At 50.2% G+C, this 116,966-nt stretch overlaps 4 protein-coding genes across 7 annotated transcripts; 1 reads left to right on the top strand and 3 right to left on the bottom strand.

The window, feature by feature from the left end:
- Window positions 1-11,398: 11,398 nt before the first annotated feature.
- PLCH1 (phospholipase C eta 1) lies at window positions 11,399-65,730 on the bottom strand. Of its 3 annotated transcripts, XM_063408508.1 has the most exons (24): window positions 65,595-65,730; window positions 55,047-55,164; window positions 36,969-37,115; window positions 36,382-36,625; window positions 35,025-35,154; window positions 33,264-33,434; window positions 31,375-31,468; window positions 29,941-30,144; window positions 27,933-28,053; window positions 26,858-27,029; window positions 25,248-25,355; window positions 24,516-24,677; window positions 23,367-23,438; window positions 20,354-20,448; window positions 19,565-19,662; window positions 18,893-19,072; window positions 18,693-18,800; window positions 18,062-18,186; window positions 17,551-17,635; window positions 16,934-17,080; window positions 16,473-16,552; window positions 15,220-15,279; window positions 14,398-14,758; window positions 11,399-13,623 (listed from the first exon to the last, which is right to left on the bottom strand). In XM_063408508.1, the coding sequence occupies exons 2-24, from the start codon at window positions 55,123-55,125 to the stop codon at window positions 11,579-11,581; spliced, it is 5,088 nt and encodes a 1,695-aa protein (XP_063264578.1). In that variant the 5' UTR covers window positions 55,126-55,164; window positions 65,595-65,730; the 3' UTR covers window positions 11,399-11,578. The 3 variants fall into 3 exon arrangements, with proteins under 3 accessions (XP_063264578.1, XP_063264576.1, XP_063264577.1); XM_063408506.1 differs by lacking the exon at window positions 15,220-15,279; XM_063408507.1 differs by lacking the exons at window positions 15,220-15,279; window positions 65,595-65,730 and adding an exon at window positions 65,440-65,569.
- A 2,724-nt stretch (window positions 65,731-68,454) lies between these two features.
- C11H3orf33 (chromosome 11 C3orf33 homolog) lies at window positions 68,455-73,992 on the bottom strand. Its single transcript, XM_063408504.1, has 5 exons — window positions 73,855-73,992; window positions 73,707-73,766; window positions 71,269-71,422; window positions 70,419-70,579; window positions 68,455-69,530 (listed from the first exon to the last, which is right to left on the bottom strand). The coding sequence occupies exons 1-5, from the start codon at window positions 73,945-73,947 to the stop codon at window positions 69,258-69,260; spliced, it is 741 nt and encodes a 246-aa protein (XP_063264574.1). The 5' UTR covers window positions 73,948-73,992; the 3' UTR covers window positions 68,455-69,257.
- A 1,549-nt stretch (window positions 73,993-75,541) lies between these two features.
- SLC33A1 (solute carrier family 33 member 1) lies at window positions 75,542-85,872 on the bottom strand. 2 transcript variants are annotated; one of them, XM_063408502.1, is made up of 6 exons: window positions 85,051-85,869; window positions 80,778-80,968; window positions 80,006-80,190; window positions 79,485-79,602; window positions 78,526-78,741; window positions 75,542-76,825 (listed from the first exon to the last, which is right to left on the bottom strand). In XM_063408502.1, the coding sequence occupies exons 1-6, from the start codon at window positions 85,772-85,774 to the stop codon at window positions 76,658-76,660; spliced, it is 1,602 nt and encodes a 533-aa protein (XP_063264572.1). In that variant the 5' UTR covers window positions 85,775-85,869; the 3' UTR covers window positions 75,542-76,657. The 2 variants fall into 2 exon arrangements, with proteins under 2 accessions (XP_063264572.1, XP_063264573.1); XM_063408503.1 differs by lacking the exons at window positions 79,485-79,602; window positions 80,778-80,968 and having other exon boundaries at window positions 85,051-85,872.
- Window positions 85,873-87,841: 1,969 nt separating this feature from the next.
- Window positions 87,842-110,770, top strand: GMPS (guanine monophosphate synthase). The gene is made up of 16 exons (XM_063408501.1): window positions 87,842-87,979; window positions 92,539-92,720; window positions 94,575-94,689; window positions 95,853-95,950; window positions 96,869-96,972; window positions 97,622-97,815; window positions 99,638-99,803; window positions 101,235-101,386; window positions 101,748-101,921; window positions 102,633-102,738; window positions 103,269-103,384; window positions 104,253-104,378; window positions 105,243-105,358; window positions 106,601-106,731; window positions 108,857-109,029; window positions 110,234-110,770. Exons 1-16 carry the CDS (start codon window positions 87,953-87,955, stop codon window positions 110,333-110,335), a joined length of 2,082 nt encoding a protein of 693 aa, XP_063264571.1. The 5' UTR covers window positions 87,842-87,952; the 3' UTR covers window positions 110,336-110,770.
- Window positions 110,771-116,966: the final 6,196 nt, after the last annotated feature.

The following is a 116,966-nucleotide window of genomic DNA, read 5'->3' as shown; positions in this document are numbered from 1 at the left end:
TGGTTCTCTCCAGGCTGATCAATAATACTGACAGAAGGAGCTGGTTTGGAGCTCTTCACTGACTTTAACAAACCTTACAGGAGAACCTGGGCCTTAAACCACAACTGTTTCTATTCCCTCTGACAAATTATTGATTTCCTTGCTTTTCTGGCTGTGAGGAACCATCCAGGTACATCCACCAAGCTCCTCCCAACATTATCTCAGCACAGCAATATCCACCACAGCACAACTCAATCCCATCCCTCCAATGACACTCCCAGGCACAGGGAAGGCAATGATCCCATTACCTAAACAGCCTTTAAATGCTGCACCTGAAATCCATTTGAAAACTTAGCATGAGATAATATTAACGAATTCCCAGTATTGCACTTATCTCTTATTTAAAAAGCTTAAGATATATCCCTTTCTCCTTGTATAAACCAATTCAAGTTATATAATGTATGTGGATTTACTTTGCCCCAGCTCCAGCTGGCAATGTATTGCTAAGCCAAGGCTGTACAATTGCAATTTGGCAGAAAACAGGTCAGGGGTTTATTACCCATCAAAACTCTCAAACTGTTCTGAATGTTTCAAATTCAAAAGGCAAAACAGAAAACGACCCTTGTGTCAGAATGATCCCATTCCATTACCTGGAACATTATACATACATTTATACTGGGGACACTTTGTACTGGTTCTTCTGCTGCTTTTGCACACCTGGACGTGCAGTTTGTGGGACAAAGCGGGGCTGGGGGCGCAGGGTGCAGGAGGAGGGGACACCTGCACCAGCCAGGGAAGGCTCCAGCTCCCCTCCCACAGGGAAAGGCAGCTCAGCTGGACGAGAGGGAGGCAAAGGAGGATCTGCAAAAGACCTCACAGGGGGTGGGCTGAAGGTTTGATGATCCTGGCTGGACACTGGGCTGTGACCCAGGGCAGGAGGGACATGGGGCTGTGACCCAGGCCAGTAGGGACACTGGGCTGTGACCCAGGCCAGGAGGGACACTGGGCTGTGACCCAGGCCAGGAGGGACATGGGGCTGTGACCCAGGCCAGTAGGGACACTGGGCTGTGACCCAGGCCAGGAGGGACATGGGGCTGTGACCCAGGGCAGGAGGGACACTGGGCTGTGACCAGGCCACTGAATGGACACTGGGCTGTGACCCAGGCCAGGAGGGACACTGGGCTGTGACCCAGGCCAGGAGGGCCAACGAGCATCTCTAGAGCAAAGATCTCCCTGCCAGCAGCCTGTGGGACGTGGCTGCCTTTGCAGTGCCATGTCCCTTGAACCAAAGCACGTGGAATGCCAGACTGCTCGTTCCCTGCAGCTCCAGGCAGCCCTCAGGACCAGCAAATCCATCAACCTCCAGCCTGTCCCTGCCTGGCACACGGGTCAGTGCTGCCTGTGGGCTGTGCCCGTGGCTGCTGCTCTGGGCAGATTCACTTTGCCCTGTGCCACCCCACTGCTCAGCACTTCCTGGCCTGCCTTAATCCTCTCAGCATCATATTTTTAGCATAATTACAGCTGTTCACTAATTTGCTGCTAACAGATGATTTCAAGTTCATTGAAGGAGACACCAGAACTACAAAGAGCCTCTTTGACTCTCCACTGCCAATTTTAATATTAAGGAGTCTCTAATAAATCATGTTAGTACTGAAATTTACCTGCATATTGGCTCTTTTGGAAAAAATATCTTCGTAACAGTAGAGATCTTCAGCTAATTACAGATATTAAATTGTGGGACTGTCTTCCATCAAACATGACATCCAAATATAAACACATCCCAATGTAAGCTGCTGCTACTGCCTCTGAACTCTGCTTACTCCACCCTTTTACCTCTGTGCTGTCATACTGTGTGCCTCAACTTCATAAACAGCAGCTGCTCCACAAAAACAAATCACAGATCATTTCCTTCCTTACTCAATCTCCTTCCCAACTTGTCTTCTGGATTTTTAAACAGCCTGGTGCTGAGTGATCCCTCTACACATTTTGCTATTGATACATCCTGAGCCTCAGGCTGCTCCCCTGCCACACCTGCACATTGATTTTTTAAGGAGAAAAATGGGACTTTTTTTTCCTCAATCCATTGCAAGGCTGATAATCTAATCTTAAAGATTAATGAAAACATTTAAAGCTTGGAATGCTGTCAGCCCAGGCTCAGGCAGTGGAGGGTGTCAGGGATGGCAGCCCGGGGTGGGGTTTGGGAAGGAGGGGAGCCAGGGCTGGGAGGGGACAGGGCAGGGACACGGGGCAGCTGCAGGAGCAGCCCTGCAGAGCCTGCAGGAGCACAGGACGGAGAGTGAGCACCAACTGCTGGCCACTCACTGTGTCTGCTCTGGCTAACAGGAATGCTTTGCTCCAAGGACACAACAATACACAGGATCCCACCACTCACTGCTCATTTTTAGGGCAAAGGAGGTATTTTTTAGCCTGAAGTGAGGCAGAGCTCCCCAGGGAGAAGAGGAAGGTGGCAGCACCTCTGTCTGTGTGGCTGCACAAACCACACCTGAGGCTGCCCACCCAGCCCACGCCCCAGGCAGCATCCCAAGGTAATTCCACGTTCTGCCACAGCTCCCTGGCTTCAGAGAAAAGCATCCACAACCCCCCTGTGTCATTAAAATGCTGGGAAGAGTAAGGGTGGCTCAAGCCTGTCTAAACAGTTGTCATTTATTAACTTATGTTTTATGGCACCAGCTCTACTGCTGCAAGGAATTAGTCATTTATTTAGTTCTGACATTTCCTCTCCTGTCATTAAATTCAGTCTTCTGTATAATACAGAGAAAAGAAAACAATTCCCCCATAGCTACTCAAACTTTATGTGTAACAATTCTCTGAACAAGATGATGATTGTGTGGGCTGAAATCTCACAGAACTGCAGTGGGACTCAGGATCGTTTCTAGATAACTTTAAAAATCCTATTAAAATTCATCCATATCCATTATTCGTGTCTCCTGACATGTGACAACTCACTGCACCACAAATCAATGAATTTTCATTGCCACAAATGCACTTCCCCAGCACAGCTTTGCACACAGGGCTTGATTCCCTTCTCCCTCCCTGCTGGGAAGGGGTTGCTGCCACACACAGGAGCTGTGAACAATCCTGGGACACACCAGCCAGACTTGCACATCCTTGGGCTTTGGGAATCAGTTAAACTTTCCTGCAGAATCCCCCATTTCCTGCTGGCACAGGGAAAGGCACTGGGCATTCCCAGTCTGAGGAGTGAGGCAGTTGCTGGAAAAATTAAGCTAAGGATGAGGAGCAGGAATCCATGGGCTCTCCTTGAGGGATGGCTTTATTGCTGTTTCACAGAACTATTTGCACATCCAGGAAATATTCCCTCTTCATTCCCTTCCCTCCATGGAGGGAAGCCTGGACTGCTGGAGGTGAGAGCTCCAGCTGGGAGCTGGGCCAGGGCAGCTCAGCTCCCCCAGGGATGTGCCCTGGGCACTGAAATCACTGAACTCCACAGATCCCAGCTCCTGAGGGGACTCATCAGCCACAGACAGCACTGAAACTGAGCTCCTACCATGAATTAGAGAAATAAAAGCCCACACATTTCTCTCTGCTGCCTTATCCCAAGATTAAACACACTGAATTCAATGAAGCAAATGCTGAGGAAATAAATTCTCTTTGAACATGAGTGTAAGGAACTAAGGATGACAACAAAGTTGTTGATCATCTAACAAAAGTAAGGCAGGACCATGTGTACACGTAGCAAAATAATTAGCTCAAGATGCAGGAATGCTAAACAAAGTCAGGTTTCAGCACACTGATCCATCAGAGCTCTTGCCTTCAAGCTGGACCTGGCACAATGCAATCCTGTCACACTGGGAACAATTAATCATGGGAAGTCAGATGACAGAGACTTTTTTATCCCTATCCAACAGTTTACAGGTTCACATACATATATGATTAATGAGATATTTTCCATCATATTTTTCCACCTCCTCAGTTTCTGTCATTTCCAGGTTCTCTTGATTTTGTTTTATAGAGAGGGAAGAGATCTGCTGTACCTGCTCATTTTCTTGGCATATGCCCTCCATGTTCAGAGCAGGGGCTGTGGGAGAGGAGCTTTTGAGTTACCCTTTGTTTTCAAATGCAGATCCACTCGGGTTTATCCCACTGAACTCTAATTTGAAGTGTAATATTCTGCATCTGCCGCTCTGATTCCTTGTTCCAGTTTCCCGAAAGCAAAAGGACTTGGCAATGGGCCAAAAGAGGCAGAAATGTCTGAGCGAGTTCCAGCTGCACCTCGAGAGCTCCTGCTCTGCTTTAGGAAGCTCCTGGTCTCCATGGTTACAGAGGAGCTGAGAAACAACCATCAAATATGACCTTAAATGATCCCATCCAGCATGGAAAAATAACCCTGCTCAGGATGCCCCAGGCTGACAGGCCAGTGGAGCCTGACCCCACATCCTGCACATCCTGCGTGTCCTATGCATGCTGCACATCCTGCATATCCTGCACGTGCTGCTCATCCTGTGCATCCTGCACATCCTGTGCATCCTGCTCATCCTGCACATCCTGCTCATCCTGCACATCCTGCACATCCTGCACATCCTGCTCATCCTGCACATCCTGCACATCCTGCACATCCTGCTCATCCTGCGCATCCTGCACATCCTGCGCATCCTGCGCATCCTGCACATCCTGCATATCCTGCACGTGCTGCTCATCCTGTGCATCCTGCATATCCTGCATATCCTGCGCATCCTGTGCATCCTGCATATCCTGCGCATCCTGCGCATCCTGTGCATCCTGCATATCCTGCATATCCTGCACGTGCTGCTCATCCTGTGCATCCTGTGCATCCTGTGCATCCTGCACATCCTGTGCATCCTGTGCATCCTGCGCATCCTGTGCATCCTGCATATCCTGCGCATCCTGCGCATCCTGTGCATCCTGTGCATCCTGCACGTGCTGCTCATCCTGTGCATTCTGCACATCCTGCATATCCTGCACGTGCTGCTCATCCTGCACATCCTGCGTGTCCTATGCATGCTGCACATCCTGCACATCCTGCACGTGCTGCGCATCCTGTGCATCCTGCGCATCCTGCGCATCCTGCACATCCTGCATATCCTGCCCTCAAGGCTGCTCCAGCCCTGGGCATGAGGTGCTGCTGGGCACTGCCCTGTTCCTGCTGGGCACTGCCCTGTTCCTGCTGGGCACTGCCCTGCTCCTGCTGGGCACTGCCCTGTTCCTGCTGGGCACACTGGGTTACACTGACAGGCAAGTCCACACAAGGAGCACAGGGCAGCAGGGTGACACCACAGCTGTGACAAATCTGTTCTGCACACACACAGGGACCCTGCCAGCACTGGCAGCAGAGACAGGACAGTGACAGAGCCCGGGTGTGCAGGTCTCAGAGCTGGATCCACCCTCAGGGTCTGAGTGATTAATTAAACTTTAATGAGTGTCTGTTGGGCAGCTCCTTAGCTCCTGTGCCCAGCTCCACGCAGGTGTTTGTGTGGCCCAGGGGGCCCAAGTTAAACCCGAGGGGTTTCTGTCACCACTGCTGCCACCCCAGTCCGTTCCTGCTGCCTTTGACTCCTCCAGGCCCAGGTGTGCCCAGGTGTGCCCAGGTGTGCCCGGGTGTGCCAGGATTCAGCAGACAGGCTGCAGTTGCTGAACAGACACACGATCTGGGAGATTCCCAGCTTTTGCCAAACAAGGCTTTGTGTGTAATTCTGGGTAGCTCAGGAGCTGCCTGGATGGAAAAGCTTTTGGAGGGTCAGATCCACGTCAGATGGGCAGCCCTGGGCTCCCTCAGCCCCTGAGCTTCCCCACCATATTCTGGACTTGTCTTGGCAAGGTCTCCAGCAATCTCTGTTCCTTTTTCTTCATTATTTCTTTAAGCTTAAGGAAAGGCTGCTGCCAATGCATTCAGCAAAGCCAGCCTGCCAGTCAGCCAGTCTGCCTTGCTGTGAAATATTAGCAAACAAGGACTGATGGTAACACAGCCCAGTTTAACAAGATCTCCACTTATTATCCTGTCAATTTTGGTGGGAGAATATGGCATTGCTGTCAGACCCATCTGTGCAGTGCACAGCCTGTGCATAGAAATCACCGTCTCACACATGGGGAAAGACTGGGGACAAATCTGAAGGTAAGAGTGAAAGATGAATTGAAGATCTGTTAATAAATAGTGAGAACTCAATTAAGATAATTGACTGTCTGAGAGCTGCCAGGGTGTGTTCTGGTGTGGAGGGGTGAAAATTCTGTCTCTCTGGCCCTACACAAGCAGGATTTGTCACACAGATCAAATGTTATCCACAGCTTGGGTCACCACAAAGTGATACGGACAAGAAGCATGGCTGGGAAAAGCCATGGAAGGAAAGCCTCTAAGGAGGTATCAATTTAAACTTTTTTTTTTAAATTCAACAAATTAACCTGATCACTTGTCACAAAAATCACTGCTGGTGTAGTTAGAGTTAACTTCCTTGGAAGAACTGGAAATGGAATGGAAAAATGAACAAATGCTAGAGAAACTTCAAGGGACTAATCTATCCCTAACAACATTCCATTATTGTTTGTCCTGTCCCATCTGAAGGAAAGTTGCTGGGCAAGAGAACAGCTACAGGTGGAATGATTTCCTCAGCAGAAGCAGGAGGCTGCCATTGGATTCTGCTGGGCAGAAACTGTGAGCTCTAAGGGAATGTGTTCCTGTCCCTCCTGCAGAGGAGATGCCGCAGGAAAAGTATCTGGGAAATCCAAACTGGATATCATATTCCAGTTCTCACCAATCAGTCAGTAATGGTTTTCCTAACTAAAATGAACAGAAATACATTCAGCAGCTGCAGCCTCTGGACTGCTGAGCCTGGGAAGGCTTTGGTGGATCAGCACCACAGGACTGCCATCACTCCCCACAGTCACACTGTCTAAAGCACCCAAATTTAGCACTCAGCTGTGTTCCCTCATCCTGCTGAACTCTGCACTGCAAGAGGATCCTCCTGGATGCAGCTGAATTTTCATGTTACTGAAAAAATGTAACCAGCCCTGGAAACAAGAAAGTCAAATTAACATTACTTGCAGCGTTCTGCAACTTTGCATATTCTGCTCTCTGAGCAGTGTTCATCTGCAGAACTCCACTGAATTTAGAAGTATCACTTTAGACAAACACATCTTTACTGAAATAAGATTTTGACTATAAATGTTTAAGAACACGACACACTAAATTAAAGAATCCACTTTAAACAGCTTGTAACTTAAAGGAGTGCTTGAAAACTCAGCACAAATTAATCATTTGCTTCCAGACATCTGTTTCCTTTAAAATGCGCTTCCTTAAGTCTATTACTCCTGGCAATGGGATCCATCAATACTGTCTGCACTGTGAACTGCAGTCCCCCTGCTGTACTTTAATTACCCATCCAAGCAGTGCCTTGAACAGGGGCTGGAGAGGAGCAGCAGAGCTCCAGGGGAACCCCTGGCAGCCCTCAGGGAGAGCTCAGAGCCCCGGTGCTCCTAACAGGAACTCTGCAAATCCCACACGTGCTGTGCTTTATCCCAGCTTCCCCAGGAATCTGCTCCTCCTGCAGCCACCCAGAGCAGTGGGCACAGCGAGGTGGCTCCTCAGGGAAGTCACAGCCTTCCCCCACAGCCCCAGGGCTGTCCCACACCCCAAGCTCTGGGCTGTCACACACCAGAGTTCCCACCCCTGGTGTCACTTTGTACACATTCTGTACACAGCTGCAGTCCTGCGTGCTGGGATGAGATCAGAGAAGAGTGGGGTTTGAAAAAGACCTCACTGGTTGGAATATAAAAAACTATTTCTGTGTCATTATGAAGTCTGATGTGGAAGTTCACATTTCTTTTAAATGCACCCACCAGGAAGAATGGGATTTATGTTTATTTGCAAGTGCCCAGCAAGCAGCCAGTGAAATTCAGCCTGTTCAGAAGCTCAAACTCCCTTTTCAGCATCCCTTTCCTGTGTTTCCACTGCACACACAGGTGGAAGCAGAGGCTCCACCTGCAGAGAGCTGGAGCTGGACCCTCCAAACGCTGCCGGGGCTGCAGCAGTGCCAGGCCAAGGACAAGGCTGTGCCACAGAGGGCTGGCACATTAAAAACCTGTCCCTAAGCAAGCACTGAGCAAGCACAGCTACAGCTGCTCCTCCCATCCCTCCCCTCACACACAAACCCAGCCAGGCAGCACGGGGAGCACAGACAAGGCAAGGCCACGTAACTCAGGACTGCAAACTCTCCTGTCTTGTCCATAGCTAGACTAAAGTCACGTGCAAAAGAAGATAGCTCCACTTCCATGGCTTTCACCACACACAAGATTCCACCTCAACTAGGCCAGCCAGGCACTCTTCATTTTAATTTCCTTCTGTCTCAACCAACAGAGGTCTTTAAAAGATAATCTCTGGTAGAAATTCAATTTATTACTCCTCCTGCATGTCTAAGCAGATCTGTAATCAGTGTAATCACTGTGCCACTATCTCGTGTGTGACTGAGGGCACTGCACATGATTTTCTCTGTTGTGAAAAGGAATAGCATTAAAATCTTATCAAAACAAATCCAAATGAGCATCAGTCCAAGAACAAAATTGACCCAACATGCTCCTGGGTGAAAATCTGACTGTTCTTTCACAAAATATTTTATTCTTACATACCTTGTTTAAGATGCAGATGGGGAACTCAGGATGAAAACCCTCCTACCAAAGTGTAGGAACAGGGCTCCTGTGCCAGGAGTGAGGGATGTGGAATGGCTCTCTAACACCTGGAACATTCTGGACAACTGTCTAAAGCAGGGGCAGTTGATATTCCAGTAAACAACCATATAAATATAACTGGATTTGAATTAGATTTGGATTTGATTTGGATTTTCTGGCTTTGAATTAGAAAATATATAATTTCTCAAAAGTAATATTCCAAACCCATCTGTTCTCTGCAGACTCTTGAACAGCTGAATTTATTCCTTCTTTCATGAATTAGCAAAGCAATTTAAGCCTGCTAAACCAGGATGTGAGCCACTAGCCTTTACTAGGCTAAAGTGATCGTTTATTCTGTGTTGGTGCAGATTCTGCACCAAAAAGCACTAGATGGATTTTCCACAAGCTGCAGCCTGTTCAGACAGTTTAATTAACTTTGGGCAAGGACTAAAATTGAATGGCCTTCCAGAAGGCTGAAGTGCAGACTGTCTGTCCCACCGTATGTCTGAGACCCCTGGCTCTGTACAATGCTCTTGGGATCCACGCACTGGATGTTCCCAGAGTTTAAAGCTGAGCTCTGGAAGTGCTGAATTTCTGAACTCAGCACCCCTCCAGTTCATGATCCAGGGAACAAAGCTGGAGAAGGAGGCATTTCCCAGAGTGTCCCGGTGCCACAGAGCTCTGGAGTTGTGCACAGAGCATGTCACCCCAGGCTGGATTTTCTGGGACCCCAAATCGCTGCTGCAGCACCAATTCAGTGACACAAACATTTCTGACCCAGTGTCCCCCACCAGCTCGGGCTGGCATCACCAGTACTCACCAGTAACACCACATCACCTGGGCACGGGAGCAGCAGCGTGGTTCAGGTTCACCTCAGGGCAGGAGCAGCCCACGGGAGCAGCTGGATGGGCAGCAGGGACATTGTTTGTATTGCTTCTACTCCATCAAAGAAAATCAAGCTTGTTCATTTAAACTAAAAACTGAAGAAATACTATATATATATACATATATATATTTATATATAAAAAGGCTGATATGTATTTGGCTTCAGCTGCACTACAGAAAACCTGCCCTGCTCCCTTAGCCAAATGTCACTGTCACACAAAGAACTGTCCCCATCTGGATTAACTTCTAAAATTAAGAGAAAAGTATGAGATTATGTGATAAAACACTGCTGCAATAATCTATCCTGACCTCCTGTAAGCACCATACCATTTTTCTAAATTAATTCCAATTAAAGCGAGTTTTTTCACCTCCCACAATGGAGATCTTCTCATCTGCTTCCTTACAAGGCACTTTCACTGGGCCTCAGTCACTCCTCCCAAACTGCCATTCCATCCTGGGTATGAGACAGAAATCCAGGTCCAAGGCTTAAGGGATGAATCCAGAGTCTGCTTCTGTTCCTCCATGGAAAAATGTTTTTTGTTTAGAAAATCCACTGTCCTCTCCCAAGTGATAACACAGCCACTCTTCTATGCTAGTCTGAGTGGAACAGCCAGACAAACTCAAATGTGGCTCCTGATCCAGAAGGGAGAGCAGAGCTCAGCTGCCACCTCCAGCCAAGGAGCACCCTGTGAAATGAAGGATCTTCCTTCCCTCCTTGCATCTCCTGCCCAGGCTGATGTGTGCAGTCACTAACTGCTGCTGGATCCAGCACCAACCTACTTAGATAGATTTTTTCTTCAGAAAATATGTAACCAAGTGCTTAAAAATCTATTTTAATGACATTTTCAAGAATAATAATACTCTGCATTACAAAAGAAAGAGGTAAAAGGTACGTCTTTGACATATCAGAAAAACTTACAGCAAAGGCAAAGAGTATCTTCCAACCAAAATAAAGCTATGTTGTTCCCTACAGGGAAGCTTTAGGTGTCTGAGATTCCTTCACCCAATTCACTTTCAGACTTCAGAGAAAAAGGTGAACAGTCAAAATAGTCACTCTACCATGTCAGTTTAAATATTCCACTGACTGTCCACAATTCAGCAATAAAATTACAAATATACAGAAAATGGATCTGCCGTACCAAAGCTACTCACACAACCAACAGCAAAAATACATAACAAAATAAGCAGAAATTGTTTTCATTCATAAAAGCAGAATTACTCTCACATTCCACTCTGTCCCAAATCAATACAGTACCAAAAAGGAAGACAACTGTTGTCATACTTTGTAGAGAGGGCAGAAGACAAACCTACACAGGACTCACAAATCTGGACTAACCCTAATTCTACAAACCATTTGCTGTAGAATCACAGTTCATACATGAAAACATATAAAATTTACAACAACAATTCAGAACAAGTGATGCTAATGAAGGGTCGCTGCCTGTTGGGCAGAACAAGCCCCAGTCCAGCATTCCAGACAACACAGTGCTTTGGAGAATCCTCACAAAAGGCCAAAAGTGATCACCACAAGCGTTTTTCCAAGCAGGAGGACAAGACACAAGGAACCCAGTATTGCCTTCGGTGCAAGGTCAGGCTTTGGAGCACGGCATTACAGACACAGAATGCTACAAATGCACACACGGCTCCGTCAGCTCCGGCCCACGCTCACGCAGCCCTCAGCACGGGGGGTGTTCCTCCTTCCCTCAGCTCTGCCAGAGGGGCACGTTAAACCAGCACGGCTTCACCGGCAGGAAACCGCATCTGAAATAACCTAAACGCTGCAAGCAGCCGCTCGCTAACTGCTCCCTGCAGTGCAGTGCAGCAGTGCATGAGGTGTGCAGTGCAGCAGTGTGTGAGCACTGCAGCAGTGTGTGAGCACTGCAGCACTGTGTGAGCACTGCAGCACTCTGTGAGCACTGCAGCATTGTGTGAGCACTGCAGCACTGTGTGAGCTGCACACTGCAGCACTCTGTGAGCACTGCAGCACTGTGTGAGCACTGCAGCACTCCGTGAGCTGCGCACTGCAGCAGTGCACGAGCAGTGCAGCCGCCCCGCAGCACACCTACAGCCTGAGCAGGAAATAGATCTCGGGCTGGTCCTGCTGGCCGGGCGGCAGCTGCAGCTCCCCGCAGCCGTGCTGCAGGGTGGTGCAGGCGCCCTCGGGGACGCCGCGGCGCTCGCCGGGGCAGCCGTGCAGGTAGCGGGCGATGTAGGAGCCGGTGGAGTGGCGGTTGGCGGCGGGCGGCGCCGCGGCCTTGCTCCGCAGCACCACGCCGGGCACGCCGGGGCACGGCCGGGGCCTGCCCGCCGCCTCCTGCCGCTCCCGCGCGCGGCTGGCGATGTTCCGCACGCGGCTCTGGCTGCGGGACGACAGCTTCCTCACCAGGGCGCGGGGATCGTCCTCGTCCGCCTGCCGCGGGCACGGCGGCTCCCGGCTCTCCTCCTGCTCCGGGGACAGCAGCCGCCGCAGCTGCTCCGTCAGCGCGTCCGTCGAGTGCGGCCTCACGCCCTGCATGGCCGCCCTCGTGTCCCGCAGGCCCGAGGAGATGAAGCTCCTGCTGATGTACTGGTACTTGCTCTCGAAGTTGCAGGAAATGTCCTCCGAGGTGAGGTCCCCCAGACTCTTGGACTTGCAGGGGCTGCTCTGCTGGATGGCCGGGTGCGGGGGGAACGGCAGAGCCCCCGGGAGCGCGGGGCAGGCTGAGCCGAGCCGGGGGGCACACACCACAGCCTTGTGCTTCTCCAGGTGCCGCTGCCACAAAACCCCAACGTCCTCAGCCGTGGGCAAAGGGAGCTGCCTCCCTGCAGCCCTGACGTTCTCGGAGCAGTGCTGGGCAGCAGCACAGAGCACGGCAGTGGAGCTGCCCCCAGAGGTGCTGTCACCGCCATGCCCAGGGTCCTGCTCCTGCCTCAGGCTCAGAGGAGCAGCCAGCTGGCTCACATCCTCCTGCCTGTACTCACAGGTGCTTACCAGGAGCTCCTGGTCCCCATCGACCTCCAGAAGGCTGCTGCTGTCCGAGTGCTCCCCAGGGACAGGGGGCCCCAGCCCCTCCTCAAAGATGAGGCTGTTGGAACCAAAAGAACTGGCAGACTCGGGGGCTTCCCAGCTTGGTCCAGGTCCAGATTTTGTAGCACAATTCCTTTTGGGATTTGCATTTAGCAAAGAGAGAGATGAAGAACAGGAAGAGCCAGGCAAGTTACTTTCTAGACTATTTAGTCTTTGCTTGCAAACTAATGCCCTGTGGCTCTTACATTCAGAAGCTGGAGGTGCCTCATGGATAATTGTGTATGTGGAATAGTCTGCATCCTCCAGGCTGGAGAACACGGCTGTGTCCGGAGTGGAGAATAAAGGGGAGTTGTTGGATTTTGTGGGACTGAAGTTGTGCCTACAGGGGCTGCTCAGGTCTGCAGCAGACACGTGTGGGGGTGCAGCCCCTGCCCTGGGGGTCTGGCTGCTGCTGCCGTGGGGGCTGCAGACAGGGGGAAGGGGAGTTTGCTCATCTGTGCTGTCGAGCTGCCCGATGAGAGCAGACACAGCGCTGTCCAGCTCGCTCTCGGTCGAGAGAGAGACCTCATCAATGAGGTGAGAAATGTCACTGTGCTGCAGGGCCACCGTGGAGTGACAGTCAGGGCCCTCAGAGCACACGGCGGAAGAAAGGGAAAGAGGTGCTGCGGTGCTTTTCTTCATGTCATATTTGTGATTCTCCACCTCTGCTTTCTGAGATAGAGAAGTCCCCAGGAGACTGATTTTCCCTTCCTTAGATCTTTTTGTGTCATCTTCCTTTTTACTGTCTGGACCGTTTTGGTGTGATTTTTCTGTGGGAAGTTCAGAGTCAGAGCCTTGCATTAGGGCGACAGTTCCATCAGAAAGATTATTCTCCTGGTAGTCCACGAGGTGATTTGCTTGAGCTACACCATTTGCAAAAACCAAATGTTCAGATTGCTCCTGTGGAAGTGGTACTAAAGAGTCAGCTGTGGAATCCCTCTGGTCATTCTCCTTCTTGAACTGAGATGCTAAATTTGAAGCATTTGCCTTTTGCTCCGAATGTGGAAAAACCAATTCTTTCAAGCTTGTTTCCTTCTCATTTGTATTGTCATCACTGTTGGCTAAATTAAATGAGAAACATATTAGTGGCATTCAAGATTCTGCTCTGTCTATCAACAGCTATCTTGTCCTTAGACAGACACATGGAGAACGCAAAACTAGGTACAGTTGTGACAGAACTTAATCATGGGGTTGTGCAGGTTTAGTACAAATTATCTGAGTGACATGAATAAATGGAAAAATACAACTGCAAGCACTTCATTGAAACTTCCTTGGAATGTCTATTACATCAAGCAGGTGATGTAATACTCGTTGTAAGTAATGTTAATGAGGTACCACATCATAGCTTGCACGTGGCATTACCTTCAGCTGTGTTCCTAGTCACATTTGTACTATAAAGAAGCGTGGCAATAAAGACAGAACAAAACAGCTCTGTTAAAACACACAACACTTGAAAACAAGATGCATGCTTCAAGCAGAGTCAAAAGCATCGAGTAGATGGGCTCCAGACTGATTTATACATGTGGTTACTGCAAAGTGTTACAGTGCAAGGATTTCATTTGTATCTTCTACCAGCAAGCAGCATTCACACAGGCAAGGGTTCGAATTCCTCGAAAAACACATATTGGATGTTTTCTCCACCAAATCCTCTTGTCTTTCTATGCCAAATCTGAGCTCTGTGACTCACTCCTTTGGAGATTTAATGAAGCAGAGACTATAGAAGTAAACTTGGCATAACAGATACTGGCTTTAATGCTTGCTAGAATTTGGGTACTCTTGGAAGAAGCAAGGGCAGCCCTGACCGTTCACCAAAAGTAACTTTGGAAGCATCTTACCAGATGTGTTCTCCTCTCCCTTGGCCTCCTGGGCAGCGTCCTCTGCTGGGCAGGGCAGCTCCACCATGAGGAATCTGTCCACGGGCATGGACGCGGGGCGCGCCTGCAGGCTCCGGTTCGGCCGCCGCACCACCCCCTCCTTGTCCTTCAGGTCTGCTGGCTCGGAGGCACTGTCCTTCATCTCAGCAGGCTCCAGGAAGCCCATCTTGCTCTTCTTCCTGCCCTTGGCGGGGGCGCTGGCCGTGCGCCGCAGGATGCGCTCGCCGATGGAGCGTTTCCGCGCGTGGGGCCCGCCGGCGTCGGCGGCGCCCGCCCTGGGCGCCTTGGAGAACAGCCCTCGGAGCCCCATCAGCTGCTTGCTCTGCAGGGACAGCAACCACAGCCCGGCCTCAGCTCGCTCGCAAGGCTAAGAGCAGCTCTCACAGTGCTCATGAGTGATGGTGACAGAGCTCAAAATGCAGCAAAGCAAAAATTCACACCACGCCACTCACAGCTGCTCTGAGCAAGGAGCTCCCAGCACAGGTCCCCACGGGTTCATGCATGCCTGCCCTTCTCCTCATTAGGATGGCAGCCTGCCACAGCTACCAGAGAGCTCTGATCAGTCTCCTAATGGGAGCTGACAAGGCTCTAGGAAGTGCTCAGCAGTGACAGGCTGAACATTAATGTGGAGTTTTCTATGCACGGGCTCCATCAAAGCAATATTCAGATGTTTCAGAGCCTGTATGGAGAATGGTTCCAGTTTGGCAGCTGCAGATCATGCGATTGGGAACCACTGGAAAGTCTGTGCCCAGCAAATGCAAAGTGCATGCTCATGAGCTCTACCTTTGTGGCTCCTAGAAAGTGCATTATTGTGTAACTGGGATTGAGGATTAAAGGGCTCCACTGAAAGGCAAAAAGAAATGCAAATCCGTTTGGCTAATGTTTCCAAGACTGCCACACAAATAAGGTAATAGTACATCAGCTGGAAATAGAACCACTCTACAACAAACCATTTAAAACTATTTCCTAGTTTAGTATGTGTCCCCCAGGAACTGAGCAGATCTCCTCACTCACGGACGCAAACTCAGCCTGTGGCAAACAGCAGTGCAGCCCATCATTCCTTCAGAGCAGCGCCAGGTGAACAGAGCCAGGGACAGAGGTCAAACTCCTGTGGGTGTCCCCTCCTGCCTCCCCTCTGGAGTGACACTTTGCTGCTTGTCTTGAGCACATTTGTTCTTACAAGGGCAGCAGCCAAAGGCCCCCAAGGGATGATTTCACACATCTGCCCAGATGTGCACACACCAATACACGTGGTATTGGTACATACAATATATCCCAGTTCTGATGGGATCAGGGAGGAGAAAGCAAGTGGAGCTGGGAGAGGATCTGGACAAGAGCAAACCTCAGCCCTGGGCCCTGCCCTCTGCTGTTCTCTCTCTGTTCCTCTGAGCTTTCTGTGGGCGCTGCACAACTTTGGGTTCATGTTTGTCGTGACATTCTCTGCATCCTCCCAGAAGGCACAAAGACTGGGGCTGAGTGTCCTCTGCAACCCCAAACCTCACAGAAGTCAGGTTTTTGTGTTTATGTTCATTTCTTAAATCACTGCAAAGGTGCTATTTTACTTTAGCATCCTACTGAACATGGTCTTAATTTCTTTGTGCTGCTTATCTCCAGATGAAACAGAAAAAGCACTGTGCTTTCACTTTCACTTTAAAAAAATTCTAAAATTAGAAAATTAGAAAAGAAAAATCTATGCACTAAAACCTAAAATTAAATTAGGTTAATTTTAGTTAATTAAATTAGCTGCTAAAAATAGCTTGTCAAATATAATGTTCTAGTGCAGCTACAGTCCTCAAGATCTACTTCCCAAATAAGATCAGTTTAGCACACTGAAGAAATGTACCTCCTGTACCTAGACAGGACACTTGTTAGGTGCTAACAGTGAGAACATCTGCAAGCATGTGCTGACCTCCTGCAAGGAAACCCCACACACTCCTGAGCTTCCTGGCCACTCCAACACAAATCCTAGGAGGTTCTGGGGTAAACTTAAATCCATTTTTATTGGAAGGGAGATGTAGTTTTCCAGCTGTACATACCTTTCCGTAGGTCTCATTAATGATTATATGAACAAATATGGAAGCTTCTGTCAGTCCTTCTAAATACACGTGGCGATAGCCTGGGGAAAACAAAACCAGAAACATTTCCACACAAACCACTACCAAGAACCAGCAATCTGCATTTTATGCCCAGCTAGCAATGACTGTCTATAAAAGTGATGTACACACAGGAAGCCACTTGGTGCCTTTAGTAAACTTCTCTGGTGTCCTCACAGGTTTTCTGAGACCCAGTACAAATTGCATCCAAGTTATAAAAAACACACCAGCAGTAATTTCCAAAAGCACAGACAACCAAACTCCTTTGAGGAATGGTGCATAAAGCACTCTAAGAGAACAGAAGAGTTGTCCAAGCTTCACGTGAAGTCACAGAGATAAACATTCATAAAATCCATCATCCTTGGGTTTGAGGATGGATTTCACCAGGAGAACAGGGGACTCACCAGGCACGAGGCTGCTGAAGGCCACAGTTCTCTGCCCCACGAAGTCTCTCCCGATGGGATCGTGGTCCCAGACAAGGAACCGCACCAGGGCGATTTCGGGCATGTGGATGGTGAAGGTGAGGGTCTCCTCCCACACAGGGTTGAAGCCTGCAGGACAAACAGGACACACTTGGGGACAAGTCCACAGCAAGTGCCTGCCTCAGCTCCCAACAGGCACAGGACACCAGCAGCAGCAGCAATGACAATTCCACCATGTCAGTCATTAAATGTGACACATCTGCCTCTAGGACTGTGTTAAAAACAAAGTGGGTGTGCCTGGGAGCTGGCAGGGACACCCAGGCAAGCACTGAGAGAGAGATAGATCTGGAACTTCTGCATAAAGGAGATTTCAGAACAATTTGATTAAGAGACAATGTGGGGAACAACTCCTGCCCTTCACCTCTAACTTGTTTGTCTCCATACTAGAAATTCTGTCTGGGAAGCAGACATAATTTGTTAAAATACAATAATTTGATTTCATCAGATAAGATGCTCTGTAATTTAGAAAGAAATACTGATTCATTTATAATTATTTAATATTTTATTCTAAGAAGAAGAAATCACTTAGATTATCTTACCATTGTCATCCACCACCCTGGTCTGGTCTTTACAGCAGTCAACAGGTAACCCAATAATCTCCACCTCAACAAAGGGATCTATTATCTGTTTTTCAAAAACACAGTATTTTAAAAGCAAGCCAATCATACAAATGAAGGTGAGTTTTTAAAAAATTAATGGTGAGAGTTGATTTAAATTCATATGAGAACTCAGACCCCTTTGGCTGACATGAATTTTCAAGCAGTACTATCATGGGAATTGGTTCCATGAAGTCCATGTTGATCTGTGGTTTGCATCAAGAACTATGGACAGCTGTGACTGATTTTCATTAAAGTCACCCTTTAAAATACAGAACAAATCAGTTCCATCACGAGTAGGATACTGGCTGGGGGAAGTGTAGTATTTAGTGACCAAAAGCTTGACAGTATCTGAAATTTACTGGTGTATTTGAATAAGAAGGTTTGAGTCACACACTGCCATGTCACTGCAGGAGCTGCCCTGGGAGCATCTGCTGGGACCAGAGCCCCTCACCTCTCCTCTGTCCCCCAGCATTGAGTCAGGAGGCTTGGGGAGCTGCTGCCCACTGATGATCTTCAGAATAAGCTGCTTCTTAGGACTGGCAGGAAGTGGGTCAGAAGAGTAGGGGTTGAATGTGCCTGAAAGAGGGCAAGAATGAGAGTGTAAGGAAAAAGATACACATAAATAACCACCCCCAAGACACAGACAGACAAATTCAGTCAGAAGTGAGAAACTGTGAGTATGGAGCAGCTGCTCAGTAATTTTAAAATTCTCCTCCTCTTTCTTACAGCCTTTTCTGAGTGGAGCAGCCCTTGTTTATGTGATTCCAAGGCAGAGCTGCACCAAGCCCTGGGTACTTGCTCCTGGGCCACTGCAGAGCTTGTTCTGCTTTCCTGCAGCTGGTCATGCCAGGATCCCTTTTTCTTCTTTTAAACACATGTTAATAAGGCAAAGACCTCAAAATATACATATATATATATCTGATCATAGTAAGAGACTGCACACTGGTACAAGTCTAAGAGCTATCAGTGCATGGAAATACAAAAGATTCTGTATTTGTCTGCACTTTCTTTCTGGTGCCTTGTGCAAAGGACACTCTGTGAAAGGCCTGACAACTACAGTGATAACAACACTGGAACCTTACCTTTGCACATCTGCTGAGGTTTGAGGACATAACCACAGTTGCCATTTACCCTGAATTTTGCTTCATTTAACTGCATCACACGTCCCTCAGACTGGTAGTTTAGAGCCACTGAAAGAGGGAAGTCGGGCACCATTAATAAAGATAATATTACTTGGCACATACACACCAAAAGGGAAGGGAGTCTTTCATGCTGCTCCTACCTAACTGGCAGCCTGCATTCCAGTAGGGAACGGGGTTGAAGTTGCTGGAGTCGATCCGGTAGGCTGAGGGATAGACCCTGGTCAGCTGCCTCTGGTTGTAAAGCATGAACTGCTCAGCCTTCTGCTGCACTGCCTGGTGGGCTCTGGTCTCACTGAAGGACAGCACATTCCCTGTGGAGCCTGTGTGCCACGGTACAACCAAGAGAAGGTGACAAACAATCCCAGGGCATGGGGCCTGAGCCCAGACCTCATTACCTGCCTATTAATCAAGGGCAAGGTGAGATTTAGTCCAGTGTTACAGGACAGATTGTCTTGTCTCACACAAATCATGCACTCTGGGTAAGTGAAGGGCACCAGCTCCCCCTTCCAGGAGGGTCTGTTGTTCTCCTCTCAGGTCTGCAGACTTGAAAGGAAAGCCAAGCAGGAGCTCCAGCTAAAGAGCCTGAGCTCAAGAGCTCCTGCTGGGGCCTTTCCTCCTGCAGAGCCCCAGATGTGGTGGCTCTCGGGAACCTACAGCAAAATCCTCTGCTGGCAGCAGGGGCAGAGCAGTCACTGCCAGGCAGGGAGGGCCCTGCTGGGCTCTGGCTTTGCCCTGTGCCACACTAAAAGCAGCACTCAGCCCCCTCCTCCCGGGAGTGACAGGGACATGCCAGCCCCGTGCCAGCCCCATACCATCATCCACGATGTCCTGGGCTGCCACGGAGTTGGTGTACACCACCAGGTCTGACAGGGCCCGGCACAGCTTCACTGTCTTCCTGCGGCGGGCGAGCCTGCGCGGTGAGAGCAAACAAAACCGGCACTTGCAGTACTGGAGGTGTATTTCAATCCCCCTTTCTGCTCTTTTCAACAACAAGGAAATGAAGATTTGTAAGCAGGGAACCCTCCTGGTGTGGCAAACCTCCTTGGAGAGGGTTCTGGGATGACTGCTCCCCTCTGCCTCCACAGCCCATCCATACAAACAAAATTTTTCATTTTAAACATAGTGGAACAGCTGCACCATGGCTGTTCTAGACAAAACCAAGGAGCATTTCAGTGACAGCAGACACATTCTCAGTGGCACTTTTTTGATTGCTTTTTCTTTCCGTTTCCAGGTGCAATAAAGCTCCCTGGGCTGTGGTGCACCTTCTTTAACCTGCACAGTTTGCTCTGAGCACTGTTTGCAGTGGGTGAAATAGGGCCTGGCACCTTTCCATGAGCAGTGGCACTGTCAGACTTCCTGCAGTTGCAGGGTAATTGCTACTTGCAGCCTGTGACAAGTGACACATCCAAAATACGGGCTCCCAGCACACCCACCCCGACAGCTGTCCTGTGTGACACACACGTGTGACAGACACACACGTGACACACACACGTGTGACAGACACACACGTGACACACACAACACACGCGCCTGCTGTGGCACAGCTCACACGCCGCTGGCACTGAGCAGCCCTGTCTTTACCCGAGGGGCTCCCAGCTCACCTGTGGGGCTGTCCCAGCTCCTTGCCAGGAGGGTGCTGCTGGCCGTCCTCATCGTCCGAGGCCCCGTGGGCTTTGGCTGCTGCCTTTGCAGCTCTCTGTGGGGAAAGAGCCGAGCGGGGTCAGGCTCGGGGCCCGGGACAGCCCCGCTACTGCAGCTGCTGGGGGCACGAGGGGCAGCTGGGCCCTGCAGGGACAGGGACAGGAGTGACCCCTGGGCTGGGCCCGCAGGGGTTCCCTGCTGCGGAGAAGGAAAGCCAGCACAGAGCACCCTGCACCCCAGGCAGGGTCCCAGCTGTGGCCTTGAGCAGCTCTGTGTGCTGCCAGCCAGGGCAGGCCTCAGGGCGTTATTTCTGTGTGCTGCCAGCCCAGTCAAGCCTCAGGGCATTATTTCTGTGTGCTGCCAGCCCAGCCAGGCCTCAGGGCGTTATTTCTGTGTGCTGCCAGCCCAGCCAGGCCTCAGGGCGTTATTTCTGTGTGCTGCCAGCCCAGTCAAGCCTCAGGGCGTTATTTGTGTGTGCTGCCAGCCAGGGCAGGCCTCAGGGCGTTATTTCTGTGTGCTGCCAGCCAGGGCAGGCCTCAGGGCGTTATTTCTGTGTGCTGCCAGCCAGGGCAGGCCTCAGGGCGTTATTTCTGTGTGCTGCCAGCCCAGTCAGGCCTCAGGGCGTTATTTCTGTGTGCTGCCAGCCAGGGCAGGCCTCAGGGCGTTATTTCTGTGTGCTGCCAGCCAGGGCAGGCCTCAGGGCGTTATTTTTGACAAGGGTCTGTCCAGCACAGGCCACTCTGGCTCCAGGCTCTCCCCTGGCTCCAGGGCACTGCTCCTGCTGAAAACCCAGGGAATTGTGTCATATTTAACCAACACCAACACACAGCAGCATCTAAATATACAGAGCACTGCTTCTGCCCACCTGAGCTTCCCCCTAGTTCAGAAAATGAAACATATTCCTTAGGAAAGGTGTGAACAGAGCCTGGGCAAAATGTTCAAACGTCATGTTCCTGCTCCATTTTGAGCCACATACAAATATTCAAGTGATTCTAAATTATTACACTATAAAGAAAATAGCTATGATAAAAAGGATTAAAACCTCAAAATCCCCTTTTTTCATAAGCACCTATGATTTAACAGTTTCCAATTTCAACATTACCTCTTTTGTAATGCTAAACACAGGCTCAAGTGGGAGTTATTTAATTCCCTTCTCATCAAGAGGTAATTAATATAACTGAGAGCTTCTTATCCTTTTGCATATGGCTCACTGAGCAGAGATTTCTTTCCTCTTGTCATACACCATATTAGACATAATTCAGTTTGCTGCATTTGGTGCTGACATGAAGCTGACTATATTGGAAATCATTTGCGTGGTTCACTTTGGAGTCTGAAGGTCTGCACTGAGCATGTTCCATGCAGTTAACTTTCAGGAATTGCCAGCTGTAGTGTCTTTGTACCTCCCCTGGTAGTTTTTAAAGAGTTTATTCATTTGGCGCAAGAGCTGGCTGAAAATGTCATGTGTCAATATTGCTGGGTGGATAATTCTGTTGCTGCAAAAATATCAATAGCAACCAGTCTTCCCAGACATCTCTTCAGCTGGAAAGGCATCAGGGGGCAGTTACAGGATGTCTCTGTTGCCTCAGTCTACAATATATTCACTACTGAAAAAAAAAAATCTATATATACCCTTATTTTTTTTCAGCAGAGATGAAATGAATGGGCTTTCCAACCTGCTACATCCCTTAGGATAACTAGCTGAAGTAATTAAATTATTGACAGACTTTCCAGCCCTCAGCAAAACCAGCAGATTCCAGGGGCTGCCGTTTGCCTGTGGCATCTCATGGGCAGCATTTGTGTGGGCAGCAGCAAGCACAGGGTGCCACGGGCAGTGCCCACCTCAGGGACCACAGGCTCCTGGAGCTCCTGACACACCCTGAGGGGGTAACGTGCACTGAGCTAAAGGTGCTGGAGGAAACACGAGCACTTGAAACTGATGCACGCTTGGGACTGAAGTGTAAATACGAGTCCTGCTGCTGTCTGCTCTGGGAATTTTTGATGGCTCCTAGCTGGCTTCAGGGCAGAGGGACTGGTGGCTGATTAAGTTCTTTGAAATCTCTCTTAGTCATAAAAAATTGCTCAGGTTCTCAGTCCCAAAGCTCGGTGCAGCCCTCACCGTGGATAGCACAGACCAGGAAGAGCAGAGTGTGGCAGGCTGGGGCACAGGGCTGCTGGTGGCACAGGGCACACAGACCTGCCCCTCTGCCCAGTCAGCCACTGCAGCTCTCAGTGACTCCAGCAGGAAGGGGCTGGCAGCTGGGGCAGCTCAGGCTGAGGCTGTAAATCCAAGGCTCAGGCACAGTGGGAGTGTGGGAACAGGGGAGGCAGATGACAGGAGCACATTTGTCAGGATGTGGGAGTGGGAGGAAACGTGGGCACTGTCCCTTGTGGGGGCTGCTCTGTGCCCAGCTGTGAAATGAGAGCTCCCAGCTCCTGCCTGGGCCAGTGGAGAGGAGCAGCAGAGCAGGCAGTCTGACCCAGCAGCTGCACAAACATAACCAGGACATGAAAACCAGGAGCAGATCAGGAGAACACATCTGCACAGAGCAGGAGCCCAGAGCCAGACTCACACAGCAGCCCCTGGGAGCAGAGACAGTCCCAGCACAGCCCTGCCCAGGGCGGGGCACAGCAAAACTCAGCCCTGACTGAACCAGGCACCGTCAGCTCTGTGGAAAACAAGATATGCCAAGGCATTTGTCTATGCTGCTGTTCTGCTACTGCAACTTTGATCAGAAAATCAGCAATTCCACAGCATGAGTAATGTTGATCTTTTAGCCACTTGAGAAGTTTTTGTTCCTCTTAAAGGTTCTCAATCTTCTGAACAGAATTAAGACACCAAGTGTAATCACACAGGCTCCCTTCTCGCTGCCCCCACGCCCCCCACGCTTGTCTGGAGCACCAAAACACTGCCAGGGTCTCTGGAATGCTGCCAGTCCCAGAACAGCACCCTCAGCTCTCATTTATTTCACTCACCTTGTGTTTACCAAAGTTGCCCATTAATGATCGACCGTGAGACTTTTTTCCACCTTCTTTTGTGTCCAGGTTCTGTGCAGAAAAAGTGCAATAAAAAGTGTAACTAAATACCTTCGGAAATGTCTTTAAAGAGTCTGCTACAGTCTCCAAAAGGCAGCATTTCAACCTCATACAAGTTCTTGTGTGTCACCCTGGTTCGCTATTAGGAAAGTAAAATTATTGCAAATGAGACAAAGTGAGTTAAAGTCTGATCTGTGAACAAATTGAAATCCAAAATCTCATTGCAGGACTTTGCTAATTTCTTTGTACAACTGAGAGTTTAGAATCCTTGAACTGTAAAGAAAAATAGTAATATTAGCACTCAAGACAACAACAAACCATGCAGAAAAAGCAGTCTAGCAAAACCAGGCAAGAAACAACAAACAAAGATGTCTGAGTGTTCTTGAAAGCAGCCACAAAGGGAAAGGGGAGAGGAAAAAGAATCTTCTAGCAGATAAATGTGGAGTGTTCACAGGCAGCCTGCAGGCTGAGTTCCACATTCCCAGCCATGCCCCCAGACATCAGTTGGATAACTCCTGGCAGCATCTCGCTTCTTCTGTCAGGAACACACAGCCCTTCATCTTCAGAAGAGCAAAACAAAACTGAAGAATATTCCCCCAGCATTTCAGCCGGGTGAGTATTTCAGTGCTGTGAACTCCAGCTATTCCCTCTTCAGAGCTGAGCTGGAGTCACTTTGGGCTTTCATGACGATGAGGGCACTGGGGGCCCAGCAAAATCAATAACCTCTGCTCAGAGATTTGCTCAGAGCTCAGGCTGGAAGTCTCTGTAACATGTAGAAAGAATCTTGAGCAGATTTTTTACTTCTTTGAATAGCAATTGCTTGGGAAAAATCAAAGGCAGATCAGTAATGAAGGAAAATAAATGACCATTAAAAAAAATCAGGAAAATATCACAACTGCTCCCTTTCTGAGCCATCAATTACACAGCAATTCCCAGGAAAGAGATCTGAGACACAGAAAATTCACTCAGTATTTAATGTCCCTGCAGTCTGCATGCAGTTCCCCAGTCCTTGGCTCTCTCACGTGAACCAGTCTGCACACACTGCACTGTCCAGCCCTCAGAGGGGCTGTGAAGGGAGAGCCCACGTACCTGCTTCAGGTGCACATTGAAACTCTGGTGAGTTGCCTTCAGCAGAGCTCTCACGGTGAAGCTGTCAGGATCCTCTTTGTCCCTGATCTGGGATTCTTTTAGCAGAGATTCCAGTTTTGTTCGTATAAAAGATTCCACCTGGTGCTGAGTTGCACCATTGCTCTGAAAGACACCAGCAAACCCAGTTCAAGTAGGTGCCATGTCCATCCCATTACACGCTGAGGGTCACACAGTGCTCCCATTTCCTTCCCTCTGCAAGAAGAGACTTGCATAATCCTGCCCGATTCTGCCCTTTCTACCCGTGGCTGTCACTGCCATTTCCCTTCTCCTTTCCCCTCAGTCCTCCCAGCCCAGCTCAGTCCCCCTGCAGATCTCCCAGGACCTGCCATGGGCTCTCTCTGCCTCACAGGCATCACAAGCCTCACCTTCCCTTTCAGAAGGGCAAGAATTCCCAGCTAATGCACTTACGGACACCCCAAGCTTTAGATTCCTGCTCCAAACAGTTAAAAAAGGAAAAGATTCCTGTTGACAGTCATCCAGACCATACAGACTCAAACCAGTCTCTTACATAAAGCACTTAAAATAAAAACGAAACCTATAGAACAGCATGAACCTGACACACGAATTAAAAACTTAGGAAGGAAAAACTCTAACAACTGTAAGTAGGGCATGGAGTGTGCATGTAAGAAATGCAGAGCTGTCACACTCTGGGAACTGACTGTGTGCACCTACAAAGCAGGGCTTTAACTTGCAGTCATCCTCAATTTCGTCAGCACTGTCCTCTTCTGAAACTTCTCCTTCCTCAGCATCGGCTCCAAGGCTGCAGGGCAACTTCTTACCCTGAAATGAGGGAAAAGCACACCCAATAAATGTGGTCAGTGCTCGTTAGTGCACCCAGTCTGCTTCTCCTGCTTCACCATCTGCTCCTAAATAAATCACCTACTAAACTTCTGTGATACTGCTTCTGTGCACAGAAATGTTCTCAGCCTACCTGCTTCATCAGTGGGAGACAGGAATGACACTCAGATTTCTGCAGAAATGCAGAGGATTGATTTTTGGGCTGCATTTTTAAATTAATAATGCTGCTGCTAATGAGTGGGTCAAATTCACTTCATGCTGGTACCTTTACATTGGCTTAAATCCCGGAGTGTTATTAGAGTTACTCTTTATATACACTTACAGGATGAAAATTATGCCATTATGTGAAATTGTTTGGCTAGTGAATCAATACTGCCTTTCAAAAGAAATGTATAAAAAGAGCAAAAACAATAGCAAAAAGATGAGAAGCTGGCTTACTTCTCAACAAGGTACTGATTCCTAAATCTGATTTTATCTTTTCCAATAGAGCTGCTCAAATTGAGCAGGGGATGGGAGATGGGCTTTGTTCAGAGATCCTGTGATGCTTGAGATAGAATCTCTCATTCTGAAAACAGCTCAGCTCCACAGCAGTCTATACCCACAGGGCTCCAGCAGTGAGAGCTGGAGGATCACACTGAAATGACAACCCCAGACATGCTGAAAAGCCAGCTCAGAAGTTCAAGAAAGAACTCAGAGCACCCAGCCTCTCCTGCCTTTAGTGGAGTGCCATGAGATTTCTCACAGGAGTGACATTTCACATAATTTCCTGTGGATCCCTCCAACACCAGCCCCCGTGTTTGCACAGCTCATTAACCAGCAGCCACCCCAGAAAACTGATGCAGTGAAATGCAAAACCACGCCTGAGCACTCAAAGGGCTCCTAATCCCCTAATTTAGGGTCAGCTCTGTACTGTGCACTGCAGCATGTTCAAACTAACATCAGACTGAAACTGTGAATCCCTGCAGCCAGGCTGATACCAAGGACAGAGGGAAAGCCAGAATATCCTGAGAGTTCACACAAAAGTAATTGCCCCCCTGTGTCCAGGTAAATTAGACAATCTAATAGGGCAGAACTCTATTAATCATCCTCTCAAAGGTCTGCCTTGTGTTTCTTCCCTGTTCTACCCATCCTGGCCTCTGCAATTCCTTTCAGAGCAAATGTTTGGAGTGAGAGGCTCACACAATTAATCCTGCACAGAGCACCAGCTCCAGGGCTCTGGGGCCTCCTGAGCTGCTCTTCTCCTATAACCACAGCAGGTGAACCATGAACAGAGTTCCAGCCCGTGAACTACAGCTCTGAGCTGGCTGAGGGGAAAGGCAGGAAATTGTCACTTTTCTGTCACTCCAAAGCACTTTGTCCAAGGAAGGACTGTCAGGTAATGTTTAGATGCTAAAGGGATATGAACTGGTCCTCCAAAGAAAATCTACAATAAATATCACAAGCTGACTTTTGTTGCATTCTGAAGATGCCCAGCAGCAAGTTACCTTCACTAGGATTTTCCCTTTTAAATCCTGAGGGCTGGGAAGCTGTCGGGGATCTCCAGTGCTCACAGATGACAGGTCCAGTTTGTCACCAAATATCTCCTTCAGGTACTGGGCTATCTTCTTTTGCTGTTGAATACTGCAGTGGTTTTCAATGGACAGTATCACTGGAAACCTGCAAACAAAGCCCCAGGCACTCTCACAGCTGTGTGGAGAAACCACAGCTGCACTTTTATCACCCCCCCTGTGAATGGAACACTGAGTTCTTCCACAAATTTGCCCCACTGTTTTCTGAACTCCTGGCAGCCCCAGGGTTCTATGGCAAGGAACCCCACACCAACCCTACACCAAATAATGAAAACCTTTAGTTTCATTAAATAATGACCTCCTTTAGTTTTGAAAGTACCACCTTGTATTTCTCATCAGTAACACCAAATTTTTGGGCTTGGTTGTTTTTTTTCCCACACATTCATTGTTGGGTGCTTTTTTTTTAATAAAGAAGAAATATTTTCCTTTTATTCTCTTTAAACTACTCAAAATTCTCTACATCCACTCATGATTTGAGACTACTCTGTGTGTTTATCTATCTACATGGTTAAACTCCACAGTTTTCATAATAAACTGTTATGAAGCACTATGGCAAATGAAACAGATTCAGAACACTATCCCACACCTCAGTATTTCCTCACACTACAACTACACATGACAGCTTTTCAATTTTCCTGCTGAAATAGAGTATTTTCAGTAGGTAGAGAACATCACAGTATCGATTTTTCAGGAGAATTTCCCTGTGGGCGTGAGTGGGAAGTTCTATTGGAAGATAATCAGCAGTGTCAGACTGTCCAAAGCCTTACTGAGTTTAAGAGCACAAAAGGTTCAGCTTAGGCAGAACTCTCTCCCTCAGTTGATGGGAAGAGCTTGTGCAGCTGAACAACAACACAACATGGGGAATAATCGGAACAGAATCAACCCTGGTGTGTTTAAAGGAATATTTGCACCTCCTGGGCTTGATGGTTGTTTCCAGTGTGGGATCAACTCCAGAAAACAGGTTTTGTTCCAAACCTGGCTCCACACTTACTCGTTCTTGATGAAGGCATATTTATTGATGGTTTCTGCCACGTCCCGGAAGAGGATTTTGGAAGTCAGGGTGTAGCCGTGGTGCACCACTGGCTCCCCATCTGGGCCATCCCAGCAATCCACTGTTCAGACCAGAAAAGCCACACATTAAGAGATGCCCCCAGTCTCATCCACGCCTGTGCTGCTGCTGCCAGCAGAGCTCACCTGCTCAACCTGCAGGGGCCAACAAGATTCACTCCACCTCTTGCCACCTCTCATTCCACCTCCTCTGACCTGCAGCTAAGCTCAGACTGACAGGACAGTCCTTTCCTAGGTCAGTGAGAATTCTGCATCCTAGAAATGTTTTTTTCCCTTGTATTAATTTGAGGGGTTTTCTTCATATATAAAACTACAAAGGTGGAATAGGTCAAATAATGTTTATGGCTAATAGGAAAGCAGTTTTTGCTTCTGAAGACAAACTCTTCTAAAAGAATTTCTCTTTTCCCACTCCCAATTTAACTTGCAGCTTTATAACTGACTGTATGAAGAGTAGCATCAAATCCAGCACATGCAGAATGGACCAGCATTAGAATGCTTTTCCTAATGAATGCCTGTATCCTGAATTTGTACTGAACTTGTCAGTGCTGCTGCCTCACAGGCAGTTCAACCTCCCAAGGAGAGAGCTGCAGAGCGATTCCCTGGGCTCTCAAGTAGCTGCAATAGCTCTGAGGTCAAGCAAAATAACACTGCTGAGTGTTCTTGGGAGCTGCTCTGCAGAAGGCAATCACTCACTTTTCTCAGGTTCATTTTCTCTAATTAATTTTTAAATAGAGATTAACAATATTTTTTTTCCAGATGACCTTTTGTAATGCTAGTCATAAAAATTAATATTGAGTCTAACTTTGTCAAAAGACTATTTATTTCTGGAAAAGAAAAATACTAATACTAATATAAAAACACTAACGTTTTGCAATTATTTAAATCATGCAGAGCTTAAACAAGAATCCAATGTGATCTCCACGCTGTCCCATGGCAGGGGGGTGGAACTGGATGATCTTTAGAACCCCTTCCTGTGGGCCTGATATTTCTGGGTCTGAGAGATTTTAGCCTGCTAGCAGCTGCTAACTTTTTCCCAAGGAAAAATTTCTCAAGAAAGCTTCTTCTCAAAACAATCTTGGCAAACAACTATCCTTTCTCAAAACAATCTTTTTCCAAGTAGTGTTTTGCCTTTCTAGTTCTCAAAAAAGCCATTTTGGCTGTTTTTCTAGTTTAAGCAATGGGATTGGGGCGGTGTCATTCCTATTCACCAATCATGTTTAGTCTGTATGGAAACACCTTATAAAAAGCAGTAAGAATTAGACAATAAAGCTTTTTCTACGCTCTTTGCCTTCTCAACTATTTGGAGTCTCTCATCTTTTCTTTGTGTCCTACAACACCTTCCAACCCCAGCCATTCCGAGATTCTCTGCTTCCTGTGGCACTTGCCTGAGGTGACCATTCCCAACAGAAAAATCCAGTTTGGAGTGGTCAGAAAGCGCTGCGGTGCCTGAGGCAGCCCAGCATCGCTGCTGGCAGCGTGGCCCTGACCCACCACAGCCCCAGTGTGACCCCATGCAGCCCCAATGCAGCCCCAGCACAGCCCAGTGCAGCCCCGTGCAGCCCCAGCACAGCCCCGTGCAGCCCCGTGCAGCCCCATGCAGCCCCAATGCAGCCCCAGCACAGCCCCATGAAGCCCCGTGCAGCCCCATGCAGCCCCAATGCAGCCCCATGCAGCCCCCATGCAGCCCCCATGCAGCCCAGCACAGCCCCAGCACAGCCCCGTGCAGCCCAGCACAGCCCCATGCAGCCCCCTGCAGCCCCATGCAGCCCAGTGCAGCCCCATGCAGCCCTGCGCAGCCCCATGCAGCCCAATGCAGCCCCGTGCAGCCCCATGCAGCCCCAATGCAGCCCAGTGCACCCCGTGCAGCCCCGTGCAGCCCCATGCAGCCCAGTGCAGCCCCCTGCAGCCCCCTGCAGCCCCCTGCAGCCCACCTTCGACGCAGCGGCAGCCGGCCTGCAGCACGCGCGCGTACATCTCTGCCCGTGACTGCGAGAGCAGCTGGTCCCCGCTCAGGTAGGTGTTGTGGGACGAGGCGATGAAGTAGTGGCACAGGGGCTGCTCCATGTCCTGGTGCACGTGGCGGTGCAGCGGGTTGGACACCTCGCACGCGGGGCTGCGCATGAAGCTGGTGAAGCCTGGGGGCAGAGGGACACGTCGGCCGGGCACGGAGCTCTCTGGACTCCTCCTGGAGCCCAGGACCTGACGGTGCCTGCGGACTCCAGGGCAGAGCGTGGCCACACTGGCACAGAAGCAAATGCCCTTTTCTTTACCAGAGCTCCTTGCTGGCACTCCTGTGCTGTGAATGGCAGTGCCCTGAGCAGGGACGGGGGCACACAAGGCAGCTGCCACCCAAAGCAGAACCATGGATCACCAGCCAAGTCACTGACCCAGCCATCTGCACTTCACTGTTTTCTTTTTTCTGCCAGTTTATTCAGGAAGATGGTACTTGATTTATAACCCTCTAAATGAGAGCAGCACTGAACAGAGAAAGTTTTAAAAATACCTCCTTTAAGAATGAAATGTGTAAAATATTTGCAAAGGACAGTGCAAACAATACCAGCCCTGAAAGCAGCTCAGAGATAAAAGCAGCTGCAGCAGCAGGTTAAGAGGAGCAGAAATGCTCGCAGAATTATTGTTTAAGTGTCACAGCTTGTTTGTTTTACCTTCCTCATTTCAGTTCGAGTGCAGCGCCCTGGGTCACATCAGAAGCTTGTTGAAGGGAGGCCATGCCCAGGATTTAAATACCATGTGGAGGAAGAGTCCTACTTCCCCCCTCCCCAAACCTCCATGTACATTATGCTGCTCCACAGAAGCTTCCTTCTGGGCAAAGGAACACACCATGGCATTTAATCTCTTTCATCCCAGCTCTGAGGCTGATTTGATACTGAGTTGGATTCTGAATAAACATACAACTTACAATTGCTTTCACAAACAATGGGAATCGTTATTAAAACCCAATGAAAATGCAGCTATCTGTACTTTACTTCACACAGAAGCATAAAAGAATGGATTGTGCAGGATCCCAGACCCCCAGAGCCCCGGCAGAAGGAACACCTGGCTTTCATTACCTCGCTGGGAGCAGGCTGTAGGTAAACTGCACGGTGGAGTTTGTGTTTGTCTCACAAACACAGAGAGCAATAAATCCCCACAGCCTCGGGCATCCCTCCCGCTCCTGAGGGCGGCTGTGATGGATGGCTGCAGAGCTGCTCCTCACCACACCTACTCACATCTCCCCCCTGGCTCACAAAAGGCACCCACGCTCCCAACTGCTGAGCCAGGGGACTTTGTGTCCCAGGCAAACAGCAAAAGCCTCACCAAAACACCACCAAAGCACTTCTACTCCATTCTGAAATCAAAACTTTTACCTTCAATCCCAAGAACATTTTGCTTCTTGTTTTCTTCTGACACTTCAAACTTCTGTATGATGTCCAGACAATATTCTGGTGTCACATTATTCATCTGCACAAAAACAACAGTGGAGGTACACTTATTTTCAATGTCACCAGCATGTGAAAATCTACTTAACTTGGAGGAGACAAACAAGAGTGAGAGGTAGCCATCAATTAAAACTTATGTCATTTTAGTCTCAAGATTAAAATTAGCTGTTTAGCAGCCTTAATAACTGTACTGGCTAATACTGCTGAATTGAGAAGTATGACATTATATTCTTTAATATAATCTTCTTAGACATGCAAAAAGATTTGGCAGGCTTGGATTTCATTTTCATGCGTTTTCCACTCCTATGATTTCATTACTTCCAAGGGAGTTCACTGTAATACACAGGCTAGGAGAGAAATAATTAAATTCTGAAATGAAAAACAGCAGCTTTTCTGAAACAAATTGGAATCTTGTCAACAGCTTCAGCTAGCCCACAGCTGAGGTTCTAACTGATTTGTGGGGCACTTACAAGTGGATACTTATACTTCCTCCAGACCTAAAGGAAAGAAGAAGCTCCCATCACTCCTCTCATCTTTCCTCACTGCCTTGAGTTGGAGAAAACCAGAGGGAGGATGAGGACTGGGTGGATTTCATTTCTCTGCTACCAACATCACAGGAAGACAATACTGGCACTCAAACCTCTTGCACTTTACTTGTGCCATCATCCTGTTCACTGTTTGTACTGTCCCAGCTAAGCCAACCATCCTGAGATGCTGCAGGAATTACACAAGATAATAGAAAAGGAACAACTCAGTAGGAACAATCATTGATTATCCTTGCTCAGGTTGGTGTTTGATTGCAAACACTGCTCAGAGCAGGCCCTGTTCTGGTACGAGCTGGCTCAAATTAATTCCATTATTCCCCATGGCTCCTTGCTGGCCCAGTGTGGAGTTCTCATGTGCTCTAGGAATGGAAATGTCTAATGTAGTCCAAAGCTGCAGCTACTGGGGAAAGGTCCACTCATTTGTGCTTCTTTAATTGTAGCCTGAGAAGTGATGACTTTGGCCACTCGTTTTTTTGTTACACTTTGAAGTACTCCACTAAAAATAATAGGGGGTGTTTTCCTAAACAGGGAGTTCTCCTATAAAAGCAGGCAGTTCAGCAAGCTAACAAAAACCCCAGCCCGCTTTTGTTCTGTCCTCGGGCTGCAGAATATTTACCATCTTGCCAAATGAGTAGCAGATGGAGCAGAACAGACTGTCCACAGATTTCCAAGCACGCAGACAACAGCAAACCCAAAACACTGTTTGGGTGAGGGCACTGTGGAGCCGCCTCCTGGCTGGGAGCAGAGTCAGCTGTCGGGGCAGGGCTGCCCTGCCCGAGGGCGTTGCTGGCACTGGGAACGCTCGGGGGTCTCCCTGACCCTGGGCACTGGGGACAGGTTCAAGGTTTGCTGCTGGAGCAGTGCTGAGCACAGCAGCTCCCCAGACAGCTCTGCCCACACAGCGCTCTCAGCAGGGCACACACAGCACAGAGAGGTGCAGGATGCCAGACCTGACAGTCAGCTCGAGCCTTCTGCTGCACCAGCAGCTCCACAATGTCCTGTGCACCCCAGAGGCAGCTCCCCCACCTCTGCCACGTGTTCCTCTTCCTGCCCCAGGAACTGAGCACCCCCTCATACCACTATCCTGGGCACTCCAAAAATCACCCAAAGCAGCTCAAACTCTTTCTAGAAGCATTTCAAAAACCAATAAAACCTTCAGAACTCACATCTGTGCTTTGCCCTTCAGCCCAAGTTAATATTTTCCATAAAACCCTTTCCCTACACTTGATTGTAAGTACCTGGCCACAGACATGGCTGCAGGCATTGCCATACCTTCTGTTCCACCCTCAGAAACTGAGCCAGCTCGTCAGCAGTGAGGTGATCCTTCTTGTCACTGTAGCTTAGGAGCAGCAGGTAGAGGTCTCGACGCAAGGACATCATCTTGTAAAACACTGAGAACTCTTCAAAGTTCAGGGTTCCTTGGTTCTCATCTGTGTCTGCCTCCTAAGAGGTAACGACACTCACGTAAATATTCTCATCACAGGAGAAATCAGGGAATAAAACTGAGCAGGACTTGTGTACACCAACAGAAATGTTGTAAATTCTAGTCTGCAAGACTGCTCAGACACAATTCTAACAGGCTAAAATAACTGCAAAATTATCTATGGGGTTTTCAGTGTAAACAGTTACTAAACTAAAGGCACAGATTCCCTATGAAACTCTAATTTCTTTCTTTAATTTCAAATTTATTTCCCCAGAAAGAGGCTCACTCTGGGCTTTATTCTAATCTCTTGCCCTCCTGTATGCCCTGCAGTTATCCTGGATCAAAACAGAGCAAGAGGAGTAACAGTATCACCCAAGGCTTCCCCAACAACAGTCAGGTATCTTAAAATATTCAGGACACTATCAAAGTCTTAAATGCACATTATTTAATCTGCAGCACTCTCAGCCCCAGCAGCACTCTGCAGAGGGGACAACTCTGCAGCAGCATGAGACCCCACACCAAAACATACACCCAGCATCTGCAGTCTTGATTTGCTGCTTCTCCTCAGAAGTAGGAAGAGAAGAAAACACTACTTAGCACACACTAATACAAGCTTTTTCCTGTGAACATCTGCCTAAGAGGATTGCTTTGGATTTTCAAAACAAAGAATATATTCTGGAATCATTATTAAAACCCAATGAAAATGGAAGTCTCTGTACTTTACTCCACATAGAAGCATAAAGGAATGGATTGTGCAGGATCCCAGAACGGCTGGCAGGCACTGTGTGGGTCTCCATGCAAAAAAGAACTGCAAACTCCTATCACTACAAGCCAGCTGAGAGGAAAAAAAATCTCAGCTAAATGGTGTTGAATGGGATTTTTAAAAATTTTATATCTATTACATACCTTAAGTGACATTTATAATCTGTGGCAACAAGTACAACCCAAATTAATCTCTGAAACAGTTTCCAGGCCTTTGGGAGTAACTCCAGACTCCAAAGATGTGTCTCTAATGGGAATTCTATGCCAGACAAACAAAGCACTTTTGGCCATAGAAGATTCTTCACCTTTCCCATGTTTTACAGCAAACCAGCTTTGAGCTGGTTTAGAAAAGTGAAGATGACTTTTTTTGCTCTCCATTATGTCCTTGGCTTGTCTTTCCTTTCGTACACTAAACACAAGGACTGATGGAATATGGGAGCTGTTTTCAGAAAACAAAAGTAAAAAATTGATTCTACATCAATCCAATCTGAATGGCTAAATATGAGGAAAATGTTAAAGAAAACCTAATTACTTGAATAAAGCCAGTTTCTATTAAATAATTCCTCCATAAAGAAAATGAAAAAAGATTTCAGTAGCAACAGAGTGACTTCATTGTCCATCAATGCCAGCATTGAACAATTCAGTTCACAATGCAGCAGAAAGAGTCACACTGGTAACTTTGCTGTGTGCTTCGTGTCACTTAAGCAATGTTCTGATGCCTCTGGCTACAAAAAGGTAAGACTCTGAAAAGGCCTGTGAGGTGCTGTGTTTTCAGTCCCAAGCTGCAGATGTTGCTCTGGATGTCCCCAGAAAAGGACCTTACCCAGCCCCGTCCCCCCGGCACGGACCTGGAACATCTGGCGGACCTTCCTGCGGGGCAGGCCCACGTTCAGCTTGTGCATCAGCTGGTGGATCTCCTCGATGTTCAGCAGCCCGTCCCCGTTCTTGTCGGCCTCCTCGAAGGTCTGCTTCACCCAGCTGCCAGCGTGTCAAGGACAGGCACACACAGATCTCCTCACAGAGAGGGGAGGCAGGGCAGCTCGGGAAAGAATCCTTTTGCCCCTGCCCTCACTACAGCTCAGTCTAATGCTTAAAACCAGAACTGGTTTATGGCAATTATTCACAGCTCAGTTCACAACACCAGCCCCTCTGCACTGCCATGTCTGATGCTGGTTCCTCCTCTGAGAAGGTGCCCTAAAGTTTTCAAATATTGCTGGGCTTACTCTGGGATCTTCTTCCATCTGTCCCTTCATTCTACCCAAACTTCAACTCCCAACCAGCACCTGTCACTCCCTCCTTGCACAAATATCCCTCAGCACCTCCTGCTAAGTTCTTGCAGTAGCTGGGAGTGGGACAGGGCCATTCCGTGTGCAGTCCCCCAGCTGCCACACTGGATAAAACAAAGAAGACTTGCAGTAATGTTTCACTAGCAGAGAAGATACAGCAGACAGGGGCAGCTCAGAAAAGTCATGGTTAAAAATAGCAAGCTGAGGACAGGTGCAACAGAGCATGCAATCCAACCCCCATGGACCTGTGGCTGCTGTGGATCAGAATCAAACACGGGAGATATAAATTAAAAATACCTGAAATATGTTTATTCTCCAGGAGTACCACTGGAGATTTCCATGAGGCAGAAGAACAGACAGGTTACAGATTTAACTAAGATGGCCTTGGGGTTTGGTTTTTTGGGGAAGAGTGTTCTTTTGTACGTTTTAGTCATCACTGTTGTGAAAAAAGACTGTTGTGAAAAACACATGAAGAAAACATTCAGAGGACATGAGGTTCACTTTGGCTACTGGGCTACAACAAACATTTAAGGAGCTTTAAGGGTTTGTGCTCGTAACAAACAATGGAGGCTGGGAAGGACACAGGCATCTGACTTACACAAGAGCAACAGAGATGGCCAGGAGCTACTGAGGTATTGATATAACTAGAAATAACTGCTCTGCCCCTTCAAAACGGAATTCATTAACAAAATGCAAGTCTATCCCCTGACTCCCCTGCAGTTTGATCCAGTCCCCAAGGCACAGCCCTTGGTTTATCACACACATAAGTGTCCATGTCAAACCCATTGCTCAGGTTTCCACTGCAATCAGTGGAAGGGTTTTGGTCATTTAATAGGAGAAAGGACACCCCGTGCTGAAGTGACTGAAAACCAAGGCAGGAACATGAACCAGGAGGAAGGGCTGGCTCCTCAAAGGATACTGGTCGTGAGTCCTCTGGCGCTTGGCGAGCGAGTCCTCGTCGCTGATCCCGGCCAGCAGGTACTTGAGCCCCGTGATCCAGGTGCGAGCCTCCTCAGGGTTGGACGTGATCAGGTCCAGGGTCTCCAGGTGGCTGCCGTGGTAAATTGTGAAGCAGCAGCTGGGGTCGAAGCTGCCCTCGGCGTGGCGGTGGAAGATCTCCGACTGCCGGCCCTCGCTGACTTTGTAGATGGAGTCGATGACAACTGGGGGAAAGGGAAAGCAAAGTTCACGCTGGGACAGCCAGCCAGCCTCCTCCTGTCTCTCACAGTTCGGAGTTACTCAGGCCCAGAGGTGTTAAACTTTATTAGTGTTACATCTTCACATCCCAAAGCCCTGTTGGACTGAAGGTTTCCTTGCCAGGGCTGTGCCATGTCCCGGCTGCCCCAGAGGCTCCCCAGAACCATCACAGGGCTGAGGCTACAGAAAGGGAGCACAGGAGACAGACACCAAGTGTCTGCCATGAGCCCGCCAGCCCCTGCGCAGCTCTGTAACTCACATGCTAACACCAAACTGCCCCAGAGATTAGAAGAAACATGAGGAGTTTACTTTTTGCCTTCTCGCTCTTCCGGGAGGGCCTCCATCGGATGCAGGTCCTGTGCTCGTCCAGGTAGAAGAGACGGACCAGCCCCTTGGTTCCACTCTTCAGCTTCACCATCTGCGTCCCAGACTGCATCACGCTCATGCATCTTTCAACTGTGAGGCAGAGCAGAATAAATTCAACTCAACGGCCACCTCATCCACTAATGACACGACTAACGGGCACCCCAGCATCTGCCACGCCAATGACAGCAGGCGTGCAGTGCTGGGAGACCATTCCTTCTTCACTGCCACCTTCTCCACACAGGAAAATGGAACAGCTCATCTGTCAGAACACCCTCCGACAAAGGAGGCAAAGAAAACTTTAATCTCTGTTGAAGGAAAAGATTTTATAGTTGTTTCATGCTCATCTTATTTACATTATTTTCTATTACTACACACAGAGCTGTAATTTTAAACCCCAGCACTTCATGTATTTGGACTGGTGAGATCCTTATTCAAACCCCGCAGTCCTTTGGGCTCAGTAGCCCTGGAGTTTGTCCCTCATGCTGTGACACTGGCAGAGCTGCTCACAGAATGACACAGACACATTCACACCCTCTCCACACTGCCACCAACCTTTGAACACACACTGGGATGATTTCCTTTTATCCACCCATCCCATCCCGATGATAAGGCTTTTTTCCTCCTCTGTGTTTTGACTAAAATAAACCCATTTCTTCCATTTCATCTCACATCCTCCCTCCTGCAGCCTTCCAAACACAAGGATCAAGATAGCATTTCCTCTTGATCTCAGTATATATCCATGCTCTTAAATTACCTTCTGGTTTTATCCATTCGCAGCCTCTCCTCACTTGGTATCACTCCAAATTCATCTCCCTGGGTGATTTGTTTACACTCTGGCTGGCTCCCAAATAAACTCTGAGTCTGTCTTTATTTCTTATCACCCTTCTCTCCCCAGCACTTCTCTCTCCAGTGCTCCTCAGTGTCACAGCAAGGCTAACCCACACTCCCACTACTCTCTCCAGAGCTGGGATTTATTTATTCTCCCAGCTCCCAACAGCTCTGACACACTCACAGGCACTGGAGCAGCACTGGAACCTTGGGCAAACCAGGGATGGATGAACAGCCCTTGGCACTGGAACAACCTCCCCTGGCTCCCTCACTCACCAGGAGCTGGCAAGGCAAACCCCACATGGGATAAACCCCACATGGGATAAACCCCATCAGGAGTCTTTTTCCTGACTTCTCTTTCTTGGAGGAAGGAGGAGACTGAGGTTGAGCTGAACAGAACCAAACTCTTCTAAAAGCATCACAAGAGTGCAATAAGTGTGTCCTTCCTTATGCCCATAAATAATGGCACCCCTGGATCAGCACACACACTGAGTGAAGGCGAGTTTGGAAGGGCTTTAAGATAAAACACAAATGTGACACAGCTCAAGCCAGAAGGAGATGTTAGACCATATCCATGTTGGCTGGGGCAGTATTAACTTGGATCTATCTGAAGATGCACAAAGTACCAGAAAGACAAAAATTTACACCACAAGGGATGGAAACTCAGAACCTGAGAGAAGAAAGATGAACTGAAGCAAAAATGGTCTCTAGAACTCCCTATGTACCTCCACACAGGAATGCCTTTTCTTGGCAGACCCAGCAGTTCCCTGTGGAACTGAGTTTAGATCAGGTTTGCCTTGGATTCCTACAAGACAAACACCACTTGTCCCATCCCTGTGAGTGTGGATACACAAACGTGCCCTGCTCCATCAGCCTGGCACACACGCCACAGGCACCTTTTGATTTCACTAAAAGAGAGATCGCTTCCAGCAGGGCTTTAGCTCAGTAATAGGTTTAGCAACAAGCTACTCAACCCAGAAAATCTGCTTCTTTGCACCTAAGGCTAGCAGTGACTGGAGAAAGTCTTATAAAAAGAACTAATTCTCAAATAAGTCTCTCTATTAGCACCAGCTCAGTAGTCAGAGAAAAAATGCCAGCCCAGTTTCACTAAGATGCTGTTGAGGACACCAGCAAAAGGCAGAAGGGAGAAGACTGCATTTATTCAATACAAGAAAAGCAGAGAATGGGCCACAGTCAGGTAGCTGCAGCCAACAAAACTGTGGGGGAAAATAAAAATCATAAAAGGCAATCCAGTTCCTTCTTCACCATTTCAATTTCTACATCACATTTGAAACTGTTATAGGTGCAATCACATTCATGCTTCAGTTATAGGGAATAGATTTTAAACATTTTCTTTCACAAAGTGGAAGAAACCCAGTTCCTGCCCAGTATCTCAGCAGCCTCCACCTCCCAAACCTCACCTGCAGTAGGTCCAGTGCCCCAGGGAGCACCATCTTTGCTGCTTACATTTTCCCAATTCCAAGGAAATACCAAGAATTCAAACATTTAAAGAACAGTAAACGTGTAAGAGAGTTCATGGCATCATTCCTGCTGTGTAGGTGTTAATAACAAAGGCTCCACGTTCAAGAAGGGACTGGGGTAATGGAAATGCCACAGCAATCACAGGCCCACTGGATTTCAGCTCTGCAAACCATTTACAAAACACCCCATCCTCCCCTTCAGGCTATTTATAAAATATAAGCACGCAAATAAAAAAGGTCTTTTTCAAATCTATTCTCAGTATGCTAATGCCGGTCCCTTGGCAGACACCACACATTAGCATCTGAATCAGGGAAGGTACTGAGCAGTGCACGGCAGAATAAAGCTCCAGAAGAGCAGCTCAGGAGGGATCTCACTAAGGAATAGGGAAGCTGGTTCCAGAAAAACATCGAATCCTGTAGGCAGACCAGGAATACGGAGCAAATGAAGCAGCTCCTTAATGCAGACATAGATTAAAATTTGAGGAAGCAAGACATGATTCCCATTAAAAGATATTCTTCTAATACAAGGACTAGCTGTGCATTTTTTGCTCCAAGTCTGAAAATGAATTAAGTTAAACTAGAACATGATGTAGTTTATGTTGCACAATCAAAGAAATTAATCTGGAAGTTTAAATTAAAATTACGCTTATGCAATGTATAAAGGTGTCCGTGCCCGTGGCAGGGGATTGGAACTGGCTGGTCTTTTAAGGTCCCTTCCAACACAAACCATTCCATGATTCTATGATATTTGAAGCTTTAATTTAAAATTAAAACCCCCTGAAAACTACACTCCCTTCTTTTTCCAGAATTGCGCAAACTTGACAGTCTAAAATCATCCCAACGGACACCCTGGAGTTTAATGGGATTTAATAATGAAAGACCACTCTACATTTTTTCCTCCCAAAATAACCCCTTAAAGCGATACAGACCTGAATTCAAACAGCACTTTTGAATTTGGTTCAGCCATGAGAATCACTCCTAACACAAAACTCTCTTTAGGGGAGGAGCAGCTTCTGTGCCCAAGGGTGAGCCAGACACAAACCCGGCTGTGCCAGCCCGGCCCGGGGCAGACCCCCGAGGCTGTAGGAGAGCCAGGGGGCCCGGGATGCCCTGGCAGGGATGCCCCTGAAGCAGCCCGTGCTGGCTCCATCCCCTCGGCTCCAATGCAGCCCCCGCACTCGGGTTAATAACCAGGGAATGGCTCAGCACCGGCCCCGCAGCATCCCCGCAAAACCTCCCGGCCCCGCTGCGAGCGGCCGCTCCCTGCACCCGGAGCTGGGAATTCCTCGCGTTTGATGGAATTTAACTCCCAGCAGTCACGGTGTGAGTGCACATCTGCCTGCTCTTGTGCCTCCCCACAAAGGCTTCAGGGTGTGCAGGACACTGCAGCCGACACCAGTAGGAAATTATGTGGGGAATTAAGACATTGCACTGAGCAGCGTTCTCCAACAAACAGAAGAGCATTTTGCTATACAGGGCACATCCCTGCAGTGAAACAAACACCTCCTCCCATAAAACATGTTCTCTAAGGTTAAATAAATATCCCAGCCATTTTTTTGCTACTATATTTTGGGGCTTAGTTATTCAAGAAAACACTATTACCTCTGTATTAGCAGCAAAATTCCACTGCCAAGAGCTTACAGCAAAAGGTTACACCACTGTTGTGAGACAGATCATTGTACCTTAAAATCAAAGATCAAAACAAATTTCTTACTGCTGTCCACAAACAGTTCTTTTATTTTCCTGTACTTTAAGAAATTAATATTTCAAAGTGCAACCAAATGACAAAAGGTCTGGTCTCATCTTGCTTTTATGGACTTACTGTTACAGCCATCTGACAAAACAAAAAGATTAAATAAGGTATAAAGAGCATTACCAAACACTGAGAAGTATAATTATGAAAGAGGATATAAACTGGGTTTCTAAATGATAGGCATCAACTGCATTAAGCCAACATTAAGCTTGAAGAGATAAGGGGAACTCAAATTGGAGGAGTTACTTTTATAACTGCAGCAGCAGCTCTTCTCCTCTGCATTCAGTATGTTGGGGTTTCCTATGTCTTTTGTGAAGGGTTGTGAAACCCTGGCACAGCTGCCCAGGGCGGTGGTGGGGTCAGTGTCCCTGGAAGCATTTGAAAAAGGAGTGGATGTGGCTCCTGAGGACCCAGTTTAGTGGTCAGCACTGTGGTGGTGCTGGGCTGATGGCTGCACTTGGATGATCTGAAAGATCCTTTCCAAAAAAGCGCCCACGCCTGCCCTGGAGAGCAGCACACAACTGACCTGTGCCGGCCCCAGCAGTGCCAGAACTCCGCATCCAACCAAACCCACAGCAGACCCCAGAACCCCACAATGTCCTCAGCCCTCTGCAGTCCCCTCACGGCCCTGTCCTGAGCTCACCCTGAGCTCTGGGTTTGCCCTTCCAGCGATGCCATTAGAGTTTCCTCCCCAGGTCCCCCCAGAGAGCACATTTGCTCCAAATCCCGCAGAACAGCACTAAAGCCATCAGGGTGTTACATAACAGAGCCCGGGGCAGGGAGGGCACGGGCAGGGCTGGGGCACTCCACGGCCCCAGGCAGCACTGGCGTTTGGTTTAAATAGCCACAGCTCATATTTTATGCCAGAGTTTAATTTGCTTTGCAGCAGCTCTTCCAGCCTCACGGAATTTCACGTTAAGCTTCTTACGGTGGATTTAATGGTAATCTCTGGGAAGTCCATGGACATGAGATGGACAATCAGTCTCTCATACTTCTGCATTTCTCAAGAAACCCTCGAGGAAGCCGCACAGCACCAGCAGAGACACCAGAGCCTGAAAAGGGCATGGGCAATTCATCTCAGCCCTGGAGATGCAGAGCATCAAAACAAGAAATCAAACACAAGTTGAGACTATTCAAAACAAGTGGTGTCTAATCAAAGTAAATCCCTAACTCTGGGAAGCAGCTCGTGCTTGTCAAGTCACTCAATAACATGCAAACGGAAAAGGGGTGAAGCTTAAGAACGAACCATTCACTACCCAGAATGGAGAAACAACCCCAAGCACAACGAAAATCTATCAGCACGTTTCAGTTCTTTGTAAGTCTGGGAACTGTCTGGCAGTGTCTTTTTTCTTTCAAAAAAACCCAAAACAAATGCAAAACCTTGGGACCAGCAGCTTCCAGAAGTCACGTCTGAGTAACACATATTTCACAGAAACTGCTCTCTCAGCCTCCCCTATTGACTCTGCAGGCTCAATGCTTCCAGGATGACCAATAACTCATCTTATTTTCACATTACAAGTCAAAGGGTTTTGCTCTTCACCTTCTCAAGCTGATCCTTGACAACCCTTAGTTATTCTTGCCATGGAAGAATCCAGAGTTCCTTCCCAGACTGATGCCCCCTCCTCTTTTGCTCTCAGAGATCAGAAAAGAACCAGAAACATCCAAACAAAAGCTTGGCACTACAGTGTAATCCAAAAGAGCCTGAATGATCCTTAATGACAAGCTTTGTTCCCTCCTGAGACTTCACAGAGCCCTGTGCAGTGCAGAAATGTCCTGCCAGGCCAGTGCCTCTTTCAGGGGGCTGTGCTGCCCTGTTGGACACCATGAATAATGCATGTTTTCCACCCCTGCCCAAGGACCCCTCCTTCTGCCAGCTCAGCAAAGTTCCACTTATTATCTTCAAGCAATTAGCCCAAGTTTCATCCTTTCTTCAGAAACAACTCCACCAGAGCTGTCCATTGTGAGGCACAGCATCGCTGAGGACTGTAAGTTTTCCATTAGGACTATGGAATTAGTCCGTTGTCAGCACTGAAAAGCACAATCGTTTAAGCACAGCCATGGCCAAGTGCCAAAGTACATTGTCACCTCAATGGGGTGAACAAGGAGCACAGATTTATTAAGCAAACACGGTTAAGTTTGCACATCCTAATCCTCTTTCTTCCTCGAGGATCCCTCAGCAGGGAGGGCACAGCAGTTGATTATGACACTACAGAGCATGTGGAAAAAGCAGGAGGTGAGAGAAAGGGAGGAGGAGAGTTTCCTCTGCCCTGCCAAGGGGAGGACGAGCACACAGGGGTGTGTGTCACTGTGCAGCCGGGGGTGGCTTTCAGGACAAGCAGCACCCTCCCCCTGTGTGACTGTGACATGGGGCACCAGGCAGCACCCCCAGGCTCTGTGCCCACGTCCCCAAAGCAAACCCCGAGGCTCCCCAGGCCAGGGAAGCTCTGCTCAGGAGGACAATCCCTCCCTCCCTCGCTGCAGCTGAGCCACCTCGGCAGGCCAGGGCAGGGGCTCCTCCTTCGAGGCCTCCCAGCTGGCCGAGAGCAGGCTGGGCATCCCAGGGCCGTGCCACTGGATGCAGATGTGGAGAAGAGTAAACCACGAGCTCTTTCTCTGCCAGAATCCCATATCTGCCCTCTAAAACAATCAGTAAGTACATAAATAAGGATCACACACTGGTAAACCAGACCTTGATCTCAGCCTGCCTGTGTTGTATGATACAACAAATAAAATTCCCACCACAGCATACTGAGCTAGGGCAGGCCCCCTCATTCACCACACCGCCCTTTCCATGTCACACCTCCCCTTTAACTTCACCAATTTAACAAAAAATAGGAAAAAAACCCCACCGCCAAAAGGCCCTTCCTCAAGCTTGCTCCTGTGCCCACACAGAGACGTACAGAGGGGAGGATGAACAGTGCCAGCCTCAGTGCAAACACTCAGTGCTGATGGCTGAAGGCTGATCAGCAAACAGCCACGGGTGGCAGCATCCCAGCCCCTGTCCAGCACCACGGCCTGGGGAGGAGGGCCCTGACAGGGCACGGGAGCAGCTGGGAGAGGGATCCAGTCCCCAGGGCCTGCAGCCAGGCCGGAGGCAGCACTGCTTCCTCCAGGCTGCCAAACAAAGCCACATGTGGGGCTTGAACACAGACTAGGAAGAGGGGGGAAAAAGCAGAATAGAACGGAAGGTGAAGTTAATTAACCTTTAAAAATAATGAATGGAGACTGCAGTACAACAGATGATATGAACCAATTTATTCACCCTCCTCAGAAATAGTCATTTTGCTAAAGAAACATGTTTATCTATTCTATTTTAAATTACCTCGGTGCAAGTCACCGACAGTGAGTCATCTGTGGGCAAACAATGAATTGACAGTCTCAAACACCAAAGTGATTTTATTACTGAAAACGATGCTGTTTTGTGCATCTGAGTTTCAGGCTGATCAATGTTTCTACTGGTAACATAGGAACACCTCTGAGCCCGTTCTGCACTGTGCTGGTATCGATAACCTGCCACAGCAAAGGCTCGAGCTCCCTGCCCTGCAGCCGGGTTTGCTGCACTCCCAGGGAAGAGCCAGCCTGGGGCTCCTCACAGCTCCCACTTCAGTCATGCAAGGAGACACGGAGCAGCACATGCTCCCTGAAGCATCAGCTGCTGAAGGAAAGAGGAAAAACCAGCACATGCATCCCTTGCAGCAAGCTCAGTGCTGGACAGAGCTGGGAAGGTTTCTGCCAGCACGTTCTGCTCACCAGCCCCTGCTGTCCCCAAGCTGCTGTGTGCCACCACACCCCTGACCCCAGTGTGGCACTGGGGCAGCTCAGTTTCCAGCAAAGCACTGAAGGAGTCACCTCACTAATTTATGCCCCAGAGTTTTTGGAAAGACGACAGTTCTTCAGCAAACAACAACGTTTCCTCTAACACCATGACAGTGTTGTGTAGATTTATTGAAAAAGGAGTAGATTTCATTCATAAGCACCAAAACCACAAACACTGAGTAGTTAGCAAGCACATAACCAGTTATGTGGCCAGCCACATCCTCTGCAGAACTGTTCAGATATTGCCCCTGGAGTGGTCAGCATCCAGCTCCAGCACCCTCTAAACCCTCGGCAGGGCCATGGCAGGGACACTTGGTGGTGCCCCTCTGTGACACTCGGGTCAGGTGGCACCCAGGGCAACCTCCCCAGGACATGCCAAACCCCCTCGAGGCCTTCCAAAGCTGCCGTGTGCATGTGCAAACCTAGTGTGAGTGCACTGCATGCTGAGACAGATTGAAGCTGTTGCTGAAATGAAACCTGTGCATGACCAAGTTCTTCCCAGGAGACCGATGCCCTCCACATCCACTCAGACCAGTTTGCTGTTTCAGGCTAATTCCTTTACACAAGAGTATTCCAGAGCCTACACTCAGTGCCTGGACAGCTGCTTGGACAGCTGCAGGCACACGAGTCCCAAAGCAGCACTAAAAAGGACATCAAACAGGGCACTGCCACAGTCCCTGGTACAGAGGGGAGCCCGGCCATGACCCCACCTCTGAGTGCCCAAACCTTAGTGCCCGGGACACCCAGGGACACTGCAGGACACCCAGGGACACTGCAGGACACCCACTCACTGCTCTACAGCCCTTGCTGGCCTCCCCACACAGAGATGGCACTGCCACAGCCAAGGATGACCAGCTGGAATCTGGCCTTGCTGTCACATCTGGGTAAGGAAGGGACTGCAGAATGACCTCAAGCAGAACTCCACCCTCAGCCGAGTTCTCCGGTGTGGAATGTGCTTATCCACACACACACTGCCGTGAGATTCAAACCCTGAACCTGATGCTTTCCTTGCAGGGCTGTTCCCAGCCCCTCCAGGAGAGCTGCTGCTGTGAATTATTCAATGGGGCCATATCCATTACCTGCTGTACGTGGGAAGGCAGATGGAGTAACACCTGCCCTCCTTTAGCCACAGCCCCAAAGCTCCACGGAGAGCTCTGGGCAGCCGACACCTGTGAGAGGAACAGCAGCTTTGGCACCGCAGCTCAGCAGCCCCAGCACGGGCAGCCCTCCCCACAGGGCATCCACAAATAACTCCCTTTTGCCTGAAATAGGCTCTGTTCTTTATACAATAGCTGTGTCTATTCCCAGTGACTTCCACTAGATAAAAAATATCCACTAAAATCAACCGTGACAGATACAAAGAAAAAAAGCGTATCAACCCCCAACACTGCCCTGAATTTTTATGTCATCTTGTAATGGGCAAGATACTTCAAAGTATGATCCATGACTTTTGGTGCCTTTATTTTAGATTAGTTTGTTTGACTTTAAATTACAGATAATCTTGTCACAAAAATTTCTTCTGAGCTACACAATTCTGGCGAGAAAGCTCTTATGCTACATGTATTTTCTAAGTGTTTTCTTTAAAAGAACGTAATTCAACATCCTTAAGGATGAACAAAATACGAAAATTAACTTTAATCTACCATGATTTCTCCTCTCTAAAGCATTTACTCTCTATCCACTTAGAGGCTTAAGTGAATTGCCACTTTCCATTCAGCACTGACTTAAATTGAACAAAATTAGACATTATAAACTACAAGATACTGAAGAAAGTTATTCAAGATGTCTTCCTTTTTTGTACCATCTCCTGCAATTTTTGGAAAGACATCTTTTATCCAGTGCTTTCATTCACATTGTACATACCACTTGCAAATGTGTTATGCTATTTATAAGTGCTACTAGAAAAAAACAACAAACTCTTCTCCACTGAAAGCCACAGCGTAATTCTCAACAGATGAAAAGGTCAAGAATGTTTTTGTTCAAGGCAAACACATTTGTAATAATTTAGGCTAACACAGAAGTGCAGTTTGTCCTCACCAAAAGAGCAGTATCTCAAATACAAGCTACGTGTTTTCATGGAGAAATTTACTTGACTTTCAAGTCCATACAAACCCCCCAGGTTTTCTTGTTAAACATTCAGGAATAGATACACATTTGTTATACCAACAATGTCCACATAAACATTGCTAATGACCAATCCCAAAGGTTAACTGATTTTTCTACAAGCATTTCCAGACTCACTACGAGCTCATCCTATGGCAATTCCAAACTCAAACATCCTTACCTTTTTCTGGACTTAAATTTTTATATACTTCAAGGTCTGCCATTAAATTTGTAACTCATGCATTATTGGCAAGCAGAATGGAAATTCTCCCTTCAGGAGAGGCTCAGTTTGATCTTCATGCCTTCAGAGCCAACACAAGTGGGATGCAATCCTTGGAAGTGCAGCCGAGCAGCGCTGCTCAGGATGCGCGGGGGAGCCTCGGAGACCACAGCACAGATGCAGAGGCGAGGGCAGGTAACTTGGCTCCGGCCCGGGAGCGGGCGGGGGGAGCCGCAGCAGCCGCGGTGCCGCAGCTGCGGAGCGGCGCTGCCGCCGCGGGCTCCGAGCGCGCCCGCCCGGGACGCGCAGGGAAATCCCGCGGGCGGCGGGCGGGCAGGGATTGCCACGCTCCGGCTGGAGCCCAGTGACGCAGGCTGGATGCGGGAGGGGAAATCCAGCCCCGTCCAGAGTAACCCCGGCTTCGGCAGCCGGCCTTCTGCGAGCGGGAGGGGAGAGCCCCCCGGCGCCGTGTGCCTTTGCCCTGGCTCTGTGCCCCTCCTCCTGCCGCTGTCCCACTGTCCCTAACTCCGGGAAACAGCCACCCTGCAGGGTCCGGCCAGCTGCAGCACAAACGCGCTCGGTTCGGGCTGTGCATCCCGGAGCAGTGCAGCGCCCAAGGACCGCGAGTCACCCGGGATGTGCTGGGCACCAACTCCCCCGGCAGCTACAGAAACCCCCGTGCCCCTGGAGAAACCCTGGGCTGGCTTAAGGCATCGCAGTGCTCCTGAAATCAGGGGGATACAGGCAGTGTGGAACAATGGGCAGAAGCATTCAGACTTGCATAAATTGCACTTCCTTACAACGGAGCCCAAGGGCTCACAGGGCTGGAAAGCACAGCAAGAATGAAGTCAGCTCCACACACAATGCTTCGCATCTTTCCTTCATTGCATTTTCTAATTCTTTCCCTCTTCAGCTGGCTCTTCCACTGTGACATTTACATCAGCACACCAAAGGAATCCCCAGCTGTATTCCCAAACAATGTGGCAGCAATAAAAGAGACAGAATTTGTCTAGCACAGGCCAGGAAGAAGTTACATGAGAGACAATGTGACAAAGGAGGAAAACAAACAAAAAAAACCCACTCAAAAAACCACCCTCATAGTTCCACATTCCTGCTTCAGTGGGATGGGAGAGAAGATCCAGGTGGAACTGCCGTTTTACTTCCTGGGAAATCATTATTTCTTAGCTGTTGCTAACACAGAGAGCCTTCCCACAGCCCCCAGGACAGAGCTGAGCACTCTGCAGGGTATCCATGGACTCTGTCCAGCACCCTGCAATGTGAAACAAGAGCCCAGAGCCACTGCAGGGTGTCTTGGCTGCTCTCAGTGGTGGCTCTAATGGCACTGCCAGGCTGGGATGGCAGGAGTGGCACCAGTCCCACTCTGAGAAGGGAGTGTCACCCACTGGCAGAGCAAGGGAAATGGGGCACCCACAGCACTACCCCAGCTCTGGCTCCCTGCTCAGCTCGCCGTGTCCATGGCTGAATTCACCACTCTGAAGCTCTGTACATTGAAATGATGTGCTATGGCTGCAATTCAACAACAAAAACTAAACTGTGGCTGCTGTACAGTTTAATTATTGATATATCAGATTGCACTTGATAACGTGTTAAATGCAAATTACACACACTCCTACTGTTCTGTTAATTATAAGATGAGCTATACACAAGCACCTTCAACACCACAGCTGCTCTGTAAGAAACCTTACACAATCACCAATACATCCTTCATTATTTTGTCTCCAAAATAAACTTCTTTTATTTAAAAACCCTTTTTAAAACCAGACATGCTTAAATGCTACATGGCTTTAGAAATTCAAGCATGTTATATAGGTCAGAAGAACATTACAGCTAACAAATGAAGATGTTATGTAACTCAGTTGACATATGCCAAATGGTATAAGAAGACCTGTAGGTTTATTCATTTTCCCCTCCCAAAAACATCAAACCCCATGACCACTCCTCAGTGTTTTGCATTTAATCCCAAGCCCTGTCAGTTTGCTTGGCTTTTCCCTCACTCCCAGGGTCACAGGCTCCTGCTGGGAATGTTCTGCAGAGCCACAGCTCACGTAGCTCTAGCAGTCCCAGAGGTGATAGTGACAATCAAGCTTTCTGAACAAACCCCTCATTTCCCTTTACCTGTAGTTGACTGACATCAATGATCACCATAAGATCCTTTCAGATCACTGCTGTCCCACGGGTACTGCACAGCCCTGGCTAAGGTCTGGCAGGAAAGGTAACAACAGCCTCACCTCCACGCTGGTTTTTCCCTCTTAGGCTTTCTGCCCACACCTCATGAGGCTCACATTACTGGACAAAGACACAACCCTGCAAGTCCTACTGCAAAATATTCCATTTTCCAATAAATGAGAATATGATTTAACTAACAGTTTGGAAATTACAGCATCAGAGGAAGGTTCATTTTCTAGCTCACTGGGTTTTCCTTTATCACTGTCAAATAGCTGGAAACCAGTACAAAGCCTAATTCTGCTAAAGAGCAAGAAAAGCTGATTAGAGAACTAACACCTCTTACAGGGAATAGATAATGAAATAAGGAGATAACAACATCTTCATAATCATCATCCAAGTGTAATCTTAGATCTGAACTGTGAGACAATCTCCTTGTGGAAAGTCAGCCAGCAATGAATAAAACTTTTTATCAGCTGCATGGAAAGCTTTTGTCATTTTTATCAGGTTAAAGCTTTTATCAACTCATTTATCGTTAATGAAGACATGGCTCTATGGAAAACTGAGAAACACACAAAAATTAAAGGGGAAAAATACTGGGCATTAGAACACAACCACCTGAAACATAGTCTGGAGACAGATCCCACATGAGACTCCTCCTTTCACAAACAGATCCAGAGACAGACACGGTTCTTGAACAGAGCAGAGAGTTTCTTCAGGCACTTTAGCCTCTTTTAAAATCAAAGTGGACTTTAATACATTAATTCCTTAATGCTCTTCTTGCAAACACGTTTTCATTTACATCTGTTTGTCTCAAGGAATGAATTGTGGATATTTCACATAAATGAGAATATGAACCAAAACACAAATTCCTGCACTACTAACTCGTTCTGCTTTCCCAGCATCATTAGGAAGCTCCAGCTGAAGCAAGCCTGAAGATAAACGCCTGAATCCTGCAGCCCACATCTGGCATCTGTAGCTGTGCCCCCAGCCTTGCACCAGGCTTCAGCAGAGCTAATTATACAGCATTGCCCATCAGCAAACATCAGGCCTGAAGGATTTGTGCAGTTTGGCAAAGCTCTAGGACTGCTCCCCCAATACTCTTGTGCTCCAATAACCAAAATAGACCACTTGACTGCATAAAAAAGGAGAGCAGAAGGCATTTTATCTTCTCTTTGGGCACAGAAGTCCAAGGCCACTGAAGCAAAGAGAGGTTCTCTGTGGTTTTCTCCCCAAGATGTTGGACAGCCAAAGCCACCAGGATGTGCCCAACGTGACTTAAGGACCTGTGTCACCTGTCAGGCTCAGACCCAACCACACCTTCCAAGCAATTCCCTTTCCAAGGTGAAACAACAGAGCAACACAACCTGCTCCATCCCTGACAGCCTGAATTCCTGCTTCCCTCCAACCAGAGGGCTCTCACCAACCTCCACAAGTTTTGGGATCAATTCCCACAGATGGTCACAAGCATAAATGAATTCCAAAACATTACTGGAAAAAAAAACCAACTATCAGATGCAATTATAAAAATGGCAATTATCTAGATGCAGTTTTGGCTGGGGAGGTACTTGCCTTGCTGACTGGGAGGCACTGGGAGCCACAGGAGGGGCTGCTCTGTACACTTTGGGAGATTTTTCCCTTTATACTTTTAGCCCCAACCATCTAGTAGCAAAGTTAAATGGATGTTTGCTCTGACAGCACAGCCATTCCTACATTGTTACTGCCAGCAAGCAAACAAAACATGATGCACGTTTACAGCTTAAAACCCCTGCAAAAATAATAAAAAAAATCTCTTCTTCCAAGCCTAGAGGGATACTGTACTTTGTATTTTGGAACTGCTTGCAAGAGGAAGGAAAGGAAAGTGGGTTCATCAAATCCTCAAGGCTATTCCAAACATTCTAATTGCTTGTCTTCTCTGTTCTGCAGAAACTGCTAAAACAGCTCACCCCCAGCCCCTGTCTCTGGTCTGTTATTCTCTGTGTGCACACACACTGCTGTATCTCGCTGCTGCTGCTGAAGAAAACTGACATTTTTGCTTCTGGGCAGATAAGACTCCCCAGAGTACAAGGCACAGCAGCAACCTCCACTTCTGTAACCAAAAAATTCAGACATAAACAGATAAGAATTTTAATATCCTGCAAATGCAGCCATTAGCAGCTTTTCCTAATAAAATTATAAAATTATGAGGGAGCCTTAGGCAGTGTGGATGCACACAGTATTTCATTACACACACGAATCTCAGTCATTATTTAAAGACACCTCATCAGAGCCCCGTGAAAAGCATCACAGTTGTGTATCAATACTTCCTATCTAACAATGTGCAAGTGTCTCAGAGCACCAGGAAAACCTGGCAGGGAGCAGCCTGATCCATGAACAGCAGCGTTCTCCTGAATGGAATGGGAGCACTGCTGTTTGTAGCTGAAATTCACAGGACACAGGAATTGAATTGGGACCACAGATCGTTTTCCAGCCTTATTTCCCATTAGTCAATACATTGCTTGCTAATCACGTTTACAACTTCAGAGCAAGAGCACAAATACAATGCTGTAACTGTTTTTCCAAAACTTTCCATTTCCCACTCAAAGTACCTCAGTTTTTCCTGGGCCTGTTTTATATCCTCATGGACAATTTTCAACTTGCACTTGTGCCAGCTTCCCCCATGAGTTCAAATAAGCCTTTTCCTCCCTGAGCTTTCCCTTTGCAATACACTCAGAGCTGTCACATCCCCTCTCAATCTTGGATTTCCCAAGCTAAACAAACCTGACTCATCTGCACTTCTGTGCCCTTCTGTCTGTTCCTGAGCTCCCCTGCTCAAACACTGCTGCCCAGAACTGCGTTAGGCTGGGCCTTGTGGCACCAACACCTCCACCTTACTCCTGAACACTCAAAATTACATCTTCTTCGACTGATCACAGAATCAGAGTGCTTTGGGTTGGAGGCACCTTAAAACTCACCTTACTCCACCCCCTGCATGGCCAGGGACACCTTCCTACTATCCCAGGGTGCCCCAAGCCCCGTCCAACCTTGAACACTCCCAGGGATGTGACATCCCACACCAATGCATCCCACGGGGCAGGTGCTGTCCTCCTGCTGCAGGGGCACTGCACTGCAACAGGGCTGCAGCCTCAGCTGGGTGTTTCTGCTGCAAGCTGAGCCTTTTTGCTTTTGGTTTTGTTTGGGCTTTTGTTGGTGATTTTTTTTGGTTTTTACACACAACAATTAAACCACTCCAAATAAACACAGAACTTCAGCATTTTTATTAATGCAATCCATGAGTTCTTGCATTTGAACTTTTCCGCAGGAGGTGAACAAATGGAACACCATCTGCTCAGGTGCTTAAAGCAATGCAGGTGCCACAAGGGTGTGAAGGAAACACCAGAGATGAGCACAGCTGGGCAGCAAAGTTCCTCTTGTGCACATCTGCAGATACTTCCAGTCCTTCTAAAGATACTCCTACTCTTTTTAAGAACACCAACTGGCCCTGTGCGATGTTTTTACCTGGCCTGCACCGGAGGTGCAGCAGTTCCTCCAGCTCACAGGCTGGGTTCCAGACAATCACTCCAGACAGCCCTGATGGCCCTGGACTGTCCCACTGCTCCCAGTGAGGGTGCACTGGGATGGTGTGAGCAGCCTGAATTGTCAGCACAGCCCTGAGGAACCCAGAGGAGCTCCAGAGGAGAACCCCACCCTAACTGCTGGGACATGCACACATCCTCACACCATGCTGTGGGACTGCCACCTCTGTCAGTGTCCAGGGGGAATTCAGCCCCTGCATACACTCAGAGCGAAAGGAACTGTCCCTGCAGTGCCTTGCTTAGGTGAAAGAAGACAAACGGGAAGCCCTGATGGATTCTGTGAGGGAAAAATAGTTAACCTTATCTAGTCATCAATCAAAGACAGATAAATTAGGCCGTGAAATCTTTCTGGCCTAGGATTCCTGCTAATTATGCCTTGGGCGGTAGATGATTATCACTTTGCAGACTCATCCCTCAATAGCTGTTCATGGATTGCTGGACTCTGCTTATGGATCATTATCCAGCCTTTGCACCATTAGCAGGATAAAGACGTGGTGCTGCTCTGTGCTGAAACCCCTCCCCAGGTCACAGAGCATGGGCCAGACTCTTCTTCCACTGTTCTGGACCAGCAGAGCTGCAAATACACATCCCTGTAGCTGTTCCAGTCACACACTGGTGCAGGAGAGCAGGCATTAACAGGCATCTCCCAAACACTGCCACAGTGCTCAGGGGCACCCAGGGGAACACATCCCTTCCACAGGGTCAGAGGGAACTCCGAAGGAACTCGATCCCACCAAAACCAGTGGGACCACACGAGTGGCCTGATAAACCCCAGGAACAAATCCATTTCACTGGAGAACCAGAATGGTTCTGCCTGGAGATGACAGCACTTTCCCTCTAACACAAGTCCCAAGTGCAGCACGCACACAAATTAATGTGACAACACCACTGTCAGACTTACTTACAGAAAATTATTAACATTCTTCTGGTGTCCCCAAAAAAACCACTAGAAGTGCTCATGGGCAAGGAAAAAAGCAGTACAGGAAAAATGGGGCTCTCTCCGAACTGGCTTTCATTAGAAAGATTCACAGACTGACAAATGATTAATTCTTCCACTAAGCCATTAACTTCATTGATGGTGACATAACCAGAATGACAAAAGTGCAGACACAGTTTGTTTTACAGTGGGCTGCAAACCTCTCCAGTCCTGACAAACACTGAAAATGGAGCTGTATGGTCTCTAAGGAAAAACATTACCTTTGCTTTGAATGAGATGAGTGTTTCTATCTTTAATTCATAACCATTTCATGCTGCTGTTATTAATAATGCCATAAATCTGCCCTAAAGCGATGGCTTTTAATTACTGACCTCAAAGGGAATAAGGAATACAAGATCTGGGCCTCTCAGAACAGCATTAGGAAGTCACTCCCTCAGCAGACAGACGGGTCCAGCTGTCTGATGAGATGAGACCTGTCTGATTAGATGAGTCCCCAAGCCCGTGTCCCCCTTAGCATGAGCACCGACCCCGAGCAGCTCTGCCACCAGCTGTGCTGCAGCTCCTCTGCGGGGCTCGCTGCTTCCCCGATGGCTCTGCCTGCCCCCGGGGCAGCCCCGCTGCCTGCCCGGAGGGGCGAGCACCGGGCACCGGGGCAATCGATCGGACCTCGGTGGGTGCAGCAGGCGGCACCAGGGGGAGGATCGGTCGGACCGGGGCTGGGTCGGATCGGTCGGGCCCGGTCCCGGGGGAGGATCGGTGATACCGGGGCTGGGTCGGATCGGTCGGGCCCGGTCCCGGGGGAGGATCGGTGATACCGGGGCTGGGTCGGATCGGTCGGGCCCGGTCCCGGGGGCGGTCCCGGAGCGCCCCCTGGCGCCGCCGCAGCCCCGCCGTGCCCTCCGCACTGCCGGGGTCCCGCCCGCCCCCCGAGCGGGCACGGCCGGGGCTGGGCCCCGCAGCCCCGCGGCGGAGCGGCCCGGGAGCAGCGGCCCCGGGAGCAGCGGCCCCGGGAGCAGCGGCCCGGGAGCAGCGGCCCCAGCACGCACACGCGCGGATACGGAATGTCGGGGGCCGCCCTGCAGAAACACCAACAGCCGAAAATGCAGAATGACTCTGGAACTCACCGTGGAACACGCCGTTGTCCGCTAGGAAGTGCCTGCAGTACTGCAGGCAGCTCTTCTTATCCAGACTCCAGTAACTCATCGTGAGGCAGCTTCCCGCTCACCATCAAAGGCTCTGACCCTGCAAGGGAGACGGGAATGGGTAACTGGGACCTAATGTACAAAAACTGCCCTCAAGTACTGCAAGCACTGTAGTTCTCCCTTTATGCAGAACGATCCATTGGCTTCACACAAAGATGACAACACACGTAGTTCTTCGCTGTCCAAACGTGCCCATCTCCACGGATGTCCAGGCAGAGGCAAGGACACACCGCCTGGACAGAGCCAGAGCTGCGCTGCACTGGTGCCACCAGCCAGCAGCTCCCAGGGTGCTGCAGGGAGCAATGGGCACCCCTGTCACCACCACCCCCCCAGCCACCGCAGGCCACTGTGGGGCCTGCAGGGACGATCAATTCAATCCATTCACTGCTGCTGTCCCATTTATAACAGGCTACAGACACATCCCACAACACCACAAAACCATAAATCCTCCTCAGGCGAAGGTTATAGTAATTAAAAAGGTAACTCAAAGGTAATCACCCCGATTTTGAGACCAGAGCAGAGCTGTGAGGACACAGGGCCCCTTGCCCTTGGCAGACATTGCCCTGTGGCACTTGGGATGAAATCGCACATGGACGGGGAGTCTGAGCCTGAGGAGGAGCAGTTACATCAGCCACCCAAAATTAACACTGATGGTTACAGGCAGACACATTTCACACTTCTTTGAAGCCATGGAATTCCTAATCTCCTGTCCTGACACCAAATCCTTTCTCTGGATCCTCCTTCTGCCTTTGCTGTTTTATGAAGTTCAGGTTCTGGTTTCAGCAATCCAGCAACCCCTTCCTGTTACAAGCCCACTTTGTCTCCCATTTTATCTGCCTCCCACCTTCACTCTGGTCAACCCAGCTGCTTGCTCGCCCACACTTGGCACAAACAACTCCAACTGTCTATATCCAAGCAATTCTAGCAGGCTGTGAGGACACTGCCACCCAAATCTCCTCACAAAACTACTGCCAGGGGGCCTTGGTAACAAACTCACCCACAAATGAAGCACCACAGCACATGAAGCGTTTAGCCTGCAGCTCTGCTCAGGGACAAAGATCCATTTCATTCAAAACAACAAATAATCTGAAATCCCAGCCAACAGGACTCCTCTGATCCTTAATGACCAGTTTAGCTACAATCATTTCCTGGGGTGCAGCCACTGCACTCAGCTGGCAAGGGAACGGAAGAATCTGGAGAACTTTTCCCCTTTCCCCATGCAGCCAGTAACTTGTGCTTCAGTGTCAGTGTTTATGTTGACTTGCAAACGTTAGAGACCCACAGGCCAGTCCTGGTGTGACACCCGTGCAGTTCCTGCACCGAGGCTGGGGCTGCACAGGTGGCATTTGCCTCTCTCTGAGGAGAGGGAGGGGAGCAGGGATGGTCTGGATGCTCTGCTGCAGGTGGGAGCCAAAAACACCTGTGTGTGGTTTGCTGCATCTTAAAACGTGCCCAGGCTGCGCTGGGGGTGTGTTCTGGGTATGGCCCGTGTATTGTTTACACTGTTTACGTGTTTTGCCAAACTTTGGAGCCCCAGCAGCAATGCTCACTGCCTCTGCCAGGCCTCATCTTCTACGCTTCCTGTGCTTTGCCCTGGCCAGCCACGAGCTTTCATTATAGCCTGCACTAAGGCCACGCTTCCAGCCTCAATTAGTAAGACACAAGGTGTTAGTTACCTTTAACGCACAGGAATAACTCCTCAGTCCAGCCTACTGCCAGGCTTTTTGCTTTAGGCCACAGAAGTACGAGAGGCATGGTGTTTTAATTAAGGAAACCATATCAAATCTTCACCACTAAGAATTTGCACACAATAGAAGCAGATCTTATCTCCCGCCCAGCTCGCACACAGCACCCGTATCGCAGGGGAGATTTCCAGGGAAATGCGGCTGTCCGTGCATCCCTGCAGTGCCTCCGAAGGAGCCCCACAGCCCCCTCCCCTCCGCGGCTGATACAATCCCCCTTTGTTCCTGCACAAAGCCTTCTCCACACCGCGGTGGCCCCTCGCAACAAAGGTTCTCCCGGGCACATCGGGGATGGAGGCAGACTCCCGAGGGGGTTCCATCAGCTGACACAAACATCCCACAAGAAAACCTTCCGAAGAAACACCAGCAGGTTTTTGCATAGTCCTCGAAGTTATTTGCTTTACAGGGTTCCAGGAGAGCCCTGCCAAGATCCTGCCTTAGCCTACAGTACAAAAAAAGCAAACAAAATCCCAACCAACCCCACACTTGGGCCAAATACCATCGTTTCAAAGGACCATGCACTTAGGAACTTAACTGTACACAAATTTGCATCATTTCAATACAGGAGAAAAAGAACATTCTCTCTATGCCACTGACTAAAATGCAGGTTGTACCTGTTATCACTTATTTTATACACGTAGAATAAACTATTACAGTAAAAAGTGTCTATAAGCATAGAATTAGGTTTAACTAGAACTGTAACAACAAAACTATTTTGGCGGAAAGTTACCAAAATCCTGACCAGATACAAATCAGAGTTCAAAACCAGCTTGATAAAGCAGCCAATTCAGAGAGAGCTGAAAACACTCCTCACTTTTCCACTCCGCAGGTTTCTCAGCTTGGGGTATCATTTTCACAATAAGAAAAATTCCTGCAGGTTCAGTCCTGAGCCTGCCACATGCATTCCAAAAGGTAAAACAATCGGTGCTTCACTGCCTGAGAGCAGAGATGCCACTGCAGCGTGTCAGGAAGCCACTGCTTTGTATCTGGTTAAGTGTATTAATCTGGAAGGTGAGCAAGGAGTCCATTACATACTGTGCAAAAACACAGCACCTTGAGAGAACTGTATCTGCTATTTTAGCTGATTAATTTCCATTAAACCTGTCAGCTGCCTGATTTTAGTGCTTTGAGCACTGTGTTGCATGAGAGACACTTTTCCAAAGAGCTTTGATTAGTTGTACAGAGCTGTACTTTACAAGAGAGTTATTAATGGAAGGAAACTGATACTGTTTAAGTTATTAATAGGGGTAAACTGGTATTGCTTGTTATAACAGAAGTAAGCTGATATTGCTCAAAGTTTGATGCAAGGAATGTTAACTTCCATATTCACGTGTGCATGCATGAATACACAGATGCAGTGCAGATATGGGCAGATGGGATGAACAAGCATGATTCCGTGTTATCAGACAGTGAGTAAACTCCTCACAAGAAAAGTTCCATTCTATACACGCCTTGAGAGGTTATTTGAGTCTAACAGTTGTGGAAATGAATGTGTAAGGTATCCTGAACACAGCAGAAGATGTGTGTGCCCTGCCCGGGCTGGGAGAGATGCTCCTCAGCACCAAGAACAACATCTGATCCCCTGTGCCTCACCATATTCTGCAGTCTCCCCTCTGACACAGAAAAACCCAGGGAATTCCCTCATTCCAGGGAATCACAGCACTGTTACCAGCAGCTGCGGGCTGAGCCACACTCAGTGAAACATTCTCAGCTCAGGCTGCTGGAAAGGCTCAGCACAGAACTGTTCTGGAAAGCAGCAGCACAATGCAAATATTTATCTGCAGAATTTAACCTGGACACTGAGCAGCTCCCCAGTGTGAAGAGGGGATAAGCACACGGCCAGGAAGGGGTTTGAGCCCAGTGACAGCTCTCAGAGCCGCACACTGAGTGAGTCCAGGGGCTGAGACTGCTGGTCGTGCCCCTTCTCACCTGCCCTGTCCCTGCTGCTGCCCAGAGCACTTCCACAGGTAACAGCAGTGACTCCATCAGACACAGGGACTGTTCCTAAAGGGAGGGCAGACCTGTGGGACACCGGCACTTCCCTCGGACAAAGCCCCAGCTCCAGGACCAGGGACCGTTCCTAAAGGGAGGGTAGATCTGTGGGACACCGGCACTTCCCTCGGACAAAGCCACAGCTCCAGGACCAGGGACTGTTCCTAAAGGGAGGGCAGATCTGCAGGACACCGGCACTTCCCTCGGACAAAGCCACAGCTGCACTTTCAGCAGTTTCAGAGCTCGTATCTACCCAGAACACAAGTGGGAAGTATGACTCATAAAAAACCTGATGCCTTTCCTTAGCCCCTAATGGTGTATAAAGTTCATGCTCCTGGTAATTAAAGGAAAGTCCAGAAAACACTGAATATTGAGTGGGCTACTGATTTTGGAAGCTTGTGTCGGTTGATGACAAACTTCAGCATGAAAACTGGTTCAGAGATAGTTCTCTGAAAACTCTAGTTCAGAGATACTGGGCTTCACAATTGACTTAAAGGAAGAGTATAGCAAAATAATAATATTAATTTTAAAAAAGGTAAGAAATGAGAAGAGCAATCCAGAGTCACACAAAGGCCACCCCAAGTGTGTTGTGGAAATAAAGCTGTGATGGAAATGATGCTGTGTTGGCCCCAGCTATGGGCAGAGCCTTCTGATGAGCTTTAGAGATCTCAGTATGGGAGGGAGGACAGACCATCTGGCTGGCACTAAGCAGCAGGAATAGAGTCCAGAGAGAAGGGCTGGGCTTTAGTGTGGCAGCTGGGATGGTGGTGGGGGCATGCAGCATCTCTGATGACACCATCTTGTGTGGGCAGCTCCCAGTCACTGCAAACAGAAAACAAACACCAAAGGACAAACACTACTTTGAACTTCCCGTGGAGAATCCTGAAGTGGTATTGAAAACCTGAGCAGTTCAGCCTCACAGCAAACCTTCAGTGTTGTTAGAAAGGAGGAAGTGAAGTGCTTTATCTTCAGTTTGAGAATAAGCAAGAGATTCACTTGCTCTCCTCAGGAACGGAGCAAGGGCTGCCCAGAGGGGATCTCTGGGTTTTCATTACAATTTCTTAGGTCAATAAAGAAATGTTCCACATCAAGCTCTACATCATTTCCCAAGGGGCCATCAGCACTCAGCAGCTTGGCAAACACAGTGCAGAGCACACAGACACTTCTCCAGGACACGCTCCCCAGAGCCCCAGGACACCTCAGCCCTTTGGTACACTGATATTACAAATAACAGGCACTGACCAGAGGGAGAGAGGTCATTTGCATTTCTGTTCGCACCACAACATGCAGCCAGCAAACTTTATGCCCTCACCAACTTCCTTCCCCTGGACCATATTAAAATATGCTGCAGGTTCTCTCCTAGTTAATCAGTAGCCACCAACAGGAACTTCCCAGTCCGTGTTTTTACTTTCTAACCAAAGTGACAAACCTGGTGGAACAACCCTCAAGCTTTCAGAGACCAGCTTGGCACAGCATGGGCTGGATTTTTTGAACAGTATCCACAAACCAAAGAAGTTCTTGGATGAAAAGCTTAGCCATAGTTGGACCTAAAAAAACCCAAATCTGAAGAGATTATAAAACCCTAACATGACAATATTCCATGGGGCATTCACCCATCTGCAGTCTTGGGCTTCTTATTCCACTAAGCTACTAACAATCACCCAAATATTGCTAAGCATTTAAGCTGGTCCAAATTCATGCAGATTTAGATTTAATTGTCACACAAGCCAGGCTCTAAGGGTTCCACACATCATCTGTGCAAATCTCCACTTTAATCAGCATCAAATATCAACATTCACTCAAAATAACTTGCATAAACACTGCTAAAGTTACACATATGGGAGCCAGGCAGAATAGGCAAGGCACCCAAGATGGAAGTTCCATACTGCTGACACTAAAAGACATTTTTTCCAACAAAGTGATATCATTTTCATATTTACAAAACAAAGTTTTACCTACCTATGATATTAACTATGTCATTAATATATGGCTACTTTCTAGAGTTAAAGCCTCTTGTATAAAACAAAAAGCTTAAAAATACCCTCTAAGTAACGCTCCCTTTTGAACAGCAAATATTTAATCATAAATATTACCAGCGTGGAAAAAACATCAACAGTGCATGGCAAGAGAAAACAAAACTATCCAGCATGGGATCCTTTTCTTATTTCTCTGGTCTGGAGGACTAACAGCAAAGATTTTTGCCTGTTTTATTTTTCTGACAGATCAGTTCCCTAATCAAACGTACCATGAGGCCAGAACAGCTGTGCTGGCACCACGCTGGCAGCAAAGGTATCAGAAGGGGCAAGCCAGAACGGGAGCAAAGAAACACAGCCTGTGGATTTCCCTGGGAGCTGCTGGAAACTCAGAATTCAGAGATGTCTAATCAAAGGAGAAACGTCACAACAGAGTTTGGGATGCAGATACTGCACTTGCATGCTCTTAGACAGATGAGACTTATTGAAAATGCAGATTTAAAAGAAAAATTACTGAGTTTAATCTGGTATTTTGGCTATTCCCCCAGTGGAGCACTAAACTCATCTTGCATCGCTCACCAGATGAAGACAGAGGCTCAGCCCAACCCTGACTGCATCCAGTTTGGGTCCTGCTAGAGGCCAAATTCCCAGGATTTGCTCTTCAGGAGCAAGAGGAACAGGCTGGGCTCCCTGCACAGCACCACACCAGGTCTGGCACACGAGTTCCCTGGCACGACCCCTCCCAGGCAGGCAGGACACAGGGCTGAGCTCCTGTGCAAGGGACACCTCCACCTGTGCCAGCCCACAGCAACCCCTGCTCCCCTCGGGGCTGTTCATTCCCATGCAGCTTTTGTTCCCAGTCGTTCCTCCACTCCTTCTGAAGCCATGAAAAGCATGTGTCAGCACAACTTGCTGCTGAGGAAGGCATTAGAAAGGATTTGAACTGACTCCCCATGGCAACGGACCCTGAAAGGGAATTAGCATTTGCTCCCCATTCCTCGAGAAGCCTAAATGGAATTTGGTTTTCTCCTCTTTAAGGAATTATTTGCAGGAGGGCAGTGTGCTGCTACCTCTGAGGTTCAGCAGGCACAGCTGTAGCTGGCACCTGCCTTGCACACCCTGTTCAGGGTGACACTCATCCCACCAGACATGGGCTGGGTAAATATGAGTGAGAGTCCATCCCTGTTTTCCTTACACAGATCTCCAGTGCTCTGCACACCTTTCTGCTGCCTCTGCCAGCTCTCTGCACACCCGTTCACCAATCCAAATCAGGTCTGGGTTTGCTGCACAGAGGGTTTCAAACTGCACATGAATTCAGGAGTCTTTCTGTAAATGAAAATCTAAAACATACAGAGACAACTCACAATGTGATAAACTGAGGAGATAAAAACAGGACACCTGAAAAGGACTTGTGCCAGTGCAGCCACGTCCGAGGCACGGACACGGATGAACTGCATGGCTTGGTCACTTATCAGTGTGTGTGTGGTTCCCCCAAGGAGTGGGCATTTCACACCATAAGAGCCTCTGTGCTCATCATCAATTAACACAGTTGGTAATTGCTCACATTCTTCCTTTTTTTTTTTTCACCTGTGGGTGGAACAACAGCCAAGCAAAGGAGGAGAAGCTCGCTGAGGCTCAGCTCTGCCTGGTGTGACCCACGCATCCCAGCCACACGCTGGGATGTGCAAAGCGTGCAAAGGAACAGGAACTCTGTGTCACTTCCAATAAATCACACCTGCAACAGAGCACACACCACTCTGCACCACAGCCTGTCTCCACTTGAAGCTTCTTGCAAGCAACCTTGAGTTCCTTCAGCCTGAAGAGACTCACATGGGCACCTCATGCCAAGACCTGTAACACACACGGCCAAACGCCCTTGGAGTGGTTTTATATCCTTCAGTGGTTGACTGAGCCTCCACCAGGGCATGTGGCATCCTCAGCACCCTGTGCCCAGCGTCTTCCAGCCCTGCAACAGGCATCTGCTCCAAACTCTGTCCACCCTCTGCCCCTGGGGGAACTTTTGTGAGCGCCCATCTGCAGTGGGGGACACTTCCTCTCATTGTGGATGCCCCAAGCTGCCTTCCCACCCCTCAGATCTGTGCTCCACATCACTCTCAGCCACACAGGCACACTCAGACAGTCCTGCAGTGTCAGATGAGCAGCAAAAGGCTCCAACGTCAGGAGAGCAGAGGGCAAGCTCAGATCTCTGGAGTAACAGTACCCTCCGTGACCGTGGAGACTGGAACAAGCCACCTTTGTTACAGAAAACAGTTCCAGTTGCCTAAAATAAACAAGAGCAGAGGAAAACAAACCCAAAGGAGTACACAAGCACACACACGTCCCTCTGGCCGTTAGATCATCTGGCACCCCGCAGGACTCCACCAAGAGCACCCTCTGCTTGCGGGCTCCAAGCAAAGCCTGTCCCTGGCACAGCCCAGACCCACAGGTCCAAACCAGTGAATCCCCTGCCCAGGGAACACACCCTGCTGGCCAGCGCCTCCCGCACCCTCCCGGTGCACCAGGCACCAGCTGAGAGCTGCCCTGCATCGCGCCGTGCCGCCAGGAAAGCGCTGTAACACCGCTGGGACAGCGCCTCAGCTCAACACCAGCGCGTCTGAAGCACTCCTGGAAGGAGCTTCTGTGAGAGCCTCCAGGGCAATGAGGCAGGACAGCCTCCCCTCCTCTGAAGGCACAGGCAGAAAGTGCTGTCCTACTGCAGACAGTGCAGCAGGTCTTCAGCAAACCTGGAAACACTTTCGCTTTCCTAATTTTGAGAGTTTGCTTTTGGTTTTTTTAACGTTCAGGTTTGTTTAAACTTACTAAAAAGCCCAGAGCAAACAAACAAAACAAATCTCCACACCACCACACTGTGCCACGTGGCTGTGCCCCCCTGGCTGTGCCATCAACGTTATCAATTTAAATCGAATTGGATCTTGGGTGACACCTTGGAAAAAAACCCGCTTATTCAGATTTCATTAAAGGAAAACTGTGCCATTTATACAAAGATTACTTTGTAGAGCCAACAGAAACACACAGCTTAAAGCCTTTCCCAGAAATAAGGGGAAGCCAAATCTTGAACAGAGGCCAGTTTTCAAAAATCAGAAATCAAATTTTCATTCTGTATTTTGATGCTCATGAGACTGTTTTACTGCCACGGGTGTTTCTTGACGGTGTTTTAAATTACAGATCAGCTCATGCAAAACTGGGAGCTGTTAATAGCGGGTGGCCTCTCCTTTGCTTTTATGGAGTGAAAATTTTATTCTTCTTCTCAAATACCGGTGATTTTGATCAAAGTCATGGCGGGACATCCGCCTCAACGGCTGAAAGGACAGCAGCATTAAATCAATTCCCTAGGCAACCTCCAAGCCGAGCCTCTATTGTTAAAATAATGAGTTGTGCACCACTTGATCCCAACCCACCAGCTGATCCCCATTTTTATAGACAATAGGTAGCACAGAACCAGAAAGCACCCGTGAATGGATCATTTCTCACCAACTGTACATCTTCAGCTGATAAAACTTAACGTTTCTCTCTGTAACAGCCTATGGGCATTTTTAAATGTAGAAAAAGAGCATCCTTCAGAATAAAAAAGAGATTTTATAAAAGTAGCACTCTCATACTTATTCCAGGGAGTTGATGCTTAAAGAACCAGGAAGACTTTTTAACAGCGTGCATGCACTCTGCTGCCTCTCACCTCCCAAAGAGCCTGGATTTTCTTTCCATATCCCTCATTATCTTTAACTCAGGTGCCTCACTGCAGGGTTGAACCCTGACTCTCTTTTCAGGACTGCTACCTGCAGTTATTCTTTCACATTTCAGAACAAACACCTTAACTTTTCTTTCCTTTCCTAAGTTTTGCAACACGTGGGCCAGAAGTCCCAAGGACAAGCAGATCAGGAGGGCCCCCTGAAAACAGGCAAACATTGTGTTTTGTAACTCAGGAGTTAAAGAACACTTTAAACAAAGAGCCTATGACTGGTCCATCAGATAAGGCTTATATCTTTCTCCCTGGAATTTAATAACACTTCTTCTAAAACACTTTTCGGACAGCTAGAGTTGAAGTTCCCAGAGTTGCACAAAGTAGCTTAATTATAACAAAATGTGCATGGAGTTTAATTCCTATCTCATTGTACTTCCTTTAAAAAATGTTTATGGAGTAGGCAATTAGAAGTAAAGTATTTTTAGGGAGGACTCAGTCCAGCAAGAGGTTTGCCTGTTCTCAGGACGGTCGCAGCCCCTCCCAGGTGGGGACAGGCGCGTTCCCCCTGCGGCACTGCTGGCTGCTGTCCTGCGCTCCGCATCGGGGTCGGCATTTTCCTCCGAGCCCCGCTGAGCACGGGCCGGGCTGAGCCGAGCGGCTGCAGCTCGCTCCGGTTTCCCTGCCCGCGGGCCAGGTGCTGCCCTGGCAGCGCCGCCCCGGCACATGGCGAGCGGGCAGAGCGGCGGGCGGTGATCCCGGCGGTGCCCTCCGTGCCCGGCAGCGCAAACACGGCCCGGGCACGGCGGCAGCAGCGGCAGCGCCCGGGAGCGGCTCCTCCGCACGGCCAGCGCCCGGGACACGCGGAGCCTTTGCGACACAGGCTGAAGTTACAGCTCGCAAACACCCACCTCAACTTCGGCCGCGAGCAGCGGGAGAAACCAGCATCAACCGCATGGGAAAGCCCAGCGGAGGCTCGCAGGGGCACGGTCCCGTCCCGCCGCAGGAGCGCCCGCGGGGCCGAGCACAGGGACGGGGCTGGGGGGTCCCGTCCGCCCTCACTCACCGCGGCCGCCGGCTGGGCTCGGTTCGGTCCGGTGCGGTGCTGTCCCTCGCCGCCACAGCCGCGGTGCGGTGCGGGCGCACAACCTGCTCCCGTTCAAACCCCAGCGCTGCCGCCCGCCCCGCCCGGCCCGGCCCGGCGCGGCCCGCCCCCGCCGCGGGCCCTGCCGAAACCCGGAGCGGTCGCGGCGGAGCGGAGCGTCCCGTCCGCCCGGGAGCGGCTGCGGCGGCCCCAGCCGAGATCCAGCCCCGGTGTTGCCGCGGCCCCGCGCCCGTTCAACCTGCTCCAGTGCTCCATTGTGTGTGCGCTGCGAGCGGCGGGGCAGCGCCGCCCGCTCCCCTCAGCGCTGCCCGGCACCGAGCCCTGCTCCCCTCAGCATCGCCCGGCACCGAGCCCCCGGCCCGCTCCCCTCAGCATCGCCCGGCACCGAGCCCCCGGCCCGCTCCCCTCAGCATCGCCCGGGACCGAGCCCGGCTCCCCTCAGCATCGCCCGGCACCGAGCCCCCGGCCCGCTCCCCTCAGCATCGCCCGCTCCCCTCAGCGCCGCCCGCTCCCCTCAGCGCTGCCCGGGACCGAGCCCGGCTCCCCTCAGCATCGCCCGGCACCGAGCCTCCGGCCCGCTCCCCTCAGCATCGCCCGGGACCGAGCCCCGCTCCCCTCAGCACGGCCAGCACCGAGCCCCCGGCCCGCTCCCCTCAGCACCGCCCGCTCCCCTCAGCACCGCCCGGGTCCGAGCCCCCGGCCCGCTCCCCTCAGCATCGCCCGGCACCGAGCCCCGCTCCCCTCAGCACCGCCCGGGACCGAGCCCCCGGCCCGCTCCCCTCAGCATCGCCCGGGACCGAGCCCCCGGCCCGCTCCCCTCAGCACCGCCCGCTCCCCTCAGCACCGCCCGCTCCCCTCAGCAGCGCCCGCTCCCCTCAGTGCCGCCCGACCCGACCCCCGCCCGCCCCGGCAGAGTTTCCTCTCGGCGGGACTCACCGAGCTCCCCGGGCCGAGCCGTGGGCAGCGGTGCCGGTGGGACGCGATGGGAACAGAGCGAGAAGCGGCCCCTCGGCGCGGCCCCTCACTCGGCGGGTGCCATGGAGACCCCCGGCCCTCCCATCCCACCGCTGCCGTGGCAGGGACACCTTCACTGTCCCAGGCTGCTCCAAGCCCAGTGTCCGACTTGGCCTCGGACAATCCCAGGGATGGGGCAGCCGCAGCTTCTCTGGGCACCCTGTGCCAGGGCTTCAGCACACTCTGAGTAAAACTATTTTTTCTTAAATCCAATCTAAACCGATCTCCCTTCAGTTAAAGCCATTGCCCGTTCTCCTATCTCAATAGCGCTGCTCAGAAGTTTGTTCCCCCAGGGTGCAGACAGCAGCCCCGTGCCCACGCTGCCGGTGGGCTCCGAGGGGCCGGGGATGTTTATTGCCATTTGCCTGACACGCCATAGCAGCAATAAAAAGTCTGTGCAGTGTCGGAGGTATTTTTCTTGGGCCATTTGGAGGCCGAGTCTCTCACTCCCTGTGGTCTTTTGAAGATAGATGTTGCATCGCTAACAGCACATTCAGAGTTGCAGGGGCAAAGGCACAAGTGCTGAACAGTTTAATTCTTGTCCTTATTCCCAGTCCCAGAACTGCCTCCTCTGTTGGAAATGCTCTGCTGGGCACTGCTGCGGGTGAGGGGAGGCAGCCGGGGGGGTTCTGCAGTGCAGAGAACGCTGCTTCTCCCCCAGCCAGCTCAGCCGGGTGCTGCAGAGATATTTGTCTCTGCTCCTATTACTGCTTTTCCAATAGCCAGGCCTCCCACAGAGACAGGATCTGCAACCTCTCAAGCTCTGCACAGATGGAAAGCACAGCTTTGAACTGAATTGGGCACTTTCTGAGGGGGGAGGGTGTGCTGGTGGGTTGGTTTTTTTTTAAAGATAAGCCCTGCGTGATAAGGAAAACAGCATTAACAATTACAGGGCCTGACCCTCAAGAAATCATTTGTCACTGCAACCCCAAATCCATGTGAGGGAACAACAAACACACTCAACACACTCGGTTCACACTCGCCCACACCTCATCTCTGCTTGCTAGAAATGCAGCATGTGGCTTCCTGAGGCTTTTCTCTCAGCTTTACCATGGATTTTTGTGATAAATCCTCCTGTGACTCATCCCCAGAACAGAAGTGCAAATTCCAGAATTATATTTAATTATTACAGAAAATAAATCATAAGTGTACAATTATGCCCAGGTTGGAAAAGCTCCTACTTCCCAGACATAGGAAGAGGAACACATAAACCCCCAGGAGAAGTGGATTATTGCTGAGTCTCAATGTGTACTTTGGGGTTAAAACTCAGCTCTGAGTTACCTCTGACTCTGATGAGTTTCACATCCAAGAACCACGGCGATGGCTGGCTCAGCCCTCTGCTGTCTCACACATAAACACAGAATCTCACTTTTCTTATTTTCCATTTCCAACAGGCACAGACACCTGGTTTGCTGCCCCCCTCTCCCCCACACTGGGTTCCAACACACTGCAGGTATTTCATGGCTCGCTGCTCCCTAGCACCAGCCTCACCCAAGGAGGACCAGGAACAAAAGAACCACAACATCTATACTTACCCAAGGAAACTGGGTTTTTAAGGATCTCAAGAGTCACAACTTTGCCCTGAAGTCAGCATAGAAAATGCTAATGTAGCAACTAATTGCCACAAAAGCAGTGCTCAATTATTAAGGTTTTTTGTACCACACTCTTCTCCCCAGCGTTTCACTGGAAAGCAATCACACAGAAAGAAAGAAAATCTGTAAAACACTTCACTTTAAATAAATATTGGGACTATGGGAGGTTAAACAAGGGTCAAGGGCTAGGTATATAAAACATGCAACAACAAACGTAAGAAATTCGATCTTTATTCTGAGAATATTTACAACATAAATAGTAATACACTCATATACATCACATGTGTATCAAAAATAAAACAAGAGTTCAAGTTCTTAGTACGGTCTGATCCTTTTTGTCAAATTTCATGTTGAAGTTTTATATTCATCTAATTTTAGACACTTACAGAACTATCAGAAAGGAACAACATAGGTTTTTCCTCTTGAAATGAAAGTTGTCTTTGAAAAATTTGGATTCCTGACATATTCTTTGATATGATTTTTTTCCCCTGAGGAACTTTAGTTATTACAACTTTATCAGCTTTCTAAGATCAGCCACAACAAATCACCTTTTATATCACTAACAATGCAACCCATTATTCAAGATGAACAAGTTTTAAACCACAAATGACACCAAAAAGTAGCATAAGAACAGAATTGAAACAAAAAGGTTGTGTTTAAACCCATCCCACGATCTTTGTAAAGGTCTGACACGGGTTTGAGGTGCCCCTCAAAGCTGCACTGGGCAGCACAGTCTAGAGTTCAGCAGGTGGGAAAATGGACAATGAATTTAGGACATCACTGTGAAGAAGTTTGGCACCAGAACATTTTCATTGGTGGCCTGCACGCTACTACTGAACTTCAGTCCCATGTGAGTTATGATATAGGATATATTCTAAATTACCACGAACTGGGGTTTATATTCTGTGTAACACTGTGGGGTTTGTGTCCGAGACAGGGACCCTCAACATCCCAGCACTGTGTGTGATCACAAACATACCCAAACCCCAGAACTTGGGGAGCTGCATTCCCCACCTTTTCACCTCTCAGTAGAGCTTCTAACCCAGCTCACAAACTGTTTCAGCCTCTTCAGGAATTTATTGCTGCTTATGTGCTCCTGGATTCTTTCAGAGTAGCTTTGTTCTTTCCATATGCCTTTATTTTTCTTTGCAGCCTTTAACTCAGCCCGGAGGAGCCTTTTGTGCAGTTTCCAGTAGAGGCGGGAGTGGTGATGCAGCCCCTCAATCCCGACTGCTCTGCCCAGCCCTTGGCTCAAGAGCTCTTCATTCAAGCACACGCTGAGAAATCCACCCTACAGACACCACAATAAATAGATATTCACCATCCAACAGGGTTATTTGGGGTTTGGAGTGAACTCCCTCAGAGGTACCAGCTTTACTCCTGGCTGTATCTACACCTCGGCAGAAGTTGTTAAAAGTGCAGAGGAATGCAGGTGGCTTAAAACCCAGCTCCAGTGTGAGGGTGTGAGGCCCTGGCACAGGGTGCCCAGAGCAGTTGTGGCTGCCCCTGGATCCCTGGCAGTGCCCAAGGCCAGGCTGGACAGGGCTTGGAGCACCTGGGGCAGTGGAAGTGTCCCTGGCCATGGGCTGGGCCTGGATGGTCTGTGAGTCCCCTCCAACCCAAACCAAGCTGTGATTCTATAATGCAAAGCATTTGTGAGGGAACACTGGATAACAAACATTAGGCTGATCGGAACTACAGGATGCCTTTTTGGCACTGGCAGAGAAGCACATTCCTGCCATGAATCAGTCTGAAAAACTACTGCTCCTGCAATCAGATTTGCAAATGCAACATTTAAAATTCACACCAAGGAGATAAATCATAAATAATACCGTTTGCTAAATGTACTGAGATAAGTGTGTGACTCCAGTCACATCTGAAGTGCTGCTGAGAGGCAGTTTGTGTGTCTGCCTTTACCTTCTGAGAGGCAGTTTGTGTGTCTGCCTTTACCTTCTGAGAGGCAGTTTTTGTGTCTGCCTTTACCTTCTGAGAGGCAGTTTGTGTGTCTGCCTTTACCTTCTGAGAGGCAGTTTTTGTGTCTGCCCTTACCTTCTGAGAGGCAGTTTGTGTCTGCCTTTACCTTCTGAGAGGCAGTTTGTGTGTCTGCCTTTACCTTCTGAGAGGCAGTTTGTGTGTCTGCCTTTACCTTCTGAGAGGCAGTTTGTGTGCCTTTCTTTACCTTGTGGAGCAGGACGCGGCAGTGCAGGCCCGAGCTGTCCCTCGCCAGGAGCTGGAACCACAGGGGCTGTCGGGGGAGCAGCTCCCTCTGCAGCCAGGCCGTGGCCCCTGGCGCCAGCTCCACCCCGGCCAGGCGGACCAGCAGGAGCCCCTCCGGCTGCCCTGCGGGGGAGAGAACAAACCTGTGCTGGGGAAAGCTCAGCCTTTGCACAGACCCCCAGCTTTGGTAAGGAAATGGGTAACGTGCTGTAAAAGAATCCCTTTTAGTTCCTCACAGCAAACAGGAATTTGGTCTCATCTCTTCTTCAGGAAAAAAAAATAAATATATTCAAGATTGCCTAATTCAAAATGAGTTTTGGTTTATTTTGCATGCAAAGAAAAAGATCTGCTCCCACTCTCACTCCCTATCCTTCATCCAAAGGGGCAGCAGCATCAACCTGCTGGTGCTTGCACAGCCAGTGTGAGAGTCACAGACTTGATGGACAGTTTGTTTCTGACACCAAAACTGTCCCCAAAAATGGGTGTCTGCAAATAAAAGCACAATCCCAACAGAGGCTTTCTGCCAGGAATGAAATGAGCTGTGCAAGCAGAAGCACTGCCTGAGTGCTCACTTCTGCTGCTGGAAAATATCACAGTAACTGTAAGGATGAACACAAACACTGTGGTGACAAACTCTCTGTACTGGTCTCCTCATGTCTTCTATTCCCCAGTTTCCCAGTGGAAAGCACAGAAAGACCAAAAGGCAGAGCTGGAAATGTGTCTCAGCCCTTCCTCTCAAGCTTGCAGCCACTCTAAGAGCAGCACATTTAATTTCTGCCCTTGCTCTTCACACTCTTTTCCTCATTACTCACATTTTCTCTGGATGGCTGAGATGAAAGGAATGGTGATGGGAATGTGCTCAACTTCCAGGCCCTTCTCTGTGATGTGATGTAATTTCCCTCTTAATTTCACATTCTTTTCTACAAACTCCACAGGTATATCCAAAGGACTTGTGAACTTTGTTGTCTATTGAGGGAAGGAAGAGAAAGACAAAATTTAAAGAAAAAATATAGAGCAGTTACAGCCACACTAAATCCAACTTCTTAAAATAGTTTAGGAAATTACACCACTATTATTAGACACCACAGGCAAGTAAATGTAGATATATATTTAATGGTGATCAGCTGCAGAAGTTGTGCCAGCCTCTCCACATTTACCATTTTCCCTGTTTTACAGGACTTGCAGTGTCAGCGTGGACATGAAACCAGGTTTAGAGAAAGAACAGAAACTGCCATTTTTCGAGCTATTGAAGTTCACTTGATTCCCCGAGAAAAGAGTGTTTTATCAGCAGCCTGAATGGGGCTGGGATAGGGGTGGAGGGAAGCCAAAGGGCAGACACGCTGAAAACAAAGGCAGAGCAGGGAGGGCAGAAACAACCCCGCCTTTGAAGCCGGAGCAAACCAGCAGAGGGACAAAGGCAGGTGAACAGCTCTGAGAGATCACAAGAAGATTAAATTTGATACTACAGCCTGGGAGGATCCAAAGGGGATGGTTATGTGATCACACAGGAAAAGCAAGCTGAGCAGCAGCAAAGACTTGGGCCGTGGCACGGGAATGGAGCAGCCACAGGTTTGGGGTGAGGGACAAGGACCCAAAAAAATTAAGAGCCCCAAAATTTAAGAGACTGAGGTCTCACTGTAAGAGGCCTTAGCAGAGCACTGACCTATTTCTACAGAGCCGTGAAACCCGCTGGGCACTGATGTACAACTGCTGGGAAATAAACCCCCCAAACACCACAGCTAAAGATGTCTTGTGTGTGTCATTTATTCAGCAAACCTCCCCCTCTGTGGTCCACAGGGCCTCCCACTGGGAACACGGGAATTTGGGACCTTGCAGGCAGGAAGCATGAAGGTTTTTAGGAACAAAAGTTGTTCAAAGCTGATCTCATTTGCTCTGGAAGTTCCACCAGCCAGGTTAATGCATTCACAGGCCCTTGAGTCAAAACCAACGAAACAAAAATAGAGAAAAACAATTCTGGAGACATTTGTAGTTAGGTTTTCTGGTAGGATTTTTCAGTTAAAACTCCACACAAATGTTCTCTTGTATCATTTGGAATGGTGCAGGGGAAGATGAAGGTAACTGTGATTTTTCAAGCAGCGGTAACCCTGTGGGAGCACCGTGGCTCCTGCCCGCGGAGGCTCAGCTTCTCCAGCAGTGAGCAGCGTGCTGTTAGTCCAGCGTGACCTGGCCACGCTGGGAGTGAGGGGAGATTCAGGCGATGTTTAAAACCATTCAGAAGCGGTTCCGTGTGTGGAAGGCCAGCGGATCCGCTGACCAGCAGCTGTTTCAGCTGTGTTTGGACAAGGGAGGGTGCTCGAGCTGCACAGTGGGACAGGCAAGGGGCCATTACCCCTCCCAGGGGCTTCGGGCACAGGCGAGAACAAGGGACCCGCGGAGATACCGCAGGACAGGGACATGGAGCCCCTCAAGGCCCGAATCAAACTTCGCTGCTTTTTTTCACGTGTTAATCAGTAGCTGTAGCAGGGCCGTTATGATCAGGCAATCGCATTGTGAACCTTGCACGCTTGGCTAATCTTTAGTTTTAAGGCAACGGGAAGACAATGCCAAGATGAATGGGCTGTCTGGGCGGGAGCCACCAGGAGTGGAGGCTGAGCCGTGCCTGGGGAAAGGCGATTCCAGCAGTGGGACAGCGCTGCCCACTGACCACCCACGCCAAAGGGGCCGCAGGGCTGGGACTGGACTGGTCAGCACGAAAAACCACAGACACAGCTAACGCAGAGGGGGTGTGTGCCAATTAACAGAAAAGCTAGGGAGTTTGTAAGCAGTGAATGCTGATGCTTTCTTAAATTATATAATGTTCAGAACTGAGGAGCGGGGAACCTTTCGCGGGGACCACCAGCTCCTGCTTTGCGCAAACCAGAACAAAACACGGGAGTGCTTTGGCGCTGCGGCCGGAACGGCCCGGGCGGGACCGCCACGGGCGGGGAGGCAGGGCAGGGCAGGGCCCTGAGCCCGCGGGCCCGAGCGGCCGGGCCGGGCTCTCTGTGCTTCCGAAGGGCCGTGCCGGGCTCTCCCCGCGGTTCAGAGCGGCCGTGCCAGGCTCCCGTGCATTCCCCGGGCCTGTGCCGGGCTCCCCCCGCATTTCCCGGTTCTGAGGGCCCGTGCCGGGCTCTCCCCGGTTCTGAGGGCCCGTGCCGGGCTCTCCCCGGTTCTGAGGGCCCGTGCCGGGCTCTCCCCGGTTCTGAGGGCCCGTGCCGGGCTCTCCCCGCGCCCCCGGGCCCGCACTCACCACACGGAGGCTCCGCGCCAGCAGCAACACCCCGGCCACGGCCGTGCCGGCGATCAGGCCCTGCAGAGGAGAACGCGGCTCAGCCGGGCCCAGCGGGCCCCGCCGGCCCGGTGCCCGCCCAGCCCCGGTGCCCGCCCAGCCCCGGTACCCGCAGCAGCCCCAGGTGCGCGTCCGCCCACTCGGACAGGCGGGCCAGGGCCAGCGCGGCGCGCTCCGAGGCGCCGCCGCCCCGCTCCGGCATCGCCGCGTCCCGAGCGCCCCCGCGGGGCCCGGGAAACACCGCCCGGTGCCACCGAGCCGGGAAACACTGCCCGGTGCCACAGAGCCGGGAAACACCGCCCGGTGCCACAGAGCCGGGAAATACTGCCCGGTGCCACAGAGCCGGGAAACAGCGCCCGGTGCCACCGAGCCGGGAAACACCGCCCGGTGCCACAGAGCCGGGAAACACCGCCCGGTGCCCCCGGAGCCGGGAAACACTGCCCGGTGCCACAGAGCCGGGAAACAGCGCCCGGTGCCACCGTGGCATGGAGAGACAGCGGCTCCGAGCAGCCCCAGCCGGACACTGCCAGGGGACAGGGACAGCCACAGGCTCTGTGCCCACCCTGTGCCAGGGCCTCCCGCCCTCCCAGGCAGGAATCCCTCCCCAATCTCCCATCCAGCCCTGCCCTCTGGCACTGGGAGCCATTCCCTGTGTCCTGTCCCTCCAGCCTTGTCCCCAGCCCCTCTCCAGCTCTCCTGGAGCCTTGTCCAGGTTGAACTCTGCATTGAGCCCCTCAAACCTGTACCACACCTCCTCTCACCCTTCAGATGCTCCTTTCTTCTTGACATTTTAAATTTGTTTGGTTTGTTATTCTTGGTGGGGTTTTTTTTTTGCATTTTGGGTTTTTTGTGTTTTGTTTTTTTAATGTTAAAGATGTTTAAGTCTGAAATAATTCTAATGTTAAAAAGAAAAATTACTTTCAAACAGAGCTGGTAGAAAAGAAGGTAGCAGGATCAAAATTTTGTTGTTCTTCAGCAGCCTGCTAAGGGGCTGGCACAGCAGCATTTCTTACAAAATTGCTACTTCAATTGAAAGCACCAATCCATAACTTGTTTCACCAGTTTGAAAAGGACACATTTATTTCAGGTAACATATCTATTTCTACCCATTTGGAGTTCATGTGCTGCTTTGATGTTGTTGAAATAATCTAATTATTGATAAGCAACCCTTAACCCATCTTTATTAGTGACAAGTTTCACTGGCACCTTTAGAAATAGTGAAAAAAATTGCAAGGTAAAACCCCAATCTAATACACAGCAGATTTAATTTCTCAGCTTCTGCACTTGAAGTTTTTCCTCACAATCAGCAAAGTTAAAACAACCCCTCTAGGTGTGCACAGGATGCAATTAAAGAAGCAGCCCGTGGTTCCAGTGAGGAAACAGAACTGAAGTGCCTCACAGAGTTAATGCAGTGGGGATGGTGGGACAGGGACTGAAAGGTGCTGATATCTGATAGATTTCTGTTGATGTTGTTCTTCTGCAGAAGGGAAATTGGAAGACATTCAGCTTGGGCAGTAAAACCCCTGTGATTTCACTTAGCAGGAGTGGTTTTGCTGTGCCTGAGGCAAAGTGTGAGCTGTGTCCCTCAGGGAGGGTGCAGAGGACAGGAGGCAGTGTCCTTTTCCAGACCCCTCCCTGCTCCTGCTGCCAACAAGACCCTTTGTACACCCAGCACCCCCAGGGCACTCCAAAGGTGGTATTGGGTCACTTTTCCCCCAGAACACAGCAGCAGAAGATCCCAATCCCTCCCAGCCCAATCCTTCATATCGTGACACAAAACATGGCAGAGAACCTCGTGCACCTTTCCAAGGGATGTTTAATAGTTTTCCTTTTTAATACCAATGCTCCATAGGCCCAGCGGGGTCCGAGCGCCCCTCCAGCCCCTGTGGGTCCCTAAGGCACTCAGGACGGAGCTCAGAGGGAGAAATCCAGCGGGAATGTTTCCACCACATGGCACCAGCAGTGAATTCTGCAGCAGCTCTGCCACGGGACTGCGCCCCTTTGATTTGTGTGAGGGCAGTCCTGCAGCAGCTCCCTGGGAATTTGGCAACTTTGTCATCACCAGCTCACTCTTGTCACCCCCGGCTGGGGGAAGTCTCTGTGCTCCCACTGCTTTTGAGAATGAATATTCAAATTTTAGTAATACAGTTTGGAAAACCAATGGATTGGTTTTCCTCTATCAACTCACCCTTCCAAGGGCCCATGTGCCCTCCCTTGGGAAGCACCTCCAGTTCCAGCTGCAGGACTCAAGGCTCAGAGGATTGTGCGTTACTCCAGTCCTACCTTACAGAATTTGCCATCAAGAAAGTACCTTGAACGTAAATCAAACTGCCTTGCAACAGCGGAAATAAATTAAACAAATGTAATTCGCTTATAAAAATATTTTCTTATAAATCTTTAAAGCTTATAAAAGCCAGAAAATACATTTAAAAGAATCTCTGGAACATCTTATCCTTTGTGGCGTGGTTACAGTTCAGAAAGTGAGAAGAAGCAAAGCCCACAGACACCTCACACGGATCTTCCCACAAGGAATTCCGTAGTACCATGCTTAACCTCCAAGTCAGAATGCCTCGGGCATCCTCCCCCGGGTCAGCTGCCCTGTCAGATCATTTCTGTGAGAAAATAAAAGCTGGCACTCAGCTGGCAATGCTGCTGCCTCTACAGGCAGGGCTGGAGGAGCTTTCCCAGAGGCGCCCTGTGGGGTCAGGGGTAAGCATGGAGCACGGAGGTGCTGCTTTAGCCACTCCTTTCTGAACTGACCCTGTGCGTGGGGAGGGCAGCGGTGCCACACACGGCCCTGCCTCGGCCACACGGGTCCTGCGTGGCACCGCGGGTCCGGGGTGCTGAGTATGGGATATGTCTTTGTAGTAAAACCAAAACCACCTGGCTGGTCCATCCAACACCTAAGTGCGTCAATTGTTCCTCTTGCACTTCCACGAGGACTGTCCCTCGTCCTGCAGCTTTTTGAATTTTGGTCCGAGGAAGAACCACCAGGCGAAGCCCAGGATGACGCAGACGATGGACTCCACGTAGTAACCGTCCAGGGTGGTGACACAGGAGCCCCCGGCTGCTGTGCACAGCTACAACAGAGCACAGGTTAGTGCACAGGGCACAGGGCACACAGCACCCCACAGCACCCCACGGCACCCCACAGACACCCACGGCACCCCACGGCACCCCACGGCACCCCACGGCACCAGGGCCCGCCTGCTCCTGGTCATGACTCAATGGAGTTGTTTACTGTCAGTTCTTTCCTGTGCGGTTGGTCACGGAGGCTTTTGAGCTTGGCAGCAGCGTGCAAAGTAACAAACCAAGGACCAAACCTGCTCTAAACGTGTGGGAAATGGAGCACATCAGCCCAAAGGGCAAACTCCAGAAAACACAAACTGTCTGTGCTGGCCTGCAGTGCAACCACTGCTCCCAGTCTCACTGAAAAAGATGATTTTTTTCCCAGCCATCCATGTTGTGGGCTCCCCAGACCTGGAAGTGTCCAGGGCCAGGATGGACAGGGCTGGGAGCAGCCTGGGACAGTGGAAGGTGTCCCTGCCCATGGCAGGGGGTGGGACTGGACGGGCTTTAAGGTCCTTCCAATCCAAACCATTCCATGATTCTGTGATTCTGTATCTGGGAGAAACATGCCCAGGATAGTTTTGAACTGCAAGACAAACACCCAGCATTCACAGGGTGATTGTACAGGCCAGGATTGTCTCTGCTATTGTTTGGCTTTCAACCCTGCTCTAATCCCAGGATTAATCACTTCTCTGAGCTGAGGCTCCGCCAGCATTTTCATTATTCTGAGACATGTCAAAATCAGATTAGGAATAAGAAGGGAGTGGTGGTGGAATGTCACCAACCGGGAGGAAGAGAGAAAAGATCAGAGGAGTGAGGTGAAGGAGCAAGGACTCAAGCTCAGTAGAGGCTGAGACACAAGGAACCTCATTAGTGACAAGCTAATAAATGAGAGGTTGGGAAAGCATCTGCTGCAAAAGCAGTTTCTCCTCTGTACCAGCAAAAACTGCAACTTCAGATGAGTCATGCTGGACTCCAGAACACTTAGATCATTTACAGAATCTCCAGGTCCTAGAGCATCCTGGCATTCAGGAGTGCAATAAATCTCAGTCATGAGCACAGAGAAAAAACCCCAAACACTTCCACTCTTCAGCCATGTCTCATTTGCTGTGAGGAGGTGAATCTGAAATGTTGCTTTCCCAGCAGTTCTGTGTCCCGTTGTTTGATCTGTGTACAGCAAGTTCTTTGTTCTCTTCCACAGGGCTCCCAGAACTGGGCAGGCAGCCAGTCCCACTCGATTTCATGGGGAAAGTGGACACCAATATCAGAGAGCAGAGCAGCATCTTGGAGAAGGTATCAAGGCAGGCAGATAAGAGGCCTCCAGGGAGACAGGAGGAAGAAAAACCTACCACAGAAATGGAGGGCCCTGGGGGACAGAGATCCTGCCAAGGACAGAGCCCCTGACTGCACAGCTCCAAACCAAACCTAGAGCCTCCTCACACTGCATGAATGTGGCACCAGCCTGCTGCTTCCACCCCAGCCCAGCACAGGAAGAAAGGGCTCACTGCTCTGCAGCTGCAAACCCTGGGGAAGGGGCTGGGTATCCAGAGTGTGCAGGTCCAACAGGCTGGGGTTTATCAGACAGGAAAATGAGCTCGATCAGCAGGGATTTTTAAGCACAAGCTGTACATTGTGAAGGTTTCCAAAGGCACAAACATCCTGCAAGAAGCCATTAAATGGAGACATTGAGCAGTCCCAGCCCCAGGCTCACCTCTGCGGCCGCTGCCGTGGCACAGGCGTGGCCCTGGGCCCCCGCACACTCCTTCACCGTGAGGGGGTCCACCAGCCACAGGGCCACCGTGGAGGGCCAGTTGCCCCCCAGGTTGGACACGGTGTTGAGCAGGGTCATGTAGGTGCCCCCGATGAGCGGGTCGCTGACCTTGGCGTTGAAGGCCATGATGGCCACGTACATGCTGTACAGGGTGATCTGAGGGGACAAACACAGCCACAGTGTCCCCACAGCTGCCACCCCAGCACAAAGCCCTGCTGAGACACCCCCTGAACTCAGCAGCACTGGCTGGACAGCCATGGCAGCAGCAGCTCCTGCAGCCTGTCCCTGTGCTGACACAGTGGCCGTGCTGCTTGTCTCAAGTCGTGCTGCAGCAGAGGCAGCCTCACAAGCACTGGCATGACCTGGGATTCACACTGAAACACAATCAGCCAGCTAGAACAGCACCCAAGAACAACCCTTCTGCATTTCAAGGCGCCTCTCAAGGCACTGCATACACTTCAGTTCTGATCCAAACACCACGCTCTATCAGGTGCTTGTTTCCCCAGTCCTTGGATCAGATCCATGATGATGTTCCTCCAACAATCAGGTTGTTTTTTTCCTAGGACCAGGGTCACATAACAATTTATCTGCACAACCAGAGCATTCATCAGCGTGCCTATCAAGCTCAGACACAGTTCTGGGATTTCTCCAGCTCCTCTGTGCTTTTGAGCTTCTGAGCCTGGGGAAAAGGGAATCTGGGGAACTACACCAGACACGGACAACTAAAAGCAGCTCCACAGATGATGTCCAATGGAGCACAGGGAATAATGAGGAATAACACTGGCAAGAGTATTAGAAGTCAATCCTGCCACACAGCACAGGGTAGGCTTGGAGGGACTCCAGGGTGACCCAGGACAAGCCAGGGAACAGCATTTCCTTTCCCACACCATGAGTGTTACCTGGTGTAGAGCATAACTCAGCACCACCACAGCGTAGTAGTAGACAGGAAATCCCCCTTCATGCTTTACTTTAGGAGCCCACCACACCAGGAAAGCGAACTCCAGGCCAAGCAGCAACCTGGAGGGATGAGAGAGATGATCGGTTATTCCAATTATTCTTCCCATGTGTTTCCTCAACACAAGGCAACCACTGAACAATCACAGAGAGTACATTAAAATAGTTTAGTCTGAGCAGTTACACCTCTCTCAGCATTAGATATCAAGTATTTGAAAGCAGTGGTGTTGTTAAGTAGGAGCAGGAGAGCACTGCTCTCTTGCTGCTGTACATGCACACCCCAAGCACCTCATGCTCTGCTCCACACAGGGACACTGCATGAATCAGACAGTTCCACTCACTGTGACAATCCTGACACCCTTCCTTGCACCTGGAAGTCAGAGAGTTACACACAAAACCCTGCACGTGACCTGAACGCACAAATTGAGCACACAGATTACTGGGTGTCACTAAAATGAGGCTTTACCTGTAAGGCATTGCTTTGTAGAAGGTGTTCAGGGGCTGGGGGCCCGCTGTGTATTTGCTGATAACCAGGGGCAGGATGATCTGCAGAGGAACCATTGGAACTGCCAGCAGAGCCAGGTGCTCTTTGGGGACTCCCTCCTCCACCAGTTTGAGTCCTGTTACAGCATCTGCTGCTGAGAACCCAACCTGCAACGTCAAGGAGACAAAATGAGCTGAGGAGAACAGAATTTGGCTACAAATTCAATTTATTCCCAACCCAGTAAATTGAGAAATGGGATACAGGACAAGTCACTCCTGCCCCTGATTTGATTTCCAAATTAGTTCCACATGTTCCACACTTGCACACTCTCATTGTCATCACAGCCAAAACCATTCCAAGAACATTAAGTATCTCTGCCATTCATTCCTGTGCCTTCACTGCTCTTGACATCGTCCATGTCCAGCCAGGAGCCATGGAAACCCAGCTTGGACAGAGCTGGGGATTCTCAGCTAAAACCCCACATTTTCTGTCCTTTTAACTGCAGGCTACACAGCCTGTTTAAAAATGTACTTTAATACCACACTGCCACCAAACTTCTCTTCAATGCTTGTGTTAAACACAAAAGCTCACACAAAGCTTTTCTGCTGCACAGCCCTGCTCAGCACAATAAGGCATTTTGCTTAAATTCCATGTGAAGATTCACAACTCTAATGACAGCAAATAGCAAAACTAAGTTACATCCCTTCCAGACTCCGATGCCAGCATTTAAAAAATCTTAAATGTATTTACTTACTTTTGAAGTGAGGATCAAGAGACAGAAAGTAAGAACTGCTGGCATCTTGATTATTGAGAACAGCAGCTTGTATGTGTCAGTGATGCCTTTTGTTTCTTCCTTTGCTGGTATCAGCTCCTGGTTTTCCTTTTTCAAAAAGGCAACCAATGTAGTGGTAATTAGGAAGACAGCTCCCCAGAAAAACAGGAAATCTGGAGGGGAAAATAAAAATTTCTTGGTAGCAGCCATGATTGACAGTTGTAGAATATAAACCTAATAATCAAAGTGGAATAAAAACAAGCAGCAAAAGCAAACCACAAGCACAGAGCTACCTAGAGGGAGTGACACAGTTCTGCCCTCCTCTGAAAGGAGGTGTTTGCTGGAGCTGGGGCAGAGGAGCAGCAGCAAACCAGGACAGCTCCCTGCTGTTTGGTGGTTATTACCACAGTGAGCATGTTGGAGGAGGGACAGGAGCAAAAATGAACCTGTTGAAGGTTACACACACAACCATTACAGGCTGATAAAGGAGGAAAACCACATGCAATAGAAGACAGGGGAGAACCTCCAGAGGCAGAACTCCTTGCCAGGCAGTCAGGGAACCACCCTGTGCCTCAGCTCCACATCCCTATCTAAAATCCATCTCCCACCTGGAGGAAACAGGGATTGGGGAGTGTGAAGATGGCCTGAGGAATGTTTTCACAGAGTCCTCAGATTTGTCTGGCTGAAGTGGAGACTTGCCAGCATTCAAGTGCTCTGTTTTGAGCAGATCAGTACCTGCTAAATCATGGATGTGGGGCAGTAAAAAACCACCAAGAGAGTGATTGATTTAGTGAATGGTCAGTTCAAGATAATCCTATCCTCTGCCACAGAGGCAGGAAAGAACTCAGCCGTGAGCAGAGGCAGGACAGGAGCAGCCTTTCATCCTCCTGCTCAGAGCAGCTCCAGCAGCCTCTGGGAGCCTCTGGGAGTGGCAGGGCTGCTGAAAGGGCACAAAGGTTCCCTCAATTGTCGCCTGCTTCTCATGCACAGGAGGGGAACAGCAAGGACTGCTCCAGCTGTGCCCCACCATGCTCAGGGTAACAGAAAAAAGGCTTTTCACAGCATTTCTCCTACTTTTCCCTTTCCTAAAATAAACATGACCTCACAAGTAATGCTGTCACATTGCTCTCTCTCATAAAAAAGGTGCCCTAAACTGAGATCCTCAAGGAAAGATGCATTTTCTGACAGTCTCACTGAGCACAGCTGCTGGCTACAAAGGACGCAGAGGAGCAGTTCTCTAATAATAACCCTGAGCACTCTCACTGCAGTGAGAGACACACAGTGCAAGGATGGGATAGAAATAGCTCTGAGCATCATCACATGAGTGCTCCTGATCAGGCCAGCCCCGTCAGCTGCAGCACAGCACTGCAGGGGCTGCATCAGCAACAAAGCAAAGCAAGAAAAAAAGAAAAAACCCAGCATATATATATATAGTAGTTCAGACAAAAAAAAAAGGGTTTTTTGAGGCTGTAGGCAGTTTCCACAAAAATAAGGTACATTTCCTTTCAAATACAAGGAACCTCATTGACAGGCTACAAGCAAAAGAACTTTGAAATTAGAGTTTACATAAGGGATTTCAAGCACAAACTTTCTGGTGCCAGCACTGCTGCTTCCCCCATCCCTATTTTGTTTCTGCAGCTACACTGCTAGTAACAAAATAAACCACTGAGATGGGGCAAAACAAGTTTCTGAACTAGATCAGGGATAGAAAACAACCATGAAGAAGGTACCCAGTGGTACAGGTCCCACCAGCTGTACCTGTACAGGTCCCCAGGATCCCTCCCAGGGGAGGGGAGCCCCACAGTCCCTGGCACAGGTAAGTGGGGGTGGCCTCTAAGGGACACCTTTGTCCTGTGCTCACTCTTTCCTTGTCCTTCACGCTGGAACGGGCAAACCAGGCCGGAATCACAAACCCAGCAGGGAGCTTCCCCTGCCTTTAGAAAAACAGAAGTCACCCGAACAGCAAGTGCTAAACAAACCCCTGGATGTGCCAGGACCATCAGCCCACAGAAGGGTTTTTCCTGTTTCCTTCTCTGGCACTTCAGCCTGACACAGCCCAACACGGCCTTTGGCTTGGGGAATTTGATGATGGTTTTACATTTGTCCATATTATTTCCTGAAGTTAATGAGAACAATGAATGCTGCTGCTTCTCAACAACTCAGAGCTGACTTAGGATCACAGAATATCTTGAGTTGGGACGGATCCACAGGGATCATCCCAGCTCCTGGCACAAGACAAGCCTGGGAGTGCTGTCCAAGCTCTCCCGGAGCTGTGGCAGCCTCGGGGCTGTACCCATTCCCTGGGGAGCCTGGGCAGTGCCAGCACCCTCTGGGGGGAAGAACCTTTCCCTCATCTCCACCGACCCCTCCCCTGGCACAGCTCCAGCCATTCCCTCAGCGTGCTGCCCCTCTGGATCATGGAGTGTTGACTTGTTCTTTCCCTGGCACGGGGCTCAGCCTATGACAAAAGCGCTCAGAGATCTGAGCTGGCAGAAAACATTCACCTTTTCCAGCAGTGGAGTTTTCTGCTGTTTTACCTGCCCAAACCTGCTCATCACGAGCCTGTTACAGCCAGGGCAAGGACCAGTGAGCCCCCGTGCTCCTTGGTGAGCTGGTTACTCCTGCTGCTCTCAGCTGCTCCAGGAAACACCAAACTGTGCCAGACACACGACTGGGAAACAGAAATTTCTTAAGTTTTACCACCATATCCTGCAACTACAGCGTCAGTTATTGCTGTTCTTACTCCACCCACATCAATACTCCAGGGCAGGTTTAGGAGGTTGCATTGGCACTGTTTGGGTTGGGGATAGTATCTTTAAAAAACACCACTTTTGTAAGAGTAACAAATCCACTTATACAAACAGCCCTGAGAGGAAAAAACCCCAACCAACCAAAACCCTGGGCAGTGAGGGAAGCACAGCCAAGCCAAGCTCTCTGAACAGCAGTGCCTGCAAGTTGCATCAGCAGCAAAGACGTCAGTGTGCACTGCAGTGAGAGGAAGGGACACGCCAGCCCAGGAGCTGCACAGCTCCAGGGAAAGCCAGGAACCAGCTGGGACACTTGGAGGGGCACTCCGTGCTCCCTGACGTGGGCCACACACGAGGCTGGCAGCAGGGAGCAAAGAGCAGCACTAGTTAGCAGTGCTGAGAGCTGCAGAGAGCAGGCAAGCACGGCAGCCTTGGAAACTGCTGCCCTGATTCATCCCTGAGGAAGGGGCAGGACAGAAAGCAGAACTCCCTTCACACAGCAATCCCAGCCTGTTTGGGCATACCTGACCTCTGAGAGGGCACAGGCAAGGCAATCAGAGTGAGGGGAGAAGAGACTGGGACCATGAGGAGCTGCTCCCTCCTGCCAGGGTCACCCTGAGACTGCAGCCAGAAGTGGTGCCAGGATTTCCTGTCCTTCCTCAAATTTGCAACCAAACCAGGCGCACTTGAGGCATCTCCTGGGTGATATCCCTAACATAAACCACCTCACAGAACCTTTCTGAGAAATATCCCAAACCCCAGCAAACAGAAACATCCCTCCACTAACAGCTACTTATGCTCACCACACTCCATTTAACTTGCTAAAGAGAAAAAGCAAATCCTCCTTAATTTACTAAAATAAGGCCTTCCCTCAGAAACTGGCTACATGCTCAACCCTGAACACCTTCACTTCTATTCTTTGAAAAATATCATATTGGAAGAACCTTTTTTTTTTTAATTCCCCTGTAACTTCTTCCCAGATGGAGACTTTGGCTTGCACTTTTTTAAAGAGCAATCTAGTCCATGCCCATTAACTAGGAGTGAAAAAAGGAGTTCCTCCAAAGTGCTTAGATCAGCCAAGATAATAACAAGGCAGGTTTTCCACACATTTCAGCCCAGAAAAATCTGAAGTCCAGTGCATGTAGCAGTGGGCTGTGCCAGCCTCCGAGCAGGCTGTGCTCTCCCACGGGCCAAGGGACAAACCAAACCTGTTTGGTTGCCAGTGTCAAACCACAGAGGGCTCCAGGCTCAGATGCATCCTAAGGAAGATATAACCATTATTATTAGGGAAAAATCCTTCCCTGGCAGGGTGGGCAGGCCCTGGCACAGGGTGCCCAGAGCAGCTCTGGCTGCCCCTGGGTGCCTGGCAGTGCCCAAGGCCAGGCTGGACACTGGGGCTGGAGCAGCCTGGGACAGCGGGAGGTGTCCCTGCAGGGAATCTCTGAAGTCCCTTCCAAAGCGATGCATTCCCGGCTCCGTGGCAGCACAGCCGGGCTGCAGCGCCGTACCTGAGAGGGTGACGATGCCCCGCGGCTGCGGCTCGAAGCGCAGGTACTTGTTGCAGAAGGAGGCGGACTCGAGGGCCAGGAACAGGACGTTTCCCAGGAAATAGCCGGCCGTCTGCCCCACGGAGTTGCAGGTGGAGGCGTAGCCCACGTTCTCCCGGGACAGCATGGTGAGCGCCCAGCCGTCCACCGCGATGTCCTGCGTGGCCGCCAGGAACTCGAAGAGGAAGAAGGTGACGGTGAGGGCCGCCACGTCGGGGCCGCGGCCGTGGCCGTCGCCCAGCAGCGCGTCCACCTGCGTGGACATGTAGATCATGAAGAGCCCCAGCACGTACTGCGTGGGCACCAGCCACGACTTGCGGCGCCCGAAGCCCCGCACGTACACGGCGTCCACCAAGGGCGCCCACAGCAGCTTCAGGCTGAAGGGCCAGAACACGAAGCTGAAGAAGGCCTGGTCGGTGTAGCTGGCGCTCTTGCTCTGCAGGATGAGCGGCACGCTGCCCGCCAGCCCCAGCGGGATGCCCTGCAGCACGTACAGCACCAGCAGCAGCAGGATGCTGCCCAGCTCCGCGCGGTACCCCCGCGCCCGCGCCGGCGCGGGCAGCAGCGCCTCGGTGTCCCCGGGCAGCCCGTCGGGGGGCGGCTCGCCCGTCAGGTCCAGGCTGTGCCGGCGGGTGCCGGCGCGGCGCTGCCGCCCGCCCTCCTCGGCGGCGATGGCGGGCGCCATGTCCGGCAGCGGCCCCGGCGCGGGCGGGAACGGCCCGGGAGCGGCCCCGGCGCCGCCGCGCTGAGGGAACCGCCCCGCCCCGCGCGCCCCAGGCGTGGCCGCGCCCCATTGGTGCACTGCGAGTGACGTCATGCATAGCACCACCCCCTGACCCTGATTGACGGGCCAGGGCAGCGGGACCGGAACCGGGAACGGGAACCGGGACTGGGAACCGGGAACGGGAACCGGGACTGGGAACCGGGATCGGGAACCGGGATCGGGATCAGGGGTGTGAAATACAAAGTTGTGTTTCGTGTCAGGGAAATACAAAGAATCTGTGTAATTGTAATTGTAGAACACGCTCATGGGACAGTTATAAAGATGAGTTCTAATAAACAACCAAGGAAAGCATGCAAGAAGGATTTTGAACAAACTTTGCTTGCAATTACCCATTATAAATCTCAAGCTATTCTGTAATAAGAGTCTTTGAACTATAGCTTTAGAAGCTTGTTTTGTATTAAAGAATTTTAAACTGTAGTTTTAGAATGTAAAAAGGCTTTCTCACAGACTGGTAAAAAAACCCAAAACATCCTGGATACGGAAGAAAATACTTCAGCTCGCTGATTTATGGTTCCTGAAAAAGGAAAACTGAACATCACTATCAAAGACTGATAGACCTGGAAAATAAAAGCTGGACCCCACATCTGGAATACATATCCTGAATGTACATCCTGAAATATTGCAACCTAAAATGGACTACAATAGGTATTGAATAATGACGTTAAAAATTGGAAATAGAAACTGCTGAGAAAAGCTTATGAATATGTATGAATATAGCAAATAAAATACCAGCAAGTCCAGCAATCGGTGTGCAGTCGGAAGGGAAAATCCTTCCACTGTACCCAGCGCTGTCTTTGCTCACACTTTACCATGCTAATTAATTAATTATTAAATTGAATTGCTGCTTGATATATTGGCCGTGTCAAGTGTCTCATTTCTAACAGGAGTCGGGATCAGGATCTGGGGTCGGGATCGGGATCAGGCATTGGGATCAGGATCTGGGGTCGGGATCGGGATCAGGCATTGGGATCAGGATCTGGGGTTGGGATCAGCACCTGGGGCCGGGATCGGATGCGGATCGGGATCACTGGAGTGTCTCGGTGCCCAGGAAAGGCTGAGGGGGCTGGGGCTGCTCAGCCCGGAGAGGAGCCCTGGCTGAGGGGGCCCTCAGCCCTGGGTGTCCCTCGGTGTCCCCCTGTGTCCCTGGGTGCAGAGCAGGGCCCAGCAATGGCACCAGAGGAACGGGCAGGGACTGAGCCCGGGACGTTCCACCCGGACAGGAGGAAAATCTTCCCTGTGAGCACTGGAACAGACCAGAGAGGCTGTGCAGTCTCCTCACGGGGGATATTGCCCACCTATCCGGACACAATCCTGTGCCATGTGCTCTGAGATGACCCTGCTTTAATGCCAATGTAAATAGAACTGTACAAGAGTGACACATGCCAAAACAACAGAGCAGGGCCCCCGATTTTGAGCAAAACCTGTACGTTTCTATCAGCCTCAGGACTGTTTGGACTCTGACAGCAAAACCAGGCGCTGGTGTGTGATTTCATCTTAACCAGAACTCCTTCATTCATTCCTTCCTTCCCTGTTCAAACTGATGGTCAGGGAAAGGCCTCCAAACCGCCCGGGACCGCCCCGGAGGGTTCGGCGGATGCAGTCACGTTCCCCGGTGTCCGCTGGGGATTCACCGAGCAGGCACGGCAGGTTCAGTGCCCAAGGCCAGGCTGCACGGGGCTTGCAGCAACCCGGCCCATGGAAGGTGTAGGGGCACCACCAGGGCAGGGGGTGGGACGGGATGGGCTTTCAGGTCCCTCCCAACCCAGACCAGCCAGTGATCCATGATACCATGGGATGCTGGGCACAAAAACCCACTCGCTGCAAAGCTCTCATTGTTTTTACCCTGATAATAGAGCAAAACGAGCCGCGGAGCCCAAACACCCCCGGGGCGTGCCGGGGCTCTCCGGCCGTGTCCCCGCCGTGTCCCCGCCGTGTCCCGCAGCCCGTCCCGCCCCTGACCCCGCCGCTCCTCCCCTTCCGCCGGAGCGGCCGTGCCGGGCGGCTCCTCCTCCCGCGGGCGGCATTAGCTCATCGGCCGCGGCTCCTCGCGGCCCTTTCTTCGCGCTGCCCGCCGCCCCCATGGCCCTGTGCAACGGGGACACCAAGGTCAGTGCTGCGGGCCCGGGGCCCGGCCCGGCCCGCCCGGGCACATGGCGGGGCCGCGCGGCCCGCGAGGGGAGCGGGTGACCGGGGACAACGGGGCCGCCCGCGCCGCACCGCAGCGCTGGCTGCGCGCAGGGCGCTAATTCATTAATTACTGGTTAATTCCCGAGCGGGGCTGCTCTGCGGCGCCCTGCCCGGCCTGTGCCCGGCCTGTGCCCGGTCGCTGGGCGGCACGGGCGGCGCTGCCCGCCCCGGCGCTGCCGGGTGCCGCCGCTGCCCCATCGCCCCTGTCCCGCTGTGCGACAGCGACAGCGGCGGGCGCGTGTCCGTGCGGCTCGGGCACAGCGGGCACGGAACGGCCCGTGCGGGTGCGAACTCCCGGCTCTCTCCGATAGTGCAACTTCCCAACCCTGCCCTGCAAGCTGCCTCCAGCTGTGGCAGGAGGAAAGACTTGTTCTGGTTTCTTTATCTAGTTTGCAGGAAAGCGTGACTCTGGCGGGGTTTGAGTGCGCGGGTTTTGAGTGCTCGCTCTGTCCCTGTGTAAGTTCTGTGACATGCTTTTCCTTGGCCGTGTTCACAGCCTCCGCTCCTGGCCGGGGCTGCTGCTCTCCTCCCTTGTTCCCGGCTCTTGATCTAGTTTGCAAGCAGCTGTGCCTCTGAAGGGTTTTTTGAGTGCTCGGTTCGTCCCTGTGTGAGTTCTGTGGCACGTGTGTCCCTCCTGTCCTGGCCGGGGCTGCTCTGGGGTGCAGGTGTCCGTGCCAGTGCTGCGGGGGGATGTGCAGCCCATGCTCACCTGCCCGAGTGAGAGCAGCTCCTGCAGGCACCGGCAGCCCAGGGACCCCGCAGCAGCCTCCCGGTGTTAAAGCTTCCCTGACAAAATGAGCTGGGGGCTCTTGTCTCGGTCTTGGGGATGGCCTGAGTTAGAGGGAGCTGCTTTCCTGTTATACTTTACAATAGGAGTGAGCCTTCTTAGACCTGCTTAATTTTAATACCACAGGGAAACAGTTAAACTCTTGTAAAACCTGTGCTGGCTTGAAAGTGCAAGATCAAGGCTCCTGGTTTAGGCTTCTCTAACTTACTAGTGTGGGTGAAAACTCAGGGCTGAGGGCTCAGACATACGAAGTCCTCCAGAGTGGGACTGGTCTGTATGGAAATGTGGTTTATAAATTGCATTAATGCCCAACCTGCAAGCATGTGGGTGTGTGAAATGCTAAAAAATCCCCTGATTCTGCACACGGGGGCTGTTAGGAACTTGCACACTCAGTTTAAGGCACTAGGCAGGGATGTGAGGAACAGGATTTGTGGTGTCCTTGGCTAGTGTCCCAAGCTACTAGTTCCAGTTCTACCTCAGCTCACTAGAGAACTCGGAATTACTTGGTTTTCACACAAGACGAGCAGCGGTGATGGAAGATTTTTGCCCCCCAGTGTTGCCTGGTAGAGCTGAGGTGGTGCAGTGAGGGTGACCCTCAGCATGGCAGCACAAGCTGGGGTGGCCACAGGGCTCTGGGGTGACCACGGGGCTCAGGTGGCACGTGGCACCTTGGTCCCGTGTCTCGGGTCCCTGGTATTCAGGGTGACTTGTGGTTTGAATCAGCTGAACGGAGACTTTCTTCTCTCGGTGTGCACAAGTTTTTAGTCCTGTTTTTAGTCCTGTTTTTAGTCCTGCTCTGGGGACAGCGGCATGGTGCCTCTGCCCCAGTGCCTGCAGGGCCTGGGACAGGTGTCAGAGCAGCTCCTACAGGTCTCAAAACCAGCGAGTTCTCCAGACTTTTGTGCCAATTAAGCAGAAGACAAGGACTCTAGCTCTAGCTGCAGTGAGGGGAGGAAGAGCTTTCCTTAGAGGCTGTCCCCAGCAGGGAGAGGGGCTGTCCCCAGCAGCCCCCTCTGTCCCTGCAGGGCTGGGCTGTCTGCTGTCCCCCTAATCTCCCTGCTGGCACGCCCGTGGTGTGCAGAGCTCAGCTGCCATGCTGGCTGCACACGAACAGCATCTGTTCCTTTTTGGATTTCATCAAATGAAGCTTCCCTTGGTAAATTTGGGTTTAAAACCCCTAGCCTTGGAACTGTGCCTTTCAGTAGGTAAAGCCAGATCCTGTGATGGCTTTTCTGCCCTTTTTCCTTTCCTCTTTTTGTCTGTGATTTATGGTGGTGTACGGTGGGTGCTCTTAGTCCTGAACCCCCTTGCAGTTCTACTTGTCTGGTTATTCCAGAGGAGTCCTGCTGCTGCTGGGGTCTGAGGGAGGTGCACGTTCAGGGCACAGACTGACTTGTGCTGCTTGAACAGTGCTTTCCAAGCTACTCCTGGTGTAACTTGGGGCTCTGTTTTCACCCTCCTGTCTCCCCCATGGCTGTTGCTCATGCCCCCATTAACCACACCTGCCTGCCCAAAACATCTCGGGGTAAGGCACTGAAAACCAGATTTATTGGTTACCCTCAGGTGTAGATGCTCGGCTGTCAGTCCAGCTGAGCTGACACCGACAGCAACTTCTCTTTAGTCTTTTTTCATGAGTGGGCTGCAGAGCTCTGTCCCTAAATGACACAAGCTACTGCTCTGAAACAATTCAAGACTTAAAATTAAAAAAAACCAGCACTGTGAGGAATAGTGTTTTCCCCAAGATGGGCTCAGGAAGGAATAAAGATGCTGGTCTGTCTGACAAGAGCTGCTAATTTAGAAATTGCCAGAATGACTCTAAAAGTGATTCCCTGCCATGCACTGGAGGGGAGGACAGTTCTGGTGACTGTGCCTCTCTGGGGCTGTGAGGGGTCTTTGCTGCTGAAGTCTGCTCTCTTCCAGCCATGTGCACTTTTTGTTGTGTAAGCCAGGACTAAAGTCATTAACAGCTCCCCATCAGGCAACTTGGCTGCCAGCTGAAGGACAAAAATTAAATACCTGATTTTAACCTGGATTTAGGCTTTTGAGGGATTTAGCACTATTTTTTTCCAACTTATGTCCTTTAATTAAGATAAAACCTCTTGCAGCTGGTGTGAGCTCTGGAGGTTCTCGGTGTTTGTTGGGAGGTTGTGTCCCAGCAGGATGGTGCTCTCCACAATCACCTGTGGCCAGTCTTCCTTACATTGGCAAGGAAACAGGGGAAGCTTTAAGTTAGGGGAAGAACTCCCCAAGAAAAGTAAATTCTTTAGGCAGCAAATTTTTGTGTTAGAGCATGGCTGTTGATTCCTCCTTGGAGATGCTCTGATAAGGACACTTCCATGAAATAGCTGCCTCTTCTCACCATTTTTTTAATGAAGAAACTTGGCATTGTGTTTTTTAGCGCTCTTTCCTTTTAAGCCAAAATTGGCCCAGCAGTTCAGACGTGAGGGGCTCAGAGGGAACCACTGCTCTGTTCTGATGTGCAGTCTGCTCAGATGCTGCACTCAGAATGTGTTGTGTTTTTTTAAATCATTTAGCGGCGACATTTGTTCTCAATTTCCCCTTTTTATTCTCTCCAGGAGGTAATGTCAAGTGAAGTTCAGCATACGAGGCAGCGTCATGGGGAAAAAGATTTTTTGTTTCATTTTTTACTGTTTTGCCTGAGCAAAAGGCCGAGGCTCTCAGTTCTCATGGGCTGTGCTGGGTTCACTGGAACTGAAAATGGAAGAAGATGGAGAGGCTGCAGATGGTGATCAGGGCGTATGAGCTCTTGTGGAAAGCTCTGCCTTCGTTAGAGCATTAGCATTTTTCTTCCCTAATTCGTGCCATTTGTTTTGGGGGATGTTGTGTCTGTGTGTCTGCTTGGGCTGGATGTTCTGTGCTGGTGTCCAGCGCCTTTGTCTTGCCAGTGCCTCAACTGGTCCTTATAATCCTCACGATTTTTTTGTTCATTTTGAAATTTCTTGGCTGGTCTTTATCATTTTTATCATAAATTAGCATAGCTAATTAGCAAAGCCTTGCACATGTTAGTTGTTAAAGAGATCTGGCTTAGTCAATGGGCTGTCAGTGTAAAGCCAGAGGAGGTTTAGGCTGGATATCAGGAGACATTTCCTGACAGAGAGCTTTATAAAGCATCACAGGGGGCTGCCCGGGGTAGTGGTGGGGCCACCATCTCGGGAGGATTCCGAAAATGTGTGGAAGCAGCACTTGAGGGCACGGGCCAGTGGTGACCACGGTGGTGGGCTTGGGTGGACAGCTGGACCCAGGCCCCTCGTGGAGGCCTTTGCCAGCCTCGTGTCTCGGCGGCTCCCTGGGATCGTGGGTGACTCCGTGGGGTCACTGAGTGGGTGTGGGTGATTCCTTCCGTGGGGTCACTGAGTGGGTGTCGGGGACTCCGTGGGGTCACTGAGTGGGTGTGGGTGATTCCTTCCGTGGGGTCACTGAGTGGGTGTCGGGGACTCCGTGGGGTTACTGAGTGGGTGTCGGGGACTCCGTGGGGTCTCTGACGTGGGTGTTGGTGATTTCATGGTGATGTGGGTGTGGGTGATTCCTCCCGTGGGGTCTCTGACATGGCTGTGGGTGATTCCTTCCATGGGATCTCTGACATGGCTGTGGGTGATTCCTCCCGTGGGGTCTCTGACATGGGAGTGGGTGATTCCTCCCGTGGGGTCTCTGACGTGGGTGCCGTTGGCAGCCCGAGAACGCCGGGGCAGAGCTCAAGGATGGGCAGCACCACTACGAGGGCGCCGTGGTGATCCTGGACGCGGGCGCGCAGTACGGCAAGGTCATCGACCGGCGCGTGCGCGAGCTCTTCGTGCAGTCCGAGATCTTCCCGCTGGAGACGCCGGCCTTCGCCATCCGCGAGCACGGGTTCCGGTACGTCCCCCTGCCCTCCCTCCCCCTGCCCTCCCTCCCCCTGTTCTCACCGCCTGCCTGCTCCCGGGCACTGCCTGCAGTGCCAGCGGTGTCCGTGGTTCTGTCTGAGCTGAGCTGGGGGTGCCTGGGCAGAGATCCGTGTTGTACCTGTGTCTCTCGATGCCTTTTGGTGCATTTGTTTCTTAATGTCACTTCAGTGATTTCTGTTCCAAGGTATCATTCAAGGGGCTGCATTTTAAATACCTGCCAAAATGTAGATGGGTTTGCTGTTTGACCTGTTCAGTACTTGGGCACGTTGCAAACCTCTCTGTATTATGTCAAATTTCAATTGGTATGGAGAAACCCCAGTTTTTTAAGGCTCTACTTTTTCGCTAGAACAGTGTATAACTGTTTTAACTTCTCATAAGAATGTTCAATCTGTAGGTGTGGCTGTATTCCTTCAATTCCTCCTAGAACCCCAGGGAGCAGCTGGAGCAGTGTCAGGGGGGGTTTGGGTTGGAGATCAGGGCAAGGTTCTTCCCCAGAGGGTGGTGGGCACTGAGTAGCCTCTCCAGGGAATGGCCCCAGGGCTGCCAGAGCTCCAGAAGCACGTTCTGTTATCCTAATTAATAATAAATAGTGTTCTGTACATCTGGCACCCGAGCAGATGCTTCTGTGCATGTGGAGCAGTAACACCAGCAGCCATGGAGAGAGTTCAGGCTCTTGGTAGCAGTTCAAGCAAGGAACCCACCATGTCTCCAGGCTGACCACAAGTGCCTGTGCAAGAGCAGCAGGGGAGGAGCTCTCTGGATGGGTCAGGGTAAAACTACCCGCGTCAGCTGTGCTGCTTCCAGAGCTGGCCTGGAGATCCCAGCAGGCAGGGAAGCAAATGCTGCCTCTTCCAGCTCCATCCCTCCACTCCTCCTGCTGGACTGCAGGGGCTGCAGGTGGCCTTGGTGCCGGGGCTTGGTCCTGCAGGGACCTTCTGTTGGTGGCACAGGCAGGTGTGGGCAGCACGGTGCCTGCCCCTGTGCTCAGAACCAGAAAAACTCTGTTTTGTCAGTACTTACATGGAGCTAATGCTGGGAGAATTATTAGATACATTTCATCCCATTTATGCAACTTCTGTCTCGTTTGGTTTTGCATTTCTGGCTCAGAACAAGTTTGATGTTCCCTGTGAAACAAACAGTTCTGAGTCCAAGGTCGGGTGCAGCCCTGCCCAGTCCCGGGCTGAGGCCAGCAGTGTTGCCCAACTGGTGCTCCTGCAGTTCATGGTCTTGTAAATCATTATGGTTGGCAAAAACTCTCTCTTCCCCTTTGAGATGGTTTAATTTCTTCTATCATGTGAAGTATTAACTCCAAACCCTACATGATTGTGTGTATTGCACTTGTAATTCTCAACTTGCTGCTAATACCATCTCTGCATAACCAGAATGGATGAAGGGACCTTTTTTTCCATCAGGTTTAGGAATTAGGAGTGGATTGTTTGACTGCAGGTCTCCTCCAGATGTCACAGACTTCATAAATTGTGTGTGTATATATATGTATATAAATATATATCTGGGTGCTAATACTCTACATTTGCCCAGCCATCCTGCTTCTTTCCTAGCTGATGGTTGGCTATGAGGAATTCAAAATACAGGCACTTTTTATGATGGTTTGTATTTGACTTTGTTTAAACTGGGGAAATCCCTCCCTGAAACGTGCTGGGTTTGACAGCAGAAATGAAGCTAGGTGTTTGTGATATCTGTGTTAAAATGTCTGTTAGAAGGTATTGGTTCTAAGAGTGGTATGAGACAGTGCCAAGGCTTAAAGTAAATAGATTTCAAAGTAACAGTGTATCTGTGTGAATGATTTCTTGTGTTCTGTCTGCAGAGCCATCATCATCTCGGGAGGACCAAACTCTGTGTATGCAGAAGATGCGCCCTGGTTCGACCCAGCCATATTCACCATAGGAAAGCCGGTGCTTGGGATCTGCTATGGGATGCAGGTGCTGCTGGGGGACAGCACGGGCTCCTTGGGGCTGGGAGACGTCCCCAGCAGCGAGTCCAGCACTCACCCTGCCTGTCCACAGCCACCTTCATTCTGCATGAACCGGAGGGGCAGTGCTGCAGGAGCTGCTTTCCAAACAGGCAGTGCCACAGGAGCGTTCAGTGATGAACTGAGCTTGCTGTGTGTTCCTCTCTCGGCTCTGCCTTCCTTGTAGTGGCCTTAAACTGAAGGAGGGCAGATCTGGATTAGAGATCAGGGAGTTCCTCCCTGGGAGGATGGGTAGGCCCTGGCACAGGGTGCCCAGAGCAGCTGTGGCTGTCCCTGTCCCCTGGCAGTGCCCAAGGCCAGGTTGGACACTGGGGCTTGGAGCAGCCTGGGACAGTGGGAGGTGTCCCTGCCATGGCAGGGGTGGCACTGGGTGGGATTTAAGGTCCTTTCCAACCCAAACCAGTTTGGGATCAGTTGCATAAATGGTTTCCCTTTGCTGCAGTGCTGTGAATTGAGTTCCACGCTGGCTGTTTTTGTCAGAGTAAATACAACCTGTCAGTCACTCATTAGTTCTGCCCAGCTGGTACTGACAAAGGCACCTCCCCTGGCAGCAAGTGGAGCAGTGTCTCAGGCAGGGGCTGGTTCCAGCACAGTTCTTAGGAGTGCCTAACACTCCCTCAAACAAAAGAAAGAACCCTTACTTACGTTTGGACTCACTGGTGATCCTGCAGGGATCTGGTAGATCCCAGCTGAGCAGAACAAACTTCCAGGGAGACAAGGGCTGCTTTGGGTGCAGGACTCCTGCTCGTGCATCTTGGTTTTCCAGGATTAGTCACAAAATAAAAGTAAGGGAATAAATGCAGGTTTTTGGTGTGGCCCCAGGTAGTCAGCTGATTTGCAGAGCAGCTGTTTCCGAGGGAAGGAGCTGTACCCTGTGGAATATTCCTTAGTTTAGAAATCCCTGCCCCTGGGGTTCTGCCCCCTGTGTGTGGCAGTGGCCCCAGCTGTGCTGGCAGAGGGGAAGGAGCCCGGTGCAGAGCAAGGATTCACTCTGAAGGGAATTCTTACAGCTCTGGGAAACAGCAGCAGTGTGGTGAGGTGTTGCCAGTCCCGCTGAGGGTGGAGTGATGCGGGCTGTGAGGAGCTCTCTCAAGGAGTCCTTTTGCTCTGCAGATGATGAACAAGGTGTTTGGAGGCACGGTGCACAAGAAGAGCGTTCGGGAGGATGGAGTGTTCAGCATTACCCTGGACAACACCTGCTCACTCTTCAGGTACACACATTTTTTCAATTACCAAAGCAGTTTCAGTCTGGGGAAGGCGTCTAGATGACAGGAAGGTTATTTTTTAAAAAAAAGAACAAAATTAGCTGATAATTTCTAATAAAACTTTTACAAGTGTGGTCATAAATGAGCAGGTTACTCATTGAAACAAATACTTAGGAATAACTTTCCAATTTGCTCTAAAAAAGCAGGTATATTTGCTGGGAATATTGTATAAACTCCTTATTTCAGAGTCTTCATTGAGACACTGTAAATGCACCATGATCTGAGAATATTTGATTTAAGCTCCTGTCTCCTGCAGTGCATTGTTCTTGTATTTGTTGATGCCCATCCAGTTTTGGAAATGGCACAGAAAATCCAAACCCATTCCTCTTTTACCTTCCTCTAAAACTGTTTTGTGATGTTTTATAAACCAGAATTGGATTTCTTGATAATTTTGTCGATGGCTTTGAAGCTCCTTGTGAAAAGTCTGACAGTTTACTCATCCCTGGTGTTCCAGTTTTATTATCTTCCTTCTGTAGGGCTCCTGCAGAACTGTCTGATTTGCCCAAATTGTCCTGAAAACACATAGTTTTGAACAAGAAAAGTTCACTTTGTTGAAATAAAAAGCAATACCCAGTATCCTGATTGACCCCCCATGGCTCCCCATGTCCAAGAGGGCACTTCAGTACTGGGGTGTTTATAAGGGGAAACCCACAAACCCTTCAGAATTAAGAGCAGTCCCCCTTGCAGGAGGCACCTCGGGGCTGCAGATGGCTGTGCCTGGGCAGGAAATCCTGCAGACACTGCAAATGTCCTGCTCTGTCCAGAGGTGCTTTTGCTGGAATCCCTCAGGGCATCTCCTGGAAAGGCAGGGAATAAAATCCTTCTTCTTTCTTGAATTGATTCTGGTTTTTAATCCTGGTTTAGGGGCCTTCAGAAGGAAGAGCTTGTGCTCCTCACTCATGGAGATAGCGTGGATAAAGTAGCTGATGGATTCAAAGTGGTGGCACAGTCTGGGAACATCATAGCAGGTATTTATTTTATCCTGAATTCGTCTTCTGATAATGTTTGGTAAAGAATTATGGCAGACATGAGTTAGAACCAAGTGGGAACAGAGTAACATTTCTTGTTATTTCATTGCCAAATAAATGAATTGTTTCTAACAATTTCTGCTGTGTGTTTGTATGCCGAGCTGTCGTGATAATAAAGAAATAGACTTTAAAAGGAATGGTCCTGATTTAAATGTGGTTGAAATTAACATTATTTGTATAGTTTATATTATTTTAAAGCATGCATGTGATATTTGTCTTAGAAATAAATTCTGTGCCCTTAAGGCAGGGGAGAGGGCAACCTGCACTGTGCAGTGCCAGTGGGGTTTGGGTTGTACACTGTAACAGTACAAGTCAAGCACTGTTTAATTATTAAAGCTTTATTAACTTGTTAGTGTATTTAAGATTGCATGCATGTTCAACTGAGCAAGAATAATGTGGGTACTGAAAGCAGGGCTCTGACATCACACAGAGATTGTCACAGGAAATTGTGGGGCCTTGGAATTTGGGGTTTGAAAGGCACTGGAGTTACCAAATCCCACAGAGCCACTTTGATTTTCTTGCTTGACCTGGGTATGCATTCAGTTCCAGCTTATTTATTTATTTGTTTTTGTTCTGTCATGTGTCCCAGGCATAGCAAATGAGTCTAAAAAACTCTATGGGGCACAGTTCCACCCTGAGGTGAGCCTGACAGTGAACGGGAAGATGATCCTGAAGAATTTCCTGTACGATATTGCGGGGTGCAGCGGCACCTTCACCGTGGAGAACAGAGAGCTGCAGTGCATCCAGGACATCAAGGACAAAGTGGGCTCCTCCAAGGTCCTGGTGAGTTGAGTCAGGGCTGGGGTTGGCAGCAGCACTGCCAGCTGCTGGGGCTCATTTGGGAAGTGGGGAATTGTCCTGGTTTGGGTCCTGGGATACAGCCTGACACCTGGCCAGGGTGTGGTGAAGATGTATCAAGCATGAAGGTTCACCTGCAACCTCCCACAGTGGCTCAATGATATTGCCAGAGGGCTCCTTGCGTGTGTTTTGTAAAGCAAAGGGTTTAATAAATGTTAAAATACCAAATAATACAGAAATAAAAGAACAAAAGCAGTTTGTAGGTGCCAGAGAAGCATCTGACACCTGACTAAGACACCCCCCAAAAAGCCCTGAGCACCTCTGTGCTCCTTCTTAAGTACTTGATGTTTTAGGAGGGGCAGTTTGGCCTGCTGCCAATAGAATCTAGCTGCATTTGAGGAACAGCTAAAGAGACCTGTCAGTGTTTTTATCTTGGCATTGAGCCAATACTGTCAGGACAGCAAAGAAGTTTCTGGGTCCTTTACCTTATAAAAACAGCAAGGGATGAGTCTTTAGCCTTTCCCTCTATGGAAACACGTGCTGGGATGTGGGGTGCATTCCTGCATTCCCAGGTTTTAGGGAGGCTGCACAGCTGGGGCAGTGTGTTGTTCACTGGCTGCAGGTCAGGGTTGTCTTGGTTTGGAGACACAGGTGTCTGCCAGGGAGAGCTGGAGCTTCCCTTGGGAGGGAGAACGTAAACCTTCTCCCTCCAAATTATTATAATTTTGCAATTAGGAGCTTTCAGGCAGAGATATGGGAACAGGAATAACAGTTCTTTACTAGGAATGTTAAAAATACAAATTTAGTAGTACAAGAAAACCAAGCAAACAGACAAACAGACAAAAGTCCTAGAAACAGTGACAGAGTCAGAACACAACTGACACCCTGTTGGTCAGGGTGTTGGGGGCAGTCCAGATAAATCCTCCTGAAGTGACAGAGGTGGTTCTGTTGGGGCAGAGATGATCCTGTAGAAGGGTCCAGTGGGGTGAGATGGGTCTGCTGTTCCTCTGGGAATGCAGAGCACACAGGCTGTGCTGGGCTCTGAATGCCAGGGTTTATCCAGGTGGGAATGCAGAGCACACAGGCTGTGCTGGGCTCTGAATGCCAGGGTTTATCCAGGTGGGAATGCAGTGCACACAGGCTGTGCTGGGCTCTGAATGCCAGGGTTTATCCAGGTGGGAATGCAGTGCACACAGGCTGTGCTGGGCTCTGAATGCCAGGGTTTATCCAGGTGGGAATGCAGTGCACACAGGCTGTGCTGGGCTCTGAATCCCAGGGTTTATCCAGGTGGGAATGCAGAGCACACAGGCTGTGCTGGGCTCTGAATCCCAGGGTTTATCCAGGTGGGAATGCTGGGCTCCTCCCCTGGGTGGAGCATCTCCCATGGGTGATGGAATTGGATCAGCCCTGCAGGAAGCCTTGATGGCCCATGGACAGCAGAGATCCCCTGCAGGGAGGAGGGGTCCTGGAAGGGATAAAGAACCCTGCCCCAGCTGGCTTTAGCAGCTGGCCCATCAACAGAAGACATGCCTCCCCTCCCTGCCCCAGAGTTATGAGGAATGGGTTACACAAGAGATAAAGAAAAAAACATCTCCCAGATGGTTTCAACAGATTTTTGGTTACATATTGTGACCCCAGACAGTTGTGCTCTTGCCCATCCTCCTGCTGTGCGTTCCCACCTTCCCCATGCCTGGCTGTGCGTTCTCCATGCCGGTTGTGTGTGAGCACCATCCCCGTGCCTGGCTGTGTGCCCAGCCGTGTGTCCCTGTGTCCCCGTGCCCTGCTGAGCGGGTCCCTGTCCCCGCAGGTGCTGCTCAGCGGCGGCGTGGACTCCACGGTGTGCACGGCGCTGCTGAACCGCGCGCTGAGCCGCGAGCAGGTCATCGCCGTGCACATCGACAACGGCTTCATGCGCAAGAGGGAGAGCCAGGCCGTGGAGGAGGCCCTCAAGAAGCTGGGCATCCAGGTGAAAGGTACCTCCCCCCTGCTCTGTGTTCCTCACCCCGTCCCTGGGTTTCGAGGTGGCTTTCCAGAATCTGCCTTTAGGGTTGGGTTTTGTTGATCTGCTGTTCCCAGACTCTGGCACCGAGGCTGGGTCGGTGATGTGGAACTGCCTGAACCCGTTCCCAATTAAACCTGAAATGAGGCCCTTGTTTAATTGGCTGCGGTGTGCAGGGAGCTGCCCCATCTGCTCAGATGTTGGTGTCTTGTGCGGGTGGGCACAGCAGAGCAGTGGGGTTGTGCTTGGTCACTCCTCTGCTGAGGGACCCTGCTCAGCTGCTGCAGAACTCAGTGAATTCCCATTTTCTCTGGTACATGGATTAACACTGGACTTCATTTCTTATCCTGAGTCGTCTTCTTTGTCAGCTGTGAGCTCATTTGGGTGATTGAATGCTATTATAGCCAAAATGACTTTCAAGGCATTTTTTCTTGCTTTGAAAGAGGTGCATTTTAATGGGTTTGGAGTGACTTTGTGGGAACAAGATGTTAATAGGTCAAAGGTTGGACTCCATGATCTGGGAGGTCTTCTCCAACCTTCACGATTCTGTGAAGGAGTTAATGAGAGAGCACAAAGTGCCCAGATGTGGCTGATGGGAAGGCTCAGAGGGGTTTTTTTATCTCAGGTATGACGAGGTCAGAGAAGACCAAGTTTGTGCCAACAGCAGGAGCTGCTCTGTGCTGGCTGGGGATTTCTGAGCAGTCTCTGAGAATCTGCCTGTTCTGGGGCTCTGGGCCTTGCCCAGGGCTTCTCCTGTGTTCTGCTCAGGCAGTGTGGCACTGGGCACAGTGCAGGCTGGGCTGCTGTGTGCTGAGCTTCATTCTAAACACATTTTTCTACATTTATTTTTACTTTTTTTTTAGTGGAAAATCTATGTCTTATTCTTTTACTGTATGGAGCAATAAACCTTGGCTCTGGCAGGCAGCCAGAGGAACAAATTGAGGGAATCCCTTTGCTGCAAATGCTCCTTCTGTAGGTCATGGAGTTCAGTGCTGGTGAAGGATGCCAGAGAGCCTCCCAGCTGATCTCTGGGTTGGGAGCCTCTCTAAATTAAGAGGCATAATGTAGCATGAGTAAATAGTGCATCATTTAATTTTGGTTGCAGAAAGGCCTTGGGGAAATGCTGTCCTGTAAACTATTAAACGCAAGTAAATTATAATCTAAGAGGGAAGCAAGAACTGGACTTGCATGTGGCTGCCCAATCTCACAGTGTGGGAAAAGTAATAGGTTAATAAGAGAAATAAAAGGCTCTTGTTAAAATTAATTGCCCTATTCAATGTAGTTGATAGTCAAAGGAAAGGATATTTTCTTTTTAAGCAATAAAGTGAAACTTTTATTTTGTAACCTGCATAAAAATCTTTGTTGATTTTGTAAAAAGAAATAAAATCCCTGTGATTTCCTGCAGTGGTGAATGCAGCCCATTCATTCTATAATGGCACAACAACTCTGCCCATCTCAGATGAGGACAGAACTCCACGTAAAAGAATTAGCAAGACCTTAAACATGACTACAAGTCCTGAAGAAAAGAGAAAAATTATCGGTGACACCTTTGTGAAGGTAACCTTTATTTGCTGCTTAGTTGAAGTTTTTAAGTACTGTGGCTCCTGGGGACATCTTTTTCTGTTCAGTCAGTGGCATCAGGGCCTGTGTGAGCTGTGGGTGGCCCCAGCAGCCTTTGGCAGGTGACAGGAGAATATTTCACAGGCACTGATGTTCCTGGACTGGGCAGATATCTTTTCCATTTTCTGTCCAGCACAAGAAGGGCTTACAGGAGTGTTTCAGCAGTGGGACAGTGGCATTGTTGGCTTGCTGGCTGTGCTCTTACAGCTCCTGTCCTGGGTCAGGCAGTTCGTTCTCCCTGAGACCTTTGACAGCCCCGAAAGTGCCACAGCTCTTCCTTCCTCTGCCCATCCTGCAGATTGCCAACGAGGTCATCGGGGAGATGAACCTGAAACCCGAGGAGGTGTTCCTTGCCCAGGGCACCCTCAGGCCTGACCTGATCGAGAGCGCTTCCCTGGTGGCCAGTGGCAAGGCGGAGGTGATCAAAACCCACCACAACGACACGGAGCTGATCCGCAAGCTGCGCGAGGAGGTAACGGCGGCAGCCTGCTCTGCCCTGCCACGCTGAGCCCCCAGCAGCAAAACAAAAACTGCTGCGGTGGCTCCTGCCACAAGGCCCCTCAGAGTCTATTGTGATGTGTAACTTATTGCATTTCTTTTGTTGCCTGTTTATCTGAAGTCCAGAGAAGCTTTTTAAACTCCTTTCTGTGCACAGCTCTTTAGTGTTAGCATGGTGGGACACTGCCTGCTTTGATTTTTGGCACTGGAATGGTGAGTTCTGTAATTGTGGTATACTCCAAGAAAGAACCACCACAGGACAGAGACCTCACCCAGCAGTCAGTGCTCAGTTACCCAGTGCCACCCACAGGAGAGAGCTGATGATCCCCGTTCCTAATACTGATCCCTGCACAAAGTGTTTGCATGGCTTTGGGCTTGGTTTGAGCACCCAGCAGAGACAAGAAGGGTCTGAATTCATGCAGGCAGAGCCAGCTTGGCCTTACAGCTCTGTCTGCTCTTCTGCAGCCACGGATTCTTCTGGCACAAACTGGAACTTGCTGGTCTCACCCTCTGTGCTGCAGCTGTGCTACAAAGCCCACATTCACATGGAATTCCTTTCCAGTGTTTATGGAATCGTTGGCACTGGTGCTGTGAGGTCAGGCCAGTTTGGGTGCCAGAGCCTAAACATTTGAGACTTTTTGCTTGGATATGTGTAAATTACCTTTTTTTTCCCCCCCTTTTTTAGGGTAAAGTGATAGAGCCACTGAAAGACTTTCACAAAGATGAAGTGCGAGTGCTGGGAAGAGAGCTTGGTCTTCCTGAAGAGCTGGTGTCCAGGCATCCCTTCCCAGGTGTGGAGCTGGTGGATCACAGCAGAGTTCTTTAGCAGATCCAGAATAACTGCAGTATAAAACTGAGCTTTGAACACAGAAAAAAATCCATTTAGGTTTTCACTTAAGCACAGTCTGTCAGGAAAAGGTGACTTGAGAGCAGCTGTGTAAATGTACATAATGTTTTATAATTGAGCCTTTGGTTTTGGTGGGAGAAGCCAAAGGAGGAGTTCTCAGTAAGTGCAGTGGGCTCTGCCTGAGCTGCCACGTGGATCTGACCTGGAATAAAGGCCTGGCTCTGCCTTTCCAAGGGCCATTTGCTGTCTTGAAAGTAAATGCTCACCATCTCCAACATGAGTTCTCCACTAGAAAAGAGCAAAGTCAATAATTGTGGGCTGGTTTCTTCTTTTCCTTGAGGGTTTTAAGACAGCTGAAGCTTGGATACAATGGCAGAATGCACAGCCCTCAGTGACTGACTCAGTGTTCCAGACTTGCAGGTGAAAACAGCTTCCTTTATTTGGTTTTAATATTTGTTCAATGTTGCTTTGCAGGGCCTGGCCTGGCAATCAGAGTGATCTGTGCTGAGGAGCCTTACGTGTGCAAAGACTTCCCAGAAACAAACAACATCTTGAAAATAGTGGCAGATTTTTCTGCGAGTGTGAAGAAGGTAAGGAAATTGCAAAGTGGGATTTTGAGTGTTGGTTCTGTAGTGACGTGTGGTGAGGTTTAGTCTGCTAAAAGGTTAAAAGGACTGGTTTGTGCTCCTTAAGAATGCTGCCGCCAGATACAGCTCAGTTGAAGCTGTTCAGTGGAATTTTTAGTGCTGTGACTGGTGCAAGTGTTGAACCATTTCTGGAAAATGCAACTTTAGTTACCTTTCAAATAATAAGCAAATTCTGTTGTAAACTTTGTGCAGATGAGATCACACAATGTCAGGAAAAGATCCTCCGTGAAAGAGCTGTAACATTCTAGATTTGCACACCCCAAAACTCACTGGGTGTGTAAATGCAAGTGCAGGAGCCAGGAACTGGTGCTGGCCAGGTGCCCTGCTCCCAAACCTGGAATTTTGAATGGGTGATGTTTGATTTGCACGTCTCCTAACTGTGCTGACCTTTGTGGGGGCTGCCAGTCATTAGAGGGGTCTGCTCTGAGGTGTGAGCTCAAAACAACTTCCAGAACCTTTTTGGTAAATCCTGAAGGGAAGGGATTTCCATCTGCCTTTCCTTTAAAAGATACAAAATTGTGGTGCCATAAAACTAAAAAGTGCAGCTTTGTGAAGGAGAAAATGAGCACAGGAAAGGAGCTTCCCCTATGGCCTTGGAGAGCTCCAGCTTAAAATGCAGTGTAATCACAGAGAAGTGCCTTGCAAATGTTTAATTGTCAGATGAGAGGTATCTTTTAAATAGTTCCAGGGGGTAAATATAGGCTAAGCAAACAGTTACTTAAAAAGCAATTTTATTTGTGCCATGCAAGTTCTGTTTGAGGGCCTGGGAGCTTTATTTAATTCCAATTTCTTGTTCTGCATCCTTGCCCAGCCTCACACTTTGCTGCAGAGGGTGAAGGCGTGCACGAGTGAGGAGGACCAGGAGAAGCTGATGCAGATCACAAGCCTACATTCACTGAATGCCTTCTTGCTGCCAATCAAAACTGTGGGAGTGCAGGTACAGAGCTGCTCCCAGGAGCTGCTCCGGGCAGGGCAGGCTGTGGGGACACAGCTCTGCTGCTGCAGGGGTGGCAGTGGAGCTTGGCTCGGGAAGGGAAGCTGCAGGTGGCAGTGCCAGCCGTGTCCTGTGTGGGTGCAGGTGTTGGGATCCCTGAGCTCAGGGGCTCCTGGGGCACTGTCACTCCTGCAGCCCCTCTGAGCTCTGCTGGCCCCACCAAGGCTCAGCAGTGCTGGGCTGCTTTGGGGCAAAATCCCACTTTGCTTCACTTGGCTGTGCCCTTGCAGCATTTCCCTGAGCTGTGCTGGCCCCTGTCCTTGGGAAGGGAAGAGCTGGAGCAGGGCAGGAGCACTGGGTCTGTGCAGCACCTGAGTTCCCTTTCCCTCCCTGCGGGCACAGACACAAAGCAGGGGCAGGGGCAGAGCTGGCACTCTTCTGGAGCTGTGTGCAGGCACTCAGAGATCTCCCTACTGAGCACTCATGGCTGTAAAGCACCCTCCTCTGCACCCTGTGCTGAATTCCTCCTCAGATTTTATTTTCAGCTGCCTAATGCTGCGTGTGGCTCTTTGCAGGCAGCTTTGGTTACTGCTTCAGGCTGCAGTGTCATCAAATTTCTGTGCTTTGTCACCAGAATACCAACACTGGCCACTGCGCACGAGTCTTCCCAGTCTGAATATTCCCTTTCACAGCTCTGTCATCTGGCTCTGTATTTTCTCACCCACTCAGTCTCACTGGTGTCACCAGCTCAGTGTCTGCTAAATGCTGGCCCCAGCTGTGGCCCCGTCACCTGCAGCACAGCCAGGGAGGAGCTGTGAGTGGCCTTGCAGCAAAGCTGACGTTCAGGGTGGTTGTTCTGTTCCCCAGGGTGACTGTCGCTCGTACAGCTACGTCTGTGGCATCTCCAGTAAAGATGCTCCACACTGGGAGTCCCTGATGTTTCTTGCCAGGCTCATACCACGCATGTGCCACAACATCAACAGGTGAGTGCTGAATTACCTTGATTTTTCATTACCTAATTCATATGTGGAAGTTTAGCAGGTGCAAACATTTCCCTGTTCAGTCTGGGGTGTAATATTTTTATCTGTTGGACAGGTGTATCATACAGAGTTCACAAATGCACAATAAATCAAAATACGGATTTATTTCCAGCTTGAAAAGAAATTGCTGGCCTATATCCTTGGATTAGGCAGCATCCACTATAATTTATGCAAATCTCTTCTGCAAGACGCCAGCCTGGTGCTGAGCTGTGCTGCAGTTTGGGTTGCCTTTGTGTCAGGAAGGGATTTGTGTGGGGCTGTCAGTTCTGATGGCACAGGGAGAGCTCCAAAGCTGGGCAGTTTGATCTTAATTGAACTCTCTGAGGATACATTTTCTACCTACTCGGGTCCATAACTTTTCCAGCAGCTGAAGGTGCTTAGACATGAAATCAGCTCTGGAGAATTATCCCTTCCTTGCCTGGCTGTGGGATTTCTGCCAAAACTGCTTAGAATTGCTTATAGCAAAATTTCATCTTCTCACATAAGTGACACCTACTGACAGAGCTTTTACTCTGAAAGGTGAGACCTGGAATTGCCAGATACCTGTTTAAATGAAGTGCAGAGGGGACAAAAGAAGGCATAAATCAGGATTGCCCGTGCAGTTCCATTTCAAAAAATGAAAATAAAAGCCAGTTTCTGGCTTTAGAGCACTGCTGTTTTCTTTAAGCTCTGCTGGGTTTAACGCTGCCGTCCTGAACATCCCACAGCTCTGGGAGCTCTGCTCTCCCTGGGGTTTTTGCAGGCTCCACTGGTGTTCCAGGGACTGAGGAGGGCACTGCCAGAGCACTGGCATATCTGTGTGGTTTGGATTTCAGACAAGTACTCGTGTGTGTCTGCAGGCTCAGAGCTGCTCTGAGCACCTCCATGCATGAGGCCACTCAGACTCTGCTTCTTGTTCTGCAGCATCTGAAACGCAGGGGATGACATTAAGAACACCAGGCTGATGTGACTGCTCTGAATTCAGAAGATGTTTTGTTGCAGATGTGCTTCTTTAGATTTATAAATTGCAATTAGTGCCCTGTGCTGAAAACCCTTTGTTAACAATAAGGTGCAGCATTTAATGGGGGGGGTGGTTGTTAAAAACTGTGAGCAGAACCAGACCTGGTGCTGTTTCCCAGCTTTGTTTTGTGCCTGCAGGCCTGGAGCAGCAGCTCTGAGGCAGTGTGCTGTGTTCTGTTGTTGCAGAGTGGTGTACGTGTTCGGGCCCCCTGTCAAGGAGCCCCCCACGGATGTCACCCCCACCTTCCTGACCACAGGGGTCCTCAGCACTTTACGTCAGGCTGACTTCGAGGCTCACAACATTCTCAGGGAGTCTGGTAGGTGCTGCACCTCGTCCAGGGGTCACACTCGTGTTTCCAGATCCCTGCAAACCCAGCGGGTGCAATCAGAGTGGTGCTGTCAAAATCTGCAAGCAAATACCTCCAAAAAAAGTGATCAGCTAATGGAGTGACAGTGGAAAAGTTGTGGAAGCTTGTAGCTAAAGGACAGGAATTAATTTTAGGGGATTTTGGGGACTGACTGGCTTCTAACACATCATGAAGCTCAAAGCTGTGGTGCTTCACTGCAGACTTGTGCAAAAAGAACTGTCAGGCAACTCAGTCACCCAGATCCCTTCTCTTTGCTGATCTCAGTGTTTATCTGAGGTGAAGAAACTTGACATAGTTTTTAAGCACTGTTGGTTTTGGGGAAAGCCTAGATGCCAAGTTTCTCATGGGGGTGATGCTCACAGCCTGTGGTGCTTTCAGATTTCTTAACTTGGCTTCAAAGCTGCAACCCCAACCCTGCACAGCCAGGGAGTGTGGGATCCCCTGGATGCGCTGCACAGGCAGAGCCTGGCAATAAATAGTTCTGGGGTTCAGCCTCTTCAGTTTTTTACTTAATTACCTTTGGAGATGTGAGCTGTGTGGGAAGCACTGCATCCCCTGCCTGTATAAATCAAGTTACAAAGGATCCCTGTCTTTGAGGATTCATATTCAGATTGCAGAGCTGTGTGAACAGAATCTGTACAGAATTAGCCTCAAAAGGCTGAGATAACACTGTTGGCTGTGTTGGTAAAGCTGTAGCTGTGTCTCGCTAACTTCTGGTGCCACTTGGCTTTGTGTGAATGAATTGCTCCTAAAAATAAGCCTGGAGTTGTGGTTTAGTGAAAAAACCTCCCTGAGCAGCAGCTCAGGCCAGGGCTGGCAGAGGGAGAGAGCCTGAGCAGCGTGAGCTCCACACACCTGCAGTTTGGACCTTTAGCTCATTGAAATAGGGAAGCTGGGGAGCTGGGCATTGCCTTTCAGAAGGAGATGGTGAAAAATCAGTGGAATGTCCTTGTCTGCAGTTACATGCCCACCACCAGCCAGTATCCCTGGAGAGCTTTCTCCTGAGTGTTTCAAAGGCTGTTCAAAGAGTATTTCAAAGATTTATGTGGGAACATCTCTTTATTGGGCTTGATACGGGGACTGGTGAAACGCCATGGTTTTATGTTATGTGGGAAGGAAAGTGGTTCTTCAATTGATTCGCAGTGAATTACAGGGATAACACAGTGAATTACAGGGATTGTTCTGCGTGCCTGCAAAGGCTGAGGATCATCTCAAATGGCAATTTATAAAATCTGAGTGGTTTGGGTTGGAGGGGACATTAGGCCCTGGGGACACCTTCCACTGTTCCAGGCTGCTCCAAGCTCCATCCAGCCTGGCCTTGGGCCCTGCCAGGGATCCAGGGGCACCCACGGCTTCTCTGGGCACCTGTGCCAGGGCCTGTCCTGTGCCCTCCCCGTGCCCCCAGTGCTGCTCTGCAGCCGTAGGGCTGCACCGCTGCTGTGACCCCGGCCTGGGCCGTGAGGGGAGCCCGGGGGAGCCGGGGGCGCCATGTGAGGGGGAGCCGGGGGCGCCGTGTGAGGGGGAGCCGGGGGCGCCGTGTGAGGGAGCGGCCCCTGCTGCGGGTGCGTGAGGGGAGCCGGGGGGTCCCATGAGGGAGCTGGGGCGCCGTGTGAGGGAGCGAAACTGGGGGTCCCGTGTGAGGGTGAGCCAGGGGCCCGTGAGGGAGCTGGGGGTCGTGTGAGGGAGCGAAGCCGGGGGTCCCGTGTGAGGGTGAGCCAGGGGCCCGTGAGGGAGCCGGGGGTCGTGTGAGGGAGCGGCCCCTGCTGCGGGTGCGTGAGGGGAGCCGGGGAGTCCCATGAGGGAGCTGGGGCGCCGTGTGAGGGAGCGAAGCCAGGGGCCGTGTGAGGGGAGCTGCGGGCCCATGAGGGAGTGGCCCCTGCTGCGGGTGCGTGAGTGGAGCTGGGGGGTCCCATGAGGGAGCTGGGGCGCCGTGTGAGGGAGCGGCCCCTGAAGGATGCAGAAGCTCCCGCAGGGGGTGAGGGAGGCTCCCACTTCAGAGCTGGGAGCACAGGCGGGAGTTGTGCAGAGCTGGTGTCCCGCTAATGCCCCGTGTGTGTGCCCCTGTGTGCTGCAGGCTACGCTGGGAAGATCAGCCAGATGCCGATAATCCTGACCCCGCTGCATTTTGACCGGGACCCCCTCCAGAAGCAGCCCTCGTGCCAGAGGTCTGTGGTCATCAGGCCCTTCATCACCAGCGACTTCATGACGGGCATCGCCGCCACGCCGGGCAGCGAGGTGCCCGAGGAGGTGAGGGGCTCCGCTCAGCCTGTGCTCCTTCCAGCTTTCCTCTCACCCTCCCTGCCTTCATTTTGATTTTCTTGTGGGTTTTTTTCTCTCTTTTATAAATAATCATTAGAAAGGATGTTGTGGTGTTTTTGGGGAAAAAACCGAACAAAATGAGGGGCTGGCAGATGGTTGTGACAAACCTGAAGGCTTTCCAGCAGAGCTGAGCAAAATAAGCCAAATTAAAGAAGCAAGAGTACCCTAGCCATTCCTGGGATTTGGGGTTAATTTTTACATCAGTAATTGGAAATTTCCTGGCGTTAAGAACTGCCTTTGTTTGGCGCTTCTGTTTTTACTGGAACTTGCAGTTTAACATCTCAGTGTCCTGTTGGCTCTTAAGGTCACTAAAAGGACTTAGGGGTCAGGTTTAAGTGCTTTTTATTTTTTATGGGAAACTTTATCCATGTCCAGTGGAGTACTTTGTCCCTCTGGGAATGCACTGTAGGAATAGGATTGACCTTTCATTTTAAACACACTTTAAGAGCATATGAGCATTGTTTAGTAATTGTATATAATTGAAGTCCTCTACTTCAAGGCAGCCATTCCATGAAAAGAACAATTCAGGTTGCCATGTGAACTGTCCCATTGTATAAAATGAAGGTTCATTTGACCCCAATGTTTGTGTTTAAAAGCAACCAAACTCTACAAAACCCACCCCCAAACAAAAAACCTACGTTCTTCAAAATGAGAAATGGTCATTCTAAGGCTAGGTAGCAGTGTGGTGAGTAAATAATAGAGGTTATAGAGAAAAGTCATATTTATGGGGGAAATAGTAATGTTTTTCTATACAGAGCACTTAATTTGTGCTTAATTGTGCTTTAATTTGTGATTTCACTATAAACAGCATGTCATGTGAATGATGCTGGGAATTGAGGGGTGTTTTAAGGAAGCTAAACTTCTGAAGATCATCAGATTCTCCCCTGGAATATTCCTGCTAGCATGGATGAATTGTGAGCTCTGGAAGGCGACTCTCACTGGAAACCAGAGGTTTTCTTCCAGCTGGTTTCATTTTGTGCCTGCTGGCAGTGTGCTGATAGCAGCAGGCTCTTCCCTGGGGTGTCCAGCAGAACTGGTGTGAGCAGTTTGCCCTCAGGCTTTTCTGGGGTGACTTTCCTCAGGTCTGTTCCACACGGGTTTTTTCTGATATTCTGTTTCCCCTCCACCACAGGTTGTGTTGAAAATGGTGGCAGAGATCAAGAAGATCCCTGGCATCTCTCGGGTGATGTATGACTTGACATCAAAGCCACCAGGAACTACGGAGTGGGAGTAATTAACTCTTCCCTATCCAAGTACTGTGTGCAGTCAGAACCATATCAGAAACCATTCCCAGTGTTGACATGCAGTACTGTGAAAGAGTGACTGGAGCTGCTACATGGCATCAGATTCCTCTCCTGGAGCATAATCCTGCGGTTCAGAGCTGTGCTGGGGATGAGAGCGGCGTGGGGCTGAGGACTGTACGGGTAAATGATGGTGGCAGCGTGGCCAGGCCCCTCTGCTTTGCCTTTGTCTTTCCAGTCCCCCCTGTTCCCTGTTCTGTTACCTGTCATTTCGGTGTCTCTTCGTTTTTGTACACTGTGTAAAAAGAGACAGTTTATTTACTTCTACCAAAAGCATTGTTACAGCCCAAACATGTAAGAGGAGTTAATTCTTTGTGACCAACCGCTTTGGGACGGATTTATTATAAATAAATATTTTGCCAAATGGAGTAGTGGGTGCTGGTGAGTCGTGGAGTGGCTGTGTGTGCCCTTGTGTTCTGTGCCCTTGTTCTGTGCCCCTGGAGCCTGCCGTGGCAGGGAGGGTGAGCAGTGCTGGGCTCTCCTGGCACTGCCCTGTCCGTGTGTCTGTCCCTGCAGGGCACAGCAGAGCTGCCAGCTCCTGGGGGTGCTGTGGGATGGCAGAAGGGCAGAGCTGGCAGTGCAGCTGGGAGAGCTGAGCTGCTGGGTCTGTGCCTCCTGTGTGTCCCCTGTGCGTCCCTCGGGCTTGGTGACAGTTTTATTTCCTACACCTTTGCTGTGGCAGGGGTTTTTGGGATGTGTTGTGCTTAGCTCGATGGGTAAGATCATTCTGTGTGTTATTTGGAGTGCTGGGTCGGGGTGAGCTCCCGGCCCTGCAGCCCCTCCTGGCGCTCGTGTTCTGTTTGTAGCAAAGCAATAATTGCAGATGGGTACTGGACAGGAGCTTTCTGATGTTTTGAGGCAAAGCCATTTCCATCCACCTGAGAACCCTGTCCTGTGACAGGAGCAGCTGGATTCTGACCTGAGCAGGCTGCTGGGTGCCTGCTGGTACCCCATGGGGCAACTGGATTGTGCATCCAGGCTCATCCCTCTTATCCCTGCTTTCTTTCTCAGTTCAAGCAGCTGTGTTTTGTTCAGCTGCGAGATCACTGCAGTGTTACGGGGTAAATACCTGTTTGCAGTGTTCAGTCACATGGAGTATTTCATGGCTGTAGCTCCTCTCTGCCCCTGCCTGGATTTGTGAACTGGAATAATATTGAAAGTGTTTGTTCTATATTTTTGGTCGCACGTGTTTTCCTGTTCTTACATTCCCTGCCTACTCGTTATGGAAATTGGGTTTGGAAATTTCTGCTCCTAGGAAATGGCCAGCTGGTGTAAATGTCTTTTTTTTGCCTGTGTCACGGAGGGCTGTTTTGCACGATGGAAGGAGGTGGCAGGTCCCAGGGCTGCTGGGGACACGGGGGTGCAGCAGGGCAGGAATTGCTCCAGGGGGGCTCTGCAGCTTAATAACTGAGCTGAATTGATAACTCAGTCACCCCCTTTTCAAAAGGGGGTGGTGATTTGCACCCACACCTGTCACAACCTCTCTGAGCTTCGGTGATGTCAGTGATTACCCATTCCTCTGCTGCAGGGGGGGAGCTGTGCTTGGTTAAACCCTGGAGATGGCTCTTTGCTGGGGCAGCACCTGTCCTAGCAGGTAAAGCTGACCCCAGAGCTCCCCAGTGAAGTTCCAGTGCATTTAGGTTTGGTCAGGAAAGGCTGAGGGCAGCTGCTGTCGTTTCTGGGTGGTATCTCACTGAAGAGGGTGCAGAGACAGGAGCTGAATCTCTGGTGAGATGCAGAACCCCCTCAGTTCTCACAGCAACAGGCTCGTGGCTGCCACGGCTGGGTTGCCTTGACAGCAAACAAGCAAAGCTGAAGGATTCACTAAAAATAATGCAAATAATACCGAGAGCTCTGAAGCCCAGCCCCTGCTGGATCCTGCCCAGGCTGTCCTGTGCAGCTGGAGCTGCAGTTTGTGTGCTGTGGCTGTGATGTGACAGGGCTAGAACGTGCTCCCAGTCAGGGCTGGGGGCTGCAGGGGAAGTGCTGCCCTGGGACAGCTCTCCTGGGCAGGATCCTTTTATTCCCTGCATGCTGCACCCTTGGAAAAGTCCTCCTTGGAGCTGCATCCTAACTAGGCACAATTTCTGCCCTGCACTGTCACCATCCTTAACCCCTGGGCTGCCTCCCTCTGCCTTCCCGGGGCTGGGCAGCACCTCGGGGCTCTAACTTAGGTCAGAAAAGTTGAATATTGAACATTTTAGGCGTTAACTATTGCACTATGAATGGAAATGTCTTACTGCAGTGGAGTGTGTGCCCTCAGCCCCTGTGTGCCCTGCTGGGCTGCCCCGGGAGGGTCGCTGTGCTCATCCCAGCAGTTCTGGGGGTTTCTGTGCAACCCCTGTGTGCTGGACAGCCAGAGTGGAGAGAAACATCATCCTCTGTTCACATTTCTTAAAAACCAGTTACATTTAGCACCTAGTTTACAAACTAATAACCTGTAGCTGCCCTGTACAATTGTTCACCTCGAGTCTTCAGTAAAACATGTCAGCAATTAGAGGAATTTGTATCGGGGGCTCTCCCCATCAGTCTCAATTTTTAACATTTTTCTGCTTGTGAAATGATAAAGTACTGTGAGCCTTAATTTTTATCCACAAATAAAAATATTATGTTTGAACCTTGGTGTGATTATTTTTTGAAGGGCTTATGTGTGAAAACTGTATTATGAGTGGGACTGTATTTTGGGTTGAACAAGCTGTTTTCATGGATGTAATTGGTTTAAATTGATTTAATGTCTGCTCAAGAGCCCCTTTAGACATGGGATATTTCTCCTTTCCCTGAGCAGTTTGGGATGCAGAGATCAATATAAAGCTGCTTGCAGGATTTCTTTTTTTTAGATGCTATTTAGGGTGGGAAAAAAACTCATTGTGGGGTAAATGAAGCTTTGGGGAGAGCCGGGTTGGAGCTGTGGGTTAATTAAGGATGTCTGCTCCTTACAGGGTGTGGCTCTGCCTTGGTGGCCCTGGCTCCTGTCAGGTTTGTGCCAGGAATGATGTTCTGGAGCAGCTTTTATCACTGGGAAATGCTTCCAGCGCTGCTCCTGCAGTAATTTTGTGGCACTTTGGGCCAGGTGACCTGGGACAAGTCACTGAGAGGGGCCCAGCTTTTCTTTTCAGGGCTGGAGCTGGCCCAGCTGTGAGTTTGTGGTGTGGAGGGAGAGGGGATGCTGCTGGGACATGGGAGTGCAACAGGAATCTCACGGGTTTGGGGGGTTTTAGAGGAAAAGAGGTTTTCTGGGTGAATACAGGGGCTCTCAGTGGATCAGGGCTGAAGGAAAAGCTGTGCCAGGGGAGCTCAGCAGGCAGCCCTGGGCTGGGGAGGGGAGGAGCGGGGAGCCAGCACCACACACCCCCAGGCTCGGAGGTGGCTGAGTCAGGGCTGGGATTGGGGATGATCTTTGTGCTCTGCAGAGCTGGGGTTTATTTTTAGTCCCTGTGTGGTGCTGATTGCCATGGCAATGCCACGGCACAGCGGGCTCTGGGGATGCACCTGGGGGGGACAGGATCCTGGCTGTGGTTCGGGATGGGTGACAGCTCCCTGTCCCCTGGCTGCTCCCAGCCCCAGCTCTGCAAACCAAACACAATCCTCCAGGCACACGAGGCTGGCCTGGAACAGGATCCCTGCTGAAGGATTCTGAATTCATCCTGGAGCCCTCACCTGCTCAGCAGGGAATGCACTGCTCAGGAACTATCCTGAATTCATCCTGGAGCCCTCACCTGCTCAGCAGGGAATGCACTGCTCAGGAACTATCCTGAATTCATCCTGGAGCCCTCACCTGCTCAGCAGGGAATGCACTGCTCAGGAACCATCCTGAATTCATCCTGGAGCCCTCACCTGCTCAGCAGGGAATGCACTGCTCAGGAACTATCCTGAATTCATCCTGGAGCCCTCACCTGCTCAGCAGGGAATGCACTGCTCAGGAACCATCCTGAAGCCCTCACCTGCTCAGCAGGGAATGCACTGCTCAGGAACTATCCTGAATTCATCCTGGAGCCCTCACCTGCTCAGCAGGGAATGCACTGCTTGGCACCTGCTCAGCTGCAGCAGCTCTGCCTTTGGTTCTGAAATTCATGCAGCAAAGTAAAGACCATGTGAATGGTTCTGCACCTTCTGGTGCTGTTTGAGCAGGCCAGGGCTCATCAGGCTCGCAGGGCTCCTTCAGCCCCTGCCCAGCACAGCCACGTGCCTCCAGGGAGGCCTGAGTGCCTGGATTCTCCTTGGCCTTGGAAAACTTTCCCCTTTCTCATCACGGGTTGCCTGGTCAGACTCGGTGCAGCTCGGAGCAAGCCCAGAAGAGCTGTTCATGGGTGACCTCCCTGAACTCAGCAAAGAGGGGAAAAAAGAGTTAATTAACATAGCCAGGAATTTTCCTCTTCACTTGGGTGTGCTGGGACTGGCCTTTGGCCCTACAATCACATCTAGAAATTACTGGAGAGGATAAAAGGCTGGAGAGAGCCACTTGCACTTCAGACTTTAATTTCTGCAGATTGGCTCATTGGAGGCTGCTGTGACCTGCTGCCCTTCAGGGAGGCAGCCGGGAGCTCTCCCAGGATTTGGGATTTGGGTTAACAGGTGGACTCAGTGATCTCAGAGGTCTTTTAAAAGCTGCCTGAGTCCCCAGTTCCATGCTGTGGGAGCAGGTTTGCTGAGGATGCCCAGACACAAGGCTGCTGGCCCAGCAGAGGCTCATATGCCACTCCATTTGAGCACTGCCAGAGCAGGGTGAGCCTCTTGAACCCAATTAAACACCCTAATGAATCTTTCCCTGGTGGGGTTTCAGTTACCTGGAGCAGAGGAGCCTGAGCTCCGTGGCTAATTGGATCAGGAGGTGGGAATGGCTGTGCTCAGGGATCACTGACAGGCACACCCCAACTCAATCTGTCCCTGGGCAAGGCTGGGTGTGCTTCAGTCCCTGAGAACGGGACCTTCCAGGGGATGAGCTGTGCTGCTTTGGCTGCCTCAGGGGTCTGTGTGTGCAGAGCTCTGGGGTGTGCAGCTGCAGAGCTGGGAAGATGTGGGGGGCAGGTACTGAGAGGCTGCTGTGGGATCTGCAGGGCAAGAGTGGGGTTTGAGATCATTTTAAGAGAGGATTGACTGTGGCTGGACTGTGTTTTAGTGGAATTACTGGAGAACTGTGGGATCAGACTGTGTCCTGCATTCCTACTCTGGAATGAGGCACTGACAGGCTCGGAGAGCTGGGGGTGCTCATCTGGAGAGGAGAAGGCTCCAGGGAGAGCTCAGAGCCCCTGCCAGGGCCTAAAGGGGCTCCAGGAGAGCTGGAGAAGGACTGGGGACAAGGCAGGGAGGGACAGGACACAGGGAATGGCTCCCACTGCCAGAGGGCAGGGCTGGATGGGAGACTGGGAAAGAATTCCTGAGATGGAATTCCCAGAGCAGCTGTGGCTGTCCCTGTCCTCTGGCAGTGCCCAAGGCCAGGTTGGACACTGGGGCTGGAGCAGCCTGGGACAGTGGGAGGTGTCCCTGCCATGACAGGGGTGGCACTGGGTGGGATTTAATGTCCCTTCCAACCCAAACCATTCCTTCACTCTACCAAAATAAATTTGTGGTGCACAAAGCCAAGATGGGCTTCCTGTGTGTGACATTGTGGGGTCTTGTTGGTGTCACTGGAATGGCACATCCTGCTGGGAGACTGCTCAGGAGATTTTAAAACCAGGTTTAAGAGCCCCCCAACCCCCCCATCCCGTGTGCAGTGCATTAACTCATCCAGGCGGCCTCCTGCTTCCCCGAGCAGAAAACAGCTGCTGCAGGGGGTTTAGAAGCTTCTCTTATTTACATCTGAAAGCAGGAGGTTTGGCTAAAAGGGTGCCTGAGCAGAGGAAAATGGATTAATCCCGAGCTCTGATCCTGGGGGCTGCAGGCTGGGTGTGACTGAAATGTTCTGCCTCAAAACCAGGGCCAGGGCCCCGGCAATGGGGGGTTTGGAGCTCTTTTAAGGCTGTTCTGTCCCTCTGCACCCCGGGGTGTTCCCGGGCTCCAGGAGCTGGGGATTGTTTGATTCCCTGTGACTGCAGGGCATTGCCCTGGGGTGGGGGACAGCAGAGGGGGGCCTTGGGGCACCCCTGTGTTCCCATGTCGTGTGTCCAGCTCTGGGGACCGCAGCTGGAATAAAAATCAGATTTTAGAAAGCGTTTTCAGAAGAGACAGAGAAATGTTCAAAACATGGTGTAATTTATTAATAAATATAACTTATAATATGATATAATTAATAATCAGCCATAATGCATAATGAGCTACAGGTAGAAATGGTAACAGCTCCTAAACGTGATTCTGTACATTCATACAGCGTACAGGCAAGTTAGAAATGCATAATTGTATGATATATTACTGTAACAGATGATTGCCTAGAAAAAGGAAGTAAAAGGCATATGAAAGGAATGTAAAAGGAATATTAAAGGCATATGGAAGGAATACAGACGGCAGGAGGTGCCCCAGCCCTGAGCAGGGGTCAGTTCTCCCTGCTCCCGTGTCACCGCTGCGGCAGCAGGACGCGTTTGGGTGGCTCTGTCCCCTCAGGAGACACCTCTGGATCCCACTGGGTGCCCA

Source organism: Prinia subflava, chromosome 11 (assembly GCF_021018805.1).
Source record: "Prinia subflava isolate CZ2003 ecotype Zambia chromosome 11, Cam_Psub_1.2, whole genome shotgun sequence".
Taxonomy (NCBI): Eukaryota; Metazoa; Chordata; class Aves; order Passeriformes; family Cisticolidae; genus Prinia; species Prinia subflava.
This window is presented reverse-complemented; position numbering and strand designations above follow the sequence as displayed.

Coding starts and splice junctions, on each gene's coding strand:
- PLCH1 (XM_063408508.1), bottom strand. CDS start 55,125: ATGAGTTACTGGAGTCTGGATAAGAAGAGCTGCCTGCAGTACTGCAGG. Junction 33,435..35,024: donor AGGTCCGCCAGATGTTCCAG/GTCCGTGCCGGG, acceptor GTTACCTCTTAG/GAGGCAGACACAGATGAGAA. Junction 18,801..18,892: donor GAATGCAGGCTGCCAGTTAG/GTAGGAGCAGCA, acceptor TCCCTCTTTCAG/TGGCTCTAAACTACCAGTCT.
- C11H3orf33 (XM_063408504.1), bottom strand. CDS start 73,947: ATGCCGGAGCGGGGCGGCGGCGCCTCGGAGCGCGCCGCGCTGGCCCTG. Junction 70,580..71,268: donor CTCAGCCATCCAGAGAAAAT/GTGAGTAATGAG, acceptor TCTCCCCCGCAG/GGCAGCCGGAGGGGCTCCTG. Junction 69,531..70,418: donor GCCGCGTCCTGCTCCACAAG/GTAAAGAAAGGC, acceptor TGGTGTCTGTAG/GGTGGATTTCTCAGCGTGTG.
- SLC33A1 (XM_063408502.1), bottom strand. CDS start 85,774: ATGGCGCCCGCCATCGCCGCCGAGGAGGGCGGGCGGCAGCGCCGCGCC. Junction 80,969..85,050: donor GGGCATCGTCACCCTCTCAG/GTACGGCGCTGC, acceptor TTTCCCCTCCAG/ATTTCCTGTTTTTCTGGGGA. Junction 76,826..78,525: donor CCACGGCAGCGGCCGCAGAG/GTGAGCCTGGGG, acceptor GCTCTGTTGTAG/CTGTGCACAGCAGCCGGGGG.
- GMPS (XM_063408501.1), top strand. CDS start 87,953: ATGGCCCTGTGCAACGGGGACACCAAG. Junction 96,973..97,621: donor GTCTGGGAACATCATAGCAG/GTATTTATTTTA, acceptor CATGTGTCCCAG/GCATAGCAAATGAGTCTAAA. Junction 104,379..105,242: donor TCAAAACTGTGGGAGTGCAG/GTACAGAGCTGC, acceptor TCTGTTCCCCAG/GGTGACTGTCGCTCGTACAG.